Source organism: Diospyros lotus, chromosome 7 (genome assembly GCF_014633365.1).
Source record: "Diospyros lotus cultivar Yz01 chromosome 7, ASM1463336v1, whole genome shotgun sequence".
NCBI lineage: Eukaryota > Viridiplantae > Streptophyta > Magnoliopsida > Ericales > Ebenaceae > Diospyros > Diospyros lotus.
In genome coordinates this window covers 11,900,127-12,044,305 of record NC_068344.1, presented here as the reverse complement: position 1 = coordinate 12,044,305, position 144,179 = coordinate 11,900,127, and the positions used below count along the sequence as shown (strand labels likewise).

General features: G+C 38.7%; 4 protein-coding genes and 1 non-coding gene across 27 annotated transcripts; 3 read left to right on the top strand and 2 right to left on the bottom strand.

Moving 5' to 3' along the window:
* The first annotated feature begins 24,971 nt into the window (after window positions 1-24,971).
* On the top strand, window positions 24,972-65,627 carry LOC127806244 (uncharacterized). 4 transcript variants are annotated; one of them, XM_052343401.1, is made up of 24 exons: window positions 24,974-25,256; window positions 25,433-25,560; window positions 30,830-30,914; window positions 31,677-31,730; window positions 31,825-31,916; window positions 32,022-32,125; window positions 44,453-44,528; window positions 50,363-50,813; window positions 54,929-55,267; window positions 55,372-55,578; window positions 55,708-55,806; window positions 55,944-56,016; window positions 56,651-56,778; window positions 56,899-57,181; window positions 57,260-57,474; window positions 57,555-57,679; window positions 57,914-58,031; window positions 60,767-60,822; window positions 60,926-61,013; window positions 61,092-61,281; window positions 61,361-61,417; window positions 61,495-61,604; window positions 61,680-61,742; window positions 65,341-65,627. In XM_052343401.1, the coding sequence occupies exons 1-24, from the start codon at window positions 25,245-25,247 to the stop codon at window positions 65,446-65,448; spliced, it is 3,261 nt and encodes a 1,086-aa protein (XP_052199361.1). In that variant the 5' UTR covers window positions 24,974-25,244; the 3' UTR covers window positions 65,449-65,627. The 4 variants fall into 4 exon arrangements, 3 of the variants coding, with proteins under 3 accessions (XP_052199361.1, XP_052199360.1, XP_052199358.1); XM_052343400.1 differs by having other exon boundaries at window positions 61,361-61,429; window positions 61,501-61,604; XM_052343398.1 differs by having other exon boundaries at window positions 24,975-25,256; window positions 61,361-61,429.
* A 735-nt stretch (window positions 65,628-66,362) lies between these two features.
* Window positions 66,363-69,123, top strand: LOC127806246 (omega-3 fatty acid desaturase, chloroplastic-like). Its single transcript, XM_052343419.1, has 8 exons — window positions 66,363-67,184; window positions 67,283-67,372; window positions 67,492-67,558; window positions 67,652-67,744; window positions 67,855-68,040; window positions 68,142-68,222; window positions 68,375-68,512; window positions 68,617-69,123. Exons 1-8 carry the CDS (start codon window positions 66,661-66,663, stop codon window positions 68,800-68,802), a joined length of 1,365 nt encoding a protein of 454 aa, XP_052199379.1. The 5' UTR covers window positions 66,363-66,660; the 3' UTR covers window positions 68,803-69,123.
* On the bottom strand, window positions 69,078-74,402 carry LOC127806247 (N-(5'-phosphoribosyl)anthranilate isomerase 1, chloroplastic-like). Of its 5 annotated transcripts, none has more exons than XM_052343421.1 (6): window positions 73,960-74,402; window positions 73,068-73,256; window positions 72,161-72,222; window positions 70,664-71,028; window positions 70,421-70,584; window positions 69,078-69,485 (listed from the first exon to the last, which is right to left on the bottom strand). In XM_052343421.1, exons 3-6 carry the CDS (start codon window positions 72,171-72,173, stop codon window positions 69,251-69,253), a joined length of 777 nt encoding a protein of 258 aa, XP_052199381.1. In that variant the 5' UTR covers window positions 72,174-72,222; window positions 73,068-73,256; window positions 73,960-74,402; the 3' UTR covers window positions 69,078-69,250. The 5 variants fall into 5 exon arrangements, with proteins under 5 accessions (XP_052199381.1, XP_052199382.1, XP_052199385.1 ...); XM_052343422.1 differs by having other exon boundaries at window positions 72,161-72,210; XM_052343425.1 differs by lacking the exon at window positions 72,161-72,222.
* A 9,917-nt stretch (window positions 74,403-84,319) lies between these two features.
* LOC127806245 (pentatricopeptide repeat-containing protein At2g19280) lies at window positions 84,320-110,524 on the bottom strand. 16 transcript variants are annotated; one of them, XM_052343412.1, is made up of 6 exons: window positions 110,123-110,524; window positions 107,854-109,994; window positions 107,442-107,614; window positions 107,296-107,329; window positions 106,948-107,044; window positions 85,154-85,396 (listed from the first exon to the last, which is right to left on the bottom strand). In XM_052343412.1, the coding sequence occupies exons 2-3, from the start codon at window positions 109,964-109,966 to the stop codon at window positions 107,550-107,552; spliced, it is 2,178 nt and encodes a 725-aa protein (XP_052199372.1). In that variant the 5' UTR covers window positions 109,967-109,994; window positions 110,123-110,524; the 3' UTR covers window positions 85,154-85,396; window positions 106,948-107,044; window positions 107,296-107,329; window positions 107,442-107,549. The 16 variants fall into 16 exon arrangements, with proteins under 16 accessions (XP_052199368.1, XP_052199375.1, XP_052199372.1 ...); XM_052343411.1 differs by having other exon boundaries at window positions 110,198-110,524; XM_052343405.1 differs by lacking the exon at window positions 85,154-85,396 and adding exons at window positions 85,480-85,748; window positions 85,834-85,904 and having other exon boundaries at window positions 107,854-110,524.
* A 23,688-nt stretch (window positions 110,525-134,212) lies between these two features.
* On the top strand, window positions 134,213-134,317 carry LOC127807053 (small nucleolar RNA R71). The gene has a single exon (XR_008024593.1). It is a non-coding gene; the product is annotated as a small nucleolar RNA R71 (small nucleolar RNA).
* The last annotated feature ends 9,862 nt before the right edge of the window (window positions 134,318-144,179 follow it).

The following is a 144,179-nucleotide window of genomic DNA, read 5'->3' as shown; positions in this document are numbered from 1 at the left end:
ATCTATATATGTGTCTACGTGTGGTGTGTGCTGGTAAGCTTTTGGGAAGCTTCAAGATTGTGCAAGGTGGCCTTCTGAAAGCTTTAAGAAGTGGTGACAAGGCAAGTTGGAGGTGGTGGAGTCTCTATAAATAGATGAAGAGTGGAAGAGATTGAGAAAGAAATGGAAATGAATGAGGAAGATGGCCGAGAGTTGCAGTGAGAAAAAGAATGATTGAGAGCTGGAGGGATCGACAAAGAGTGCTAGGAAACGACTCAGATTTTTACCTCAATTCTTATTTACATAAGCGCAAGCAAATTGATTAATATTACACATCTCAGGAGCTCATACATACATACCATAGCGTCTATTAAACAAATCTAACGTAACACCTCCATTTGAACCACTGCTCACACTCACCTCCAAGGATCTTTTCGGTCGAGAGAGCCCCATACACGTGGCTATCGGCAAGGATTCGACACCACCGAATCTGACTTCAAGCCTTCCTTCCTTGACTTGAAATGATATTAAAATAAAGTGAGCCACAAGGCTCAGCAAGCATAATTAAAACAAAGGGGAATCAACCACCACAACTAGCTTTAACAAGGCTTCCCATGTCATGTCACAAGTTATTGCATTTATTCATTATACCCATGTCAAGTTCCATAAGTTTGTATGGCACGTATTCATAATTATGCAAATGGCCATTCAGGCTGAACTCATATTGTATACCGTGCACCGTCATGCACGTTCACATTCACAATACTTTTCTTTACAACATGTATTCTCAGGAAAGGTTCCATATCATAATGCAACACATGCACATGCTTAACAAAATACAAACAGCCCTTAGGCTCACACATGTCAATATGCTCAACGATACCATATGCAATATCATAACCCATAATACTCATCAACCATCTGTCACCCTCTTTGGCATGGCAACACAGGCCTAACCTACCCGGACGTTACCGGCACAGCGACAGTAGTACCCTCGCTCAGAGGCCGAGGGGACAAACACCCATCATAATCCTCACTGAACATTCACATATATACAATGTCATGCATGATCATATGCAACTCACACCATCATGTATATGCAAGGGTCTTTACATATTTGTTATGGGAATATTTATTTTGTTTATTCTAGGCAAAAGCCCATATGTTCCACATTATGCAATACACGCATTGAACCCATATTTGTACGTTTCCCACACATTTATGGAATAAGATATTATCCCAATATTCACAAATCAACATGTTGGTGTTTCATATGATTCTGGGGTCAGGATATGAACCCCTATACGACATAAGTATTTGTATCGCTTTACTTTCAAGATTAAGGACACCGCTCGTTGTTACTCACATTATTGGCGGGTCCAACGCATTTGACATTATTGGAGATTAGATGGAGGCTGGTCAGATGACCGCCATAATCACATCAAGTCTCCCCAATTCTCTAAGAACCTAGCCCACATCAATTCGGCATCATTCCCAAATAAGTAGGGGTGATACAAAGCCCCGTGAGGGTTGGAAATAAATATCACCAGGAGTCACATACTTAGTTCAAGCTCTCCATTCACAGATTCGACAACAACTCACATATTATAAAATGGTTACCACGCGTATTTGCATTATTAATGCGTGGTACCGAGTTACGGTGAGGGAGGGATTAAAGTATGAAAAACCACGGAGAATTTCACAAAAAATAAAGAACATAAGAAGAGGGTTAGAAACTTACCTTTATTTGCCCGATTTTTGCCTTTATGGAGCTCCCGTTGCAAAGTAAAACGTTTCCTAGCAATTAATACAATCGTGACTTAAATTAATGAATTCTAACCGCGTAATCCACATATTCTAATTGTGAAAAACCCATAAGTTAAGTATATAGCGCCTATAACAATTTTACCCATTTATCGAAATATTTTAGACACAAAATAACCTCCAAAATCCCTTAATTTTCGCTTATCTCTTCCTTTCCTTCGTTGCAGCAATGCTCCCTCTTCTTCCTCTCATTTTCTCCTCTATCTCCTGCTTCAAGAACGATCGAAATCAACCTTAAAATGGCCAAGATTTGGCAAAAAATGGCCTTAAATACACCAAGCAGCGAAGCTTGGCGACTAAGGTGGGAAGGAGCGGCTGAGGGAACGCCACATGGCGCGTCCCGCGCCTGTCACGCGGCACCCCCTTCTCCAACAAAATGATGTCGTTTGGGGGGCTCCTTATGCTAGAAAAATCCTAGCAATTTTCCTCACGTGCACCTGTACCCGCCCGGCCTCGAACCCGCCCCTTGCCCACGGAAACCCTTGCATGCGACCACCCGGCTACCACCCGCCTTCAACCAATATACTCCTCTCATTAATTATAAAGAATCCCCACTGCCAATTCCCAAAATTACACCAGCGCCCCTAAATTTTTGAAAATCCCACATACATCCCAAACTCCCATTTCCCTTTATTACACTTATACCCCGAACATTCCAAAAAATTCACTAATTTAATTCCATCATTGTTTCTATAAATATTCCCAAATAATTTAATTAGTTACCTTAATTTCCCATTTCCTCAAAATATCATAAATAAATATTTTTTCTAAAATCTCCAAATATTCTAAAATAACCTCAAATACTAAAATTAATAATTATTACTTATCTCCAATTTTTTGGGATGTTACATGGGGGTTGTTGTTGGTGACTGGAAGCAATTGCGAGGATGGCCGGAAGTAGTTGGAACTGGCAGCATCAGGCGAAAAGCAACCATGGTCGCAAGCCGCGGCCATGGCAACACAAACAGAAGGCGAGCAGCGACGAGGAGGAGGCTGGCCAGTGGTTGCACGAGGTCTGGGGCGGTCGGTGGTGGTCGCGATGAGTGTTAGAGGCTGCCGAAGATTAGCTGCATAGGAAGCTGCAGCCATAGCCCTGAGCTTGTTGCAGCTGGACAACGAACAGGGTGGCCAACAACGACCATGGCGATGGCTAGCAAGGTGCAGTGGTGATCGACGGGCTCAGTGGAGGTTCGGGAGACGGTTGGCATGAGCAAAGGTGGCCGATAATGCGAGGTGTAGTGGCTGGGTTGGCTGTTCGCGCACGCAGGGGAAGCATGGGAGAAGAAGAAGAAAGAGAAAATAAAAGGAAAAGAAAGGGAAAAAAAAAGAAAAATAGAAGGAAAATGGAAGAAAATAGGAAGAAGCCTCCGAAAAATCTAGAAAATTTTGAAGAATTAATTTGAGGTTAGAGGAGCATGCCGAAGCTAGAAAATTATCCGAGCACACATTTTGAGGCCAAGGCATGCATATCAAGGAAGCCTGTGAGGCTAAATTAAAGTGAGTGATTTGATCCAGTATTTAATTTGTTTCCATAAATGAATTTTGGCATATGATTAGTTAGTTCCAGTGAATGGTTCTACCCTCCAGACCTTAGACTAATCTTTATGAATGTTTGCCAATTGCTTTTAATTTATCAGCATATTGTACATATTGAACTTATTGCATGTCGCATCAATTGGTTATGCTTTGCAAAAATACATGGCGTGTGAGTTTTTCATGACATTATTATTTCTGAAATCATGTTGTCGTTATAATGTCGATGGGATGGGACGAGGTCATCCTGAGAATGAGTAAGGTTAATCTTAGCTAAGGGTGACGTTGATGTGCACCCAGAGGTTAAGTATGCCACGGCAAGGTCAATCTGAGTCGTACGATGTGGAATGTATTCGTACGATGGGAAATGGAGTTTCCCCGAGAGATTGTGGATGTTAGGGAGATTTCTCAGGGTTGAAGTGTTATGTCATTTTTACATGCCATGCTAATGAACATACATGCATTCTGTAAACTGTTTTTATGTCATCACTTAGATGATTCAACATCTAATTTGGGTTATGCCCTGGAACATTCAAACGTTCTAGACGAGGGTTGCGACAGGGGCAAGGACATGGTCAATTAGAGCTGATGGAGTACGAGCAGGACAGTCGTTGCAACGACTCGTTAGAGGGCCCAGTATTTATTCAAGAATTATTTAAATAATTATTGAAGTATTTGATTTAGAGATTTTGCCAATTAATTATTGTGGCAATTTAGAGATTTTGAAAGAAAAGAATAGCATTTAATTCTATTTAATTTTGGAGTTAAAAGAATTTGCCAAGGTGGAAATCTAGTAATTTTTAATTGAGAGAATAGTATTTAAATAGCATTTAATGGCATTAAATGGAAGGGCATGAAGGTAATTCTGGAGTTTTAATATTATTTGAGAGTTTTAACAATAATTTTTGTATTATTATTGATTAAGTGAGATTATGTATTTAAGGGAGAGTGGGAATCCATGTATGAGATGGATTTGGATTGAGAGTCTCCTAGTTAGATTTGGAGAAGGAATCCAAGTTCTAGAATGAGTGTGATCTAGGGCTTCTATGTGTATAAATATAGCCATTAGCCATAGTTTCTCCTCACGCTGTGAAGGAGTAGGAAGCCAAGAAGCAACACAGAGAGTTCAAGGTTGCTTAGGAGATTTCGATTGTATCGTTTGAGGAATCTGATCAAAGCATAAAGCAAGTATTCTTCTTATAATCTCTTCCATTACAGGTTCATATCAGTTCTGATTTCAGATTATTCCAGTTTTTCATTGAGTTCTCAGATTTGTATCAGTTGCAGTGCGTATATATATGTAAACAGTGAATGCATAATCTAGATGTGCATGATTTTTACAGCGATTCAATCTAATATTATCTTTGAATCATCCTTAAAGTTTTTTCATATCAGTTGGGGATTTGTTTTTTTCAAGATTTCTTTTAGAATGGTATAGTTTCATTAAGATTTTTTCAAGTTTCAGTCTCTGTTCGTTCATTTCTGGGTTTAAGAATTGCAGATATCCGAATGTGAGTCTTCATATCCGGATGAATTTTTTCAAGTTTGTGAGTAACATTCGGATGGGCTAGAGGCTATCTGGATGTGTTAAAAAGTTTTATTTGAGTGATATCTGGATGGCCTTTGAGCATATCCGAATGGTTCAAGTTTTATGAGTGACATCCGGATGGCCCTTGGGCATATCCGGATGGCTTTAGCAATATATCCGGATGGTTTGTATCCCATTCGGATGAATCCAGTGCTTATTGTGAATGGTATCCGGATAGATCTTGTTCATATTTGGATGTGTCCAGCAGTGATTATGAGTAGTATTCGGATGCCTTGAGTCGTATCTGGATGTGTCTAATTGGTTGTGAGTGATATCCGGATACTTTGTGTTGTATTCGGATGAGTCTAAGGCTTTCTGTGAGTAATATCCTGATGCCTCGAGTCATATCTGGATGTGTCTATTATTCTCTGTAAGTAATATCCGAATGTTTTGGTCCATATCCGGATGAGCCTATAATTTTTTGCGAATGATATCAAGATGCTTTCTCCGTGTATCCGGATAGGTCCAGTATATCTGAATGCCTCATTCAATATCCGGATGCCTCTCTCAAAAGTTGAATTTCATATTTGAATAGTCTCCAATAACATTCGAATGCCTCAGTAAGATATCCGGATGACCTGAATCATATTTGGATGTCCTAGTTCATATCTGAATACATCTCAGCATATTCGAATAGCTTTTGTTTTGAATGCCAGTGTATCTAGATGAGCCTTCTTCATATCTGGATGTCATTCCTCCTATCCGGATATACTTCCTGATATCCGGATGGCTTTTCCAAAAATCCAATTTAACTTTCAGTTATATTTTAATCCAAGTTTTAATTAAATTAATGTATTCAATACTCCTAAATATTGAATTTTCATACTAAGAATGATAACTTTAACAAGTTAATCATGCCCATACCATAATTCATAATTCATAGAATCTTTATATTCCAATATACTGAAGATCAGACTTCATGGTTAGTATCTATTATGACATGTTCAACATTATTCTATGAGATTATGTGCATACATTGTGGTATGAGCATTTAGCCTGACTTTATATGGAGCATTGTATATCGTGTGCCATCATGTATATGAGCATAGCATTGCATTTTTATCGTGTACCAATTTATGTGCATTACATTTTTATGAATGCAATCAGACAGTGCTTATTCAGTACAAGTTTAGTGAGTTATTTATCAGTATCAATATTCTTTGATTCAGCTTCAATTATTCTTTCTAGCTTATTACTTGTTGAGTTTTGTAGCTCACCTTGTACTTTTCACCCTTCTAGGTTCTAGCGGGGGAGTACCAGATGTGGTGCCTAACAGCAGTGGTCTATAGTGTGTGTACGTGGAACTGCTCAAGACTAAAGATGTCTGGGAGTTTTGTCAGTATTGATGTCACATAGTGTCTTTTCAAGTTTAGTAGTATTTCATTTACATTTCAGTTGAGAGATTGTCCCTTTGACAAAGTTTTTGGTTTTCAGTTTATGTTGACTTGGAGTTTCATTTTAATCTGATTGAGATGTTCAGTTATAGTATCAGTCTCAGTTTATTAGAGAGTTTATTGTATTTTATCTATTTTCCCGTAGCACCTTTTCTCAGGCAGTTCTAGGAGAGGGGGTCTTACAGTCGTAGTTCATTTTTGAAGTTATGTAATTCTTGTTTGATGAGAAGATGCTATGTATGAACGATTGTAGTAATTTATGATATTCAGTAATGTTTTTATCTGCTACATAATATTATGCCTTGTTTAGATTAAGTTTATTGACCTTGTTAGTTAAACGGGCATGATTGGGGTTTTTCTGGGGTTTCGTGAGCATGTGAAGATTGTTCTTTGAAACACCGCATGTGTCGAGCGATGTATGGAAAAGAAATCCTAGTAATCCCTTATAGTGGCACGCCCAGTGAGACGGGGTGTTACAATAGGTGTTAGTTGAACATATAATAAATGTGACGCAGGGTGATAGATCACGTGGTTGAAAAAGTAATGACCCGAATTTAAGGATGTAATGTTTATTTTGATTTGAGGTTGCATGAGGTAATCGTTGGGTGCAATATGTTATTTTTGGTGATGATTAATTAATTGTTGGGAATAAATTGGAATATCCGAATTATATAAAGTTATATTTGAATTGGAGATTTGATATTCGAATGGGTATTGATGTATCCGGATAGGAGGTCGCGAGATCTGGATGTGGCATTTGAGTATTCGGATATGTTGATTTGTAGCATGTGTCTTGTATCCGAATAAGTAGCCATGGCGTTCGGATATGTTGGTGGAGCATTGTGTCTTATATTCGGATGGTTTATGAGGTATCCGGATGTGCTTTGGTATATGTGTCTAGCATTCGAATGAGAAGAAAGTCTATTCAGATGTCTCTTTGGGTTATGTGAGTGATATCCGGATGGATTGAGGCTTATCTGGATGTCCTCTTTGAGTTTCTGCGAGTAATATCCGGATATGGGGGAGTAGCATCCGGATATGAGTGGAGTAATATCCGGATATGGAGTTTGGATATTCGGATATGGAGATGAATTCTGGACAATTTCGTCAATGCTTCATATTTTAGGCATAACTCTCTCGTCTGAGCTCTGATTTAGGTGATTCAAGATGGTATGGAAATCCAAGAGAAAGATCTAAAACTTTCATGTTTTAAGTTTTGAGAGATTTAGGATGAATCGAGGTGGAAATTGGGCTCGAAGTTGGATGGAAATATCATTTTGGGTGGTGCATCCGAATATGGGGTCTTTGCATCTGGATATGCATGTCCCATCCGGATGTCTTCTTAACCCATCTGATCAATTTTCTGGAAGCAAGTTTCTAGGCCATTTTCACGACCCAAAATCAATTTTTCAGGCAGCTTGTTGGATTATTTTCCGTTCATCATGGGTACGCTTCTAAAACCTTTCATTCCTGTCTCCTCCCATATAAATAGAGTGAGTATTGAGGGAGAATGGAATTTTTGGCAGAGCTCGACAGTGAGGAAGAAGAAAAAGAAGAAGAAGAAGAAGAAGAAGAATGACAGGTTCGGTAGCAAGCTATTGGATCTGTTTCCTTCTTCCGTCAGGCAAGCATCCCATCCACCTCTTATCTTTCTTTCCATTAGCAAGCTTCCCTTTCCTTTTCCTTTTCTTATACGAGTTCCTTCTTCTCCTCATTCATTAATTACGCAAGCTTTCTTCCATTGTTGCAAGTTCTCCTCCTTTCCTACTTGGTTTATTCCTTACTGGGAGATTGATTATATCTAGATATTCGGATAAGAGTATATGCATTCGGATATATAGGTTTGTTGCATGCAGGTATCCGAATGTGCCTTTAGCACTATGTTTGGTATTTGGATGAGAATGAGGCTTATTCGGATGCCCTTGGTGAGATCTAGTGAGTGATATCCGGATATGGCCTATAGCATCCGAATGTGTGTAGGATAGATCTGGATATAGCCTGTAGCATCCGGATATGTGTGGGATAGATCCGGATATGGTGTAGGATATCCGAATATGGAGTTGGGTTATTGGCAATTTCATCATTATTTTGTATTTTGGCTATAACTTTCTCATATGAGGTCTGATTAAGGCGATTCAAGGTTTTGTAGAATGACAAGAAAAAGATCTAAAACCTTCATGTTTTGAGTTTTGATAGATTCAGTCTGAATCAAGGTAGAAATTGGGTTTGAAGTTGCTATAATGGCCTTTTGAATCTCTATGGATGTAGTTGGAGTTTTATTTGAAGGATTTATGGGAGGATTCTCTCACTTTGAGATTTCAGATGGTTTATTTGAGGATTTAGTTTATTTCCTTAATATGATGTTGAATTATTGGAGGTTTCCCTTTGTTATTTCCTTACTATTATTTTCTTACTGTGTGTTGATTTAAAGGCTGCGTAAGAAATAGAATCTCATTCACATTGCATTAAAACAATTAACATCCCATTCACCGTACATTAAAATAATTAACAGCAGAAAGCATAACTTTAACTATGAAAATAACAATAATGCATTCTGCACAAGAATCCAATACAACAAAAAAAATTAACCAACGAATTTGCAAAAGAGAAACAACGAACCAAATCACAACGAGTTAAACAAATCAAACTTATAAACCAACGAATTGGCAAAAAGTCAAAGCATCAACAAACCAAATCGTATTACGAACCAGATCGGATATGACAATCAAAACCACAGGACGATTAAGTTGCCAAAATTGTATTACCTTCTCAAATCGAAGACAGTGATACCCACAACAAGATCGTTCACTCCTAAGTTTCCGAAACCAACCAGATTGTTGATGTTAACGGTGAGGAGGGTGAAATGGCTTAGGGTTTGTTGTCGCGTTTGACAGGGTGGGGGGTGGGCTGGGTGTTGGGTGGGGGAGGAGCCGACGGTGAAGGTGTTTGGGTCTGAGGGCGAGGGCGAGGGCGAGGTGAGGGTTAGCCGGGGACCTAGGGCTAGGGTCGATGCTTCGAGCCTTCAACGACTGAGGGGGCTGGGTGTTTGGACTTGGATGGGGAAGAGCCGACGGTGAAGGGCTTAAAGGCGTTTGGGTCTGACGAGGACGACGATGCGTCGATGGTGAGGTTTGGGTTAGCCGCCAAAGACCTAGGGCTAGGGTTAATGCTTCGACAATGAGTGAGGGGAGCTGGGTGTTGGGTTGGGTGGGGGAGAACGACGAAGGCGGAAGGCGTTCGGCTTCAAAGGCGACGGCGATGTGAAGGTTGACGACGATGACGGGTAGGGGGTCTGTGAGGCGGTTGGTCTCTCTCTCTCTCGGAGCAGGCTATCGGGTGTGATGCTCAAGAAGAAGAAAGGCAAGGCAAATGTTGAATGGACCGACAGAACAGAAGGCAGCAGCAAGCAACACGGGTCGGTTAGCGCGGGTCAGTTCGGTTATTTGGATTTTTTTGCCCAAATAACCGAATCGAACTAAATACCTAATTTTTTTGCAAACCACTAACCGAACCCGAATTGCCCACCATGAAAAATCGAATCGAACCGATCGAATCAATCGGTTCGATTCGGTTTAACCGATTTTATGCTCACCCCTAGGCTAAGGTTGATATATAATGTGTAAAGTACATGTCTATATGTATATGTGGACACAGGCTTTGGCCAGGGGCATAGTCACAAGACAATGTATATAATGTTAGATGATATATATATAATGCTTATATTATATACAAGATGAGTCGTGTATAAAGCTAAGAAAATAGTGTCTAAAGGCATCGTCACCCAGCCCGAAGCTATGCTCGGGCAGGTCTCTTAGGGGCCAAAAACCCTACTTCGACAGCACGTTGTAAGGCCCACCTTCTCTCAGATGACCCCTTAGGCAGTCCGGCCCTCCGCGTAGGGGGGGGAGGGAGGGTATTCTTCTCAAGCCTATCCGAATGCTACTAATATGAAGATTCATCCTCTATTTCGTGTGACAGTACCGTGGTTAATCTTCTCTGATCGAGTAAGGTACGACTATCTTATGTTCAGTAATAGTGTCATCTATTACTCTTCTCTCATATCGGTACTGACTTAAGCATCGGAGGGCAACGAGGGTGAGGAATCCCCGCATGCCTTCTAACTTGTTCCTGTGAGTGCATATATGTCTCGAGCATACAGGAGGCCACTTCCGAGAGTTCCCAAGGATGCCCTTAGAGGTCCACTTATGACCCCGATCAGTACATTAAGGACCGAAGCTACCCAACGCCTATCTCTACCAACAGGCTTCTGTCAGCTATCAACCTCGCTCTGCCTCGACTCCAGCTTTCCTATTCTACAAATTCTATTGTCATAGTTTTCGTGCTACAACAATTGGCTCCATCTGTGGGAAACAGACAAGAAACTAAAATCTACGAGGAAGACAGCCAAGTCTGCCGACATCAGATATTAGTTGGGTAATACAAGAAGAGGCTACACACCCTGTCTAGGGGGCTGGAAGGCTTGCTTACCAATTGGGTTCCCTAGTATGAAGCTGTCAGAGATCGCATGTGGGCTTCCAGAAACCTTCAACGGCCCTAAAACGAAGTCCTCTAGCGACTGCGATCATCCCATAGCCCTCGATCGGGCATTAACAGCTATTTTCCTCAGTAATTACAAGGGATCGAGGAAGGATCTCGGAGCGCTCAGGGCATAACAAGAATTTGAAAAGTGACTCTTCTACATTTGCTAGCAAGAAAGTCGCGACTGCTTCTCTCGGATCATCATTTCCTAAGTCAGTCCATGGAGTGTCTCCAAGAAGCACGACCCTAAGGAGCATGAGCTAGGATTATAGAACCGTTCCCTTACGAGCATACAGCTAAGGACGAGATAGTCGAAAGACTGAAGTGGATACCAAGAAACAGTCAATCGAAAGAAGGATACGTCGAGAATAGGAGCCCAAGAAAGAATGAGAAGCCAACTTAGGGTTCACGACATATGATTAATAGTAACTGGGATGCTGTGGACGGCCTAGTATAGAGCCCTTGAAGAGAGGTTGTTCTCATGCTTCAGAGTTGGTGATAACAACAAAATTGATTATGGGCCCAAATACCATGAATCATCTATAAGGCTATGGAGGTGGCATCTAGTGTCCAAGTCCTACTTCCAATTAGAAACGCTTGAGGTGGCTCTTGATTTTCTGGGAGAATTGGAGCTATTGAGGTCTCTTGAAGCAAAGTATGGAAGTTGTAATGAGAAGTCGTCAATTCCATGTGTTGTAACAAGTCGTGAACTTTTACACCGTAAGGGTAAAGGAAACGAAGCCTTTCAACTGGGAATACATGAAGAGGCGGTGAAACATTATAGTGCAGTTGCATCGATCAGTGTTAAGTTTCAGCCTTTTACAGCTATCTGCCTTTGCAAGCGTGTCGTTGCATATCAAGCTTCGAACCAAGGTGTCGGTACCATCGCAAATTACAGCCTAGCCATAGCTCTTGACAGAAGTCATGAAGGCAGTTTCTAAAAGAGCTACTTTACTCGAGGTAGTATTCTAACCGCTCTAAGGACGCTACTACATAAGCTCGCAATCCATGGGTTGACATGAAAAACTCATTCTTAGCCAGCGATCTTCCTAATAAATTTGATCGTTTGGGCCAACAAACGTTTCGGGAAAATGGAGACTTCTAGTATTCTCAACCCTCTTAGCACCTTGAGTCTGAGCAATGAGGAATGGATAAGAGATATCTGAAGTGGGCCACGAGCGAAGTGAAATCAAATTGAGCAATTAACTACCGAAGGAAATCGGATCAGTTTGAATTTGGAAAGCTAAAGCCATGGTCCGACCAATGGCTTGGGCAAAAGCCAGCGTGTGGCGAGCAACCACTTCGGTACAACCATGGTGATAAAGGTGATTGAAATAAGGACAACCAAAGAAAGGATGATGTGTTAGACAATCCCAAGAAAAGAGCAGTGGAACTACTTGAGAGGGAACCAGTGCAATCTCGGGAGGCGAAAGTGTGGCAATCTCGGAAGGGGACAAGAAGGGTGAAAGTTAAGAAAGATTGCTACGGGACAAATAACATAGTTCAAAAATTTTAAACCTTACCCCGATCCCGGCGATTGGATCAATGTCAAAATCAAATCATTCACATACAAAATAAAATAAATATAACCTTTAGATTTTCGAGTCATTTGCGGATCCAAGTCGTCCAAGCGTCCGGCCTCTAACTCGTGATACGTAGCATGCGTCCGTTGGCGAGGAGAGAGGAATGAGAGTGCTAGATCCCTCTTCTTTTCGCGGCTTGTGTATAGACGAAAAGAACATTCTCATTTCAAATCGATGCAGAAGGAAACGGGAAAGAGTGAACGGCTATTGTTTTTCAACTCTTGCAAAACCACACAAAATAATTTTATTAATTTGGACAACTCATAAAAGGTTATTTATAGAGGAGCATGGCCTCCTAGGGTTTCCAAAACCCTAATGGATATGGGTCGGCCCATTTATCCTAGTCTAACTAGGAACTTAATTAAGTAGCACAAATCTAATTATAAGTTTAAATAAAATATTTGGTCCAAATCTAATTTAAACCCAAATATAATATTTAATTTAATATTTTGCCCAAATCCAATTTAGCTCAAATATTAATTTAATTTAATTTAATATTTGGCTCAAATTCAATTTAGGCCAATTATTAATTTAATTTAATGGCCAAAATATTTTACTTAGCTCAAATATTAACTTAAGCCTAAATATTTTTTATCTTATTTTTCACTCTAACAAATAGAAAATTACTAAATTAGAAACTCCTTTCTAATTTAATCAATTGTCATTTTAGGAAATTCTTTTCTTTATGATGACCCTCGTTATATCGACGTCATTACGCCTATTTGTTCTTTTTCTTGGTCATCTTTGATGTGTGATTTATGCACAATTAATTCGGTCAAGCATACCCTAGTCAAATATGCATATAGTGATGAAAAAAATGTCGATCCCACAAGGACTAGATCGCAGTACCAAAACAATTTTAATTAGCTTAAGTTAAACTAATTAATTAATAGGATCAATAAAAATAAAAATAAATAAAAAAACTAAATTATTTGTGAGAAAAATTAGTTAATGAATGCACTAGAGTTTAGATTTCATTTAATCTGGGTCATGTAATTATTTATTCAACCCGATTTAAAACCACAAATACCCTTACAGTATTTTATAATTATTTGCATGTGATGGTGGATTTCTCTCAATTAATTAATAAGTTTTTTCAAGTTATATTAATCCTTTATTAATTCAATTTCATTGCCAGATTTTTGAACAGATATCAACGAAATAAATAAGCATTATGTTCTTTGGAAACCTCTAATCTCGGAACAGGATTTGACTCACTAAACTTCCTCGATTCCCACACATGAGCTAATTATCTTTTGATCTCATAGTCAAACATGCGATTTATATTGCCTATGGATCTAATTTATAACAATCCTTTAGTCAGTCATGCATAAATCATTAGATCATTAAAAGGTGATCAATCTTTTAAAGCATTAAACACAACAATATAAATTTCTCATGCAAATAATAATTGGGTTTTGAATCGAATTAAACAAATACTCACATAATTTCAGAATTAAAATCCATCCAAACTCTAACTAAAATAATTTAGCTAGACATTATTAAAATAAAAACAAATACTGAAATTGAAAAGGAGAGAAAGATGTTTCCTGCCCAGATCTGATTCAGATCTGGGTCACAATTGCACTGCCTCGGAATTGATTTGCGTGCGTGAGTCTTCCGCTTGCTATTCCGTTCTTCTCCGTGTGTCCACTGTGCGTCGCAGAGAAATCCCCAATCTCCCTTTTGCGGCTTCTGCCGCTTCCCAATTCCTGCCTCCCTAGTCTCAATCCAATATAATAATATATAAAGAGAGGATATGCCTGGTTGCCCTAGATTGAGTCCCCTGGCGCGAAAGCCTCCTTCTTTTTCAATCCTCCATCCATCTTCACATATTATTATATATATATATATATGTGTGGCGCATGGATCCCTAAGTCCCTCCGCACGCCACTGCCACCATTAATATATATATATATAAATAATATAAGATAAAATATAATATATATAAATATTATAATTTAATATATAATATAAAATAATATTTAATATTTAATATACTATTAAATATAATAACTTTAATTATATTATAATATTAGTTACTTAAAATATTTATTTATTTATTTTATATTATAATATAATTTTGATATTAATTTTAAAATTAACTTTATAATATATATTTTTTTCTTTTTTCGCCCAAATCTTCAAATTAATTTCCAAGTTCCTAAAAAAGAGATCAAAATAATATAAAATCTATATAAACACACATTTATGTAGGAAAATTAACACAAGGTTAAGATAAAAATTAGATAAAAATATGTAAACAATTAAGCCCTATCAAATACCCCCACACTTAACCTTTTGCTTGTCCTCAAGCAAAGTAGAAAGAAATACAAAATAAACATTTCATTTTTATGCTAGGCCAAAATCAAGAATCCAATAACATATCAATGCATAATTAATCTCGAAATTAGTTATCATCCATATTATCATATTAACTCTAAATCCAAAAGTATTAATTGAAAGAATTAATTATGAAAAAACATCACTTTTGATGCCATTCATTCTTCAAAATTAATTCATGAAACATTGCAACTAACACAATTAAATCATGTAATAGTTTTCTTGCAATCACTTCTCTCCACTACTACAAACATAAGAAGTAACAGGGATAATGATTTTTTTTTTTTTGAATCACTCTTTTCTAAGCATTACTTGATTTTTGACACAAATGTCAACATTTTGTGATGAAGACACCCGGTTACTCCCCTAAATAATTGCTTAGAATACATTTGCATACTCATATTTTGAACTACCGTTTGACGTGAAGGATGATGCAGGAGCACACTGTCAACCCCCAGTTACTATTAAGCAACTCAAAACATAGGAGTAGATAAATAGCAATAACAATTTTTTTTTCTTTTTGTTTTGCTCTTTTTTTTTCTTTTTTTTTTCATCATCCCATTTTACTTCAACTCTATTGAGGCCTAGTTTCGAGAAGTAATCACAACATTATTCTCACATAATCAATCATGCATAATCACAAAATCCCATGAATTTTATTAAGAACCATATATTTCAACAATCATGAAAATCCGGCATAATCAATTCCTTTTCCTTAGCATTGTTAAATCAAGAACCGATAATCAAATAGAATAGTTCCCAATTTTGAATTAACTATGCATTGAACCAAAGTTAATATAGGAAACATGAAATCGGCCTAAATAAGAAAATAAAATATTTTTTTAAAGAAAATCATCATTTATGCACATTATATATTTCTTCTTTTTTTTCTTTGGCAATCAAAAAAATTGAGAATTATTGAATTTCTCACCCCCACACTTAAATTAAACATTGTCCCCAATTTTTAAAAATAAGAAAAGAAGAAAAGAAAAACAATATTCCCCTAATGTAGGCCTTTTTGAAATGCTTGAAAATTGTTGCCCTTATTGTTTTTGAAGAAGAGGGGTCGGATTTCTGGATTCAACAAGTCCTAAAAAGAAGAAAGATAAAAAAAAAATGAAATAAGAAATCAATCCAAGAATATTCTAAAAATTAAGAGAAATAAAAAGAAAAAATAAATAATATTTCAAATGGGTTGCCTCCCATCAAGCGCTTCTTCATAGTCATTAGCTTGACTATATCTCATTCTTCAAGGAGGTTGAAATTCTTCCAATTTTCTCTTCTTTGCCCTTATTTCTTCAAAACTTTGTCATAATTGGGAATCAGAGAAATAACATGAAGCAAAGGGATGTTAATATGAAACTTTTTAAACTTCTTTAAAAATTTAATAGATTGTTGAACCAAATTAGTCACAAGAAATATTTTTGAAAAAGGAAGAGGTGTTTCAAAAGATTTTAAATTAAGAGTAGAAGAACTCCCTTTTTTCTCCATTGATGACCCACGATCTTTTTCTTTGATTTCAACATCTTGACTTTCTTCCTTTTTTGTATGCTCATCATTTTTTTCTTCTTTTTTAAGTTCTTCTTCACTTTGCAAAATGATGGCTTAATTAATCTGGGTCATGTTATTATTTATTCAACCCAATTTAAAACCACAAATACCCTTATAGTATTTTATAATTATTTGCATGTGATGGTGGATTTCTCTCAATTAATTAATAAGATTTTTCAAGTCATATTAATCCTTTATTAATTCAATTGCCAGATTTCTGAACAGATATCAACGAAATAAATAAGCATTATATTCTTTGGAAACCTCTAATCTCGAAACAGGATTTGACTCACTAAGCTTCATCGATTTCCACACATGAGCTAATCATATTTCGATCTCATAGTCAAACATGCGATTTATATTGCCTATGAATCTAATTTATAACAATCCTTTAGTCAGTCATGCATAAATCATTAGATCATTAAAAGGTGATCAATCTTTTAAAGCATTAAACACAACAATATAAATTCCTCACGCAAATAATAATTGGGTTTTGAATCGAATTAAACAAATACTCACATAATTTCAGAATTAAAATCCATCCAAACCCTAACTAAAATAATTTAGCTAGACATTATTAAAATAAAAACAAATACTGAAATTGAAAATGAGAGAAAGATGTTTCCTGCCTAGATCTGATTCAGATCTGGGTCGCAATTGCACTGCCTTGGAATTGATTTGCGTGCGTGAGTCTTCAACTTACTATTCCGTTCTTCTCCATGTGTCCACTGTGCATCGTAGAGAAATCCCCAATCTCCCTCTTGCAGCTTTTGCCGCTTCCCAATTCCTGCCTCCCTAGTCTCAATCCAATATAATAATACATAGAGAGAGGATGTGCGTGGCCGCCCTAGATTGAGTCCCCTGGCGCGGAAGCCTCCTTCCGTTTCAATCCTCCATCCATCTTCACATATTATTATATATATATATATGTGTGGCGCATGGATCCCTAAGGCCCTCCACACGCCACCATTAATATATATATATATAAATAATATAAGATAAAATATAATATATATATAAATATTATAATTTAATATATAATATAAAATAATATTTAATATTTAATATACTATTAAATATAATAAATTTAATTATATTATAATATTAGTTACTTAAAATATTTATTTATTTATTTTATATTATAATATTAATTTTGATATTAACTTTATAATATTTTTTTTTCTTTTTTCGCCCAAATCTTCAAATTAATTTCCTTTGCCGAGTCCCTACAAAAAGAGATTAAAATAATATAAAATCTATATAAACACACATATTTATGTAGGAAAATTAACACAAGATTAAGATAAAAATTAGATAAAAATATGTAAACAATTAAACCCTATCAATCTTCTCCGGCCATGGCTTATCAGAAAATTGCAAAAATTATACCACGATGAAGCTTATGTCTAGTCGATCACAATGGTTCCTGAATCAGCTCAAAAGGAGGCTCGAAAGTCGGTCAAATTAAAGCTCAAAGTCTCGGCCGAACCGTCCGCCTTGCTTCTCCGGTGAGCTTCAAACACACTCGATTCGACTCTTTTGCTCACCAAACTCTCCAGAATACTTCTACTACTCTTAAGGATCAAAAGCCCTCTGTCCTTGCCCCTTGATTCGACCTAAAAAGCCTTCGATTTCAAGCTCAAAGTTTTTAAAATTTTCGACTACAACATGCTCTATTTATAGACGATGTTGAAGCCCGATTTGCCCGTGGCCACTTAGCCCATTGCCTTTGGAGTCTCCCCCTCCCCTGGATGGACCTGGAAACACCCTCCCCCCGACCGAAAAAAGCGAGTTGCAGGTTTCCATTTTCGGCCAGCTTTCATAGCCGGATTTCTTGAAATTCCGGCCACCTTGATGGCCATTGTTGGCTCATCATCATCCCTTGGCCCTCCCTGACCATTGCCCATGCAACCCTAGAAGCTTTCAGCGCCTCTCGTGGCTTGGTCAGATTTCCATGGTTGCCATTTTTGGAATTTTGCATTTTGGAACTTCAATTTTTGGTTTTTACCTTTTTGGCCCTTTTTACTTAGCCCTTGAACTTTCCAATATTGCATTTGAGATCCTCAAGTTAAAATATTTCAATTTCCCTTTTGTAACTTTTTGAAAAAATGACATTTTGACCCCCCCCTCGGGCAACTTCAAAGAATTGCACTTAGACCCGTTTCTTCGTTTTGGTTTTAAACCTACTCGTTTCTTCCTGAAACTTTTGAAGAGTTGCTCTACTTGACAGATCGAAGCTTCCCAAGGCGTTCGTTATCATTCCGGGAGTCTCTTACGAGAATTCGATTTTACAACCTAAATGGCAGCTGCATTTTAGCTGTACCAAAAACTATTTTTGATCCACTTTCTTTCGGTCCTAAAAATCATACCTTGAGATGCTCGCTAGAGGCGTTCCTATTCCTTAGACATTTAAGCCTTAGGGTTCTCCCTTCGGTTGATTCGGTAAATTTTTTAGGCTTTTCAGATACCTAACTTTTCCGAATTTCCAATTTTCTTTTAAAATAATAACCCGAAATTCTTGGGTATTACATTCTCCCCCCCCCTTAAAGAAATTTCGTCCTCGAAATTTTTGTATTCTTACCTTCTAAGAAATCCATATCAGGCTAACAACTCATAAAAGCAACAACTTTTATCACTTAGTCGAGCATTATCACTGATCATTTTGTAAACACATCAATTGCATCACTTTCACAATTAAAGCCTATTGGGTATATTGGTTTTTTTTGTACAGAATATCCTGTTGTAGTTGATAGCATCACCAATATAAATGTATTATTCATGAACATCTCTTTATTTCACAACATCTTTGATAACATTACATAGAAAATCTCAAAATTTACTACTTTCATCCTACTTCCTTGAACAACAGGGGATATTTTTTCCTAATCGTGTCCTCGAGCTCCCACGTTGCTTCTTCCTCAGTATGATTTCTCCACTGAATCTTTACCAGTGGGATGACTTTATTCTTCAGGGCTTGGTCGCAGCCGATCTAAGATTCGCTCGGGCGACTCTGGATAAGTTAGATCATCTCTTAGCTCGATTACCTCCACTCGAATTTCCTGGGTTGGATCCTATATATGCCTTCGAAGCTGAGACACATGGAAGACATCATGGATGTTGGACAGGCTAATAGAAAGTTCTAGGTGATAAGCCAATGGTCCAACTCGTCCTTTGATTGGATACAATCCAATAAATCGGGGTCTTAGCTTACCTTTCTTCTTTCCCCGTGTTGCCAAATGCTGAGGCGATACCTTCAAGTACGCATGATCTCCTACCTCGAATTCCAAATCTCGCCTTCTTTTGTCTGCATAGGACTTTTGACGACTTTGTGCGGTTCGGATTCTCTCTTGGATCTTTCGAATCTTTTCTGTAGTTTGCTGAACCAACTTAGGTCCCAATATTTGTCTCTCTCCTACCTCAATCCAACAGATAGGCGATCGATATTTTCTTCCATACAGAGCCTCATAGGGTGCCATTCCTATACTGCTATGGTAACTGTTGTTATAAGCGAACTTTACTAAGGGTAGATGTTCTTCCCAACTACCCTTAAAATCCAAGGCACATGACCTTAGCATATCCTCTAATGTTTGAATGGTCCTTTCAGACTGTCCATCGGTCTGCGGGTGATAAGCCGTACTAAGGTTCAATTGTGTCCCCATGCACTCTTGCAAGCTTCCCCAAAATCTTGAGGTAAACCTCGGATCCTGATCGGAGACTATACTTATTGGTGTGCCATAAAGTCTAATTATCTCTCCAACATACTGCTCCGCAAATTTTCGTACTGGCCTATCCATCCGTGTAGGCAAGAAGTGTGCTGACTTCGTTAGCCTATCTACGATGACCCAAATTGCATCGTTGCCTTTTCGACTCCTGGGAAACCCCATCACGAAATCCATTGTGACATGCTCCCACTTCCACTCTGGGATGTCCAATGTCTTCATCAGCCCTGCTGGTCTCTAGTGCTCTATCTTCACTCTTTAGCACGTATCACATTGGGCCACTTTTCTTACCACACTTGTTTTCATTCCCAGTCACCAATATACCTCTCGGAGATCTCTATACATTTTTGTGGCTCTCGGGTGTACTGTATAACGAGTTCTGTGGGCTTCATTCAGAACTCTTTATCTCAAATCTTTCAAATTTGGCACGTAAATCCTTCCCCAAAACCTCAGTATGCCATCATGCATTTCAAAATCAGATCTCTTAGGCTAGCCATGCTCGTCCACCTATAGATGTATCCTTTTATCATCCACATATGCCTCCCGTATTTCGTTCACCAAATCCAGCTGAACTACCATGCCAGCGATAAGGACGGATGATTTCTTCGACACTACACTCACCGTCAGTTGGCTAAAGGCCTCTAACATTTGCCACTCACAGGCCATCATTCCGGCCATAGAGATGGGCACATTCCTACTCAGTGCATCAGCCACCACATTGGCATGCCCTGGGTGATATCGTATGGTGCAGTCATAGTCCTTTAAAAATTCCATCCACCGTCGCTGCCTAAGGTTCAGCTTTTTTTGCGAGAACACGTACTTCAAGCTCTTGTGGTCTGTGAATACCTCAAAGGTTTCACCATACAGGTAATGTCTCCATAGCTTCAGAGCATATATTACGACTGCCAATTCCAGATCATGTAGGGTAGTTTTCTTCGTGCCTCTTCAACTGTCGCGACCCATATGCGATCACTTGGTCGTGTTGCATTAACACGCAACCTAGACCTATCTTAGAGGCATCCATATACACAACGAATTCCCCCGTGCCTATCTGGCATTGCTAAAATAGGTGCTGAGGTTAATCTGTTTTTGAGCTCTTGAAAACTTTCTTCACACTTAGCAGTCCATTCGAACTTAACATCTTTTTGAATGAGCTTTGTCATTGACGAGGCTACTTTTGAAAACCCTTCACGAATCTTCGATAGTAGCCTGCTAATCCTAAAAAGCTTCGCACCTCTATCACATTCGTTAGCTGCTTCCACCCCTGAACTGCCTCAATTTTTGTCGGATCTACTGAGATTCCCTCGGCAGAGATTACGTGTCCAAGAAATGCGACTTGGGGTAGCCAGAACTCGCACTTCGAGAACTTGGCGTACAACTGGTGCTTCCTGAGAGTTCCTAGCACCACCCTTAAGTGCTCTTCATGATCATTTTCATTTGAGGAATATATTAATATATCATCTATAAACACGATCACGAACTGATCTAGATAGGGTCTGAACACTCTATTCATGAGATCCATAAATGCCACTGGAGCATTTGTTAACCCAAATGGCATCACGAAATACTCAAAATGGCCGTACCTTGACCAAAAAGCTATTTTCAGAATATCTTCAGGCTTAATCCTTAATTAGTAGTATCCCGACCTTAAGTCAATCTTTGAAAATATCTTTGCTCCTTGCAACTGATCGAACAGCTCATCGATTCTCGGAAGTGGATACTTATTATTTATCGTAGCTTTATTCAACTGACGGTAGTCAATACACATCCTCAAGCTTCCATCATTCTTCTTTACAAATATCACTAGTGCGCCCCACGGCGATGTGCTCGGCCTAATGAATCCCTTATCAGTCAATTCCTGTAGCTAGCTCCGTAATTCCCTCATTTATGCCGGGGTCATTCGATATGGAGGAATAGATATTGGTTTAGTTCCTAGTACTAGCTCGACTGAGAACTTGATCTCTCGGGGTGGCGGTAGTCCTGGTAGATCTTCTGGAAATACATCTTCATACTCTCGTACTATCCGCACCTCCTTGAGCTTTGGTACCTCTTTCTCTTCCAAACGAGCGTAGGCTATACATCCATAAGATCCCTGGCTTATCAACTTTTCTGCCTTTCTAGCCGAAATCATTTTTCCATTCCTAAGGTCACCCTGTCCCCGAAATCTGACCCAATTCCCTTCAGGTTCCTTATGGTCATTACCTTTCTTCGACAATCTATATTGGCATCGTATTTGGACAAGAAATCCATTCTAAGATTATGTCGAAGTCATAATCTTCTAGCAAAATTAGATCAACTTGAAATTGAGCATCACTTAATCTAATTTCGCATTCTTCTATCACCTTTGAGGACCTTGTACTTTTACCCATGGGCATTGTAATTATTATCGGAGACTCCATAAGTTTAGTCTCTACCCCTAAACTTGTAGCCAAAGCATATGACATAAATGAATGTGTTGACCCAGGGTCTATCAATGCATGAACAGGGGTATCCGATATGAAGAGCGTATCTTACACGACTGCCGGATTTGTCCCCACATCTTCCTTGGTGAGCTTGTAGACACATCCCTGATGAGTTCCATGAGCCTCTCCTACCTTTTCAGTTAGCCCATCTGTTTGTCCGATTCTTGGCCTCTTCGAGTAGTTACTTGAATAGTGCCCTAGTTGATTGCACTGGAAACATGCCACCTTTGATAGGTCTTTAACTGGAGGTGTTTCCTTTTTCTTGCGACAATCCCTACTTATGTGCCCTTGCTTTCCGCAGGAATAGCAGATAGACATTCATGCTAAGCATTTCCTCCCCGGATGGCTCTTTTTGCACTTGAAACATTGCTTGCTGCCTTGGGGATTTTTATTTCCTGATTTATGCTACGAGTCCCCTTTTGTTTCTCCAGACCTAATCTGCTTCACTTGCAGAAGGTTCCTCTCCGTCATCAAAGCTTTACTTAGAGCTTTCTCATATGATTCGATCGACTATGTGCTCAAGGCCTGCAGTAGATCCACCCGAAGTCCTGACATAAATTTCTATGATTTTTTCCACTCATCGGTATCATACATTGGTACGTACTTAATGAGTTGATTGAATTTGGTGTCATATTGAGTTACCGACATTTCTCCGATTTGCTTCAGGTTCGCAAACTCCCAGCTTTTCTCCTGCGTCCAGCTAAGCGAGAAGTACTTATCATTGAAGGCCTTCTTGAATGCCTCCCAAATTGATACTGGGGTTTCATCAATTTCAGACCCTTGCCTCGAGCGAGATCTTTGCAACGCTCGCTCTGTAATCTGCCACCACTTCCCAGCTTCTTCCTCCAACATGAAAGTTGCACAATTTACTTTGTCCTCGTCATTGAACTAGAGATGTCGAAGCAACTTCTCTAACTGTTCTAACTAGTACTCGGCCATGCTGGGGTCATCATGGGGCTTCCCTTTAAACGTTGGTTGCTGCTACCGTCGGTACTGTTCCAACACATTTTCAATGTGCCTAGGTGGTCATTCTCTGGTTGCGTGGGTCAAAAGATTCTCTATAACCCTCTCGATGCGATCCAAGCGTCCTTCAGGAACTGATGACTCTGTCTCTGGTTCTCCCGTTTGGATGCTACTATTGTAGCGGCGACTCCCACTGCTTCTTACATCTTCTATTCCCCGATTGGGGCTAATAGGAGTCATATTCATTTGTTGTCTTGTCGTTACCATCTGAAAGACAAGACAAGATCTCATTCCACGAGAATTTCTTCAAAAAGGAAATTTTATTTCATAATATTGTATATAACATCGATTACGAGAAACATAAGGCATACATCCAAAATACTAGTAAGCGAGAACATAAGATCGCCCACGATTCTTTTCTATGGGCTGGCAGACTTCCAGACCCAAACATCATCGCTTATCATGTCATCCTCAGACTCGACCTCGGGTCCTTCGAGATCGTTGTGCACCGTTACTCCTTCTTCTTCATCGTCCGAGCTAAGGTAGCCAGCGCCCATCATATTGGCATCAGCTGCCACCATGTCTTCCCAATTTTCATCGGGGTCGGACATTTCTTCTTCCTCTAATTCATCTCCCTCGTATATGTTGAGGGCATGGTTACGGAACTGCTTGTAGTAGAAGAACAAGGATGCATAGTTGCCTTGGAGGTAAAGTCCTTTGGCTAGGTCTCTCCATACTCCTTCCATATGATTTATCAGAAAATTAACTTGGGCAGTCATTAGGCTTAGCCGCACGAAACTGCTCGGCGGCACATCTCTTAGAATTCCTTCGAGGAGGTCCAGGCGACCGAAGACATCCACCACAATTGGCTCGTTATCTGCCCATCGGCTGATCCAGTGGGTCACCCAAAACTACTCAAGATAATCGTTTTCCATGCTACCATTTAAAAATTAGTTAGATTTTCTACTATTCACCAAGAACAGTAGCCATTTAGCGTTTTGTACATGAATAGTGCACCAGGTAAGTTCCCAAGTAAGATAGGTGGGTCACAATGGACACACTTAAGTATCAAATCTTGACTTAGCCAGAACTTTCTAGACATGCACATTTCAGAACAACACACTTAAGTACCAAATCTTAGCTTAGCCAGAACATTTAGTCATTGAAAAAACAACAATCACAAATGCACTTCGAGAGGAAGGAAAGTTGCAAGCCAACTAAGAAGGTCCCTATCGAATCCAACAAATGCTTGAGCCAAATACCTACATCTTGCAAACATTTCAAAGGGAGACACTTGACAAGACATGAAAATGCAACTGAAGAAATATTTCACCTTTTTTTTCTGATATAATTTCCTTGTTCTTTATTTGAGTTTTATTAAATTTTTTTAGAATCTTTAATTTTGACCCGTCAAAATTTATCAAAAACTAATCTAATTAAAATCCCTAAATACCGGTAGAGTACCATATAAGCGCCCATTAGACCGCTGACGTGTTGTTTCATCTAAAGATATTACAAACATCCATCCTCAACCAACCTCCAGGGATTGAAACGACAAACATCCATCCATCCTCGTCTTACCTCCAGGATCGAAACAAAGTCCGCCCAACCAAAGCCGGACCAGCACAACTATCGCCACTCATTCTCATGTTCCTGGTAGAGTTAAGCTCCAAAATCGGAAGTCTTAAACCCTAACTAAATGATCTTCTTCCTCAAATGTACGCTAGATCTTGTGAGGCCCGAATATTAGCCGTGAATACCTTTCCATGGAGAAAATGGTATTAATTTTGCTGCCATCTGTGTAATTAAATTTATCTGAAAATAAATATTATGCTTTCTTATTTGGTTTTTTGTTTTCTGAAAATAAATATCGCAGTTTCTTACTTTTGTTTTGTTCGTTCAATTCTAATCTGATGATCTGTAATGTCATACATCCTTCCTTTTCGTTCCTCAGAATAAAGTGCAACGGGAAAAAACATTGACAGACTTGGATCCTCGTGTTTCTGTTCACTATGGGATTCCATCAACCGCGTCAATTCTTGCTTTTGATCCCGTTCAACGCCTTATGGCAATAGGAACACTGTGAGTAAATTATTCTTTTTATTGTTAGGTAGCAAACGTTCAGTTTTTTAAGCTGTAGATAGATTAAAGTCTGCATACTTTTGGTTTGTGGTAGTTTTTGTTATAGAAATTTGGGCTTTTAGTTATTTAAGAGGTACGAGGAGGATTGTCTATTTTGGTGATTGGCAGGGGTTGCTCTGTTCTGGATTTCCAGAAAGCAAATAAATAGTAATTTGACTTGAAAAAATAGCTCTGGAGGCTCCTTGACAATAAACAATGGTTTAGTTGTCGAACTGAAGAGCAGAAGATTGACATAATGGTTAGACTTGATTTAGAAAAAAATTGTTTTGATATGACTTTTGAATTAGCTCTGAAATAAAACTGTGTGGGAGACATGGGAAAAACTATAAAACCATTGGGAACGCATTTGACACGCCCTCAGATTGAGGGCTGCGCAATTTTGGGAATTCTGAGTGGAATTCCAAGAAAGAAGATATGAATTTAGGAAGAAACAGATAGAACGAGGAAAAGGGAGAACGAGAGAGAGAGAGAGAGAGAGAGAGAGAGAGAGGATATGGGAAAGAAGACTTCTATATTATTCGATCATCCCTTCCTCATACCCATCGGCTACATATAAAGCCCACCTCCTAACTGATATAATAAAAGAAGTTGGACTGTTGTACCGTTAGCTCTTCAACTCCCTAACCACTTAACCACCCAACTGCCTAACCACTTACAACTTCCAGCTAACTAATACAAGTAGTTAGTTATTTCCTCAGCTAACTAATACAAGTGGTTATTTATCCTGTAAAATCCCTATTTACCCCTAGGGTCGTGACAGCATTGAAACATTTATAAATGAAAACTGAAGTCAATGAATAGATTTTGAGGTCTATACATCTTTTTCACATAAAAGTAGATATAGAATTGTTGAAAATAAATTTAACATGAGTCGCATTCCACTTAAGGAGCAAGACCAGCTGTGAACATCATGTCTTAGCCCAAGGAGCATGAAAGCCTCAACCCTAAGGCCTAAATTATCAAGTCCATCTGCCATAGAATTACCCCAACATGCCATTTGAAATACTTCCAAAATCATCTTTTATAAACTAATTAACCAAGAGGTTAAACCACCAAAATTCATCCTAACAAATGTAGTTAGCCTTAGCAGATTACAAATTCTTCTCATCAGACATAGGTGTGGCTGGTTACCTCACGACGGTGCTTGTGTCTATTTTCTAGAATGGTCCTACTTGAGGTCCTACAACTGCAAATAGACTTTACCTCAAATTGTTGAGAAACTAGAGGCACTATTTTACCACATGCAATGGCTGAGTTCTGCTCTAATTGCCATAGTCATCAAGTTGGACTCACACAATGATTGAAATTATTTCTTGGGCTTCACAATGTGGTCCCATCATGTCATGTCAACTTGCTAACACCGTCTCCTCATAAAATATTATTTTATTTCCAGCAATTTTCAACAATTTTTTATGAAAATACAAGTTTATAAAGTTATATCCCCAAACCATGGCACAGAGAATACTTTCTTTTTGACAAGGTAAGCTATGTTTGGGAGCAGGAGAATAATTTTAAGCACGTTCTTAATAGAATAAACCATTCACCTGATATCTTTATTTAATTAGTTGAGACTTTAAAGCCCTTTTTGTTTCCTCTCACTGAACCCTAAGAGGTTTACTTGCCCTACGAGGTTTACTTGCCCTACTTGGAGCTCTAAAAAGGCATTAGGTTAACGAAACATAAAACCTATATTTATTTATTTTTTTCAAAATTAGTGGAGCAAACTTATTCCCAAACTACTAGATGCTCTTCCACATTGGATTCCATGGCACAGATCAAAACTGCTGGTTTCACCAGCATTCCTAGTCAAGAAATGCTGGTTGAACTAGCATTTCTAAGACATAGAAATGCCGGTACTTAAAATGCTGGTTAAACTAATGTTCTTTTTGTTATCTAAAACAAAAATTAGTTTTATTTTTTAATCAGTGAATAATCTGGGTGAGGACTGCAGGCTTTTTAGCTCTCAATAGACATTGTTCTTCCTGCCCAGGAATTGACCTGTATTTTTCCAGTTATCCAATTTGCTTGAATATGCATGTAACTGTTGGGCCAACATGAATCAAAAGCTATGAACCTAGGGTTTAACTAGGATTAGATTGGAATTCGGAAGGATCCGAGAGGCTTAGGATTAAGAACAGAATGTTTAGAGGGGAATTTGGACAGAAATGGGGGAAGATAACATATAGAATTGAGGGATAGATATTGAGAGAGGGTGGGGAAGAAACAAGAGAGAAATGTGAGGGAGATTGGGAGATAATTCTAGAGAGAAATGAGATCTTTGTTTATCAATTCAAGCATAATGTCCCTTCGTTTACAGTAGTCCTTTATATAGGCATATCTGGCTACTAACTAATTTCCTAATAGCACCCATGTACTCCTAACAACTTGTAAAATATCTGCTAACAACTATCATAAGCCTATTACCATATTACCCCTTTATTGCTCCTTGGGTCATGACAACAACTTGATCAACCTGTGCACATTTTTCAAATCAATGGCTTTAATTAGCCTGTCTACCACTACTAGTTCAATCCTTGAGGAAGATAAGAGATTTGATGCTTGCAACTATTGCGCATATTCAATATACATTAATTAATTGAAGCCTTTCCTTTCTGGGGCACAATAATAAGAGAGAAGTCTAAATGGGGATAATCTGTTGGTCAGATTCTCTTGACAGACAGAATTTGACTTACCATATTGGAAGCTCCTTCTCCAGCAATCTTTGTGATCCCTCTTGCTGGGATAGACATCAGCTTTTCAGTGCTCAAATTTGATTCTCTGGTACTGATGGAGACCCCCAAGAGATCCTTGTCACGACCCTAGGGCACTAGGAGGGTATAAATGTAATTAGCTGCATTCTGTTATGATTCTGTTAGACTTGCACATGGCTGTTATTGGCTGATTGTAAGAGGATGGGGATAATTTTGATGCTATGAATGGAATCCTTTCCCTCTCTTTGAATTCTTTCTCTCTCCTGAACCTTCTTTCTCTAATTCTTGTTGCTCTTCCCCCTTCAATCTAATTCTTTCCCCATTTTCTCTCTGTTTCTACCAAAGTTCCATTGTCAAATCTTAGGATTTGACAATTTGGTATCAGAGCCTGGTGTTCCTTGGCGGCCGAGTTGAGATTCCAACAAGTAAGGAATCAGGTCCGGAAGCAATTGCTGCATCATGGCAATTGTAGAGCGATAGCGATTGTGTAGGGGATTTCTTGCGAATTTTGGGGATTGTTCCATTTTGGCTATTGGCCATGGCTTTTAAGACACCCATTCTTTTAATGTACCAATCCCAATATGATCAATGGGAATGGGGTGAAGATTAACAAAGTATTGATTTTCAAGAGGAATATTGAAGTGGCTGAATGAGTCAAAATGAGCCCATAAGGAAGAGGGGTTTGCCGTTTTGGGTTAAAGGAGTGTATGTGATTGACAATAATGTGGGTTAGGTTGATTGGAACGTGTTGGGTGAGATGCCACAAGGTGGCATAGTTGATGTAGGAGACATGATTAAATGATCCTTTTCGCAGCAAAACATAGTGAGCTATAACTAGATCAAGAAGATGGGTAAGGATGTCAAATTGTGAGGTTGAAGGCAGTTTCCGATTAGGAAAGTTAGGGTCATTAGTCAAAGTTCTGACAACAGTCAACAGATCAAAGTCAAGGATACGATCACTCCAATATTGAGTGCCCTTAATAGATACATCATTGTTCTTGAATAATGATTCATTTCCAAGAATTTGCTTAAAATCTTAGGCACCAAATTCAAAATCAATTCCAAGAAAGCTTGAATGAATCAAGAATGGGTTACAAGTAACAATAAGATTTGTATAAAACAATCTAACATGATCGGGATAGATAGGTTCATTGAGAGTAAGGAAGTCCATTTACTAAAATATTCATGGAGTGGGAAACCTTGACCAGTGAGTTTCTTGACTTCAACTAGCCTTCCATTCAAAACCAAACGCTTCTCCAAATTGTTGTGGAAATTTTCAACTGCTTCATTGGACACAAACTGGGCTTGTTGATCTTAGACCCTTAACTTTGTCTATCTCTCATAGTCGATGGTTTCTTTAGTTGTGCCCCAGTTATTCTTTCACTTTGGAACCATAATCTTCGGTGCCATGGCTACAGTCATATGATCATGGATTGATGAGAAATCGACTAGACAATTTGGGGACAGAGAAGAAATCGACTAGTCTTGAGGAACAATTGATGAGGAACTGCAGTGATGAATGTCTTCGGTTGCTGAGGAGGAATCGATCATGGTAGGGGTTTGTTAATGCAAAGATGGGTTGTGACGTTAATTGAGAGGAAATTAGCTAGGGTTAAGTGGTTTGTGGGAATGTGAAAGAGGAGTTATGGTGGTCTGCACTCCTGCCCTCTCTGTCTCTTCCCTGTTTTCTCTCTCTTGGTCTCTCTATTTCTCTCTTTTTATGACCATTCAGAAAAATCACCCCACGGATATGCACTTTTCCCATGACTCTGCTGCTGCCATACCCGTGTACACACACCTTCACTTTTGCTCAGGACTCCACTCACTCCCAACCTCATACAACGGCTGCACAGGGCCATTGTTGTTCTTCCTCCTCTTCTTTTTAATTAGTGTTTTTGTTCTTTAACAATAATCTGTTAAATTTTTGGGGGTTGTTACAATGCATTAAGTAATTTAAACAAGGGACTCCTTGGCGCATGAATTTTCGATGGTCGTTACAATGCATTGCTCCCCGCCTTGTTAATTTTTGGGGGAGGGTTGTTTAAGACTCGTGATTGTTTTTGTTGTTGCAGCATAAAGTTCGAATTAGATAAAAATTAGAAAGATACCAATAATTATGATGTTAATAGTAAACAAAGGCTAAAATGTCTAGAGTGTGGGAATTTTCTTGGTCCAAGCATGGCTATTTTTTCAATAACAATTTTAAGAATAAGATTTAATGAAGGGCAATCGCTATAGCAATGAGAGTGAAAAGGTTTATGCAGTTAGTTGTGGAGTAGACTGTAAAATCGAACGAAGTTTGGTTAATGTTTGCAAGAAGCACACATGTTTGAATATGCAATGCTTAAGGGTTTTCAAATTTAGAAATTCAAATGGCATTTGAAATTTAATGAATTCCATTACTTTTGCATCACATACCCCAATAAATGGGCAATGTGTGGCACTGAATTTGGGTTCTATCTAACTACAAATTTCCTCTGTATTCCTTTGCACTGTAGTGATGGCAGGATTAAAGTGGTTGGGGGCAACAACATTGAAGGTCTTCTTTTGTCTCCCAAGCAGTTGCCATTCAAAAACTTAGAGGTCTGTGAGCTAATTGAGATTTTCATATTGCCACTTTCTTTTTCTCTTTCTAGTTTACATTTCAAATTCTTGTAGTTCTTGTATCACTTGGTTTAACTGGATCTGCCTTTTCTTTTCTTTATTTGCACAATGTGATTGCTATGTTTTGCAGGATATGCTGCTATTGGCTCTTTGTCAGTTGCATGATGCCTTTCATGTATTTTGTTTTTCAGTATCCACATCGTCGAATGATTCTCCATTCACCCCGAATTGTTTGCATATGCCATTCACCTTTTGCATGACCACTTTTGTTAGCATACTTCCTGAACAATGTAGAAAACTAACTATCAAAATAAAAAAGAATAACACCTACTAAAATGTGAATGGAGCTAGTTAAAAATTCATATTTACGTAAACTTCTAGTTGAATGTGCATAAATTGGTGATGTCTCTTTAAGAATTGAGATTCCGAGGAGGAGAACTAATTTTGGTTGACTGAGTGTTTTCTCAATATGCAAATGATTTGTTTAAATTTAGTTTATTTATGTGTCAGAGTTATGCCCTTCTGACTTAGCAGGTAGTGTTGAAATATAAATGGAGGAATTAATGGAAAAATTATGAGAACAGAAAAAGATTTAAGTTCTTGATGTTGTTTAATAATAGTATTTATCATCTTTTCAAGATGATACTACACATTTCCAGTTCAAACTCTAACTGTAAAAGGTTTCTATTATTCATTTAATATCTTTATTTTATATTTTTTTGTCAATTTATTCTCTTGCAGTTCCTAGAAAACCAAGGGTTTCTGGCCAGTGTCTCAAATGAAAATGAAGTTCAGGTACTGATCTTCTGTCTTGAATAAAATTGATTTTTGCATCTTGTAATTGCTCTTTATCTTTGCTAAAGTCTTTTTATGCTTCTGATTTTTGCAGGTTTGGGATCTCAAGCACAGATGTATAGCATCTAATTTGCAGTGGGAGTCTAACATAACTGCCTTTTCAGTTATCTATGGCACCCATTACATGTAATGTTGTTAAAAATGTTTCAACTAATTCAATTATACTTGGCTATAAGATAAGGTTAAACTTGGTAATAATCATAGTTACTTTTTCTTTGTTGTTTCGTTCAGGTACATTGGAGATGAGTATGGTTTTTTGTCTGTGTTGAAGTATGATGTTGAAAAAAGAGAACTTCTACAATTGCCCTATCACCTTCCTGTAGATGTTATAACTGGTAATAAGTCATTTGCTCTTTCCTGACTACACTCATAAAATTGGATTTTGTGCCTATGAGGGTTTGCTTTGGTTCTTTCTTTTTATCTCTTTATTATTATTTTTATTTATTTATTTTGTTTGGGGGGGGGGGGGGGGGGTTCATGTGTCTTGCCTTTTCAATAATTAGTTGCTTCTCGCTTCTCAAAATGCTGATGTTGCTATTGACAAAATTCTATCAATTTTGAGAGAAATTTCACCATAATCATCACCACCACAAGCCTTAGCCCCACTAGGTAGTAGGGCACAGATTCTAGCTTTCAGGTCGTCTCAATCCATGGCCATATTTTCTATAAGGCCATTATGTCCCATATCATCTGCATAAGTTTTTCACCAAATCTTCTAGTCTTTCCCTACCTATTTTGCTACAAACTTATTTTATTCCATCCATTCTCCTCACAAGTGCATCTATTAGTCTTCTTCTCATATACCAAACCATTTTAATCATGCAGGGTGCCTCTTTTTGGATATATCAATTATAGAAAATTGTTAGAAATACTCGAGAGATTACCATCCATATTCAAGGAATGATATGGGGATTGATATTTCAGTTGATTTATCTTTCTATATTTCTTCCTAGGAGATTATGTTTTGACTATATTTTTATTTGTATCCTAGATTGTAAATATTTCCTAACCTAGATTAGGAAATTGTCTAATTAGAAAAAACCCTATATCGGAGAATAGGTTGTATATATATTTCTTGTAACCTTACAATGAAAGTGTGATTGGATTTTCCTTCATTTTGACATGGTATCAGAGCCATAGGTTCATACCCTTAGAAGTAAGGCAATTTTTGGCTTCCAACGGCCGTAGCCTACCTCGATCCAATCCCCTTTCATAACCTTATAACCATGACATACTCCATTAAATCCGGTAGCATAACAGAAGTTCCTTTTGCTAGAAATTCTAGCAATGGTACAACGTCCGATGGAGAGCTACAGAACATCCAAGCAACCTATAGGTTGAATGGAAAAAAAACTACTTGAAGTGGTCCTAATTGATTAAGACATTCCTTAAGGGCAAAGGGAAGCTGAGCCACTTACTTGGAACTGGGCCTAAGGAGGATGATCCTATGTATGCAGCCTGGGATGAAGAGGACTCGTTGGTTATGTCTTAGCTTTGGAATTCCATGCTACTTGAGATCAGTGACACTGTCATGTTCCTAAAGACTGTTAAGGAGATTTTGGAGGCTGTGAAGCTCACTTACTCTAAGGTACATGACGCTGCTTAGATCTATGAGATCATGACCAAGGTAGTAGCTACCAAGCAAAGATCTCGGTCTATCACCGAGTATGCAAATCTCTTGCAAACCTTGTGGCAAGAATTGGATCACTACCAGTGTATTCAGATGAAGTGCAATGAAGATGTTGTTATATAGAAAAGATTTGTAGAAAAAGAGATGACTTATGATTTCCTTGCAGGTCTAAACTTGTAGTTTGATGCAGTAAGAGTCCAGATACTTGGAAAGGCAAATTTGCCTTCTTTAAATGAGGCAATATCAATTGTATGTGCAGAGGAAGGATGAAGAGGGGTGATGCTTGAGACTACTCCTATAGATAGTTCAACACTCATAACCTTGAGGAGTTACGGCTAGGAGAAACAACCTAGAGATGACATGAAGGTTTTTGATTCATCCAAAATAATGGACAGAGACACCTTGTGGTGCACATACTGCAAGAAACCTCAACATACCATAGAGAAGTGCTGAAAACTTTATGGTAAACCAACCAAGGGTGGACAACAAAAAGAACAAGGGCAAGTATACATGGCCAATTGCTAGCAGTCTACTGAAGGAAAAGCTCCAGATCAAGCAGATACCATGAAGAAATTCTCGTAGTTCTTCTATATTTTTAGAATGAATTTGTAGCAGTATTTAAGTTGAATCTTGACACTTACATAAGGAAACTAGCAATCAACCTACTAAGGAAACTAGTTACAAAGGAAAATCTGTACAATTGGAAACTACCTAATACAAAGAAAATATCTATGCATTCCATATCTATTATTCCATATCTTGGGTAAATCCTTTAATATTCAATCTCTTTCAACAAATATTGTAGTAGGAGTGGATTGGATGAGAATAGTCAGTCCAATTATATTTGACTTCAATAAATTAGAGGTTACTTTGAGAAGGAAGGAAAGAAGGTAACTGATGAGGTCACCAATCAAGACTCGGCCCAAGGCCGACCCAACCAAACCGGAATAGTGTCACCAAAGTAGTAGTGCCATAATGTTATTTTAATACTTCTTAAGTTTTAGAATTCTACTAATGATGCAGTCACCAATCAAGACTCGGCCCAAGGCTGACCCAACCAAACCGGAACAGTATCACCAAAATAGTAATGCCATAATGTTATTTTAATATTTCTTAAGTTTTAGAATTCTACTTGATTTAGGATTCTACTTTATATTTCTACTTGATTTAGGATTCTATTTCATGTTTCTACTTGATTTAGGATTTTACTTTATGTTTGATTAGGGTTTTATTTTTATTAGGATTCTAGTTGACTTTTATTTAGGATTTATTTCTATTAGAATTCTAGTTGGATTTTGTTTAAAAATATTAGATGGATTTGGATTAGCCAAATACTATAAATATGCGTAGGATTTAGAGTTTGTAATTAAGTTTTTTCTCAATCAAATTTCAGCAACCTATTTAGGTTTTCTTAGCAAAACAGTCTTGTTTTTGCGTCTTCTTGAAAGCCAAGTTTTGGTCATTGAAGTTTGCTCTTTCAAGGGTTTATTTTGGTGTGTTTTTTCACACACTCGCTTCACGCTGCGTCAGTAACTCTCACTAGTAGCTTAGAGATGGGAGCCTGTAAATTGATTTCTAGGAAGAAATTATAGAAGTTCTTGAAGATTTCTCCATACAAGTTGTGGAAGGGAAGAAATAGAAGTGGTTGAGATTTTAAAGTTGTGGAGTCTAGAAGTTGCTTACCACATTGTACTCAATCTTTAATTAAGGCTATTATAGGAGGTTTATTAAGCATCAAGGGCTGGTAAGCAAACCTCTAACCGAGTTCGTTAAAAAGAGAGATTTCCTTGAGTTGAAAAAGATCATGACATGTGTTGCTCAACTTCTTCGATTTTCTTGAGGACAAGAAAATTTTGAAGGGAAGGGGAATGTCGTGATTAGAAGAATTAGGAGATAGAAGATAGCAAAAAATAGTTAAAGTTGTTTTAATTGTTATTGTTACAGTTTCAGTAGGTGGTAACAAACCACTGCAACTGTTTTTTTTTTTTTTTGTAAGTGATAGATTCCTAGAACAAAAACCAATGCCGAATCAACTACAAACCAAGGCTAAGGCATACCCTGGACCGACCAAAACACCAGGGGCAAGAACACAACAACGATCACCCTTTGGGCCGAAAGATGAAAAAAAAAACTAAAATAAGAAAAACATAGGAAGAAGAAAAATAAAAGACATTATGTACTGAAAATAAACAAAAGCCTGGGTGTGATCGAAAGCAACAATCCATCTTGGAAGAATAAGCCTGCTGTGCTGATCACGAGCAAGAAAACTGAAAACGAAGTGAGCCCCAACTGGAGAGGCTGCATCGTACACAAGGCACTAGAGGGACTGGCGCTGAACAAGAGACTCCAGGATCACAGAAGCCAGCCTCCAACAGCAAGCAAGAAACAACTCAATGGGGAGGGAAAACTTGGTCCCTTGGAAGCCACCAAACATGACGAAGAGCATAACTCTGAATAGATGGTCTGAATCGGAGAGTCGTCAAATGGGCCCACACAACGCAATGAATTTGCTGAGCCAACTGAGAGGCAGATCTCTCCTGATCATGGAAGCACCTGTTATTGCGCTCCCTCTAGATGAAATACACCAAAGCATGAAGTACCAATCTGTTCACCACCTGCCACGGACCCTTGCCACTCCATCTTGCAGTAGCCTAAAGCACACTAGTATCCCATTGACGCTAAGGCCAATTGAATTTCTTTGATCTGCAGAAGCATGTCAACACCTTTCTGGAGTAAGGACACTAGAAAAAAAGGTGACTATGCCTTTCCACATTCCTCTTGCAAAGGAAACATCTATTCGAAAAAGACAAAAAAAAGTTAATACGATCAAGTGTAGAAAGACGCTCTCGAATCGCTAGCCACAAAATAAAAGAATGAGTTGGAATACACTCTGACGACCACGCGAGCCTATGCCAAGGAAACCCGGGGACGCTGTTCCTGAAAGTCCTTAAGCGTAGCCCTAACCGAAAAGACACCATTTGTAGTCGGGAGCTAAAAATTCTCGTCCTGGCGCTGGAAGCCGTCAAGGCTAGGAAGGTGATTCCTAATAAGATCGTAAGCCAGACAGGGGAAAATGTCAGGCCAATTCCAAGAGCCATTCTCAATAAAATCAAAGCCCTTGACCAAGGTGTGGATGCCTAATTGTCGAGGCAATTGGCGAGAGAAACGATCAATAAGCACACCCAAAGGGTGCCATTGATCATGCCAAAGGAACATGCTACGACCGTCCCTAATTTTCCACCCCACTCTAGATCGCACAACTCCCCTGAGGGAGAGCAGCTTCCTCCAGTACCATGGACAAACGTATGGCACTTTAAGGAGCCAGAAGCATGCCCCATTAACTCGATAGGTATGCACCCACTTCACTTAGAAAGACTCCCCATTGCTTGAGAGTAAGTGCCATATTAGCTTAGCGATAAGGGCTTGATTCCAGACATAGAGAGGCTTGAGACCAGACCCTCTTGCACCTTGGGGCAACAGATCTCTCGCAAAGCCACTTTTGCTCTATGGGGGTCAGCGTCATCACCACTCCATAAGAAATTACGAATTGATTGCTCAATCTCATGGACCACCCGTTTCGGCAAAATAAACATAGAGGCCCAATACACATAGATAGTGGAAAGAACAGACTGAGCTAACTAAAGGCGACCCCTAAAGGAGAGCAACCTACTCTACTAAGAGCAAATCTTATTCTTAACCTTATCAATGATAGGTCGACAATCCCTATATGGTAACTTGGTGGAAAGAAGAGACATCCTCAAGTACTGCACAGGCAGCACGCTTCTCTGGAAACCCGCAACAGTCAAAATATTCTCCCTCAAGGACTCATCTCTACAAGAGACGAAGCAATCACTTTTTAAAGCATTGGCCTTGAGGCTAGACAAACCGGAGAATCTCTCCAAGCAAGATTTCAAGATAGCCATTGAAGCAGGATCGCCATAGGAGAATAAAAGGAGATCGTCTGCAAACATGAGCATCACCAGCCGAGTCTGCTCACATTTCCAGTGAAACTGAAAATCTGGAGACCTCATCTGATGGCTAACAATGCCATGCAAGATCTGCATCACAAGGATGAAGAGATAAGGAGATAGAGGGTCCCCTTGCCTAAGGCCCCGACCACCAGGGAAGAAACCGTTTAATTGCCCATTGATTTTAATGGAATAACGAGGAGTACTCCACAGTGTCATAAGCTTTCGTTAGGTTCACTTTCATTGCACATCGAGGAGGCCCTTTGTGAAGGTGATATTGGAACACGAGCTCCTGGGCGAGCAAGACGTTATCCCCAATCGAGCCCCCAGGCACAACCTCATTCACAAGACCAAAAAGCACGGGTATGATTCTATTGGCCAAAATCTTGGTGATGACTTTATACAAGACGTTACAACAAGAAATAGGCCTAAACTGAGACGACGACTCGGGGTGAGGGACCTTAGGAACCAGACTAATGATAGTCCCATTCATTTGCCCTAAAAGATGGCCTGAGGAGAAGAAGCTCCTGACAGCCTCCACCACATCAGGCCCCACAATCCCCCAAGCCCTCTTGAAGAATTTAACAGTAAATCCGTCCGGCCCTGAGGCTTTATCATCCCCTATGCTGAATAAGGCTCCCTGAATTTCCTCCGCTGAGACCTTAGCAATAAGGCCCCCCCATTGACCCCGCGACAAGCGTTTGTCGATAAATGGGGCAATCTCTTCAGGGGACACAGGGGCAAGACGGTCATTGTGACCAAAGAGGTTTTGGAAGTAGGAAACCATGCAGCTTTCCACTTCCTCTTTAGAAAACCACTGCAACTGTTATAGGCTGTTAATAAAGTTAGTTATAATGTAATCAATTAACTGCTGAGGATAGCTATATATAAAGCTATACCACCTTGTACTGAGACATTATGAATGAATTGATTTCAAGTTCTCTCATTTTCTTTAATCCATTCTTTCTTTCTTTCGCTCTGTTTTTCTCTCTATTTTCTCCCTAATTTCTCTCATCTCTCTCTCTCTTTCTTCTTCCACGCCTGCTAACTAGAAACGCTAGATTCAAAACCTAGGGTCTTGACAATTTGGAATCAAATTAAAGTGTGAGCAAAACATTTGTAATCCTCTAATGTTCATAAATAACTAAAAGCCTACATAACAAGAATAATAAAATTCTAAAACAATTAGAATTATGGATCTTCATCAGGCAATACGGAATATGTCTTATCAAGCACATATGTATACCTTGGTCTCCAAACAATAAAATTATCAAACTATCTATAAAGAAAAAACAGTAATAGCAATTTTGATATTAATAATAAATAATAATCTAGTTATTTCTAAAATTCAGAGATCTTTTGTAAACATGTTATGATTTTACATCTTTTTTTTTTTTCTTTTTTCCCCTTTCTCATCAATAAAACAGTTTAAATAGTTAGTTTAAGGAAAATGGCTTATAAAAAGTGCTAGGTTCAAATACTTTTAGGAATGAAAAAAATCAATGCACCAGTAATAGTACTGATAGAAAGAAGGTATCTATATTATTAAAATTGTGGAAAAATATGGCAAATATTCTCATTGAACTGGTAGACACATATATACACATAGGATGCCTACCTATGGAAACAAATCTCCTAATTGGGTAATCTCCTATTTACAGTAACATAGATATAATCACATCCTAATTACAGTTTTTAAATCTACAAAATATTGACCGATCACACATATAATTAAAGCCTTAATTCACAACACTCCCTCTCAAGCTGATGAATAGACATTGTTCATTCCCAACTTAGTTATAAGCTTGTGAAAGACCTGACTATTGAGTCCTTTGGTTAGAACATCAGTTAGCTATGATTCACTTGATATATAAGGTGGGCAGATAAGACCACTGTCTAATATCTCTTTAATAAAATGTTGATTCACCTCAATGTGTTTTGTCCGGTCATGCTGTACAGGATTGTATGCAATGCTGATGACCAACTTATTGTCATAATAGAGTTTCGTAGGGCTATCCCACTTGAGTCTTAGATATTCCAAAATAATCTTTAACCATAACAATTCACATATCCTCTGTGCTATTGCTCAAAATTTTGATTGTGCACTTGATCTTGCCACGATAGATTGCTTCCTGTTTCTCCAAGTAACCAAGTTTTCATCCAAGAAAGTACAATATCCCGTGATAGACCTTCTATTAACCACTGAGGTTGCATAATCTGCTTCAGTATAGGCCTCTAGGGTGAGCTTACCCTCCCCCTTTTGAATAAAATTCCCTTTCCTAGAGTACCCTTGAGGTAATGCAAGATTCTGTAGTCTGCTTGTAGGTGAAGTTCCTTGGGTTCGGGTTCGTGCATGAATTGACTCACTATACTAACGGCATATGCTATACTCGTCGTGTGTGAGATAGATAAATTAGCTTGCCGACCAACCTCTGATATGCCTATTTGTTTGTGTCTCTATCTCCCTTAGCTTCACCAAGTCTGTGATTAGCATCATTTTGAATGCTGGATGGTTTGCAAGCTATTTTCCCTATGTCTTGCAAAAGATCAAGGACATACTTGTCTTGTGATATAAATATCCCATGTCTAGATCGTGCCACTTCAATACCTAGGAAATACTTAAATTTCCTAATTCCTTGTTCTCAAACTTCTTAGCTAAACATTTCCTCAAGTTCTGCCTCTCATTTTCATCATTTCCTATCACTATAATGTCATCAACATAAACAATAAGAGTTATGACTGAACTTAAACCTGAACTTGAACCTGAGTGCTTTATGAATAGAGTGTGGTCCTGTTGGCTCAGTTTGTAACCCATGGCCTGCATTACTTCGGAAAATCTTCTGAACCAAGCTTTAGGCGACTGTTTTAGGCCATATAGTGCTTTCTTGAGTTTACAAATCTTAGTCTTAGGTCTATTTCTATTTAACCCTGGGGGTATGTCCATGTAAATTTCCTCCTCAATGTCTCCGTGCAAGAAAGCATTCTTCACATCGAAATGTAGTAAAGACAGTCAAAGTTAGTTGCTAGGGATAGAGAATTTTCTTCGTGTATATCTTGGTTATTGGGGTAAAGGTTTCTTGGTAGTCTATTCCATATGTTTGGGTGTAACCTTTAGCTACCAACCTAGCTTTGTATCATTAAGTGTCCCATCTTCTTTATACTTGATTGTGAAGACCCATTTGCACCCAACATGTTTCTTCCCTTTTGGTAAATCCATAATTTCCCATATATTATTGTTCTTCAGGGCCTGCATTTCAACATTCATGTCATTCTTCCAATTTTCACAGTTTAAAGCCTCTATGGTAGGAGTGGATATTGTATGTATGTTTGTAAGAAAGCTTTTATGAGATGGAGAGCATTTTTTAAAGGATACAAAGTGAGAGAGTGGATATAAGGGATATTTTGTTCACTTTCTAATTCCTTTCCTTAGTGCTATAGGCAAGTCAATATCAGCCATGGAATCAACATTCGAAGGTGAGCCAATAGATGTTACCTCATTTCCAGACGTTGGAGCTGATGATAGGTGTAGCCTTGGTTCAGGTTTTAGATTATTCCTTCTTGAGTAAATCTGAAAAAAACATTTGTCAATGGTGGTCTCTCCCCCTGCAGTTTGGAGACTAGGTTGGAGGGAAGTTCATGAGTTGGTGGAGTAGAGTCAAGTGTAGGTTCGGACAGAGGTTTAGGTTCAAATGCAGGTTGGCCGAGTAGAGGTTTAGGAGCTGGCAGTAGGTTAGGAAGGAACAACTCATCCTTATCTTCCATACTTGGGGGTCTCCCTCTGAAGACAAGGGTGAGTAAAATAGGGTTCAATCTCAACAAATGTAACATCCGCATAAACCAAAAAATTTTTAGTTGAAAGATGATAGCATTTGTACCATTTTTGTATAGAAGAATAGCCCACAAAGACACTTAAGAGCTCTAGGATTCAACTTCTCCCGACGAGGGCTGTGAACATGAACAAATGAAACACATTTGAATACCTTAGGACTAAGCTAATTCATGGTATTAAGAGCAGGATAGAAGTGGGATAAAACATCCATTGTAGTCTAAAAATGTAACACTCGGGAGGGTAATCGGTTGATAACATGAGTGGCTGTAAGGACAACTTCCCCCCAAAATTGTTTAGGCACATTTTTGTGAAGTGAAACAACAATGCCCTAGTAGTATCTAGAAGATGGTTGTTCTTTCGTTCTACAATCCTATTTTGTTGAGGGATAGAAATACACGAGGACTCATGAATAACTTCCAGTTGAAGGAAATAGATGGAAAGGGTTTGGTTGAAATAATCCGTGCATTGTCTGACCTATAAACCATTTGATTTGTGCCCCAAATTGATTGTGGATCATAGAAAAGAAATTTGGGAGAATATCACTCACATTAGATTTAAATTTAAAAAAGAAAGACCCATGTAACCCTTGTGCAATTATCAATAAACGAAATAAACCAATGCACCCCAGGAACAGTTGGAATGGTTGATGCACACCATATATCACTATGAATCAATTCAAAAGGAGTATTACATCTGTTATTACTAGTAGGAAAAACAACACGTTTATGTTCGGTAAACTCATAGACATCACAATGAAATAAAGGTGGTTTTGAAAGGCATGTTAAGGGCTGGTTCCACCTGCCAAGTGGTACTTTTTAGATTTCTTAAGATAGTATCAGCCATCCCATTCCTTAACTTGTCCAATCATAAGTCTTGGGTCTTTGTCCTGAAACACACAACAAGAAAGGAGAAAAATCATTTTGCAGTTGACATCATAGGATAGTTTGGATACAGAGAGAAGGTTGGTGGACACTTTAGGCACATGAAGGACATTTTTGAGGGTCAGGGAAGGACTAATTTTATACTCTTCTATTTTAGCTATTGTGATCAAAGAACCATCAACTGTAGCAATTTTTCTATTGTTAGAACAGAGTGAGTATGAGTGAAAAAACCAAGAGGAAGGCGTCATATGGTCAGTGGTTTTGGAGTTAATAATCCATAACTCTTTAAAGGATGTATCAGAGGCATTTAAAGCATGGGAATTTGAAGGTTTACTCGAGTGCAGTAATGAGCAGGTGCGTGAAGAGAAGGGTTTGTCAAGAGTACTTAGGAAGTGCCACAGCCTTTCAATCTCCTCCTTGTTGAATTCCTTTGGTTTGTGGGGCTGTTCTTCTCCTTGTGGGTTTGCCATATTGACTTGCCCCTAGCTCTGATGCTATTGTTGTCTACCTTTATTTCCCCATTCTTTGCTTGGTGGCTTCCCATGCAGCTTCCAGCACATCTCCCTAGCATGTCTTGGTTTCTTGTAGAAAGTGCACCACATATTCTCACAATTTTTCCATTCTCTCCAATCAGTTGGTCCTTCTTAAACCCACGACTTCCTCTATTTGCCACCATTGTTGAGGCCTCAGCTGGTTTTGGGTCCAACTTGACACCTGATCATACTCCATTAAGTGAAGGAAAGTCATTTTTGCCTAGGATTGGAACCCTTACCTGATCATACTCCACATTGAGGCCTGCAAGAAAATCGTAGGTGCGATATTTGTCTATGAAAGCTTCCAAGGTGGTTGCATTATCACTGTTCTTCATCTCAATTACTTGATAATGATCCATCTCTTGCCAGAGTCCCTTTAGGAAATTGGCTTACTTGGTGACAGTTTTGTTTCCTTGCTTCATTGCAGCTATTTTGGTCTTCAATTCATAGATCTGGGTCGCATCTTTAACCTTCAAGTAGGTTTGTTAGATAGACTACCAAACCTCCTTTGCTATTGATAGAAACATGCAGGTGTCACTAATTTCAGGTGCCATTGAACTCCACAACCATGCAATGATCATGGAATCTTCTTCATCCCATATCGCATAGGCTGGGCCTTCCTTCCTTGGTCTGGTCCCTATATTATGACTAATCTTCCCTTTCTCTTTCAAAATGATTCGAATCAATTGGGACCATTTAAGATAATTTCGCCCATCCAACCAATGGGTAGCATTGATTTGCTGTAGTTCTCTCAATGGCTGAAGCAACAAGGCTGCCAATGTTTCTCTTGTGTCATGGGAACTAACTTCATCAATGGTGGATCGACATCATTGGTTAATGGGAAGGGCTAAGAAAAGAATGGTAAATAAGGTACTATCGCAACAATGAAGGCTGCTAGTGATGGTTCTAGTAGCAGGCAAGGCTGGGAAACAATGAAGGTTGCTAGTGGTAGGCTGTCTGTAGCAGCAGAAGGGCTGTCGGCGATGAAGGCTCGGAAAAGAGAGTCCTAGGGTTTCTTAGGCTCTGATACCATGTGGAAAAATATGGCAAATATTCTCATTGAACTGGTAGATACATATATACACATAGGATGCCTACCTAACCATGGAAAGAAATCTCCTATCTCCTATTTACAATAATATAGATATAATCACATCTTAATTACAACTTTTAAATCTACAGAATATTGACCAATCACATATAATTAAAGCCTTGATTCACGACAAAAATAAAGAAAATAAGTGTCTTTAATCATACCCATACTCATTCACTTTATCTTTGATTTGAAAAAACTTTACATTCCTTTGTTCTATAATATTTTATTTTAGTTAAAAAAAATGCTGTCGAATGTTGAAATAACTCAATTCTTCCATTGTGTTTCACCAAAAATATTGGAACTTTGTTTTTGCATATTGGTTCCTGTTGGTCTTTGTTTTGGCAGGAAAAAAGCATTAGTCACTAGTCATACCCATACTCATTCACTTTATCTTTTATTTTATTTGTTTTTGCATTAGTCATAGCTAGTAAGCTTGCCTCCCCCCCGGGATGTCTCAAGAAAGCATTTAAACCAAAATGAGCACAGGTTGAAAAATAATTTGAAAAATAAGGTTTTGTGTATTGGAGTGTTAATTATGGAAGGAAGTTCATGCTCTCTCTCTCTCTAGGCGGGGGCAGGGGCAGGCAGTCCTTGTAATGTACTCTATGGAACAGAACTTACTGGTCCACTGACAGTTATTCTTCTTGTCCATTTGTCATTTGTGAATGTGTGACTATAGGCTTCTTTTGGTCTAATGAATACCATGATTTTGTTTCATTATGCAGATGCAGCTGGAATTTCTTTGCCCAGTCATCAATCTATTGTTAGTGTTCTGCCGCAGCCCACTTCCCTTGGAAATAGGCAAGACTGTAAAATACTTGAACTTTCTCAATTTCTGGTTTTGAACTTTGACTGTGGGTATTTCACCTCTATGCAATACCATCAATATGCCGTCATGTCATTTTCACTACCTTAAGATGCATTGTTTGATACTCATCAAATTGTTGCAATACGTTCAAAGTACAGCATCATCTGCTTCTTGTTGCCTGGCTCATGTTTTATAGATGGCTAGACCATCTTAAATCTATATTTGCTTCTTCTTCTTGTTCTTCTTTCCATTGATCTCTTGTGAATGCATTCTTTTTAATGTGGTCTTTTTCCTTTCCCCCAGATAAAATCATGCTTGTCCATCTTGATGGAGCGTTTTGACCAAATATTTCGTAAATATATTTATTCAGGATAGCCAACATTTTATCCAATTTTCTCTTCTGCTTATAAGAAAATAACCATGGATTATCCCTTCGGCTTCTACAAATATCCCTGTATTTTGTAAATAATTCAATCAAATAGCCTTTTGTACCAATTTGATACAAAAAGTAGGCCTCAGAAACTTGAAGCCTCCTTTGGTACTTAGGAGCTTGAGAAGCCTCAGAGAGACTTTTTGTGTATGGTATCTGGGATGAGTCAAGAATCATTTAATTTATCAAGTGCCTTTACCCCTTAGTGGAGGTCTTGGTAGTAGTAAGCTAAGGCTTCTAAATCTTATAGGAAAGTGGTTATAGATATTTCAATATGAGAATGATGGTTCGCGGGAGAGGGCTTGCAGCTAAGCATATTAAAAGAGGGTGGTTGACAAAGGGTTATACAATAACTTCAAAACCTCTTATGGGTTAGGATTGTGGAGAAGCATCAATGCTTTGCATTCAGTTTAATCAGCTTTAGGTTGGTGAGCTACATTTTAGCTAGATAATCGGTATGGCCATAGATTGTGGTGCAAGGCTTAGGGGAGCAAGTATTTCCTTTTCATTGCGTGCATTGTTTGATTCATAGATTTGATGTAGTCATTAGGACAGGGATTGAATGTCTGAAGCCTTTGACATTGTCTAAAATTACCTTTCGACTAGACAAGACTAAAGGGCATGGTGTTTATGGGGTGGGGGATATTGTTCATTTGCTGATGCTATGGTGTCCTGTAATCTGGAGGTTATGTTTTTCTAGGCAGATTCTTTAGCTATTGATGATTGCACAAGTTCCATCAGTTCTGATGACCTAAGGCTTTGTGGAGAGATTTAGGAATGGAATGGAATGGAAAAGAGGGGAATGGGATGTAAAGTATTTTCTCCTTTGTTCGGTCGATTTGGGAAGTAATGGAAAATGTTTCTCTTTGTTTGGGAGAACTATTGGAATGGATGAAATGCAAGGATATTTATCATCAAATGACCATTATATCCTTTTAATTGAAAGATGGTGTTACAAAAGTCAGGCAAATTTGAGCTTTTAAAAACTATTAAGACTAATGTTGTCAAATCACAAAAGTTAGTTTTCCATCCATTCTCTACAGTTCGAGGGAGGCAAAATAGGCCTTTGGATGGAAAATGATGGAAACACTTTCCATCAATTTCAGTTCTATTCCATTACTATGAGAAATAGAGGAATAATTGTATTTCTTCTCTCAGCCAATGATACATAGGGGTTAGCTATATATACATAAATTTCTAACAATAAGAGAAAGCTATATCAGATCCCATAATTTGTGGAATCTCCTAATAGAATAGGAAACCAACTAAATCAGCCTAATTGATCATAAAATCCTTCCTAAAATAGCTAATATAGAATCCTTCCTAAAATGGCTAGCTATATACAGTTTTTCCACACTCTCCCTCAAGCTGATGAATAGGTATTTTCCATTCCCAACTTGGATATAATATTCTCAAACATTGAGCTACTCAATCCTTTGGCAAGTACATCGGCTAGTTGACCATTTGTAAGAACGTAAGATGTGCAAATCAAACCACTTTCCAACTTCTCTTTGATAAAGTGTCTGTCAACTTCAATATGTTTCATTCGGTCATGCTGAACTGAATTGTGAGCTATGCTGATTGTAGACTTATTGTCACAATAGAGTCTCATCGGTCCATCCCATTTAATTCTTAAGTCTTCTAAGATGATCTTCAACCAAATTAGTTCACATATTCCTTGAGCCATTGCTCGAAATTTAGCCTCAGCACTAGATCGTGCTACTACATTCTGTTTCTTACTCCTCCAGGTCACAAGGTTTCCTCCAAGGAAAGTGCAATATCCAGAGGTTGATCTTCTGTCAACAATTGACCCAGCATAATCAGCATCGGTGTAAACCTCAAGGACTAAACCTCCATTTCTTTTGAACAGAATCCCTTTTCCTGGTGTCCACTTAAGGTGCTGTAAAATCCGGTGAACAGCTTGCAAATGAACTGTCTTCGGATTGTGCATAAACTGACTAACTATACTCACTGCATATGCTATATCTGGCCGTGTGTGAGATAGGTAAATGAGTCTTCCTACCAGCCGTTGATACATTTCCCTGTCAACTGCCGCATCCTCTGTTTTCCCAAGCTTAAGATTTGGATCCATGGGAGTGCTTGCTGGTTTGCATGCAGTTTTACCCGTTTCCTTGAGAAGATCTGTAACATACTTCTGTTGTGAGATAAAGATTCCTTGCCTCGAGTGTGCAACTTCAATTCCAAGAAAATACTTCAACCTTCCTAATGCTTTGATCTCAAATTCCTTAGCCAAACACTGACCTAACAATTGCTTCTCTCTATTATCATCTCCTGTCACTATTATGTCATCAACATACACAAGGAGAGCTCCTTGATGGAGAGTGTTTAATGAATAGTGTGTGATCTCCTTGGTTTTGTTTGTATCCCATAGCCAACATAACTCTTGCAAATCTTCCAAACCATGCCCGTGGTGATTGTTTAAGACCGTACAAAGCCTTTTTCAATTTGCACATCGTATGATCAGCCAAGTTCTTCCCATAACCTGGTGGAACCTCCATATAAATCTCTTCTTCTAGCTCTCCATGTAGGAATGCATTCTTGACATCAAATTGTTACAATTCCCAGCCATAATTAGTAGCTAGTGACAACAATACCCTAACAGTGTTCATTTTTGCGACCGGGGCAAAAGTCTTTAGATAATCAATTCCATAAGTCTGAGTGTATCCTGTGGCTACCAACCGTGCCTTGTATCTTTCAATTGACCCATCTGCCCTGTACTTCACCGTATACACCCACTTGCAACCCACTGATTTCTTTCCCGCTGGTAATCTCACCAGTTCCCAAGTTTTGTTCTTTTCCAAAGCCTCCATCTCCACATTCATAGCTTGTTTCCATTTTTCATTAGACAATGCCTCAGACAAGGTAGTAGGAATGGTGATAGTATTAAGACTTACAAGGAAGGCTTGGTGATGTGGTGAGAAGTTTTTAAATGATAAGAAGTGTGCAAGGGGGTATAGAGGTCGCTTTGTACACTCTCTAGTTCCTTTTTTGATGGCAATCGGAAGGTCCTAGTCATTACTATCCTCCTGAACTTCAGTTTCAAGTTGTAATGCAGAGTCAGAAATTGTTATCTCATTCAAGGAATCTAGGTTGGACTCTTGGACCTGCATAGGTTCAGGAATAGTCGCCTTCTTTCTCACAAACACTTTGCCAAATCTCACATCTCCAAGAGCAGAATCAAGTTGTTCTTGTGGTTCATGTGGTATTTTCGGCATAGGTTCAGGAACAAGCTGTTCAGACATAGAGTCAGATGAGTTCCTGGGCATATGGTGGGGAGATGATGAACAAGAAGGAATCAAATCGAGCAAAAAACTTTCCTTATCTTCCCTAATTGAATTCTCCCCCTGAAGAGAAGGATGGGAGAAATACGATGCATGGTCATTGAATGTGACATCCATCGAGACATAGAACCGTTTGGATGGAGGGTGATAACACTTGTACCTTTTTTGAGTAGAAGAATAGCCCACAAAGACACATTTGAGAGCCCTAGGATATAATTTTCTCATGGACAAAGGACACACACCCAAAAACGCGAGGAACAAGGTGAGTGGTAGTGGTGAGGGTTGGATAAAATGTGGAAAGGACATCCATAGGACTCTTGAAACCCAAGACCCAAGAAGGCAACCTATTAATGAGATGAGTGGCTACCTTAGGCATACTGGTTTGAAACAATAGAGCTCGGGTTTTTTTCAAGGAGGTGACCATTCTTCCTCTCCGTAACTCCGTTTTGTTGTGGGGTATTCACACAAGATGATTTGTGAATGATTCCTTCTTTATGAAAATAGGGAGTAAGAATGTGGTTGAAATAATCCCTAGCATTATTTGACCGGAACCTTTTGATAGTAACCCCAAATTGAGTTTGAATCATGGCGCAAAAATTGGGAAGAACTGTACTAACATAAGACTTATGTTTGAGCAGAAAAATCTAGGTGACTCGAGTACAATCATCAATGGAAGAAACAAACTATTGTGCCCCAGACACATTAGAAATGGTAGATGGACCCCAAATATCACTGTGAACCAGGTAGAAAGGAATAGGACTTCTTTTATTGCTAATTGGAAAAGGAACACGTCTATGTTTGGAAAATTCACACACCTCACAATGAAAATTTTCGGTAGCTAAATTGGTAAACAAGGAAGGAAACATAAGAGCAATAATTCGAAATGATGGATGTCCTAGGCGGGAATGGAGAAGCTGAATTCTTTCTCTATTAGAGGGAACACATTCTGATATGAAGGACTGGAATAAACTGCCCTTGGTCATGTTCAATTGACTAGGTGTCTCAAGATAGTAGAGGCCATTCCGTTCCCTAGCACGTCCAATCATCTTCCACGAATCCTTGTCCTGAAATACACAACAACTGTTGTGAAAAACAACATTACAACATAAATCTTGGGTGAGTTTTTGTATAGAGACAAGATTAGTGGATGATTTAGGAACATGTAAGACATTTCTCGAGGTTACTGATGGGCTTATTTTGACATCCCCTACTCCAGCTATAGTGGCTAAGGATCCATTGGCTGTGGCTATTTTCTGATTGCTTGGACAAGGAGTATAGGTGGAGAAACATTGGGATGAGTGGGTGGGATGAGTGGGTCATATGATCGGTAGCTCCTGAGTCCATAACCTAAGAGTTGGTAAAGACTACACTCGAGGCATTTAATCCAAAGGAAAATGGAAACTCACTTGAATACGCCAAATAGCAAGTACCTGAAGGCTTTTCAAGACTTTTGATAGGGGATCTCACCCTCTCAATCTCCTCTTGGTTGAGACTACTCAGCTCCTGTGATGCTGATTCACCTTGTGGTACTGCAGCCATGTGAGCTTGTCCATTGTTCCGAGGCTGATCCCCTCCTTTCAGTCCCCATTCACGGCTTGAAGGCTTACCATGAAGTTTTCAGCACCTTTCACGTGTATGCCGAGGCTTCTTGCAGTAAGTGCACCACAATCCATCACGGTTTTGGGCTTTCAATTGACCATTCTTTCCTCCTTCAAAGGCTGTTCCTTTCTCCGTGTTTATGGCTGATCCTTTACCACTAGCCACCATAGCTGAACTGTCAGTGGTTTGTGGTTCAAGCATGACCCTTCTACTTTCTTCTCCTCGGACTAGAGCTACAACCTCATTAAAACATGGGACCTCCAGCTTTCCAAGGATTTGTATCCTTACCTAGTCAAATTCTGGATTAAGTCCAACTAGAAAATCATAAACCCTATCTTGTTCAATGAAGTTCTTTAAGACCACTGCATCTTGAGAACACTCAGTCTTTATCACTCGGTAGTGGTCCAATTCCTGCCACAAGGCTTTCAGTTGATTTGCATATTCTGTGACTGTTTTCCTTTTTGTATCTCAGTGTTAACAATTAATTAATATGCAGAGTGCTGCTTGCATATGGCAATGGGCATATCATTCTCTGGGATGTTACTGAAGATCGTGCTGTGCTTGTGAGAGGCAATAAAGATCTCCAACCTAAGGATGGCAAAGTGGTTTATTCTCCAGATGGCATTGATCAAGAGCAGTTTACTAATGTGACAGAATATGAACAAGAAGAAAAGGAGATAAGCTCACTCTGTTGGGCATCTTCTGATGGAACAATTCTTGCTGTGGGTTATGTAGATGGAGATATTTTGCTATGGAACTTGTCAACTGTTGCTGCCAGCAAAGGTCAGAAGGCATCTAGTAATGTTGTTAAGGTTCAGTTATCATCAGGTGAGAAGAGACTCCCAGTCATTGTTTTACATTGGAGTCAAAACAGTGCACATAATGATCATGGAGGGAAACTCTATGTTTATGGTGGTGATGATATTGGATCTGAAGAAGTCTTAACGGTGAGATTTCTGGACCTTAGTTACACATTGTTGCTTCTGTAATTTACTTATATGTTAGTTGATACTTGTACTTGATAATAAGAGCTGTATGCAGTACCTTAGCTCAGCTATTTGGTTTTAGCAATTAGCAAGTTGTGATGTGATCCTCAGTTTTTCCCTATACCACCAAATCTCTGTGTAAAGTTCTGAAGAAGCCTTTTCACTATTATTCTGGTCTGTCTTCTTACTTATTGCTTATATTGACATCCACTGGTTCATTTTTTTCCTGGAACTGACACATCCAAATTGATCTTGTTAAAAGGAATCACAAAATTTGGCCCATTGTTCAAACAATTTGGTGCCATCCTAATTCTATGTCTCATTCTTTACTTGGTTCCAGTAATTTGGTTCCATCGTTCAAATAATCATTCTACTTCTGTTTTTTATTTACTTGTGCATTTTTAATTTCACTCATTCATGTCAACATTCTTGTTTTAGTTGCACCAGGTGTTTTGGCTTCCTGTTTATCCCTAATATCTTGTGTATGGTTAGAATCATCAATCTTTTAAAAAAATAACTGATCTTGTTGCCATATTAAGCCTACCTGTTTGAATTTGAATTTTCTCACTGCATTCTCTTGTTGCTCTATGATTGTGCTTCAAGCACGATTTGTTGCCATCTTTTTTTTCTCGGGTAGAGGAGGCTGTTCTTTTCTTTCTTTTTGTAGGTAATGAAATGATTTATAGCAAAAATTACTTTTGTAAAGTGGAGAGCCTTGTGCTATGAATACACCCTTCTAATATAATGATGGTAATACATCAAGGAGATGGAACCCATGTAAATAATAATACTAAATGGCTACCCTAGTGCTTGAGGCTCCCTGATTTGTTTTGTGCTTGATGTGTAAATAATACACATCAAGGTCGTATTTGTATTTAGCCTAGCCTTGCCTTGTTTTCTTGCAAAGAGGTTGTTTCTGTCCTAGTCAGAAAGGAGCAACATTATCTTTGCTGCCTGCCAAGGCTGGCCCTTATAAATAATAATATTAATACGAAAATGGAAAGAAAGAACAAAAAGGAAACACAAACCAGAACTAAACAAAAGCATCACTCTTAGCTATACATTCCCTAGTGCTTCCATAGTTGGGATAAATGAAGTGTCAAATTTCACATCTATGGCCAAGGGTTTCAAAGACATCAATGGCATTTTAGGTTGTGAACCCCACTAAGTGAGCTGTAGGCATGGCCATAAAGGCAAGCCATGCAGCAATATCCTCAAAGAATGATATGAGGCTATAAAGCTGTGAGGGGTTTTAGACCATGAGATCTTGGGAGGGGCTCTATGATGCCATTAGATTTACAAAGTTACGTTTGAAGAGAGACAATGATACAGCCATTTACAGTCCACATCCTTGCGGAACGAATTTTGGTGAATTGCATTGAACGGTCCAAAACATGCCAAAGCTTGGAGAAAGCATATATGGGAAGACATGTGTAATGTGTAAGGTTAACATCATTCTCAGCGATCTAGCATGGAATGCATCAATTCTGAACCACAAAATCCCCTGAGGTTGATTGATATGTTGCTTGGATCTTACCTAATATAGGAGTTTGTTCCCTTTTGGAAATTCAGAATGTCGTTTTGAGCACTTTGAAGACAATGAGAAAGCAGTATTTCTAAAACACCAGTGAATTCCAATAATATGATTTAACTGAGCTAGGACCTGGGCCACATTATGTGAATTAATAAAAAGGTAGATGAAGAAATAAACTGGATAAGCTCCACTCTGATAATTAGTAGCTACTGTTGATCCAAAGAGAAAGTAGTTCAGGATCAAAAAGGTGGAAGAAGGGGGAAACCAGAGTGCAGAGAAGAAAAAAATAGAACTAAAGGTAGAGAAACCAGAGAGAGGAATCGAGAGAAAGGTGAACAAAGCCCATATTTCAATAGTGAATCAATTAGTACCAAAACTGAATATTTTTGCGCTTATGTAATATTTATATATTCATATACCCACTGAAGGAAGAATCCAGGTTAAAGTAGGAAACTAAATCAAACATACTAACATGTAACGAGATATTAATTCTTATGTTGGATTTTGATTTATCATGGGAAACTTACAAGTTTAGGAATTTTATTGGATTTATCTTTGTCTGACTTTGATTGGGTTCCTACTTGGATAGGAATGCAGGTATATAAATATCACAATATAAATTTTGATTGAATGAATGTAGAAAATTACGTTTTCTTGCAGCAACAATACATGATGGTCAGGAGCATGACTTTTCTCCTGTGAACAAAGAAAAACTCCAGGGTAGGCTTCGTGTCTTTGGCAAGTCCTATAATCAGCCGAACAAATGTGAAAGAATGCTACTGTGGGCCGTTAAAAGTTTTATGCATACAATAGTTTTGAGTAAGATGTGGTATGGTTGCAGGGTTGCTTGTTATTACTTCTGCCAGGGTTGGAGGTTGCAACTGGTTCCCAGTTGGTGCAGACAACACTGTGTTAGAGAGGTTTTGAAAGCATCGTTATTATTGTGGTTGTTGGAATCTGTGCAATATTCAATGGCTAACTAATAAGGGATCTGCTTGTGCTTCTTGCAATGTGATAGTTTAAAAGAGGGGCTTGTAACAACTTCCCAGTGTCATGAATGGTGGTGCTATGCATTTAGTGGTGGTTGGGTCTGTGATTTAGTCAGCCATTGGGCTCACAAATGTTCTGATTTTGTGATAGTGATAATGTAGAGAGAGTAGAAAAAACCAAATTGTAACACCCTGGATCTCTGCAATGTGTGGAGATGATGTGCGAGAGGATTAAATGGACCCAAGGGACAAGGGGTAAAGATGACATTTGAAAGCCTAAGGACAGAATCAAGGTTGGTTAAACCAAAACTGTTGAAATCTGTCAGCAGGAGAAAACGGACAACCAGTACAAGAGGAAGGTCAACAGTTTGCAGTGGCCTTTGAAAGAAAGCGAAAAGTGTCCACTGTTGGAGAAGGCTGTTGAAAGACAGTGGAAGACTGTTGACAGATTTGGGTTTGATACATTATTTAGCGAACAACTGAGAAGATGAGTAAGAAAGAGGGGGAGTGAAGAGATACAAAGGGTGAGGAAGAAGAATTAGAGAAGAGGAAAAGAATAGGGAAGAAAAGAAGAAGAGAATGAAAGAAAGAACTTGGAATGAGAAGTCGAGAACGATCTTTGCATTCAATAATTGACAATCCAAATACAAATAATCCTTACATTTGTGAAGTTTTTGTATGTTCACGTCACCGTAGAATCTAAATTAGACTAGGAAACAAAACATAGCATGTCTAATCCTCTAAAAGTTCCTAAATAAATAAAGTTCAAAAATAACAAACTTTTCATCTCCATCAACCAGTGAAAGCTTCATTTCTGTTTCTTCTTGCAAAAATCTGCACAAAGAGAAGGAAGGCACTTGCATGAATATGATATTAGAATGCATAAGAAGTTGTAAGCATTAGAAATACAAGCAACCCCCACATAAATTCAATCACAGTGCCATGAATTAGGTTGGTATCAAAACTTTTTGATGTTCTTCTTTCTCCCTCTTTTCTATTATTTATTTCATCTTCTTCTCTTCCTCTCTTCCTTTTTTTTTTTTTCTACCCTTGGTTAAAATGAATGGAAGGGGCGAAAAGCTCAAGAACTCAAGTATGCATGGTGGGTTCTGATTAGGTTAATAAAGCATGTTTAACTGACTCGGGTTACATTAAAGTTTATTCAACACATTAGTATTCTCTTACATTGGGCCACCATGTGCAAAGATTTCATATCAATGATGTAAATTATGTTTTACCTGAGCAACTATAATGTTGAATATGGACTAGCTCAAACACTAGCTTTGGAGTACTTTACTTAAATGCTTTCTGAATCAAATATTTGGCTTTTGAGCTACAATGTAGTCTACAATGTACAATGTATATAATTAAATCCATACAAAAGGGAATTCTTGTTGACTTTTGTGATACTAAGTTGACACCAGAAATAACTAGTCCAAGTGTATTGTCATATATTATGAGTTAGTCTCTTCTGGTTGGCACTAATGTGTCTGTTAGCATGTGTTTTTCCTACAATGTTAGTCCAAAACTAATATTTTACCCTTTTTTCTCAGATACTCAATCTTGATTGGTCTTCTGGTATAGAAAATGCAAAATGCATTGGTCGCTTGGACCTCACGCTGAACGGTTCTTTTGCGGATATGATATTGGTGCCAAATGCTGGGACAATGGAGGGATATGATATCTTGTCACTATTTGTGCTGAGCAATCCTGGACAGTTGCACTTTTATGATGATTCTTGCTTGTCTGCTTTGTTGGTGCATCCGGAGAAGAAGCATTCTGTTCCTGCAGTTCAATATCCTGAGGTTATTCCAACTGCTGAACCAAACATGACTATAGGAAAGCTCAAGTTGATCAAGAAAGAAGAGAGCTTTTCAAGGCCTTTTTCAGAGGTACTTTACTTTCATCCACCTTTGAACCTCTCTGAATGGTTCCATATATTCATTTTTTCTTTACTCATGTTTTTTAATTTTTTTTATGTAAATATTGGATTTAGACACTTTCAGCAGCAAAATGCCAAACACATATAGTGACTACAGCAAGTAGCAAGTGGCCACTGACTGGCGGTGTTTCTAATCAACTGTCCTTTGCTGAAGATAATGGCATTAACAGAGTGTATATAGCAGGCTACCATGATGGGTCTGTTCGAATCTGGGATGCCACATTCCCTGTTCTGTCACTCATTTTTGTCTTGGAATCTGAGGTTAGGAAAATATTGCAAATTTTCCAAGATTGACTTTTATGAGACTGTAGGCATCTTGGAAAAATTTGTTGTTTTACTAGTTTAATGGAATTATTGTTGCTTAAATAGAATATACTGTCTGATGTACAGATAGTAGGCATTGATATTGCTGGATCAAATTCATCCATATCAGCATTAGACTTTTTCTCTTCCACTTCAAGTTTAGCAACGGGCAATGAATTTGGCCTGGTAAGTATTTTTTCATTCTATGTGTGCCATGGTTGCACTTCCTTGTGCATGGATATCCTACTTTTCCAAGGACAAAAGGTCCCAACTATGAACAGTCATTTTTTTGGTTGCCTTATCTTCCTTTTGGGCCCATGTAGGTTTGCTTGTATTCGCTGGTGGTGAAATCAAAAGAAGTGAGTTTTCACTTTGTTACAGAGACGAATCATGAAGGTTTGGTATTGTAAATGTTCATTATTTGGTTGCTCTGCTATTATTCATGGTTTTATCCCTTTTATAATTGCTCAGAACATAGGCTTTAAGGAAAATTAGAACAGACAACGAACAATAAGAGCAAAACAGAAAGGGGTCTGGAGAGCAACTCAGCAGCAAATGCTTTTTTATTTGGCTCTTGTCTATTTCCTTTTTTTTTTTTTTTTCTAATGTTAGGAAGGGGGCACTGAGGTGATAGGAACTATGCTGTGCATGACAGACAAGCTGATATAAAAACATCTGGCCCCTGTACAGACTTAAAATGGACTTCAAAGGAGGAAAATTTGAAGGACAGAAGGCACATAGAGTGGAGAAGGGATCGTTAAAAAATGAAAAACACTAAAACAGCTTTAAAAGTATTGTCTTTTGTCTTGATCACATGCTATTGTTTCTTTACTTTGTATTTCTGTTTGTTTATAAGTATTTGCAGCTATGAAATTTTATTTTGCAGTCAATATGTCTGTTCTGCACTAGTAATTCAGTGAAGAAAAAGTTTTTGGTTTCTTAGGCTGATAATGGCATTTATGCATACCACAGTAACTGTCCTTTTTCTCTTTATTAAAAAATGACATGTTGCATATCCCTTTTTTGGCAGTACACAATTTACATTGTGAGAATGGAGCTCACTGTACGGCTGTATTTTCTTTCCTTCATTCTCCTGTGCGGACCCTGCAGTATGTAAACTCTGGAGATAGACTAGCTGTGGGCTTTGAATGTGGCCGTGTAAGGAAAATACTCATAATCGTTGATTATAAATCTATGGCTGTTGTCCATTTCGGGCTGACCTATTGATAGTCACTCAGCTATGTAATTGACAGGAATTCACCTTTCATGGCATTTCAGGTTGCAATGCTTGATATTAGTTCGTTATCGATTTTGTTTCTTACAGACTGTCTGTCCAGCTCAAGTTCAGCGGCTGTATCATTAGCTATCAAAACATTCCCACATTCTCATGGCATTTTGAATTGTTCTGAAAATAGAACTTCAAATGAATTTGCAAAGGAAATAATTTTCATCTTGACTAGAGACGGAGATGTTGTTGCTATGGATAGCACCAGCGGCAATATGATCAGCTCTCAGTCAATGCACCAAACAGAGTTGGCTGCTATTTCTATTTATATTTTAGGCAAGTAAAACCATCTTGGATTGTCATTAGTTCATGGCTTTATAGTTACTATAATTCCAACAAACATTTTGCATGCAGAGGATGGTGCTTCCTCTGAAGTATCCAGTGAAAAGTATTCATTGATCTCATCTCAGGATCCTAAAGAAAAAACCGAACCTGCTCAAACATGTTCTCACCAATGTGATTTACCTGAAGCACCTGCAACATATTTTGGACAGAATTTTGTAGACTCATTTGTTTTACTTTGTAGCGAGGATGTACTTCTTTTATATTCATTAAATTCTCTGATGAAGGTGCATCTACTCCCTTCCATTTTCTATTAGAAAGTTCTGTAATTCCTTTCATGAAGTAAAGGTAAATTGCTTTATGTTAGGGGGAGAGTAAGCCAATTCGTAAAGTGAATCTCCAAACAGCATGTTGTTGGACTACAGTCTTCAAAAAAGATGGGAAAGAAGACGGACTAATTCTAGTCTACCAGAGTGGATTGATCGAGATAAGGTGAATTACTTCATTTATGGCCGTTTCTTTTAGTATTATGTTTCTGTCAGTATGATGCAAAAATGAATGAAACACTGGGATGCTGCTTAATGGTATGATACAATTCAAACGCGTAATGGTATTCTGTGTTTTTTCTTGATTGATCAATCTGTTAAATGGTTTTTACTTTATGGTAATACAATTTATTATATTATTTGACCAAGGTATTTGATTCTAATTCTTTCCTTTCAACAGGTCCCTTCAAGATCTTGAATTGGTGGGAGAAAGTCATTTGATGTCAATCCTCAGATGGAGTTTCAAGACTAGCATGAGCAAGACAATATGCTCTTCTGATACAGGGCAAATTGTACTGGTTCGTGTTTCTCTTGTGAAACATATCAGTTATTTATCTGTTCCATGTTTTGTTATTTACCATTTTATCTGATCCAAGTCTATGTCAAACAAGCTCTCTTGGCCCACATCCATAGGTAGTGGTTTTAGGTTGGCCTTGAAAGTACTTGTAACACAATGAACCCTCTCCCAAAAATGTTACTCACATTTAACCCTTTGACTTCTAAGACCAAGTAATATACCAAGACCTTCTAAATAAACTATGGATGTGTGTTGTGACATTCCCCATATAAACGTATGTTACTAGAAAATGCTAATATGATTTACAAAATGATATTCTCCATCCAAAACAGTGATTTGGACATCTAAGTGTATCCCTAATTAATGAGAAAGGTATAGAATCAAATATAAGGAAATGGAATCAAGGACAAAGAAGTTGCATTATAATAAAATTGGCCAGACATATTTGAGAAATTTGTTTCTACATGAACAAAAAATAGACTTCTCTAATTGGGTGCCTAATTATTTATAGAAAATTGCTCCAAAAGCACCTTAAATTTCAATAGTAATTTATGCAAGTTTACCCTATCTAGCACTAATACAGTGTTTTTGCTTACCGTGTTCCCTTCCTGTTTCATGTACTGGAACAATCTTTATTCCATCTAACATTAAAGTAGACATTTTTAACCCTATCTAAGATTAGAGAACAAAAAACTATTGAAAGCCTCCCACATGTATTTCAAAAATTTTAGATTAAATGACTTCAGATGAATTTGGCTGTGGAACTGTGATCCAACAATTGGGACTTTGGCCCTGTTTGGCATTTAGTTACAAGAAACAAGGTGACGTGAGGTGAGTGGGTTGAATTACAAAAATCTATTGGTGAATTTATCAAATTGAGTTTGGTTGGAATGTTAAATGACTAAAAAGGAAGTATAACTAGTTGGGAACAAAAATTTCATGTGTTATTTTAAAGGGGTAAAATTAGAATAAATGTTGCATTATGTGTCATGCTATTGTGTTTGGCATTGAACACACCCCAGTGTAGCCATGAACTCAATGCCAAGCATGGCCTTTATTATTGAACACAGGGGTCTAATAAATTGGAAAATTTTGACCTGAATGAGGCTGAAAAATGTAGCACAAAAATTACGAAAATCAAACTAAATAAGTTTTGGAGCAAATTGATAGAAAGCATTAATAGTCTCGAATGATGCAAATAGAGAAACTGTGTGACCATAATTGTTAAATGTTAACCATCATCTTGTCTAAAAGTTTGAGCTATATTATTTTTTTTTACTCTTAACATGCCTCTTCATGTGTGGTAAGGCTTCATTGCATAATTAGTCCAAACATATGCAACTATTTAAATATTGGTTTAGCAGTGAGATTTGAATTCAAGATCTTTGCCTACTCTTGTACGATGTTGAATTGTTAACATTCATCTCATCTAAAAGCTTAAGTTGGTGGATAGGGAGTTAAATTTATCTTTTATATTATTATTTTTTTCTCAACAATAATGTTAGTTCCAATACAGTACTTTGCATAAAGGAGACATATTAAATGTAATAATTGTTAGCAACTGAGGAAAATGACAATATAATCCTGCAGTATTTTGCATTTACTTTCTCGCTATCTGAAACTTGATTTTTGGTTGTCTCCAGTATTACTAGAAAGCTAGGGAGTAGAGGCCTAGAAAGCACCCATGAGGCTATGGGTACAGTAACAGATATGGGATACAAGGACTTGAAAAAATAAGGATACGGATACAATAGGAATACAGAGAGAAATAATAATTCTTATAGGTCTATTAGTAATGTTCCTGAACATAATAACCAAAAAGCACTAAAAATATTGGAAAGTTATAATGAATCCAACATGACAATTTAACTCAACCATAATATTCAAAACTATTGGTAAAAGTCCCATAAAATTTGTGATTTATATTATCATTCCACACACACACAGCTTTTTTTTATTTTCAGAATTTTAACAAGGAGCAACTGTATATTTTATTTTTTACCCCAAAAACTTTTTGTATTTACAGTTTCTTACCACTAAAGGTTCTAGAAACACTATTTAAAATGCCATTGTAACTTGAAGTCTGTCCAACTCCTGGACAAGCATGTTTGTCACTTATTCTTATCCAATTATTAAAAATAAAATATAATACACCATTTGGTTTGTCAAACATGTATCCCATGGTGTCCAACAAGATACAAATTAATGCATATCCCTACTGGCCAAGATTCCAAACTGAGCTTTCAAGGGGCTAAAGTTGGTATGTCAAGTAAAACTCACAAGACCTGCACAAAAGTTTATTTTGTTCATGTTGAAATCGGAAACACAAGGGATTATCATGGACATGCTGATTTAAGATAGGTTATGAAGTTCATGTTTGGGGAAGAGTTTTCTGACACATTCTTGATGGTTGTAATGATGAGAATCATTCGTGGACATCTTATTCTTGCAGAACTCAATTAGATGAAAAAGTATCATTTCATCACAGAGCGACCATCAGAAAATAATAAAGTTATAACATTCAGCATTCTGTTGCCTCTCTAAAAAATGTTGTATATACTATCTAGGAGCTGAATTCAATCTCTTGAACTACTGTATTTTCCAAGACAATACAAACAAATATATATCCCTTTTAGTGATTTCTTTCATATTATTTTAAATAATTGTGATCTTGTCTACATTGTTGTTATGTTTATTTGTGGCTTCTTGTAACACTATTAATCTCAAATTTCATAGGTCAATGGGTGTGAAGTTGCCTTTGTATCCTTATTTTCCTTTGAAAATGATTTCAGGTCCCCTCTCTCTCTCTCTCTCTCTCTCATGCACGAGAACGTGCGCACACACACTGAAATTCTACCTAGTTTTCTGATTTAAAATAATTTGCCTTTTATTTAGGATTCCAGAGGCATTGCCTTCTCTTCATGATGAAGTCCTTGAAACTACTGAAAATCCTGCCATTGGTTCTCAACATCAGAAGAAACAGGTTACAGTAACTGATTTAGGTTCTATTTTCTTACTATTTTTTGACTGTTAACATGTTGTATGTCTTCAATCACCACAGGATAGTGTCACTGGGATACTTGGTGCTTTCATAAAAGGCTTCAAAGGGAACAAAGAAGGGAATATTAGGGATGCTATTGATGGTCATAAAACTATTGTGGCTCATCTAGAGGACATATTTTCTAGGTTTCTGTTCTCAGACCCTTACACAAGCATTACAGATGACACAGAAGTTGTCGAGCTTGACATAGGTTCTCCATTTCTTCAATTTCTCCTTGCTCTTTTCCGTCTACCCCTCCGTTTCATTGACTGTATATCTATTTTGGACAGATGATGTTGATGTTGATGAATCAGCATGGGTGCCATCTTCATCTCAAAAGAACAAGGGTGAAACTAAAGGTTGTTCAGATTTTTCACCTCATTTTGTTTCATGGTTAAGTGGTCTTGACATTTTTATTTTGCAGATGCAGTTAATGAAATAGAGAGGGAAAGGTTATTTGAAGGCGGTAGTACGGATGCAAAACCAAGATTGAGGACAGCAGAAGAAATTAGGGCCAAATATCGAAAGCCTGGGGTAATTTCATCAACATATACTAGTGATTGTTTTAATGATGTGGACTACATAAGCTTACATGGTCTCTGTTTATAGGATGCCTCTGCAGCTGCTGCACATGCAAGAGATAAGCTTGTAGAGCGCCAGGAAAAACTTGAGGTAGGCCAATGTACTGATTTCTTAATAATTCTGATCCTTTCATTTATTACACTTTCCTTCTTTTGAACACTGGTGAGGTTTGTTAACTGACCTCAAAACACATTGGAAAATCAACAACAATCACAAGGCTTAATCCCATTATGTGGGGTTAGTTACATGAATTCTAGACTTTCAACCATCTCTATCATGACCATATCCTTTGTAAGATTATTATATCTTATTTCATGCCTAAATGTTTCCTACCAAATTTTCCTTGGTCTTCCTCTTCCTCTTCCTCTTCCTCTTTTGCTACAAAGTTTTTCTATTTCATCCACTTGCCTTGCACATCATTGCTATGCCTATACTTTTTACGCGTTGGAGGTTAACTACCCAACATTTTAAGTCATATAAACAAAATTTGTCTTGTAATTGTCTGATAAACTTTTATTTTAGCTTTAAAGGCATTTTACAATCAAAGAAAATGCTAGGCGCACTTCTTCACCTTAACTATATTGCCTTGATTCTATGAGTAACACCATCCGTGATCTCTATTTGTTTTTTGGAAATTGATCCAAAATATTGAAATTTATCTTTTTTGGTAACTTGATCTCCCAATCTCATAATTAACATAATCCACATTTTTATTTTTACTCTCACATTCCATATATTCAATTTTTGACCTACTTAATTTAAAACTTTTAGATTCTGAATTTTATTATCTGTCTTCTTCTTTTTTTCTTTTGTCTTATCCATGCAATATTATTTGCAAATTGTATACACCAAGGAATTTCTTGAATACTTTGTGAGTATATCCATTATAGGAGTAAAAAGTTAAGTGTTCAATAGTAAATACAAATCTTGGATGTAATCCAATCGTAATCAAGAAAGTCTCAATAGCTCCTCCACAAGTTCTAATATATGTTTTTGTTTGATGATAAATGTCCTTAATAACTTTTATATATGCAAAATGAACTTCTTTCTTTTACAATACCTTCCATAAGAGTTCTTTGGAGACACTGTCATGTTTTTAAATACCACATGCAGTGTAATACCTAGATTTTTAAAAAAACTACAAAGAGTTAAGCTAAGAAAATTTCAAGGATGAAATTTCTTTTAAGGGGTATTAGATGTAATATTAAAAAATGTTAGAAATTTTGGATAAACAATTAATTTTGAATTAATTGAAATTACATCTAAAAGGGGGCTTAGTGAAAGTTTGGCCAATTATCAGGCCTTGGGAGGAATCCAAGATAGCCAAAATGTGAATTTATAAAGAATGGGGCCTAAGTGTAATTTGGCAAAACTTCTAAGATAGGCCAGGTTTACAAATCTTAGGAGCCAACTTTGAGTGCAAAATTTGACCAAACTAAATAAAACTGGGTCAAGCCTAATATTGGGCCTCATAGAGGGGTTAATGATGACTCAAGTTTGACAGAAATTGATGAGCAAATTAAAAGTTATTGAACCTGAAGTTGATTAAAATGCACGATAAGAAGGTTAGATAGCCTACTTTGAACCCAAATAAAATTTGAATAGACTTCAGTTGAAACAAATCACAAAATGGGCATTGAAGTAGGCATAATTGAGAACACAATAGTACAATCAGATTACACACTTTATTGTCTGATCAGAAATAATCGAGCTTGGAAGACTGCAAAAAATGTTGTTCAAGATATGATGAACAACTTGGGTAAGCCATTTTGAGCTAACAGTTACAAATTATATTGAACCATTTTACAACACACAGAGATGGCCTGGAAGAGAACATGTTACTGTTTTCGACACCAATTTTCGACCATAGACAATTAAGATATTAAAGTCAGAAAAGTTGGTAGAATAAACCACAAGAAATCACCAATGAACCCACTGGACATTGCAAGGATCATTCAAATTGAGCTTCAATCACTCAAATTTGATCACAAACAGCCATATCTTCAGAAATGATGAAGAAATCTATGTGAAATTCAAAGAAATCATGCCAAAAGGGGCAAAAAACGAGCAGTGGCAAAGGTGACTAGTAGGTGATTGTGGCGTGTGTGGGTCACCAAACATCAACTATAAAAGTTTTTTTTTTTTTTTAAAGTTTTGGATACACCAAGCAAGAGAGCGAAAATAAGGAAAAAAAAAAAATCAAGGCTTTTGGTCTGGAAAACCAGTCTGACGAACTGGGTTACTGGAGAAGATGAAGACTTGGGGTGGTTTCGGTGGTTTTTTTGGTCTTCCTGATGGCGAGGAGCAGCAATAGTGGTTGGTAACAACCCAAGGGGTGGTGGATAATGGCTTCTAGCAACAGAAGCAGTGACCGAGGTTTGCCAGAGCATTGCTGACAAGTAGTTTGTCCGGGAAGACAGGGAATTGTGTGTAATTAATTAAAAGTTTGGGCTTTTTTGCAAGTGACATTTCTACCCACAAAGTTTTGTGTCATTGCATATAGACTTGCTATTTTTGGTTTACTATGCATATCCCTCTAATTTCCTTCAAGTTACAGCAACACCTTGCAATTTACATGCTGTCATGTATTTTTGGTTTACATGAAAGAGATTCGCAATTACAGCAACACCTTGCCATCTAGGTTTCAATCTGGAAGGACAAACAACGAAAGAGATTTGAACTAGAGAGATAGAGAGCATGCGCCACAAAATCGGTCCATCAAAAACCAGATGGTTGGGTTTTCATCAAACCCATCCATCTAGGTTTCTATCTGGAGGGAGAGACAAGAAGAAAGATTCGAACGAGAGAGAGGAGCAAGTGAGAGAGAGCGAGTTGCCTAAAGGGAACCATCGCTTGCTCAAAGGGCAAACCCTATTACAAATGGGGTTTGGTTCCAAATGGCTTCATGAACGAGAGAGAGAGAGAGAGAGAGAGAGTAAATTAAATATAGGTCAATTGGTCAACTCTTGGACACTGAATGGCGAGGGAGGTTTGTGCCATTTTGAAAGCACAGAAGTGGTTGATGCAATTTAAACAAACTTTAGGGATGGTCTATGAAATTTACCTATGCAAATATTATGGAATACCTCAAGTAGGTTTATATAATTCTTCCTTTACAAAAGCCCCAACAGTTTGACAAACCCTACCGATTTTTGTAATTCAGCTCTCAACCATTATTGTACATGCAGTAACGTAGCACATGTTAGGTTATAGATTGTGTGCACTGCATCCACTATATAAAATTCCTGGATCTGCCCACGATTATAGTTTCTCTCCTTAACATCTGTTCAATTTCGTTCTGGCAAAGCAGTAAGTCAAAATCTGCTGTTTATTAGCTTTTTAAGCTAAACCAATGTGATATCTCATTGCTAAAGGAGAGCATATGGATTTGTCTATTTCTCTTGGCCCTATTTGGTGAATTCTAGTCTCTCGGAGGCTAGATCTGAATGCACCCTTCCTTTATTATTTTATAAGATGATATTTTTGGTAAAAAGAAATTTTCAGCCAAGTATTATTTTTCCCTATTTGGTTTCAATAGGGTTGCATTATTGTACAATAACAGATGGTGCAAATATGCACACAAAGGACATTTTGGGTGTGTTTTTCTATTTGCCCGGTATTTTTCCCCTAGTTAACTAATCGGCTATCGGTTTTTCCCTGACTAATATGCTTTTGTTGTTACTACCAGAAACTTAGGATGCACACTGAAGAGCTACAAAGTGGAGGGCAGAACTTTGCAGATCTGGCACATGAACTTGCCAGGAGAATGGAGAAGAAAAAGTGGTGGAACCTTTGATATGTAAATAATAATACCAGTTTATGGTTCCTGGGATTGATATGGCAGAGGTCTACAGCAGTATCACTTCTAACCAACTTTGTAATTTTTTTTTTTTTTTTTGTTATTACTAATAATTTATCTGCTGGCCAGCAACTTAAAACTAAAGATGAATGAAAGCATTACTAATATTCCTTTTTCTTGTGGCTTTCCCTTTTGGCCTTCCGACGCCAATATGATTTGTTCTTAGACTCTGATGTGGGGAGGGGATCTGTTCTATTTGTTCGCGTGGTCGGTGGGTGTGCTTTTCATGGTAATCGTGCTTTGTGCTTTTCTTGTATCTTAAAAAATTCATATTAAAATTAAGGTCAAGAAAAGAAGCAAGAAATATTCTACCGGAGGAACAAACGATAACGATGGAAAAGCTCAGCTCTGGCTCTGCATAAAATTCAACACGGCTGGCTTTCTCTGTTCGGTCGGTGTGTACGTACCATTCATTTGCCTCGCAGTAATACGAGGAGAGGAGGTGGGCTAGGTGGCAATTGTTGGTTCGAAAATTGACCCATCCCTGTGAGCCAAGTCTGACCACGTGGTCCTCCTATTCTCTCCTCAAATTCCAAGCGTGTGGGCCCCACCAAAAGTACGGTAGTCGGAGCAATGGAAATCTGAGTGCATTGGGAGGCCCAACGGGCAGGCAACGTCATCCACCCACGATTCCCTCAGCTCCAATTATTATACAACTGCTAACACGCACCCACACTTTGAACAACATATATATGTAGAAAGCAAATGTAGGTACGATCTAATACGATGTTGTGGCACATGAAAAACGTTTAGCAGTGTTTTGACTTGTGAAGGGAAGAGAAATTGTTTTGGGTTGGGGTTGGGAAGGATTGCAGAAAGTGAGGTCCCTCTTTTCAGATAGTTATATATATATATATACATACCAATACCACACCATTCATTGGGAGAGAGAGAAAGACTTCGTTTGCGTGTTTGTGTGGAGGAGAGGAAGAAGACAAGCAACAACCAGCACCGAGTTGAGCTGTTGTAGCCAAGTGGACGAGAAGAGATCCCGTGTTATCTTCTCATCGCCCTTCTGGTTTGCAGCTATAATTTCCTCTGCTGCAATAGATACAGTCTTTAGTTTCTCTCCTTTTGGACAGAGGAGAGCCCCGGAAGAACTGAAATTCTTGGACTTCTTTTGCATCTGGGTCTCTCACCGGGTAAATAATGGCCAGTTGGGTCTTATCAGAATGTGGTTTCAGACCCCTCCCCAGAATCTACCCTCGGCCCAGAAATGGACTTCCCTCCATGGCCGCCACTCCTTCCAAGCTTAGGCTGCCACAATCAGTACCGGATCCGGTTGGTTCTTCCTTTTGGGTACCAACTGGAACTGGGTCTAGACCCGGAAACTGGAGGCTCAAAGTGAGTGTCCCTGTTAGGATCCAAACTATAGAGGAAGAAGGAGGACAGCGAGAGAATGGTAAGGAGAGAACAAATGGTGCTAATGAAGAGGCTGAATTTGACCCTGGCGCGCCGCCTCCATTCCGGCTGGCTGATATTCGAGCTGCGATTCCAAAGCATTGTTGGGTTAAGGACCCTTGGAGATCTATGAGCTATGTGGTCAGGGATGTGGCTGTGGTTTTTGGGTTGGCGGCGGCGGCCGCCTATCTCAACAATTGGCTCGTTTGGCCTCTTTACTGGTTTGCTCAAGGGACCATGTTCTGGGGTCTCTTTGTTCTTGGCCATGATTGGTAATCAATTTCTTGCATTTAGTGACATTGTTTCTTCAAATTGACGCCCAATTCAGGGATTGTAATATCAGTCATTTCTGGGTTATGGGTTTTTGCAGTGGCCATGGAAGCTTTTCAAATAACCACAAGCTGAACAGTGTGGTTGGACATCTTCTCCATTCATCAATACTTGTCCCATACCATGGATGGTTTGTTTCTGATGGCTCTTCTCAACCCCCCCCCCCCCCCCCCAAAAAAAAAAAAAAAAAACATTCTGTTACCATATTTTCTGGATAATAACAAAATGAATGATGATGAAACAATGCAGGAGAATTAGCCATAGAACTCATCATCAGAACCATGGGCACGTGGAAAACGACGAATCTTGGCACCCAGTAAGTTATCCATAGATGCAAACTCTTGCTGTTTTGATCTATTTTCCCACTTCAAAATTACTGAAAATTGTAGCCTTCTTCCTTTATTCTCAGCTGTCTGAAAAGATTTACTCCAAGTTGGATAATCTCACTCGCCTACTGAGGTTCACTTTGCCTTTCCCTTTGCTTGCATATCCCATCTATCTGGTGAGCCTACAATTAATCTGTCTTCTGAATCAATTCTTAAACCACAACATGATCCACAGCTCCACAGTTTTCTAATAGTTTTAGGCCTTGGCTTTTTGTGCAAATCGCAGTGGAGTCGAAGCCCTGGAAAGACAGGCTCTCATTTCAATCCAAGCAGCGACCTGTTTGTGCCGAGTGAGCGAAAAGATATCATCACCTCTACCCTGTCTTGGGGCGCCATGGCTGCACTACTCGTTTGTCTATCCTTCGTAATGGGTCCAATCCAACTGCTTAAGCTCTATGGCATTCCCTACTGGGTTGGTTCTTGTTGGCCCTTCATTGTCCTAGAAATATTTGTTTAAGTCAGCCACTTCTGTTTGAATCCTTTATCTGAACATATTATTGTTCCTTTATGCAGATTTTCGTCACGTGGTTGGATTTGGTGACATACTTGCATCACCATGGTCACGAGGATAAACTTCCTTGGTATCGCGGCGAGGTACAAAACTGGACCTCTCAGTATATCTTCTTCCATTTTGCAAATATACAGTATTAACATGCTAAGTAAATATGAATGTTTTAAGTGGAAAAAAAGAGAGTGAGGCTAATGTTATGGCAAGTTTTAATTGTTTCCTTGGTTGAATCGACCAGGAGTGGAGTTACCTGAGAGGAGGATTAACAACACTAGATCGAGATTATGGTTGGATTAACAACATTCACCATGACATTGGCACCCATGTGATACATCATCTCTTCCCTCAAATCCCACACTATCACTTAATAGAAGCAGTGAGTATCTCCGTAAACTTGATAAGCTTACAGGCCATCCATAACAAGTGATATTATATCCCATTTTGTCTCAAGGTTTTTACATTTGGGTTTGTATATTGCAGACAGAGGCTGCTAAACCTGTGCTAGGGAAGTACTACAGGGAGCCTAAGAAATCTGGGCCTCTCCCATTTCACTTACTAGGAAGCCTTATCAGAAGCATGAAAAGGGATCACTATGTAAGTGACACTGGGGATGTTGTATACTATCAAACTGATCCACAGCTCTATGGCTCTCCCAAGGCAGAATGAAGACCACAGCAATTTCTTGTTTATGAGGGAAGCCTACTAAGCAACTGATTCTGTACAACCGATTTCATTTTTTGCTACAGAAGAAAGAGATTATCTTGTAGCATCAGAACTGGGAGCAATAATTCCCGCACTGGAGATTGTATTGGTTCAAACTTTGATGCATAATAATTAGAATTGCATGCGCAAGAAAATGCTATTTCTAGGTAGTTTTGCTCCGAGGAAGTACTCTCGGATGTTATTAATATGTAATTACAAGACCCAAAAATTTCATGGGAGAAGCCAACTAATATCATGTGAAATATAACTTTCTTATTCAGTGCACTTACAAGAACTTTGCCTGCAACATACATAACTAATGATGAAAATGTACTTTATTGTATAAACAATATGATGTTAATGAAGCATGGTCTCCTTGTTCTGCATCACAAGAAGCTATTCAACTTGGACATCACATCAAACAGTAGTTTACAGAATTTACTGCTCTCATGAAGGATGATATCCGGTACTCATCTTTCTGAATTCCATCAGAAGCACAAATGCCACTACTGACATCAATTCCTTGTGGTTGAAGAGTAGAAATAGCTTCACACACATTATTGGGGTGAATCCCTCCGGCCAAAAGCCAACCATGTTTGCTTCTAATTGCTGGTAACTTAAACTGGGACCAGTTGAATCCTTTGCCACTGCAGATATATGTGCAATAAGGTTAACCATGAGAGGTTTCTATTAGTATTGAAAAGTGAAAATTACTCTTGCCTCTAATCTTAAGACTTCATTTCAGAATCAAACAGCATTACCAACCTAGGACAGTGTTCATTTTTGTTGATTTACAGGCACATCTGTATATTTGTCACTGTTGTCCAATAACTGAACTTAATTTATTTGTTGAAAGGTGATGTTTATCTCATTTATAGTTTAGTATTAGGAAAAATAAAAGAACAGAGCTGACTCTGAATACTTTCAAAAGAGAGGATGGTTATTGCCTTTTGGCTAGTGAAGCCGTACAGAAGTCAATTTAAAGGCATGCACGTGTTTGATGGTAAGAAACATGCAATTTTTTAATTCAAACATTGGTTCATGGGCAAGGATTGTCAGCAACGGTATACATGGTTTGTGATAGAGACTCATGAATACCAACTGGCTTATGCATCATATGAACTAATAAAGTGTCTAATTTCTCTCCGTCCAAGTAAGCTAGAAAACTGATATTCTTGATCCTGAAATTTCACCCACTTTTGGCTTAACCTATAAGATCAAAATGATCTTTCTCAACACCATATCCCACTTGAGTCACCTTTTAAGTGAGCCCTCCACTTGACCCTTTTTATTAGCATATACTGCATGCCCACTTAATCATCTTTAATAAGCGAGTCCTCCACTCAGCTGGTTCTCATAAATTACAGTAGTGGTGGATTCTCATTACATAGATACCCATAAGTTGGACTTGCTTTGATAATTATCTAACATAAAGAAAGAATTGAGAACTAGAAGGTTTCCTGTGTCTGTGATACAAAACTCCATATATGGTTTTTGAAACTTGTGAAGAAGAATAGTGAGTGTGTAGCATTCATGGCAAACAAATGATTTAAGCTCTATTCAAATAGGGATTGTATCTTACCTGCCACCCTTTGCACTATCCACTAGAACCCAATCAACCAAAGCACAGTCTTGTTCTGGAATATGGTTCAAAAGCTCTCCATCTTCTTTGGCATGAAGAACATATATTACTCGGTTATCTTTCACTAAAACTGGAAAAGCAGCCCGAGAGCAATCTCCATGGAGCTGCATAATTTCAGCAATTTACAAACTGAAATGAATAAATTAAGATAAATGCAAGGCAATTAAGGTTTAACAAACTTACCTGTACATATTCAAGGTCAGCCGCCTCAGAAGCTCTTAGTATGGTGTCTGTGTCATCATCCACAAATACACCGGCGGGTTCTGCCCCATATTCCCGGGCAACTTTTGAAATCTCCTTAGCAACAGTAAGTGAAATGGATCTCTTTGAGTGGGGCCATAAAATCATCCCAATAAAATTAGCACCTGCTTCTGCTGCTAGAGCAGCGTCTCTAGGTGATGTGACTCCACACATTTTAACCAAAGGCCGATTCTTTTCATTTTCCTTAAAACCATTGAAAATTTCTGTTGGCTGGTGTAACATGCATTTAATAGAATTATTTGGTAACAATCTCAACCTTGAGAAATGCAATGCTGCACCAGGGGAACCTGTGAATGGCAAGACAATGGATTATCAATTAATTGTCATTAAATAACCAAGGAATGACTAGTATTAAGAAGCATTAATAGAGAAATAGAAGTTCAAGGAGATTTACACAGTTTAAAATGTTCGCTTGCCAATAATTTTTATGAATTAATGCATGAGCAGAGTGTTAGGATGGTAGGAACCTGAATTCAAGAGACTTCCTTTCTAATGAAGAAGACAGGACATAACAATATTGTTTATAGATTGGAAAAAAAAAAAAGAACAACAATTAAAGAAAAGAAAGTTTATGATCTCTGAAATATATATGTGTCGTACCCCTCCCTCTCTCCGAGAGAGTTCTTGCCGAGAGAGAGCCCTCGGGGAGAAGGCTGCGGAGGCCTTTCAAAATTCCAGCTATATCATTAACTTCAAGCTGCCACTTCACATGTTCACTCAATTGCCTATTGCATCAATACAACCTAGATTTGCTTGGACTTGTTTTATGATTATGCTCAAGATGGACCGTGCTTATTCATCATGTTCCAAAAACAACTAGAATGGTTGTGATCTTAGCTTTACACCCTACTTGAATAGTTGGTTGAGGCTTTAGAGAGGTGCTAGCTTGACTAGTTCTTCTACCTTCTCGACTACATGCATAGGCCACATATCTTATCATGCCATCCACATTCTTCTTTGAATTCCTTTTTTTCACTGGAAACCCCACATGGTAAGCATATCTTTTATAAAATTCATAAATTTCATTCCACCCTTAGGGACAAGATCATCGTGTTCTCCTACCAATTCGTCATTTAAAGGAGGACACTCATTATCTTGAAAATTTTCCTCATTATCTTCAAATGATTCTGGAAGCACACTATCATTTCCTAGATCATAACAAGGTACAATCATAAGATAATACAATGTTACCTATATAATTTGCATTATCCATAAATTTAATTCTCCTTGTTTTATATCACTAATTCTTTCATAAATTGAACAAACCACATTTGAATAATTTCCATTTTTCTCTAATTATATGTGATCAAGTTACCATTTAGGGAAACAAATATATGAGCCCATCAAGCTATTTATACTCACTTATGTCATATGTCTGAGAAAGCAATGCCATTTTTCATAAAAAAAAATCAGACATACCTATGTTACTCATTTTGGCTTCTTTCTTCTGCTAAAATAGAGTTGATTATCTGCAATAAATTCTGAAAAATTATAGCAAGTGAATGCTAGAGTAGAAGAATATTATGCTACATGAATATATAAAGAGACACTAGAGAAATAGAAAGGAGACAGAGGCCCGTCATAACTGAATATATTAAGTTGCCATTTATGCTACATTATGCTAAATGGTAAGTTACATTATGCTATATTAAGTTACCATTTACCACATTATGCTACATGAAACTGAATATATTATGCTAAGTTACCAACTGAATATATGAAACTGAATATATTAAGCTACAATTTACCATTTAGGATATATTAAGTTACCATTTATGCTACATTAAGACACTAGAGAAACAGAAGTATATTATATGTGATCAAGTTACCATTTATGCTACATGAATATATTAAGTGAATTCAAAGAAATAGCATCATTTGAAATGAAAACAAAGGGCTGCCACAACTGGGCCAGACCCAGCCCCAAACACAATGGGCTAGGCCCATCAACCAACTTGGCCAACCCCACAATCGGCAGTTGCCGGCGACCATCGCCAGCCGGAGATTTCCACAATCAGAGCCTACTATTAGAAACACTAGGTCAACAGGGGTTAACATACACAAAAGTGGGCCGCATTTAACGGTTGGATTTTCGTAGATCGGATTTTTAATTTTAAAACCCACTGCTAGTGGTTTCCGACAATCAGAGGCAACCACCCGACATCCTTATCCCCATTGACCCACATGCCAAAAGTCCCCAACATCCAATGGCCAAATCTACAAAAATCTAAGTTTAAAGCTTTCGGCCAAACCAAAATATCGCGTATATACGTATATATCATCGTTGTGTGTTGAAAATCATCGTTGATAAAACTAAATGACTTACCTCCTTGTAGATCGGGGCCAATGGAGATAGAATCGAGAGCGAGAGATAGAAAGTGAGAGAAACGGCCAGAGTTCCTTCAGCTCGTTATGGCTGATATGCCATTGCACAGGTAGGAGAGACAAAGACCAAATGGGAACAAGCAGGTTGGTCGGAGATGCCGCCAAATGGAAGAGAGAAACAGAGAGACGGCTGCAGGGGTGGATCTAAGAATTTAGGTTGGGGGGGCTAAAATTTAAAAAGTTAGTGTAATAAAATTCTTATGTAACTAAAAAGTCCGTACAATAAATTTTCATTAAACTTGTGCTCGACGAGGTTTTGAAACAAAAAATTCATTAAACTTGTGCTAAATTGATTTTGCTCACTATGAATTGAAGTACTTTTACTAGTACGATGATCTCTCTTTCTGAAGAAAGATAACAATGTTTTTCCTTTCTTTTTACAGAAGGTTGTTGTTTCATCCCAAGTTCTAAGATACACAAACAAAAAATAGCACAATTCAATAATTGAATAATTAAAATATTTAACTCAAAATTTGAGGCAAATGCAAGTCCAATACAACAACTGTATTTCTAGAGTTTAAACAAAAGAAGGCAAAAGTATGGTCGATTCAAATATTCAATAACAGATTCACAATAACAAATTCCAGGCTTCCAATAACAAATTCCAGGCCACGCCAATTCCTAAGTTCCTAACTAAATGCAGTAGTCAAATAGGCAAGCAGACACAAAGTTAGCCGAAAATCACTTACTTAAAACTTGGTGAAAAAAGGCAGCGATTTCAACAACAAATCAAGCATAAACAAGGGAAAAAAATATGGGCGAAAAATAGAAAAACTATCTAGATTTAGCTGTCAATCGAGAGAATCAAAGAACTGAAAGAAGAGAAAACATACCTGGGCTCGAATGAAGCAAATCTGGAAGTTTGGGGGGGGGGGGGTAAAACGAAGACCTGAATCAGAGGCAGGGCAGCGAGCAAGAGGGCGAAGCCGACTGGCCGAGCGAGCGTGGGGGCGAGGGCGAGGGCGAGCGAGAGCAAGAGAGAGGCAGTCAGGCAGAGAGCGAGGGCGAGAGGCAGCGAGGGCGAGCGAGAGCGAGAGCAAGAGAGGCAGAGAGCGAGGGCGAAAGGCAGCAAGGGCGAGCGAGAGCAAGAGGAGCCGAGCCCGAGCGAGAGCAAGAGAGAGGCAGAGAGCGAGGGCAAGCACGAGCGGACGAGCAAGAGAAGAGGAGGCAGAGAGCGAGAGGCAGCGCGGGTGAGCCGTGAGCGAGAGCGAGGCCGAGAGAGGAAGGAGAAGAGAAGGGTTTGCGCAAGTGGCCAGGGCTGGGCTGGGAAAAATGTGGGTGGGCTGGCTAATACTAAATAATCAAAAAATTTATTTTATAAATTTAATTTTTGTTATGGGCTGACCCAAAACACCTCACACATAAATCCATTCCTAGACAGCTATAGCAGAAGCATTAGAGAGAGAGAGAGAAATGGTGTAAAAATGAGTCAAACGGATAATAGTCATTTGGTTCGAGAGAAAGGCTGAATTTTGGGTATTTAAATTGAGGGTATAATAGTCATTTTTGTCGTGGGTAAAATTGCAATTTGGCATAATTCTTGTTTCTTTTTCTACACTGACCACACCAGCCCTACAGTTAGAAAAATTATGGCTTTGGCCAGAAAAAAAGAAAAGGAAAAAGAAAAAGAGGAGAGAAAATTAAAAAAGGGATAGTGAGACAAAGAGTGCGAGAACAGGAGAGGAAAAGAGAGATGATTTCTAATATGAAGCTAATGATAACTAGATTTGTTGTAGGCTAAACTCTCAGGACAGTTTATTTCGGAGAAATCTCCGGAACAATCCCGAAGAAATGTGCCTGTAGCCGGACAAGGGTTTGCTGGGTACCTCTTCCAGAGCTAAGTGAAAAGCAAAAATTAATAATAATAATAATAATAATAATTATTATTATTAGAAATAATAAATAAATAACAAAAAAATAAAAGGAAAGAGAGAGGAGAGGGCAAGGCGCAGTCAGGCAACGCCTGCCCCTATACATAAGGGCGGATGGCTTTATAAATAAGGGCCCCTTGTGCATACGAAAGACTCTTCCACGCGCGGGTAGGTAACAAGGCCTCGGCGCGCGCACAAAAGAATTTTATGTTCTGTTCTGTTTCATTTTGAATTAACACTTGCTTGCTGCTGCTGCTGCTGCTGCTGCAACAAGCAAGCAACTACTATAGCAAGCAGCAGCAGCAATTTTTAAGATTTGCACATTAAAGATCTTTTGTGGTTTCAAAATGTCATTAGAGGTTCTTATGGTTTTTTTGCCTCAAAGAAAGGGTGTTCGAATAAAAAAAATAAATTACAATAACTTGTAAAGATCTTTTTAAACTGCATAAAATCTTTGGGACAAGTAACCTAAACTTTAGAGAGAGAGGATTCGACTACAATTTAACCTTAATGTTATCGAATTAGGCTTGTAAAATTTTGTGTGGTCCAAAAATCATATTAATAAAATTTGATTTTACAAAAAAAAAGAAAAAAGAAAAGAGAGAGAGAGGGGTTAAAATACCTGTTTACTTGGTAAATTGAAAAATAAATTTTAATTCTATTATGCATAAAAGTTCTTTTATTATTAGCCAAATATGATTTGAAATTCCTAAAAGTATTGTTTATGTGAACTACAAAGTTTTGTTATTCTTTAACGAGATAATGACACCTAGTAAAGAGTGAATAAATTTTGTCAATGATCAACTTGATAAAGTGTTGAAATAGTTAGCTTAAGAGACAAGTGAATTAAACATTTTTTTACCCTTAAAAAAACTTAGAGAATTGAAATAAAATAAAGTAAATAAGAATGCAATAAAGTAAGAATGTAGCACATGAGATTTAAAGTGATTAAGTTTTCATAGTCTAATCCACCACCTTAGTTTATTAGTAAGAATTTTGGCAAATATATAATTTTTATCTTTTTCTTTATCTTTTAACTTTTAAATAAGATCAGCTACAACCAATACAAGTTGGCTTTTTAACTCTTGGCTCAGCCACATCCCAATTGCCTTTCAAGGTTTAGGCTTAATCTTTACAAATTTTCATAAATAATGTGAAAGGATTTTTGAAAAGAAAAATAAGATATTATAATGTGAACTGAATTTTCTCTTAACAGAGAGTTACAAGATTTGAAATTAAAACACACTTTCTTAGAATGAAACAAAAAGAATTAATCGTGAGTGGCTTGAGAGAAGATAAGCTCACAAAGTTTGTCACTTGGTTGTTGTAAACTTTTTCTTCAACTTTTTCTCCTATTTATAGGTTTCATATCTTAGATGTGTTGCTCCCTTTGGAAATGACCACTCAAGAGGGGGAGGAAAATTGAGTGATTAAAAATTTAATAATTTTCTTAAAGAAAACTCTTGAGATAGAATTTTATAAAAAGGCTGAATAGACTAATATATCTTAAATTTTGGGTCAATTTTTAATTTTATCCAGTTTTGGCCTTTGCTTCAATTTAGTCATCGAACTTTCACATTAGTTTCAATTTTATCATCGATCGGCCAATCGTGTGCTCCACCTTACATGGCGACTGATTTGGCCTGCTGATGTGTCCAATAATGGACATAACAGCAAAACACCCAACCTGACCCATCCCACCTCGACTCACTCGCTTAAAACCTATTATTTTCATCATTTAGCTAGGGTTTTAACCCCTCTGTGTGCTGCCATCGTCGCCAAAACATATGCCGGAACTGAAACTAGAGTTCTTTCTTCGACCTTCGGCTTGCCAACGTTAGCATCAGAGATTAAGGTCTGGGTTTCTTGGTTTGTTTGTTGGGTGTTTTGGGAGAAGAATAAGTACTCCAATGGTAGTTTCAAGAGCTTGAGTCCAGGAAGATTTGAGATTATCATCCATGGAAGTTTCAATATAACCTGAACCAGCCTAGAAAGAAGTATTCTTTTGATGCCATGAAGTGGGCCTTGACTTGGTTTTTGGATCATTTTCCAAAGTTCAACAAGCAGTTGTTTAACCTGATTTGAATTCCCGAAAGATTGGTTGTCTTTTCTTCTTTGCTCTCTTTGGCTTCACTTTGTTGATCATCAACTTCAATACAGATCTCAAATGGCGGCTTGTGTAATTTGGGCACGATAACGTGGTACAAAAAGTCTAGAAAGTGCAGGCATTGCCCAAGTTTGGAATTTGGGAATTTTTCAACCATCTTAAACGATTAAATCTCTTTACATAATCCCATCGACATGGAAAAAAGCTTCTTGTCGGCCGATTCCAGCTGTAAAAACTCCAACAACTTTGTGAGTAAAAACATGAGAATTTGATTCTCGAGCATCACCAAATCTCGAAGAATGGCCTTGTGCGCCAACTTTCTTCCGACAGGAGTTTGAATGAATTCCAGCAAGAAGGCGGCGTCAACGACCATCATACAGGCCAAGGTCTCGTCATTAAAATCCAACTACTTGTGGTAGCAACGTATGATTCGAGGCTCAAGCTTGGCCAACTCGTCTACAAAATGATGGAATTTGAAATCTTGAGGATGCTCTTTTTGGGCTCTTTTAGCGACGACAAGTTTGTGGCACTGCATCTCGTAGAGCTTAGGCCACTTGTTTGAAGGATGACTTCCCAGACGGTGGCGGTAATAGGACTGGCGATGACGACAACTGTTGTGGCGGAGGCCTGCTGACTGGGGGATGGCGATAGGTGACACAACCACAATAAAGAAAAAGACCCACACCCATGTCGAAAAAAGGCAACAACGGCGGAAATAGTGCACAGAGGGGTTAAAACCCTAACTAAATGATGAAGATAATAGGTTTTAAGCGAGCGGGTCGGGAGAGATGGGTTGGGTCAGTTGTTTTGCTGACACGTAAGCTACGGCACATGCTTGGTTGATCAAGCATAAAATTGAAACAAATGTGAAAGTTCAATGACAAAATTGAAATTGACCCAAAGTTCAGGATATATTAGTCTATTCGGCCAAAAATTATGTTTGTATAAATATGTATAGGTGAATTTGTTTAAGATTCTTGAAGAATAAATGCCACCAGATATAGCAAGACAAATAAAAATGAGACAATATAGAGTTATAGTGGTTCGGTGTTTTCATACACATGTAATCCACTCTCCCAATGTCTAACCACCATTGGGATTCCGCTAAATCTAACAACACTAAGGTTTTTAACTTAACTCATCTTGAAAACTAATGCACATCTAGATTTTCAATGGTTTTAGGCAACCAACACAATCCACAATGAGTTTAATAAATACAATTCTTGTCCACAATTAGACACTGTAAAAAGGGAAAAAGGGAAGCGGTATTCCCACACACTTTATTGATATGAATAAAAAATATTTATAAAATAAGTTTTTTAAGAATTTTCCTAAGATTTAGGACTAGATTACAGCCCTATTATCTAGGACTAGATGTTATTCTACTAGATTACAACACTAAAAGATAATACAAAAATAATTTAAAAAATAATACAAGATAATACAAAGCAAAATAACAAAAATAAATAGAAAGATGATAATGGATAATCTTCAAGACCTAGCCCGGTCTTATTTTATTTCTTCAACACTCCTCCTCAAGCTGAGGAGTGGATGTCAATCATCCTCACTTGCTCACTAAGACTTCAAACTAAGTACTATAGAGATCTTTGGTGAGGACATCTGCCATTTGTTGAGTAGATGGAATATAGGAAATCTGCAAGAGACATGTATCCAATTTTTCTTTTAAGAAATGCCTATCAATCTCAATATGCTTTGTTTTTTCATGTTACACCGAATTGTGGGCTATACTTATAGTCGATTGATTATCTTCCAAAAGTTCAATTGACCTTGGCATTGAAATTTTTAAATCTTCTAAAATGATCTTGACCCATAAGAGTTCAAACACACTTAGAGCTATAGCTTTAAACTCAACCTCAACACTTGATCTAGCCACCACCCCTTGTTTTTTACTCCTCCAAGATATCAAATTCTCTCAATGGAATACACAATACCTAGTTGTGGATCTTCGATCAACTAAATAATCATCATAATCAACATTCGTATAGCCTTAAAGCCTCAAGTCTGTCCCAGGAGTAAATAGAATCATTTTTCCAAGTGTAGCTTTGAAATAACATAGAATCTTCTTAACTACTGTCATATGTTCCTCATTAGGATCATACATGAACTGACTGGTTACGCTGATAGTAAAGGATATGTCAAGACTAGTGTGTGCTAGATATATTAATCACGCTACCAAGAACTGAAATCTCCCATTATCTACCTCTTGACCACCCTTATTTGCCTGCAGTTTTGTATTGGGATCTACTGGTATCCATCGCTCTTTTCCTCCTAATAAACCGATTTCATCAAGCAAATCCAAAACATATTTTCTTTGTGACAGAAAAATGTCTTCCTTTGAGTGAGCTACTTCAATGCCTAGGAAGTACCTTAATTAGCCAAGGTCTTTGATTTCAAATTCTCAAGCTAAGTTGTGCTTTAGACAACCTTATTCAACTGTATCATTCCCTATCACCACAATATCATCCACATATACAAGTAAAGTTGTTACCTTCTCTCCTTGATGCTTGATAAATAGAATATGATCCCCTCGGCTTTGGTGGTATCCCATAGATAACATGGCCTTTAAGAATCTGCCAAACCACGCAAGTGGGGACTACTTGAGCTCATATAAGGCTTTCTTAAGTTTACAAACCTGATTTTTTCCATCTCCTTTATGTTGAAAACATGGAGATATTTCCATAAAGATATCTTCTTCTAAATCCCCATGCAAGAAGGCATTCTTAACATCAAATTGTTGCAATTTCCAACCAAATTTAGCTACCAATGCTATAAGAATTCTATCAGTAGTCATTCTGGTCACATGAGCAAATGTTTCTAAATAATCAATACCATAACATTGAGTGTAGCCTTTGGCAACTAGGCATGCCTTATACCTATCAAGTGTTCTATCTACCTTGTATTTAACATTAAAAATCCACCTGCACCCCATTAGTTTTGCATCCCTTGGTTTAGGAGCTAGCTCCCAAATATGGTTTCTTTCTAAGGTATTCATTTCTTCTGTCATGCCTTTTTTTCCAGTTGTGGTCTTTTACAACCTTTTCCACTAATTTAGGAATAGCAATTGTATCCAATGATGCTAGAAAGCTCCAATGGTTAAGGGATAAGCGATGGTAGGATAAGAAGTTGGATAATGGGTGCTTGGTGCAAGTTCTTACACCTTTCCAGATGGCAATTGGTATGTTTAGATCTGTATATTCCGATTGAGTCTGAGATGGGTTAGAAGTGTTGGTAGAGTTCTCACCATGTGAAATTTTCAAGCTAGTGTCAAGGATTGATGATGGGTTTGGCAAGTCTTCAATGGGCTTTCTTCTCTTGTAAACATAGGGAGAGCCTTTGTATCTTATAGAAGAACTAAGCCTCGAGTGAGCCTGTTCAATAGGAAAATCAGAAGGCAGAGGTTGAGATAACAGAATCGGATTGGAATCTTGTGAAAGGAGACTTTAACTAGAAGTTACTGTTTCAAGACTAGGGTTGAGAAATTCCCAATCCATATTAGCTTGTCCAATAACATCTGGCCTATTTTGAATTGGAGTAAAGTATGGTTGTGATTCACTGAATGTGACACCTTTAGAGACATAAAATTTTCGAGTAATAGGGTGATAGCATTTATACCCCTTTTGTGTTGGAAATATCCAAGAAAGATACACTTAAGGGCCCTAGGGTCCAATTTGTCTCTATGGATTTTGAGTATGTGAACAAAACACACATCCAAACACCTTTAAAGGTAAATGAGTATGAAGATTGAGGTCTAGAAAGAAACGAGCTAGACATTGGAAACAACTTTGGTCATTAAAAATACTAGATGGCACCCTATTAATGACATAGGTGGTTGTCAACACTGCCCCCCCCCCCCCAAATATATATATATATATTGGTACAAGATGATGGTGAAGGAGGGTTCGAGTGACATTGAGAAGATGTTGCATCTTTCTCTGTGCCACCCCATTTTGTTGGCGTGTATCAATGTAAGATGACTCATGGCTGATTCCTTCTTGTTGAAAATAAGTAGGCAAGTTAGTATTGGAATAATCCTTTGCATTGTCCGTTCTAAACCATTTTATAGGAGTATCAAATTGCGTTTGAATCATTATGCAAAATGTAATTAACATTAACCCAATGGCAGCCTTATCTTTTAGAAGAAATACCTAACATATGCAGGTACAATTATCGATAAATGAGATGAACCATTTTAACCCAGAACAATTGGGTATTTTGGATGGTCTCCAAACATCATAGTGAATCAAATTGAAAGGTTTTGAAGATAACTTGTTACTAATTGGAAATGAGACTCAATGATGTTTAGTAACAATACATTCATCACACCTAAAGCTACCAAGATCTAAAGACTTAAACAAATATGAAAATAATTGTTTTAAAACTCCAAATGGAGGATGGCCTAACCTAAAATGGTGTAACCAAATAGAAGATAGATTAGAGGCTGACTGGGAGGAGAAGGCCACAAGTTGTTGCTATCTCTTTGTAGAACAATTACTCTCATCGTCCAAGAGATAGAGCCTATTCCAAACCTTAGCCACACTAATCATCTTCCCAGTTTTCTTATCCTGAAACTTACAAATTAAAGGTGAAAAAACAACCAAACAGTTAAGATCTTTGGTTAGTTTATGTATATAGATCAAACTAGTAACTAAGGTTGGGACATGAAGAACTTGTTCATGGTGAAGCTATGGGTTTAATGACACTCTACCTCTTCTAGAGATAGAGACAGTTGCTTTATTTACAATGGTGATATGTTTGGTAGGTAGGTTTCAAAACAATGGATATTAGGGGTCATATGATCCATAGTTCCTGAATCAAGGACCCAAATGCTATTCTTATTAGATTTAAAAATTGTAAAAGTTGTATAGGAAAGAGTATTACCTTACTGTACTAAGGAGCAAGAGTCTCCATCTTGGAACGTTCAGAGAAAGGCCTTCAGCTTGCCTAACTCCTCGGTATTTAATTGAGTTAGATCAGTCTCTGATTCTCCTTTATCATCTTCTTCTTCTAGATCCTTGTGGATAGATAAATCTGAGGTTTCATATTTTTGAAGTCTCCAATCCTGCTTCCTTCTCAAGAAATTTGAAACAAGTTTCCCTAGTGTGTCGAGGCTTTCTGCAATGGCTACACCATTGTCCGTCACGATTAGAGCTAGCACCCTAGTTCTGAAAAACAAATCCAAGTCTTCCAGGGTTCTGAAAACCTGATTTTCCAGCCTTGTTTCCTCTTCCTTCTTGCTTATTGATGATCAGTGCTAATCCCTTGGTGTTGTGCTCAGTTAGCATTGCATATCTTTGATTTTTCTCACTCCTTATAATAGCAAAAACTTCATTTAAATTCGAGAGTTTGTCCCTACCAAAAACTTGCACCCTTACTTGGTCAAAGTCATGGTTGAGCCCGACTAGGAACTCCACAATCTAGTCTCTCTCAATTATTTGATTGAGAGTTGCAGCATCCTCTTGGCACACCATCTTGATGGCTTGATATTGGTCAAGCTCCAACCATAAACTCTTCATTTGGTTGTAGTATTCGGTCACTGTCAACTACCCTTGTTTGGTGGAGTTGATCTTTGTTTTCACTTCAAAAATCACGGAAGCATCTTTAACCTTGGAAAAGGACTATTAGACTGTTTCCTAGATCTCTTTGGCTATTCTTATGAACATAAAATTTCTACTTATGTCCGGTTGCATTGCACTCCACAACCATGACATAATCCTTGAGTCCTCCACATCCCATATAGTAAAGTATGGATCATTTTCTTTCAGTGGATTGTTTGTCAAGTGACTTCCTTTGTCGCATCCTTTAAGAAGGGTCTTCACCAATTGAACCCATTAATGATAATTCCTACCATCTAATCGATAGGACTGATGAAGGCTCGACAACTCCCCCGCTATAGGGTTTTGATCAACAGGATTTAGCTCTCCAATTATGTTGGACGAAGGAGCAGAAGATGGGGCGTTTAACGAGAATGTTTCTGTCATGATCTTTAAAGAACAGTTAGATCAATGACAAGTTGAAAAAAAGAGTAGACTAGGTACTACAATAAAGTCAGATAAAAGGCACGACAAACAGTTGAACACAAAGGTACGAACATGATTGGAAGGCACGTACACGAAGGATTTCGATTCCAAGGATGAGCTAAAAAGACATTGGAAGGCCAATTTGGAGCAGTTGGAGGCGAAAGGACAACAGACTCACCTTTAAGAGCCGGCGTGTGGGGTGGAAGGTAAATTGGCGGAGGTGAGTAGGGATTTTGGCTATGATAGGTCTCTAGTAGTCGGCCAATTTGATGACAACGAACCCAATGGTAGTGGCAGTGTTGGTAGGCAGTGGGCGAACAGTGGTGTTCTGACTTCAATAGTGACGGTGCAATGAAGGCATTTGAACTAAATGAAGCGATAGTGCAATGAAGGCACTAGGATTTATTGTATGAGCCTATTAACGAGGCTCTAATACAATATATAAATGGAGAAAAGGAAACGGTATTCAATAAGCCAAGGCCTTAATAATTAGAGGGGAAAAAAAATACCATTTAGCCCAACCATTAACCCATTTTATCTTTTCCCAAATTCCTTAGAATATTTCGAGTTAATCTCCCTTTGAAAAATTTAATCAAATTTTCCTTAGCCAAACCTCCATTTATTTTTCCAAAATACTATAAAATTTTCATAATTTATAAAGCAAATTTTTGGAACTCAAACACCAATTTTCCATCTATTTTCCCAAATTCAAGAAAAATATTCATTTATTTTATTTTCCCAACAAAATCAAAATTTCCTCCAAAATTTCCCAAATATCCCTTAATTTCGATAATTCCTCCAAAGCCTAAAAAAGTGAAAAAATTTAAGAAAAATTTGCCAGCGGGGCTCGCACTAGGCCCAGTGGTGTGCTGGCAGTGCGCACTGGCCGCAGGCCACATGCACCTACCGCACGCTCGCTTGGCCGTGACCCAACCTCCTTCAAAATATTTTTTTTTAACCCAAATTTTTCAAAAATTAATTTTCTTAATAATACAACAAAAATCTCCCACATTCACAAAAAATTAAGCCCATACAACCCATGAGATGCTTTACACAACATACCCCAAAAATAGGTTTTACAATAAGTTTAGGCTTCAACAACCCATAACCATCTTTACAAACATTCTTGAGCATTCTTCTTGGAGCTAACATATTTCAGCCCTCTAAGACTTCTTTCCCTTTTTTACTTGCCACATCTACAAGTGAGGTAAAAATCTCATGAGCCAAAGCTCAATAAGGGTATAATGCAAGATAAATGTAAGCATAACAAATCATGAAATGCCAGATGTATGCATAGTATGGATAGTCTTCCTTACCCTTGCAACCCTCCAAGGTTGAGACAACAACTGTGATGCCTCGCTTTTATTTACGGGTGTCACTCGTGAACAATTATCTGAACTGTTCACATATCCAGCCATTTGTGAAGAACGGACTATGTTTCGACACGAAACGCCCTAAGTGGGAACTAGATTTCGTCATTCCCTTCCCTCAATCTCAAGATCAACTAGTAGACTTGAGCTTTAACCATACCACACTTCGCGAATTTATTTTCATTAAATTTTGCCCAATCATCATTTTATTATTTAATTCTTCTTTTCAAGAATTCCACCGGGCTTCATATAATTTAAAATTTCAAACGTCCCATTGGTTTTCCCAAAATTCAAGGAAAAATTTCAGATTTCCATTTTCCAAAAATTCGATATTTATTTCCAAAAATGCCTGAAAAATTTATTTATTTTGAAAATTCCTCTGAGTCTCAAAATCAATCAAGAAATGCCCCCAAATCCCCATTTTTTTTGAATTTTTTTTAAAAACATTGGTGAGCGGGGCCCCGCAGTGTGCTGGCCACGAGTCGCGCACTTGCGCCTGCTACCACCCGGTGGCCCTACTGCTGCTGTTGCCGCCTTCCACCACTTTACCCCCATTTTTTTTCTTTCTCTTGGGCTTCCTAGCCCGAATTTTCCAAAATATAAATACAATAAATATATTTCACATTTATTCAATTTTGCCTCCATTTTTCCATAAATAAGGCTTACACAAAACTCTTGATGCTTCCACAACATACATCAAATACCTACTATTTTTTCCACAAAAGCTTACACAACAAAAAGAAAAATAATTTTTCTTACACCCACTCATGGTGCTTATTACAACATACATCAACACAACAAAAATAGGCTTCCATAAGCCATACAATGGTCTTGAATCTTTTTTCTCATGCATCCACATGCTATCCCATTTTTGCCTTGACAACCTATATGTGAGAATAAAAACTTCATGAGCTATTAAGCTCAGTAAGGGTGCAATGACAATAAGTATGAACATGAATATAAAATGTGATGCCAATGCATGCAATGCAACAAAGTAAGGGCTTCTACATCCTCACAACCACCTTGGTTTGAGGCTTTAACCTACCCTACCTCACACAGCCTCATAGCCATAGGTCATTGAACACAAACAACATGCCAATGGACACATATTTGCTCATGAACCACACTTACAACCTTGCAATCCTCCATCCCATGAGGCTATCCCTTACTTCTTTCCATTCTTTGAACCTTCAAGAACTTCCTAGCTTCATTCCCAACTCTTCTCCTTAAGAGATCCTTGAAACAAGATTAAAAAAAAAAAACTAAGCCACCATTCAAGAGAAACAAAAGAATTTACACTACATCAAGGTAGAAACCTTACCTTTCTTCCTTTCTTCTCTTTTCTCCTCTTGAAGACAACTCTTCTCTCTTTCTTTCTTCATTATATTCTCTCTACAAATGGCCAAAAGAAGACAAGTCTTCCTTACTTGTCAATTTATATTAATTTCTCCACCTTCAAGAATGGATCATAACCCTTGGATCTTTATGAATTTAAGAGAATAAATCATATCCCCTCACCAAAAGAACAATCCATGTGCTTTAATAAAAATAAATCTTGCTCATTCATTTTTCTTTAAAGAATAAATCTTAGCCATTGAAAGCAACACAATCCATGGCCTTTAGTCTTCTTAAATATTCACTATTGGATTATATTTCACTTTACAAGATAAGATCTTTGTCACACAAGAAAACACAATCAATGTGTTCATCTCATCTTAAATCCAAGTCTTTGAATTTTTCAAAAACCATCCACTACCCTTGGATCAAGCCTTCCAATCCCATAAATAGATTTTCCTTTCTATTTATTTAATTTTGGACTATTTCAAGCCCATCATCTTGAAAGACAAATATATATCATCACATATATAATAAATCCCACATTTTCAAAGCATTAATGAGAGACAATTTTCCTTTAATCCAACACCATCATTACATAAATGACTAATTCTCATTAATATTTGGATTTATTTAATCCCACCATTTTACTTGAACAAGATTTTGCCAAGTGTCATCTCTAGACACTAACCTTAGCTTCCAAGTTCCTATCCAAGCCATCCATGAGTCTCCACCACATTTATTCATCAATTTAGGGAAAAATCAATTATTTTTCTCATAATTGAATATTCACTATTTTCTCTATTTTCCATAATTTAATTCATTTATGGAATTCCACTCCAAATTATTAAAATGTCTTTTGTAAATTATTAATCCCATATATCTCCACATAAATTCCAAAATAGGAAATTAATTCACTTCCATACTTAATTCCACCTAGGAATTATTTTTAATTTACCAAATTACCCTTTATTGGACTTTACTATCTAAATTACCAAAATGCCCCTCTCATAGGGCACTATTATTCTCAAGATCCATCACCTTCTAAAGGCCATTTTTAAAAGTTTCTCATTCTCTTCACACCAGAAACACTGGGTGTTACAACAACTTACCATTTTTTCCCAATATCCTAGTCATCCTTATGGCCAAAGGTCCACTAGTGTACACAAAATGCATATATGCTTGCAACCACATAAAAATTTATAAGAAACACTTACAATGCATGCATGGCCACCCTCCCATGGGGCCATCCCTTACCTTTAAATCCTTTGATGCTTGACAAGCTTTTGCTTCCAAGGACTTATTTGCTTCTAACAACCTAAAGAAAAATTTTCTTTGAACATTAGAAGATCCGAAGGACTAAGAGATGAGAAGGAGCAAGAAGACTTCTTCTTCTCTTTTCTAAGAAAAGATCAAGCTTAAGAACCTTACCTCCATTCATCTTCTCTTTTTCTTATTCTTCTTCTAATTTTTACTCTCGACCATTGAAATGCTTGCTCTTCCTTTTTAATTTATTTCATCTCTTATCCTCTAATCCATGCCAATTCCAAGACAAAATCTTGGCCATTGGTTTGCTTGATAAAAGAATAAATCCACACCCTCCATACTAGCACAATCCATGTGCTTGGGAAGGCTTTAATCTCAACCATAGATTAGGAATAAAAATCAAATCTCCACCCTAGAAAGAAACACAATCCATGTACTTAAAGAAGATACCATCTTAGCCTTTGATTTCTAAGCCAAGAACAATCCCCACCATCCATTATTTTATTTAAACAAATTTCTTATTATTTTGCAATCCATGCTAACTTCAAAAATTGATTTATGGCCATTAGATCTTCTTTATCTTGTTATATCTTGGCTCTTGATTTCAATCCATGCTAGACTCAATCTTAGCCCTTGGATTACTCTCATCTTGCTTGATCCTAACTCTTGATCTTGCTTTTTCTCCAACATTAAATCTCAACCATTAGATCCATTTGTCCTTTAGCAAAAATAACTAATTTCTCAAGATTTAATTTAATGAAACAACTTTCATAACCATCACTTTGAAAGACAAATATCCATTTAAATTTGCATTTACTTAATTCCCCCATTTTCAACCATTAATGCAAAACTAATTTCTATTTTCATTAAAGATTTTCTTTAATCACCATAAAGACGACCCTTATAAATGCAAGAATGACCCATTTTCCTTTTTTCTTTTTGATTTAATTAAATCACTATTCTCTTTTAATAAGATCTTGTCAAGTGTCACCCTTACACTTGATTAGCCATCCTTTGTTTCTTTAATATCTCCACATATTCAAAAACAAAGTAGGAAAATTTCTCACCAAATAAATTTTCACAATAAAGCTATTTCACAAAATATCAAATTACCCTTAATAGCAAAATTATCCACTTTACTTAATCGTCCTTCTTCCAAGAAGCCTTAAATTCCATTTTTCTCCTCAAGGGCATTTTTTAAAATTCTCCAACACCTCTATTCCAAATTTATTCTTTATTACCCTTAACACTCATAACACCGAGTATTACATCCCACCCTCCTTAAAAAGAATTTCGTTATTGAAATTCACTTTCATTAACTTAGAACAAAACAAGCACAAAAGAATTTGATTCCCATAATCATTCTTCTATTACAACATCAAACAATTCAGGAAATTACTGCTTCATTTCATTTTCGGCCTCCCATGTTGCTTCTTTATCTGAATGATGGCTCCATTGCACTTTCACTCGTGGAATCACCTTGCTTCTCAAAACCTTTTCTTGGCGGTCCAAGATCTTCACCGGCCACTCTGAGTAAGTTAAGTTTTGACGAACCTCCACTTCTTCCTCTAGAACCTCCAATCTTGGATCTAGAATGAACTTTCTCAGTTGGGACACGTGAAATACATCATGTAGCCTTGCCAAAACCTCGGGTAACGCCAATCGATAAGCTAGAGAACCCACTCGCTCAATGATTCGATATGGACCCATGAACCTTGGACTCGACTTTCCTCGCTTTCGATCTTTCATTGCTAGCCTGAAAGGCGAAACTCTAAGAAATACCTTATCTCCCACTTGAAATTCCAACTTCCGAGATCAACAATCCACGTAGTACCTTGGTGATCTTATGCGATCTTCACGCACTTCCTTGCCACTTTAATCTTCTCAGTTGTTTGCTTCATAAGCTCAGTCCTCGCCAATCGCTTTTCACCCACTTCAAGCCAACACAAGGGTGATGGACATCGTCTCCCATACAATGCCTCATACGACGCCATGCCAATGCTACTCGGGTAGCTATTATTATAAGAAAACTCCACCAACGATAGGTATTTATACCAACTTCCTCCATATTCCAAAACACATGCTCGGAGCATGTCTTCTAAGATTTGGTTCACCCACTTTGTTTGACCATCAGTCTGAGGATGATATGCGGTCCTAAAATTCAATTTTATTCCCATCTCCTCATGCAAGCAATTCTAGAATTTGGACACAAACTTCGAATCTCGATCAAACACAATACTAACAGGTGTCCCATGCAATCGTACAATTTCTTAGATATAGATTCGCGAAAGCTCTTCAGCACTATGCCCAACTTTAATGGGTATAAAATGTGTCGACTTTGTCAGCCTGTCAACCACAACCCATATTGGGTCCTTCTTCGTTGTCCAAGGCAATCCTATAACAAAGTCCACCGTGATGTGCTTCCATTTCCATTCCGGGATCTCCAAGGGCTGCATCAACCTCGCTAGGCGTTGATGCTCAACTTTGATACGTCGGCATGTATCACACTGAGCCACATGTCTTGCTACACTCTACTTCATCCATGGCCACCAATAGACTCCCCTCAAGTATTTTACATCTTGGTTGTCCTCGGGTGAACAATTTACTTCGATCAATGTGCCTTGTCCAAAATCATCTGCCTCAACCCCTCGCGGTTAGGCACGTAGATCCTCCCATTCATCCTCAAGATCCCATCTCTGAACTCAAATCCAACCTTCAATGGTTGTCCACTCTCATCCACCATTGGTACAATCTTCGATCCTCCACAGTTGCCTGTCATATTTCCTTCCACAACCTCGGTTGAATTCACAGGCTTGCCATGATGGATGATCCATTCCCAGGCTCTACACTTACCGTCAGCTCGTTGAACATCTCAATCAGCTGCCATTCCTGTATCATCAACCTGGCCGCGATCGCCAAATCCCTCCGACTGAGGGCATTCGCCACAAAGTTTGCATGCCTCGGATGATAATGGATGGTGCAGTTGTAGTCCTTCAAGAATTTTATCCATCGACGTTGCCTCATATTTGGTTTTTTTGGGGAGAAGATATACTTCATGCTCTTATGGTCAGTATACACCTCAAACTTCTCACCGTATAGATAATGTCGTCAAATCTTCAAGGAGTGGATAACTACAGCCAACTCTAAATCATGAGTAGGATAATGTTTCTCATGAGGTTGTAACTGACGCAACCCATAGGCTATCACCCTACCGTTTTGCCAGTATCCTAAAAGACGCTAGGCACTAGTCGGGCAGCAGACTGGCACCTAGTGCCTAAGCCACCTAGAATTTTTTTTTATTAATACATTAACAAATATTAAAATAAATGATGTAGCAACACTTGCTACTTGCAAAATATTAAAATATTTGAAACATTAACAAATATTCAAATAGAAAATATTAACAAAGGCACAACAACGCTTGTTGTGCAGTGCATTAACAAATATTAAAATAAGTTAAATAACAAAGGCAGCAGCAAGCAGCAAATATTAAAATAAGTTAAATAATAAAGGCATCAGCAACGCTTACTACTTGTTTATTCTTTACCGAAGGGCCGAAGGTCGAGGAAGATGAGGTATAAGAGTTTGGTGGCAGCGAGATGACTAGGGTCGACCGCGAAAACCAGAGAGAAAGGAACGACGGTCGGCAGCGTCAGCGAGTCCACTGTCCACAAGAGACGACAGCGGCATGCGACAAGAGAGACTGAGATAGAAAGGGAAAGTGACGAGAGATGGAGAGAAAGGAATGACGGTCGACGGCGACGACAACCAAAGAGCGTAAGTAGGGACAACGACTCCACAAGAGACAGTTAGTGGCGGTGCCCGAGAGAGAGAAAGCCCAGGCAGTTCATGGGGCTAGGCGGTCGCCTTGGCCGACTACGTGCCCGCTCAACACCAATTAGCCGGGCCAATGCCTAAAGAGGCCAATTAGGTCATAATCGCGGCGGCCAGGGGCCGCCTAACGCCTAGGCAGCCGCCTCGGCCGATTTTTAGATCACTGCGTTCTGCATCAATACACGGCCTAATCCCATGCCAGAAGCATCACTATAAACCACAAATCCACTAGTCCCCTCAGGTAGGGTCAGTATCAGTGCTGTGGTTAATCTCTCCTTGAGTTTCACAAAGCTTATTTCACATTTGTCATCCCAAACAAAATTCATGTTCTTTTGAGTTAATCGCGTTAGCGACACGACAATCCTTGAGAACCCCTTGACAAATTGTCAGTAATATCCGGCTAGTCCTAAGAAGCTTCTAATTTCAGACATCGTTCTCGGTCGATGCCAATTTCTAATGGCCTCAATCTTGGCTGGATCAACAGACACTCCATCTCCTGAAATCACATGGCCCAGTGTCCCGAGAACATTTATCTTCTAGTGTTCATTGACCATCCAGATGCTTAATCTTTAAGCTTCACAAGTAGTCAGGGCAATTCCTCTTCTAGTGTCCCTTATTCTCGTAAAAATAACAAGTACCCTTGCCCATGACCTCATTACCCTTAGACTTTGCCTTCGCTCCATCCTTCCTTATCCCGAGAACATTTCTTTTTTTCTTCCAAGATTTAAGCTTCCTTTGGGAAGAAGACGAGGTAATAACAAGAATCTCTTCTTTTCCTTTACCCTTAATTTGCGATTGGGTGGTTGTTAACATGTTTAACAACTCAGGAGGGTACACTCAATCTTATTTATATAGAAATAAGTAATAAATAAAGAAAATGATTCCAACAACAATTGTAGGATTAGATCAATACGAAGATGAGGATCCATAGGGAACTCCAATACGTCCAACTTACCAATCCAGTTAATCATGTTGATGACATGGCCTCCCACATCAGAACCCTTAACCATTTGGGCCCAAAACAACTTCTTCGATATCTCATATCAAGTTGTCCGACCATGCTCGTTATACAAGTCCTTAAGATTCTGAATCATGCTTGCAACACTCGGAAGGTTCTTATGCTGACACTGCTAGTCATCTAACATGGATGCAAGTATATAGTTATGGGCTTTCAATTCATGATCCCCCATATTCTCCCAAGTTACCCTTTCTTCCTCATTGACACCTTCAGAGATTTCTATAAGAGGAGTATAATATAGGACATTGTCTATCTTTTCCACACTAAGCACTATCTTAAGATTATAGACTAGTCAAAAAAGTTTAGGCTAGTAAGCCTCTTGGTTTCTAAAATACAAGTCAATGGATTAAGACCTACCATTTTATCTTTAGAAAATAAATAAATATATTAGTATTGTATTTTTGTAAAAATTTCATTTAATTAAGGACTTTTATCTAAATAATATTCTCACTAAAATTTTCAAATCCTGCACTACCTTGGTAGAAAACATGACCCTTATTCAGGATCCAATAGTAGATGATTGCATTCTCTTTTATATGAACACCCCTCACATTTTAGTTTTTGGAATACTCACATAATTGAGTAGGCAACACTTGCCACCACATTATATGTAGAGCTCAACCTTTAGGTTCTAACCTACCATAAACCTCACATTTTAGTCTTTGGCTTGATGGACTAATTAGATCCCACCCATTGTCTGGTTACGTACAATAAGTTGAACATCACCCTCATTCGCATTTTAGTTTTTGGTAAGGTGAGACCCGTTGAACACCCCCTCATCACATGGTTAATAGGAAAACAAGCAATTCTTCATGAAATACACCCTCACATTTTAGTTATTAGATACACCCAATCAGACTAATGAACTCCTACGATAATGGAAAGCCACGATGAATCAAATTCACTGCTTAAATCTAATATTGGTTTACACATAAAAATATTTTTGGAGCTTTTATCTAAAGGTCTCATCGCTAACATTTACTCCATCATACATCACATGCATAACAAAACGAACGTGCAGATATAATATATGCAATAAATAAACGAAAATGACCATGGGCTTGTCCACAGAATAAATCTGAGCCTCCGAAGTTTAAACCATGTCACATCACATTCAAAACATGATATTACGAACTGTTTGACTTCATCGCTTCTTCCTTCTAAATCCATCAATCCCTTAATGTCTTTATCAACTCCTTGATACCGTCTTCATTTACGAGTAGTGTAAAACAAAGACTAAAAAAGATTACTCGAGGATTATGCCTTTATACAAAATCGAATGAATAAATTATAACATATTGACTAAATTAATACGAAACTCCTATAATATCCATTCATTCACAACAAGCCCATGTTCACCCTGAACATACATTCATCTTGTTTTCGTTGTTTCAAAACAATTTTGAAAAACATTTATAACATGCATATGTTAAATAATGCAACCGAGCATTCGTATACACATACTTTACACCATGTGTCGATGTCTAATGCGAATTACCTCACAAACATCAACATCTAAGCATGTAGAGCATGTTGTCTAGGCATTCCAGGTAGAGGGAGTCGACTACCTCTAACCGGATATGCAAAGTCGATTGTGTGTTTTTGAGAGTCGACTCCCTTCATAGGGCTCACAACCAAAATTAACTTCTTTGTAGCCATTCGTTGTTATGCCATATAATTCCCGAGCGTCCACCTAGGGGGCATTTCGGTCATTAGGCGCCTAGGGGTATTTTGGTCATTAAGCCTAGGCAGTCGAGCCCCAAAAGTGGTCCCGGGCCGGGACATATTTTCCAAGAAGAAATCACAATTAAATAACCAAAGAAGCATGGGCGATGGCCAAAGTGTAATTAGGCCAAACTTAGGGGAAGGGTGAAAATGTAATAAGAAAGAAGTCAAAGGGGTATAAAGGTAGAAGAAGACAAAGAAGAAAGGGACTGCTCATCTTCTCCATATCTCTCTCCTACACTCTCTCTCTCGCGCGCTCTTTGTCGATCTCTCTCCGAAGAAGATTTTCCTCTCTCGAAAAGGATCATTCTCTCTCAGAAAGAAAATGAGGTCCTCTTGGAGAGAACCAACTTCTCTCGGAGAGGCTCCCCCACTCTCGATGATCTCTCGGGAAGGCAAGCATTCCCTCTTCACGGCCATGGCAGGCCCTTGGTTTTCTCGACAACATGGGTCTCTTCTCAGACGCATCTTCGCAGAAAGAAACAGAGCCTCCCGGAGAGGTTTCTCTTTCATCTTTTTCTCTCGACGGCCATGGCAGTGTCCCCTAGCAAGCACTAGCACCTTCCTCGGCAACACAGGTCATCTCGGAGAGCAGAGCCTCTCTCTCGATAAGTATGGCAACTCCCGACGGTGGTAGCATCTCGGTGGTGGCAGCATCCCTCCGCATCAATCTCTCTCAAGGCTCTCATCTCTCTCGGACAGAGCCAGAGCTCTCTCGGAGAGCCTTTGGTCCATCGCGGTGACTGGAGTTCCATGTCTCCTTCCCTCTTGGGAAGGCTTCTTCCCGAGAGGTCTCTCGGAGAGGACCCCTCCGAGGTTTCTCGAGAAGACCTCTCATTTTCTGCGTGCGTGCGTCAATATGTATGAATGTATATATAAGTTGTAGAGCCATATATTATGTATCCATGTGTGTATAAGCATAAGGCATAAACGTGGCAGCCAAGTAGTGGATCCATAGGCTGTGATAGGATGTAATGTATTTGAATACTATTATGATGCACCCTCACGTCATACATCTTAATATGTAACACAACATAATATATATAACATAGTGTTTATGTTTTGCCACGCATGATATGTTTATATTAGGTAATGTAATATGGTGGCATATGTGTAATGCGATATATCCCTTAAGGGAGCACTGGTCAAGCAAAAGCCACCTTGAGACATCTCTCACCAAGCCCGGAGCTACGCCTGGGTAGGTCCTTTAGGGGTCAAGACCTTGCTTCGGCAACCCGCCGTGAGGCCCACCTTCTCCCGAATGGCCCCTTAGTCAGTCCGGCCCTCCGGGGGAGATTCTTCTTAAGCCCGTCTGAATGCTACTAACGTACATGTCTATCCCCAGCACCTTATAACAGTACCATGATCAACCCTTTCTTGACGGGAAAGGTATAACTGTCCCCTATCCAATCATAACACGCTCTATTTGTATATTGCTTTTCTCTCCTATCAATACTGACTTAAGCATCGGAGGGCATAAGCAAGTGAGGAATCTCTGCGTGCTTTCTAACTTGTGCTTGTGAGCGCAGATATGTCCCGAGCACACAGGAGGCCAATCCGAAGCGATACCGAAGATGCCCCCAAGAGATCATCTACGACCCCAATCAGGACATCAAGGACTGAAGCTACCCAATGCCTATCTCCACCAGTAGACTCTTACCAGCTATCAACATCGCTCTACCTCAACTCCAACTTTTCCTCTCTACAAATTTTATTGTCGTAGTTTTCGGGCTACAACACCTTAAATGCCAACTAGATTGCAAAATTTGACACAAACAATCACGTATATACATTAAATACCAAACTAAGACTCTGATACCATTAACGAAATACACATGTGGTGGTGTAGGTAAAATTAAAAATTTTATGTGCATCAAATATACGCAACGAAAGTTATAAATACACATACTATACAAAGTTTGGATATTTAAGCAACATATTATTTCATCATATGAAATACAATAAATAAATAAAGTCCAATGTTAGGTTGGGGTATAGAAACTGTTTCTTTACTAAGATCAATTCCATCTCACGTTGTGGTGAGCCTAGGCTGTTCACACCTAACGTACAATTCAATACCGTTTTGGTTATCTCTTCCCATGTAGGCCAAGGATTTTGTATCACCAGCAGCTATGTGTCTCTTTCATGCGTGACTCTCACTCCCAATTAATTTAATAGAGGCAGAGCAAAAAAAGATAGAAGAAGTAAAGAAAAATAGAAGATGCAAGCAGTCAAAACCACTTGTAAATCTTCCTTCAATTTATGTCTAATTCATCGCCTCCTCACCCCCATCTGTCTCTCCAATTTCGCGGCACATGGAGTACACTGTTTGTAATTTTATGTAATCTACGAATAACAAGCAAGTATATGCTGTCAAGACAAGTAAAATGATGAGTAAAAATTATTCCCACAAGGATTGATAACTAAACCTTTTAATTACAAAATTAGTTATTACTAACTATATTTAGACAATTGATTTCTCAAAGAAATTAATCCTTAAATTGTGCAACTAGAAAAAAAAAATTAAACAACTAACAATCACTTAAGGTGTGTTTAATTGCATTACCTAGAATTTAATTCTAGGTAATATTGTCTAGAAAACAAAAACCATCTCACTTTCTTAGAAAATAAATTCCATGGAAAGAAGCTTTAAATGGTTGTACCATACATATTTTTCCATGAAAAAATTAAGAGTGTTTGATTGTTAAAAATGTATAATAATTACATATTTTTCATAGAAAATGTGTGCAATCAAACACACTCTTAAATTCTAGAGAATTAGAATTCAATTGAGTAAGACCTGTGATTTTTTTAAATTCACCAATCAAATTCACTTTATCGAATTACTTCAATCTTGATTGATTAACTTACAAACTATGTCAATCAAATACTCTAATTTATTCATTAGTCTGTGTCTAGGTCTAATAAATTTATTCAACTAATATAACTCATTATATGTCTATGTGAATTAGAATTAGAGAATACATTAAGTATACCTACTCATAATATGAAAATATTTATCACAAATATAATAAAAAATTGTAACACATGTTATTTTGTCCAAGAGTCTATTTCTTACTTATCTATGTCTAGCATCCTAATAAATCTCAAATTATGTAATTAGTGATCGAGTAATTACAAGTATTAAGTTTAGAACAAAATAAACATAGTTGAAGTAATAATCACAACCAAAAATAGAGTAAACTAATAAAGTTTCAATACATAGATCCTTTAGAAACCCTACACAATTAATTAGCCACTCATAATGAATAATATATCCCTATAATCAACCAAGAGTTATTACATAATTGAGATTCCTAAACTATTAAAGAAAAAAAAAAAAGCTCAAAAGAAGAATGAAGGGAGCTCCCTGCCCAGATCTAGAACTAAATCCGAATTTGTTGCTTACTGCAGCTTTTTCTTCTACTTAGCGCACCAGCTGCCTTGCGCTAGCAAGCTAGAGCCTGGTGAGTGGCTGTGTGAGGCTTGGTTGTTGCTGCATGCGCCTTGGCTTATTGCGTCTTTGGCTGCACACGGCTTGGCCTTGCTGCTTCCAATTCCAAGCGTCCTCCCTTGTTCCATCCAATTCCTTCATCTGTCGCTTCCTCTACTTCTTCAATTTCTTAATTCCACCGTTTCTCCTTTCTCCCAATTGCCCTTTTATAATATTATATATACACGTATGGCATGCCTCCAATTGCAACTCCTCCACCACTGCCTCCTATTCCCGCTGCCACCTTCTATTAATTCTTTAATATTAATTTATCAATTAATTCTTATTTAATTTATAATATTATAAATTAATCAAAAATATCCTTCTTTAGAGCCCAATTTATCTTTTTCCTTTATTTCTACTATTATTGCCAAAATACAATAATTAGAATTGTATTTAGTGTGATAGATTGTTGTATGAGGTTACAATACACAACGGAACGGGTGAGTGGAATTCCTCGAAAAGACTATTCCCAAGAGAACCAGGATTCCTAAAAGAACTGTATCCCAAGAGAAATGGTGCCCCGAGAGAGGTGTATCTCGAGAAAGCTAATCCCCGAAAGAATTATGTCCCGATAGAAGGGAATCTTGAAAAAAGAGGCTACCTCGAGAAAAGCTACGATCTTGGGAGAAGCTAAGGTCTCGAGAGAAGCTACGGTGACTATTTCCTGTAAGTACTTTGTCCAAGGTAAGCCATGCCCTGAAAGAACTGAGATCCACCCGAAATAAGCTCTATTTCCTCCCAAGGAGAGAAAGATCCTCCCATAAAGAACTACAAGGGAACAGTGGATTAGAAGGCTCGCAAGAAGTGTTCACTTGCGAACACCCTCCGATACTTGAGTCAATATCGAAAAGAAAATATGATAATTCTCAAAGAAAACAATGAATATCCAAAAAGAAAAAGTAAGGGTGGTTTTTACCCAAGGGTTGCCAAAAGTCCCTTCTGTTGTCTTGTAGCTTGGTTTTTATATGGCACAAATATCAAGGGAAACACGTGGCATATATTTCTTTAATTCTCTACTGGAGAGACCCAAAAGGGTCTTTTAGGGATGATTTGCCCCTTTCTCTAGTTGTCATCTTTGGGCTCACCCAAAAGAATCTCTTGATCTCACCTGAAAGAATCTCTCGAGCTTACCCAAAAGAATTCTTTTGGGTTTTCTCGGAAAAAAAAAATTTCGATCATTTTGGGGTAGTACAACAATTATTTCCCAGTCTTTGCTTTTACCCCTTGGTTAAAGTGAAGACTTTATTTTGGCTTTCCGGTCTTTTTCCTAAAAGAATTTCAATTCTCTCCGAAAAGATTGCTCGTCTATTGTTGTCGCTTCATCTTCCTTCTGGACTTCTATAAATACCACTTTTCTGTAGGGACTTCTCTTGCTTTACTGTTCTTGTTGCTCTCGAAAGAACCTTCCTTTCCTTTTCATTTCTCGATTCCCGAAAGAAAACTAAAGGTTACTTTTTCCGAAAGATTTCTTAAAATTTCACTCAGGTTGTCTCTTAGGGTTGTCTGAGAGAATCTTTCATTTTTATTCAAAAGAAATGTAGCTCTTTCCTGAAAGAAATTCTTCCTAAAAGCTTATTCCCTCCCGAAAGAAATTTCATTTCTAGAAACAATATTCTTCCTGAAACACCACTCCTCGAGAGAGAAATTCTTCCCAAGAGGATTTTCTTCTCGAAACATCGCTCATTCCTAAGAGAAATTCTTCCCGAGATGATTTTCTTCCCGAGAAAACCCTTTTGGCATGTCTTCACCTTTATTTTTCATTCTTTCCTTCTTGTAGCCCATGGCAGGTGTCAAAGTCTATATCAGCACCCTTGACCATGACGGGGTCTTCCGCGAATACATAGTGAGCAAGTGTTCTTGCTTGACAAAGGATGACCACAACCAAATTCAAAAAGTATATCGTATCCCTTGTTCTTATCATGCTCGACTTCCTGGGACGGATGAGAATTGTGCGGCCTCCACTCAAGATGATTGGATGGCCATTCATGAGGCTAGTTTTCACTTAGGCTTCTACTTCCCCCTTCATGACTTTGGTCTTGAGTTTCTTTACCCTAGCGGCTTAGGTCTTACCCAACTCCACCCTAACGAGTGGGCTCAACTAATTGGTTTTTTCTTGTTATGTCACGAAAAGGAACTAGTTCCTTCTATTGAGTTCTTTTTTTGCTTCTTCCATCTTCGTTTAGTCAAGGAGCAATACCATCTGTACACTCTACATAGGACTAGATGGGAGGACCGTCTTTTTCATAGTTCCCCTCCAAAGGTTGACCGTTTTGATTCTTGTTGGTTCATTGTGAAGCCTCCCAAAGGGGTATGGTACGCCCGTCGGGACTGGCGTACAAATCTTCCCAAGTGGCTTGTCTTTCATTGAGCAAACCAACTCATCAGCTCTAGGAGAAATTTAGGGATAGTCGAAATCTACTAATTCGTGAGGGTTTTTTTTATCTTCAAGACCTTTTTACTATATATAGATTGACGAGGGTCAGCTGGTTCCCTGCGTTGGATAAGTCACTACGTCATAGGAGGCCAAGTGCCCTACCTTTGCAACCCCAAGCTTGTCCGACGACTGAGGATCCGGCCGAACAAGAGATCGCTCGTCAACGGGAGTCGTATCCTCCCGAGAGTGCGAATCCTCCTATCTACACTCTACTGCTTTTTTCTTTTTCTTTTTTTTTGGTTCAAAAGATTATCATTTCTTTTGCATCTTTTAGATTTTTCAGTGATTTGACTATATGTTGCACTTTTCTATGGCAGCCATGAGGAGAATAATTAGGTTTTTCTATGGCAGCCATGAGGGGACGCTGGAACGAGACGGACGGGCTTGGCTTCTGGAAAATTAAGGGGCCTCGCCTGCCTTTTTTCTTTTCTTAATAATAATATATTATATCATATTGTGTGTGTATATATATATATATATATTCATGGGAAACACGGCAGCTAAGGGGTAGACTTTTCTCCCCGGACCAATTTTCAATCACGCGCCTGCAGCAGCCCACTGTCCCACCTGCCTCTCTCTTCCAATTTCAATTTCTTGTCATCTCAATTGGCTTCTCCGTCTATTGCAATTGACTCGGCCGAGAGCCATTCCACCCATTTATTTTCAATTGGCTTTTGATTTTTCAATTAATTAATTTTTCTGTTTATTAAATAACTAATTTTATCAATATAATATAATATAATATATATAACAATTATGCATAAAATATGATACAAGAATTAATTACATATAAAAAATAATTTTCATAATTAATATTCTACTAAAAATATTATTAACCCTTATTGATAGAAAAATAATCAATCAGCTGAAATTTACTATTCCAACGCATTACCTACTTAGAATATAAACTTTTATGTTCATAGTTTTGTAGCAATTAGGACATGTTAACTCTTGACGTCGGTCAAACTCTTCGACCTACTAAGATGATCTCTCCATCTCCTCAAAGCATCCCAAAAAATTCTAAATATTATCTACTCATGACTGAAGATGATCATAATGGCAAAAAGTAAAAGGTTCTTGTAAATCTATTTAGGCTCTCGATTACCGTACATTATAGTTCTTTCACTGAGTAATATTCGAACAGAGTGAGAATCATGGACTAGTTAAACTTACAGAACTCGGTAACTATGCCAGATCCAGTCTAAGATGATCGAGATGACATATCGAAACCCCTTCAGATATCGAAAACTCATTTTTGATCATACATGATTTGGTTAAGGACTTCGACAATCACTGACGGATGAAGATCGCATAGGATGTTCACCCTATCCATGAGAACGGTGGATCCTATTAGCGAGCATCTATCTCCATACATCACTGCACAAAGACCGCACAGAAAATTCCCACCTCTCACACCAAATGGCTTCACTCAACGACAAGTCTCTGACACTAGTGCATAAGACAAATCTGTTGCTTTCGATCAAAGGATTAGATTACAAATCGAGAACCAACAATAGATCATTAATCTTCCAAACCATGTGCTATATCGCAGGTCTCATATTCAACGAATGTTCTATCAACACCCACCCACATATCTATTATATGCATCTCATGCAATGTGACATGTGACTCACCACCCCATCTCATTAGCATCTCATGCTAAACAATGATAGTAACCCATGGACCTGTTCATAATCGATAAATCATATTCTCCTTCTAATAAATCTGAGGACCAGGAATACCTTTAAGAAATCATGAACTAAATATTCTCATCACATTATTCTTAACTCTTAAGAATAAAATCTCTACTAGGAAATATATGAACTCATTCATATTTAAGTAGAGAGCAATGAATGAAGATATGACCATGCAAGATTATATCATTAGGCCCATTACTCATACTAGACGTCATCTAAATATAACATTAGGGCACTAACACCAACACTGAAGACTTGCACAATCCTACTGTTGCTTTGAGCATCAATCTTGTTGTTACTTCAAATAGTGTAGATCAGTTACAAGTGTTGGCTCTAGTAGAAAATGAGCAATTGAAACTAACTAAACAGGAGAACAGCCATATAGTTCAAAAAATTATGGAAAATGAGGTTATTGCCATATGGTTCGGGAGTTCAAACACTAGAGAATGGAGCATTGATATGGAGATCCTTGAGGTCTACAGTTTATGTTTGTAGGGAAAGTAAAAACAAAGGAACATAAGAGGAAAAGGCCTATAAAGAAAAAAAAAATCAATCAAATCACAAAGGCATGGATTAGATGAATAGTAAAGACAATAGCCGTAAATTCTTGGGGACAAGAACTTTCTAAGGGTGGAATTGTCACCAATCCAAGGAATCCCCATAGATATTATAGTAATACTTATTATATGTTTTTCTTTTGGTTGTACTTTTCTACTATAGTTGTTAGTACCATCAGTTATAAACTTATAAATAGACTTGAGTAGTAGAGGATAATATGTGTTGAATGATAATGGAATTCAACCATTTTCCCTTCCATCAACTCTCTCTCAATTTTCCTCTAATCTCTCTCTTTCTCTATAATTCTTTCCCAATTTTTTCTATACTCTCCCCCAATTTTTGTTATACCCCCCCTCTTTCAGTTTAATTTCCCGCAATTTCTTTTAAATTCCTATTCAAACCCTAGGGTCGTGACAAAAAGTTCTCCCCCAGACAACGATGTGAGCTCTAAGTGTGTGGTAAGTTAGTTTTCAAGGTGCCTTGGTCACAGTGTGATGTATATCAAGATCATGGATACAACCAAATTATGAGATATACAAATACTAATTGGGCAGGATCTCTTGTTGATAAGAGATTTACATCTAGATACTATGTATTTGTTTGTGACAATTTACTCTTTTGAAAAAATAAGAAATAAAGTGTTCTTGCCAAATTCAATGCAGAAGTTGAATAAAAGGCAATAGCCCTAATAACTTGTGAATTAGTGTGGTTGAAATAATTAATTAAGGAGTTAGAACTCATTTAGGTCAAATCTATGTAGTTGAATTGTGACAATCAAGCTATCATACGCATTGTTTCTAATCTTGTATCACATGAGAGAACCAAACACATTGAGATTGATTACCACTTAAAAAAAAGATGCCTTCTAGGGATGTTACAATATTTGTGGACTTCAATGATCAATTGATTGATTTTCTTTCTAATTTATTTAGAGGAACTTATGTGAGTTGTACCGAGATGGGCATGCACAACATATATACTCCAACATAAGAGGAAGTGTTGGAAATGTATAAATAAAAGGGTATTAATGTCATTAGGGTACTTAATATACTCTTATATATATATATATCTTGTATTATAAATTTTAGATATATAGATTATTTTATTATGCTACGTAACTATTGGGCTGGACTTGGTTTGGACCCCTTTGTGGACTCTTCCAAATTGGGTAGCTAGATGGTCTTTGCATCCATCCTACAATTATGTCTCGCTTTTTACCTTCTTGTTCCTATTTTTGCTCCTACGGTCTTATAAGTTTGGCAGATGTAATGCCATAGAAAAACACATTAATGAGCAGACAGAAAAACTAACAATCCAGCTCATTTATTTGTCACATTCCCAGGGTTACCTAGGGTTGTGATTGGAATTTGGGAGAAAAATTGGATGATAGACTTAAAAGGAGGGAGAGAGAAATAAAAAAAGAGAGAGAGGGAGAGATTAGAGAGGAAACGAGAGGGAGAGAAAATTAGGGAGATAAAAATTCATTTCATTCATCAACATGCCTTTCTCTACATTTTAGGGCCTATTTATAAACTATTCAATAGAAAATGAAATTTGAAAAATAACACCCATGTGCTCCTAACAATTCACAAAATACCTCCTACTAACTATTACAACCTTAATACAATAATGCCATTCTAACTACCCATGAGTTATGACATTCCCCTCCCCTTGAAAGGTTTCTTGTCCCCAAGAAACTTATTACAACCAATCCACTGTTTCTTTATCCAATGCTCGTCTTCACCCATTGGTTTCTTTTTTACTTTTCCTTCTTTTTATCTTCTCTTTTGCTTTCTTTTTTCTTTTTTCTTTCTTCTCAGTAGCAACAATAGTATGTCATGCTGCCACACCAATGGAAACATGAGTAAACAAAACAACAAGGGTCTCGGTTCCTTCAACAAAGAATCCCTTCATTTTCTTCCTTTCATCTTGTTTCACTTTATCCTTCTACATCCTCCATTGCTCTAAATCATAAACATACGACTGGAAGGTTTTAGTGTAAGCAATTTCATGCAAGCATCCTCCCTTAACCTCTAACCATTCTTGAACTGCCCTCCATTGGTTATGCACTTCGATTAAGGCACAAGTTTCCTCCCAATTGACTAATTTCTCAATTAGAGTTACCTGATCCATAGTAGATAATTTAAGATCTCCACAATCTAAGACTGTTGTGGTCGATTCCACTCTAAGATCTTTGGCTCTCGGATTGCTAGCAAGCATCTCAGCTTCATCCTCAACAGTTACCTCCTCAAACGATGTCATATTGAGGGTTTTAGCATCTGAATTCTCAGTACCAGTGGGGGTGCTTGAGATGTTGCCAACCGTTGGACTGTCATCCCCCAATTCTTCAATCCCTTCTTCCACTTCTTTTTCTTCCTCATCAGCTTCTTGCATCTCCATCTTAACAGCCTTAGAAGCTCCATTGATAATATAGGTTTTGGTCATTTCTCCAAACCAGTTACACAAGCCAATTACAAATTGCAGCCAGCTCAATTCCTCCCTTCCCCAGCACTAATTCTGGAACCACATGTATGGAATTCCACTCAGATTAGCTATAGCCATTTTTACCTTCTCCTTTTCAGCTAGTCGGTGTTGGTAGAACACCCGTTCACATTGCCGAATCCACCATTTTGGCTTATCCTTGTCAAACATCGAAATAACCAATGGAGCAATAGTGGGAAAATCAACACTTGGAATTGAGGTCGATAAAGTCCGATTAGTAGTCTGAAATTTATGTGAACACAGGATCAACAAATGGTCCAGCTACCTACGGAGGTCCTTAATTTCCTTTGTTGTAGCAATTAGTCCTTCGGCCATCTCTTCAGTTAAATTTCTTGAAATTGCACCCTGTAACAGCCTCTTGATCAGCCTCTATGGATCCCTTCGAAAACTCCTCCTTGTATTAAAATTCAGCAATCCTTAATCCCCGAAATCCAATTCAGCCCTGCAATAGTTGCTTTCAGTTCAGTAACCTCAATTCTTACTGCTGAACATGCTCCAAATTAAATTCTCCAAAATCCGATAGTGATTGCACTGGCTCTAATTGCGCAGTTTCACTTCTCACCACTTTCCAATCTGAGTTGAGAATCACAATTGAAATCAATTCAATTGAGAATCGATGCTTGCGGAATTCTCCTCTAGACCGTTTCGATCGCACCTGCCATCGCAACTCAATCACATACAGTAGCGGCACTTCTCGCCCCACTCAAGATCCACTTAAGCCTGTATCACCTAAACCGCCACACCTCCGCTGCGTCTCAATTCCGAGTATATAACTGATCAAAGGAACTCGCCTCTTAGGTTAACTGCTTTAAACGTGCTTCGATTCTGGATCTCAGCTACTGTGTTGCAATTAAGGTGAATCGCCTTATTGAATAGCAACTGCAGTAGCTGAAATCTGTTGCTCCTGTCGCTGCTAGCAATTTGATCCAGAATTCCTTCAAGCTTAGATCGGAAACACGGCTAGTAATCGCCCATCGTAGACTTGGTCACATGCACACCTTCCTTGACCGATCAATACCTCTTAAATTTTCAAGCCGAGAGGCAATTCTCCGTCAGAATCGTAGGAACTGAATTGACCTGAGTTCAATTCGTTCCAAGTTCTACAGCAATTGCCGATTGCTGGAGTTGCTTGCAACTGCCCGCGATTGCTACAGATGCACGATTGTCCTGGCCTTGCTTGTTCACTTCCATCTCCAATCAATGGCTCTGTATTCACCTTCCAAATTCGAGTCATTCGTTCCAATCCATTTCTCGATTTGAATTCCGCTTCACCTCCTACTTCACCTCACTGAATCCACTCAGATTTGAATCTGCTTCAATTCATTCTTCTTGCCCAATCACCAACAGTCTTCAAAACTCGCCAAGAATCGTCGGTGTTGTTCCTTCTCGCCTCAGTCACCTCTACTTCAATTATCCACTGAATTTTACTCGCCTGAAGTACCGACAATCACCAGGCTCGTTGGAATTAAGGAGGTTTAATTTGCCTGCAAGTTCCGATCAACCGAAGCTGCTCTAGGCGTCTCCAAAAGCACCGTCGAACAACACCATCTCTGTTGCCGCTGACCAGAATCGGCTCTGCTCGCAATTGCTGCAAATTCAACAATCACTTCCCCCGACTCCTCATTCTCACCCAATCACCAACAACGGCTCGCGACCACTGGCTCGATTTCATAATTTATTAGAATTGCTTCACCTATTTGCCAACATCAGTCACCGTTGGAGATCAATAACCAAGTCAAATCCTCGTTCCGTCAACTCTCTGTTATTTCTGGAATCATCTCTTAAAAGTTCAATTAATTTCGTTGCCGCTAAGGATTGCCTAACAATTGATTGATTTCTACCACCTAAGGTTCGGAAATCAACGAGCATAGGAATCAGAGGAATCTGCTTCTCACAATGAACTCCGCCTACAAGTTCAAGCCAAGATCCGCTTGTGCCTTCTCAATTTCGAACCAAACTGATACGAATTTATCAAAAATCATAGCCAAGGAAGAACCAGCTCTAATACCATTTGATCACATTCCTAGGGTTACTTGGGGTTGTGATTGAAATTTGGGAGAGAAACTGGATGATAGACTTAAAGGAGGGAGAGAGAAATCAAAAGAGAAAGAGAGGGAGAGAGAAATCAAAAGAGAAAGAAAGGGAGAGATTAGTGAGGAAACGAGAGGGAGTGAAAATTAGGGAGATAAGAATTCACTTCATTCATCAACATGCCTTTCTCTACATTTTAGGGCCTATTTATAAGCTATTCAATAGTAAATAAAATTTGAAAAATAGCACCCATGTGCTCCTAACAACTCACAAATTACCTATTACTAACTATTACAACCTTATTATAATAATGCCCTTCTAACTACCCATGAGTTGTGACATTATTATTCCTCTAATGCTGGGTTACAGGAATTTGGTTGTTTAAGTAAAAAACATAGTTTAAAAACCTAGAAGATTTATGTTTGATGTTGCAACCTGTTGAAGACTACTTATATTAGAATATTGCAGAAAAATATACTGAAGAATCATTCTAAATCTTCAATCATACTTCAATCAAAAAGATTTAGAAATAATTATACCATGCATTCTCCACACAGCTAGATCCAATAGCTTGGCCCTTCAGAGAGAAAAGGGATTCCAACGCTCAAATCAACAGCATTAGTACCATAACTTCTTCTGCCAATAAAAGAGATGCAGCGCCAATAAATTTATGAGAGATTATTTGTTATTTGAAGAAGGAAAATATTCAAAAGAAGCAAACAGAAATGGAACATATTTTCCCAAAAAATTCGTCTCAACATGAATTTTCCCTTACATTTAATGTTCAAAAAATCAAGGTAGAATCTGTAAGAAAGAAAAAATATAATGCAAAATGTTTGTTATCATTCAACAATATAAAGAAAAAAAAGAAAAAGAAAACTACTAACTTGGATTGTATGACCAACTATTATCATGCATATCCTTTCTCCAGAGAAGTAAAACACACCACCAAGACAAAGTATTCCATCAGGTTCCTCTGCAGGCGGAGGAGATGCAAATGTCTAGTTCAAGAACAATAAGTGCCGAGTCTTACCTAAGATGATCCTGAATTCTGTCGTGTCAAATTAGAGGCTCTATTATACTCTTGATTGCTACATGAGAACACCAAGCCAGCTTCAACTTCTTCAAAACGACGTGTACTTCATGAATGGCACCATGTCCCAAAAAAATCCAAGATGTAATTACTGCATTCAGTGTGCATATTTCCTGGAGAAAAAACCAGATACGCAATAATTATTCTAAGCAATATTGCCTTCAAGGATCTAGAGTTCGTAGAAATTGAAAAGTTCGATGTAATGCAAATTTCCGGGTACTGAACTTTGACCTTTAACAGAGTAGTGGCTAATCAAAAGTCTCTCTACAATCAATGTGCATACAGATGGTTTATAGAAGGAAGCCAATTTGCTACATCTTAGTCAAATACCAATTGACATCACTGCATATACCATGCTCTAGCAGTATCTGATGCAACTTCAAAGCTGCAACTTCTACCGGATTCTTAACCCACTTTTTCTCATATCCAAGGACAAGTGCCCTGTGAGTAACTTCATTAGGAATGACACCATTTTCAATCATCATATTTACCAAGCGGCGTGCATCATTAATGTTACCAACACTGCAAAATCCATGTATGAGCGTGTTATATAACACCAGATCTGGATCCAGACCTATATCGAGCATCTTGCAAAAGAGAGCGTTGGCTTCTTCCATACGGTGCACCTTACAGTATCCATTAAGAAGAGCACTGCAAGTCACAACATCAGGTTTCATACCATGATCATTCATGTAGAACCACACAAGAAATGCTTCCTCAAAATTCCCCTTATTAGAGAACCCAGCAATAACATTGGTGAATGTTAATATATCAGGGGTAAAGCCCCTCCTAATGAGTTCATCTAAAATGGCCTTCGCTTCAGTCACATATCCTCGTATAATAAGACTGTGAATAAGTGTGTTATATGTAACAATATCAGGAGAAACACCAATAGATCTCATCATATCTAAAATCTCAAATGCTTTGTGCAAGAGGCCATTCTTCCCATAGCCATCCATCAACGCATTGTATGCAACAATGTCAGGATCTAAACCCTCTGTTACCATTTTCTGAAACATGTTTTGCGCCATGTCTGTGTTGCCAGACTTGCAATAACCATCAACAAGCATTGTGTATGTAGCAACAGATTTCTTAACCCCCCTCTTCAACATCCTTCCTAGAAAGTTAAGAGCCTTCATTATATCCCCAGTTTTGCAGTATCCTCCAATGATAGTGGTGTAACTGAAACAATCAGGATGGAAGCCCAATTCTAACATCTCTTGAAACATATTAGCAGCCGCTATCATGTTGCCATCTCCACATAACTTAGAGAGTAAGCTGTTGTATATGTAAACATTGGAAGGAACTTTAAAAATCTTCAAAAGATCAACTGCATTGTCCAACCTTCCCACTTTACAATAACCATCAATAAGTGAACTAACTGAAACTGAATCTACTGTTATACCCATCTCAGTCATTTTGAACAATAAAGAAGTGGCTTCTTTAACACAACACATTTTACATAGGGAATCAACAACCATGGTATACGCAATAATGTCAGGGTTAAACCCATAATTTCTCATTCCCATCAGTAGGTTCAAACCAATTTCAATGTTCCCTTCAGTACAGTATTTGCAGATAAATAAGCTAATGATTGAAGCATTGATTACCATCCCATGGCTATGCATTTCTTCTACGAAATACCAAGCTGCTCCCAGTTGCTCTGATCCTAACAATGCTCTGATAAGCGAATTACAAACTCCTATTGAGGGAAAGATGCTTTTGTGCTTCATTTGACTTGTTAACTTAAGGGCAACATCTACCATGCCTTGTTGTATATAAGAATCAACAAGCATGCTGTATGCAGTTGCCAATACCCTTCGATTGGTATGGGTTTCATGGAAGAGACTCAGCAACGAATTGTGCTTACAATCTTCTCCATCCAACCTCACGAGGTATTGAATTAGATCCATAGCTCTATAGTTCATGTTCCCAGCAATTAAAATTTGTACCATCAAACAAATTGTTCGAGTTGTATGCTTCAATTCTGTACAATACTCTGACCACCTAAAGAAGTATAGGGCAAGTGAAGCATCCAAACTTTCCAAAAATAGATCGTTTAAGATCCGAGTAATGTTGTGCTCATCCAAATTAATCTTATTCCCATTTTCAGCGCCTAAATTCCAGCCACAGTTTCTAAGTATCAATTTTATTCTCTTCAGTTTATCATTCTCTAAATTTTGATAATCATAGATAAAGGAATTCTCGTTAACAAACTGACAAATAAACCTTCTGTCAAAAAGCTCGCCACTTTCTGCACTTTCAGCATGAATGCATTCAGGATTTGCCACAGGATCATCTAAATAAATAGAGTCTTCTATCGTAAATACTTCATCAGTCAGAAAAGCAGAGGAAGGCAATGTCAAACTTGCAGACGAGAAAAATCTAGATATCCTCCTCCTGCTCCTAAGCATCAGCTTCAATTGAGTAGAGGCAACATCAAAAATCGAAAATGATACCCTCATTAACAATCAAGATGCCCCTAAATTTAAGCTGCAGGTTTACCAAGAAAACATTTACCACACTGAAAACTGGTAATTTTAAGCACATAAAAAGATGCTAACATTAACAATCAAGATGCCCCTAAAGATAAGCTCCAGGTTTATCAAGAAAACATTTACCACACTGAAAACTGGTAATTTTGAGCATATAAAAAACACATATATATCAACCAATACAATATTAGTCAGAAGTGCCTCAAAAAGTTCTCATTGGTTTTGTTGAAATGGAAAGGAGACAAATCCCTTGACTGCGACGCCGAACCAGTGACTGCGACGCCGGAAACGAGCGAGGCGGTTGCCGTGGTTGTCGCAGGCGGCGGTGGCTGGTAGTTCGCGAAGAAAGGAGACAAAAAGAGACAAATGGAGATGGCGGCGGAGCCGGGGGCCAGCGTGAAGAACAGGGGGGAATCAGAGATGGTGGTGGTGGCGGCGAAGCCGGTGGTCGCCGGCGTCAGTATTGACCCCGGCTGTGTGTGTGTGTGTGTGAGAGAGAGAGAGAGAGAGAGAGAGAGAAGAGAGAGGGGCTAGGGTTCGGGGGGGCCAAGCCGGTCTCCCTCACCCTTTTATTCCGACCCGGTTATCCGGGTCCGACTGGTAGCCCAGATCTGGCTGCTTGTTTTTTCTTTCTTTCTTTTAGTTTTTAATTAATAGTTATTTTTTATTTGTTTATTATTATTTTATTATTTCTTTTTTTCCGTTCTGACATTTTAATGTTTGGGTTCTCACTAGGTTCAAACCAAGTGATCATGATTTGCTACCACTAGTGTTTTATTTTTTATTATTTTTACATGACAATATATTTATTTGTTAGAAAAAATCATCTCCAAACTATAAGAATTTTATGAGAAACAAAATAATTAGGTAATACAAAACATTTTCTGTATAAAGACTCTAATATCTAAATCAAATTTTGATGAAATCATAAAAGGTGTAGAACTCTTATTTAGGTAAAAGTGGCATACCTAGAGAAATGGGAGCTCTTTTTTTTATAGCTAAGTTGAGGAGTCATTTATGGAAAGTTCCACATTTTGCAATATTGATATTAATCTTTGGCTAAACGATCACTAGATAGAATCACAAATATTCATTTATGATATGTCCTACAAACTTGGAGAGTCACAAGACCTAAAAGAGTCACGAGATATGGACATGAAATCCAATGACCCAATGGGTTGTAGGAGATCAAGGAAACAACCCGAAGGAGCAAGAGATCAAGCCAAGACCAAGTGGGGAAGACCCACTTGGTTATGGCAAGTAGGTATGACACTACTTTGGTTTTTCGGGCATAACTTTCTCATATGAGCTCTGATTAAGGTGATTCAAAATTCTATAGGAAGCCAAGAGAATTATCTACAACTTTGGTGTTTTGAGTTTTGAGATATTTGAGGTGAATCAAGGTGTAAATCAAGAATGAATTTGAGGTACGGGAACCACTCAAGACCAAATCAAGGAAAATGGCAAAAGAAGGCGTCAAAGCTAAAGGGAAGTGGCCCCCCACTCAGTCATGGCCGAGTGGGTTTGGGCCAATCTCTCCTCTTTTCCCTCTCGGATGGGTTGCGAAATCATCAAAATGGGCCTGCGAGATTTTCGCCCCGATTGTCGCACGTCTCTCCTCTCTCCTCTACTATAAATATTAGGTCACGTCCCCGATGCAAGGTATAGACTCTTGGGCCCCTCAACACAATTTTACACTTTTGCTCTCGAGAACTAACTTAGGCATCGGAAGGTTTATGCAGGGACCCCCACTTGCGCCCTAACGGTGATCTCGTTTTGCAAGCCACTCGGTTATCCAAGGTCACTCGCTTATCAAGGGTCACTCGGTTATCTTGGACCACCTGATCACCAGACCCACCAGATTTACCAAATCCATTAGATCATCAACCATACTGTAACGCCCCGCTCCCACATCACAGGTGTTACTCGTGAATAATCAACTAACTATTCACTCGGTAAGGCAAAAATGAAGAGACGGGGGTATGTTTCAATGAGAAATGACCTAGGTGGGAACTAGGCTTCGCCCTTCCTTCGCTCCACTCAAGGCTCCGAGAAAAATATCGAAACAACCCTGTAGAAATAAAACCCGAAACCTCATAACGTGTCACCCCTTCTCAAACTCTTAATAAAGAGCCAAGGATGACTTCCCAGGATTCGACAAGATAAGCAACCATATCCGCTTCATTTAACTATGGCATAAGGCCTTAATTATAAGAAAATAATTTTTTTTGCCCCAACTATTAACTCATTTTTCTCACTACCAATCCTTTAAAAAATATTTGGGTTAATATTTCTTTGAAAAAATTTAATAAAATTTTCCTTATCAAATCTCCATTGATTTTTCTTTTATTTATTTCAAAAATACCTCAAATTTCCAACCCTTAGGAAGTAAAATTTTTGAAATTCAAACATCAAGCTTCCTTATCCATTTTCCAAAACTCAAGGAAAATACACCTTTATTTTAATTTCTAAATTATAGGATTTTTCCCAAAATGCCTCAAAATCTACATTAATTTAATAAATATTTTGGAGGCTCCAATCCACATTTATTTATTTATCCTCCTCTTTTTTTTTTTTCTTATTTAAACATGCAGTTTCTCCAGAAATTTCAAGTAGCATAAATAAATTAAGTAAATAAATAAAAATAAAAAAATATAAATCAGCAGTAGGGGGTAGCGGTAGCACCAGTCGCACCCCAGCTCGTGGGCCGCGCGCGCAGGCCGCCCGCCCGCACGCACACGTAGGCCTCCCGTGTGCCTGCTATTCGCCAGCCGCGCCCCAGACACGCGCCCAGCCTCGCTAGCCCAACATCCACCCAAAAAATATTTATTTATTATTATTTTTTTTCCTTTTTAACCCAAAATTTTCAGAATACTTAGATACCTCGAATACCTTCCAAAATATCAAAGTATTCATCTATCCATCCACATAAAGCATTCATACATAAAAGCCAAATAAATACATCCATACACAAGACAAAACATACACCATCACACACCATTTTCTTGCTCAATTTCCTTCAACATTCCAAAACTTTATTTCCTTTAGAAGATTCCCCACCTACAAAGAGGTCAAAAGACCTTATGAGCCATTGCTCAATAAGGGTGCTATGCAAAAGTAAATGTAACAAGAGAAAAATATGTAGTGCAAATGCAATGCAATAAATGGGTAGTCCTCCATACCCTCATAACCTCCATAAGTTAAGGCACCAACCAACCCCTCCCACATCACTAATCCTCCATATGGCCATAGGTACACTAGAACATAAATCATGCAAATATAACTATTACATGCAACTCATACAAAATAATTACAAATGCAAGCAAATCCCACCACTTGGGGTCATCCCTTATCTCTATTTCCTTGAAACTTCAAGTCCTCACTTGTTAAGACTTTCTTTGGGCTCAAGCCACCTTAGAAGAAAAGAAACATAACCTTAGCTCATAAATAAACTAAAGACTTACTACATGAGAGGGAAAGAAGGCTAAAGCTTACCTCTTGCTTGCCTTTCTTCTTCCCTATCCTAATCTTTTTCTTCCTTTCTTTCTCTTAACATGTGGGAAAACTTTGGACTAAAATCTCAACTCCCTATTTATAGAAATTTCCTACTCAATCCATGCCAAAACTCAAGATTTCATCTTAACCCTTGGTTTTCTTTGATTTAAGAGACTAAATCTCAACCCTCAAATACAAGCACAATCCTTGTGCTTTTGACAAACTCAATCCTAACCTTTGATTTTTAAAGAAACCAATCTCTACTCTCTAGAAAAACACAATGAGACTTAGGATTTTTCAATCTCATCCCTTGATTTCCCTTGGAGGTTAAATCCTTACCTTCCATTCAATTTCTTCTTGAAATTATCCTACCTATATGGCAATCCATGCCATTGGTATGCTTATATCCCAACCATTGGATTCCATCAATTTACAAGATTTATTTTCCACCATTGGATCAAGGCTCCTATTCCCATAATTACCTAATTTCTAAAATTAATAAATATTGACTAATTTCAAGATTGACTATTTTCCAATATTTCTCCTTTAATTTAAATCCCCTAGATTTTCAAGCATTTAATGGAGACTAATATCTATTTCTTTTTTATTTAATTTAAATCACTCTTGAAAGACATAATCCATTTTAATTTGCATTTACTTTAATCCACTATTTTTCCACATAAATGCATGACTAATTTTCTATTTAATAAAGAATTTCTTTAATTCACACCATAATGACTCATTTAATGCTTGAGAGACTATTTTCCTTTTCTTTTTGAATTTCTTATAATCTCACTCTTGCTTCATAAGATCATGCCAAGTGTCCCACTTACACTTAATCCAACTAATTTCTTATTCCCATATTTTAATTAAATCCCTTTCATGAGATCTTGCCAAGTGTCACCATCTACCTTACTTGGCTTCCATTTTAATTCCACATTTTTCATTCATTTTCCTATGCATTTAAACAAGAATTAATTTCTCCTAAAATCAATTCTCCAATATATAAATATTTCTCCACACAAAATAACTTACCTTTATGGGACGAGACTCCAAATTACCGTTTTGCCTTTCTTAAGGCATCCTATATATATGTGCCTTCTCTTTGATTCAAGGGCAATTATGAAAATTTTCATATACCATTATTCTCTTAATTGACAATTTTATCATGACTCATCAAGGGTATTACACCTACCAAGTCATCAGCCCGCCAAGTCATCAGCCCTACCAGACCATCAGCTTTGTTGGATCACCAGATTTGCCTGACTGCCAGATCCAGTTGCTCGTCAGATTCTCTTGTTCACCAAGATTCTCATCATTGAAGGCACGACTCCCAAGACTCTTATATTTGCCCACAATTAAAAATAGATTGTTGTATTTTGGTAACAACAATTGGCGCCGTTTGTGAGAAACGCAAAACAAAAAGTCAACTTAAGAATGGCAAACACCCGTGGACACCGACGAACTCTCTCTTAAGGAGTAGAAACACACCTACCACCACAGAATTCTCAACAACAGGGAGCGCCTCCCATTATTCTAGATTCTCACCCACAAAGAGCACCTCCACCCTCTCATAATGCTCAACCCTAAGGAGTTGATCATTCCGTTTCCTCGAGCCAACAAGTGGAGAACCAATCATTCCTCCCTTCGCTTAACATCGGCTTAACATCACTTCCCGCTGATCAAGTGGGGACTTTAAGACAACCACCGCATACGGTCCTTTGGGAAGAGTATGAAGCATTGAGACAGCAACATGTTGAGGGCACGTAGGCACTTTGAGACATGGCTGGCATACTCCAAGGAATGATGCCCGGAGGGACGTTGCCTGATACATTGAAAAAGTTTATGCCATAGCCTGAGCCTCAGCCCGAGGTAGGAGCTAATTCTTACTAGGAGCCACTCCCGATTCTCATTCCCGATCTACTCCTCGTCGGGAGGATAGGCCCAGATCACCACCACAAGGAAGAACCCTCATACCACGCCCTAAAGAAATGAGAGCCCACGAAAGGAAAACAGGGCTAGAAGCCCCCAAAGACGGAGATCCATGAAACTAGGGCCAGCACGCCAACAAGACATGAAAACCAAACAACAACAAGCATACAAGATGACATGAAAAGGGTAGTTGAAGAAGTACTTGAACGAAAGAAATTGATCCCAACCACGAAGGAGCAACAACGCAGAAAATGTCCATTTATTGTAGATATACTGGAGAAGCCACTACCCAGAAAATTCAAAATGCCTCAAATCACCCCCTATTCCGGCAAAGAAGATCCCCTATCGAATCATTATCTTTGAACCCACCAACATCCCTAGCAGATTTGTTTGCTAGAGCAAATAAATACGTGCTTCATACGAAAGTTATGAGCACTATAGGTGGGAATGAGGACAGAGAGCGAAAAAGAAAGGAAGCGATGATGAAGAAGACTCCAGACGGGTTAGGGGATCAGATATACCTCGGCCCCAATTCCACCATTACACAAGACTTCTTCAACCTCGATTGACCATACTTGTAGCCATCGATGGGTCAGGTCTTATTAGACTCCCGAAAAAGGTTGACCATCCCATGGGGAAGAATAGAGAAGAATATTGCAGGTATCACAAAACTCGTGGTCATTGCATTGACCAGTGCCAGGAGTTGAGAGATCAGATCAAGATGCTAGTTCGTGAAGGACATCTTCGAAGGTATGTACAGGTTAAAGATAGTGAGCCTCGAAGAGGAGAAGATAGATAAGAAGAGAGGGAGAGATCAAATCAGAGATGTCAAGAGAGAAGAAGGGATTACAGAGAGAATCCACCTCTAGACAATGAACCAGTTCATGAGCCCATACATGTCATCTTGGGCGGTGAAACTATGGCAGGGGACTCCTCATTTTCCCCTAAGACAAGCCACGAAGGGACACGCCCTTGGGGGAAGGTGGTCAGCTATCATTGATACCCTCAAAGAGAAAACTGGGAGCAAAATTCAGACACATTCAAGAGAGCCTATGTTAAAGATCGAAAAACTAAACTGTTTGAAATTTTGCATGACCCGTGTATTTTGAGATCAAAGGCAACAATAAGACCCCAAAATAAAATAGTGGATGTACTCACTTATTTGCTAAACCATTCAAAAAATGTTAGCATTTTCATTACACATTGCTTTATGAAAGTTTATTTGCTATGTTTTGCTTTCAAGAAATAAAAACAAACTCAAGCTCGTTGTTCCGCTCATAGCCTGGCAACGAGATAAAAGTACATCCAAGCCCATTGTCCCGCTCAAACCCGGCAATGAGGTAAAAGTACACTCAAGTCCGTTATCCCGATCACAGCCTAACAACGAGGTAAAAGTACATTCAAGCCCGTTGTCCCGTTCATAGCTCGGCAACAAGGTAAAAGTACACTCAACCCCATTGTCCCGCTCAAAGCTCGACAATGAGGTAAAAGTATATTTAAGCCCGTTGCCTCGCTCATAGCCTGGCAATGAGGTAAAAGTACATTCAAGCCCGTTGCCCCTCTCATAGCCCGACAATGAGGTAAAAGTAAATTCAAGCCCGTTGTCCCGCTCATGGCTCGGCAATGAGGGAAAAACCAATTCAAGCCCGATGCATTACTTATAGCTAGGCAACGAGGGAAAAATATATTCAAGCTCAATTGCCTCGCTCCTGGATTAACAACGAGGGGAAAATATATTCAACCTCGTTGTCCTGCTTATAGCCCGACAATGAGGGAAGAACAAACGCAAGCCCGTTGTCCCGCTTAAAGCCCAATAACAAGGAAAAAACAAATACAAGCCTATTATCCTATGCATAATACAATAATAGGGAGCATAATCAAACTCATTGTTCGGTGCATAGTTCGACATCTATGGAAAGCGAACTTACTAGTAAATCTACCTCATACTTCTGCAAATGAATTGAAAATCACTAGATCCTAGAAATTTAAAGGCACGGTGTGCGAACAAGCTCGAGAGGATGTGTAGAAGATGAAGCAGCTAAAAGAGAAGTAATGTTCAAAAGTTTAAAGACAAGATACCCTTTCACCTGGAGCTCCCGGTTAAAAGAGTAGGAGCAATTGATATACCCTGTAAACTTGGAGAGTCACAAGACCTAAAAGAGTCGCGAGACATGGATATGAAGCTCAAGGGCCCAACGGATTGTATAAGATCAAGGAAACAAGCCGAAGGAGCAAGAGGTCGAGCCGAGACTAAGTGGGGAGGACCCACTCGGTTATGGCAAGTGGGTACGACACTACTTTGGTTTTTTAGGCATAACTTTCTCATATGATCTCTGATTAAGGTGATTCAAAATCCTATGGAAAGAAAAAATAATTATCTACAACTTTAGTGTTTTGAGTTTTGAGAGATTTGAGCTGAATCAAGGTGTAAATTGGGAATGAAGTTGAGGTATGAGAACCACTCAAGACCAAACCAAGGAAAATGGCAAAAGAAGGCGCCAAAGCCAAGGAGAAGTGGCCCCTCACTCAGTCATGGCCGAGTGGGTTTGGGCCAATCTCTCATCCTTTCCCTCTAGGATAGGCTGCGAAATTATTGAAACAGGCCGCGAGATTTTTGCCTCGATTGTCGCACATCTCTCCTCTCTCTTCTGCTATAAATATTAGGCCACGTCCCCGATGCAAGGTACAGACTCTTTGGCCCCTCAACACAATTTTGCACTTTTGCTCTCAAGAACTAACTTAGGCATCGGAGGGTTTGGGCAGGAACCCCCACCCACGTCCAATGGTGCTCTTATTTTGCAGGCCACTCGGTTATCCTTGGCCACTCAATTATCAAGGGTCACTCGGGTATCCAAGGTCACTCGGTTATCCAAGGTCACTCGGTTATCAAGGGTCACTCGGTTATCCAAGGTCATTCAGTTATCCTGGGCTACCTGATCACCAGACCCACCAGATCACCAGATCCATCAGATCATCAGCCTTACCAAGTCATTAACCAGACCAGACCATCAGCTCTGTTAGATCACCAGATCTGCCTGACTGCCAGATCCAGTTGCTCGTCAGATTCTCTTGTTCGCTAAGATTCTCATCATTGAAGGCACAACTCCCAAGACTCTTACATCTGCCCACAATTAAAAATAGATTGTTGTATTTTGGAAACAACAATTTACATTTTGTTTTTGTTAGTTCAAAGGATGGCAAATATATCCCAAGAGAGGGGTGAAGAATATAGATTTTCAGTAATTTATACATTTTGTATAAATTTTCAGTAATTTAAATCATTGATGGATGGAAGAACGCTATGTTTCGAAATGTAGAATATATGTTTCGAAATAAACTTTTCTGTTAAGTAGGTTTCAAAACCTACTATATATGTTTCAAAATATACTTCACTGTTTTGTTTATTTCAAAATATAGAATGTGTGTTTCGAAATATACTTTTCTGATTTGAATAATACGAAATCTTTTAACTTGTATTTTCAAATAATGATCTTTGGCAAAGATGATTTACATAAGTAAGAGTATACCCAAGTAGTTTGAGATCAAAGATATGCTTTTATAAATATGTAATCTTATGCTTAAGGAAAATATGTTTTAGGCTTGAAAACAATTCTTTTGAAAGCTTAAGCAATAAAGGATAAGCAAAATCGAAAGAGTAACTGTGCACAAGATATATAGTGGTTCAGCACCCCGCCTAATCCACTACTTTCAAACTTACCCACTTGAAGGATTTTTCAATCCTAATCACTTTTACTAGTGATCAACCACAACAAGGGTTTTACCACGATTCATCCCAAAACCTAGTACAATGAGTTTTTATGGACTCAACTCAAACCTTACACCAAGTGAGTTTTAGGCTCAACTCAAACCTTTTCCACAATGAGTTTTAGACTCAATTCAAACCTTACAACAATCAAAATAAATAGAGTTTTATCTTTACAGCCCAATGAATTTATAGCAATGAATAACTTACCAATGGCTGGACAAACCTCTTAGCTTGAGGTGAAAAGAGCTGAAGAGACGAGACTCATTGTTTGCACTTACTTCTCCTTTCACACTTGCAATACACAAGATTAAAATGTAGATAGATTGTCTTTGAGAGGTCAATAAAAGTCTTTTGATCCCTACTTGTGCTTGTGTGTGTCTCTAGTGTGTGTTCTCTTGTTGTATCTTGTTCTTTTTTTCAAACACCTACTATTTATATCAAGAGATAGAAATCTGGCTATTTTATAGCCATTAGAGACAAGACAAAAAAGAAGGGTTTGAAACATAGCATACAGGTTTCAAAACTTTACAAATTTACACTAAGGTTTCGAAAAATACTCCTCATGTTTCGAAACATACAACCTTTTACAGTTGGACAAGCATTTCAAGACAACAAAGAGTGGGAGACAAAATCTTATGCCCACTTTGAATATTTTAAAAGCACTCACATTCAAATTCAAATCTCATAGCATGGAGAATGCATTAAAAAATGATTGAGAAGCTTTTAGATGAATATTAAAACACAAGATAAAAGCATCTCAGATCTTTTAAATCTCTGCTGACAGAAATGTCAGAGGTTTCGAAACATAACATATAGGCTCAAAAACTTATCTGAAAACATATGCAACTCAGATTTTTAAATGCCTTACTGATAGAATTGTCAGAGGTTTTGAAACATAACATACAGGTTTCCAAATATAGTCCAAAACCTAATTTGAAAACATATGCATTACATAGATGTTTCGAAATAGCATATACACTTAGAAAAACATTGAAAAACCTTTTTAGAAGGGGTTTCAAAACATGTACAAAAATATGACAGATTTTCAGAAGGATTTACTTGAAAGCACAATCCATAGCATGTATACATTATAACATATTTACAAGTAAATGTCCACATTTTCTTTTATTTATATTTTACATTCCATTTACTTTAATACATAAATGTAAATAAGCAAGTACCCCTATTTGGATTTAATAAAAATATCTAGAAAATCAAAATTAATAACACTAAGAACGTAGAATTTTGGTTTTAGTACAAACTCAAGATTTTGCGCTTTTACCACCTTCAAAATATATACTTTTTATTTCTTGAAAAATTCATTAAAAATCATTTTAACACCGATGGATATTAGCTATCGAAATACCGGGAGATAGTTTTCTAAAAAGAAAACATTTTCTTATATGTCTCCTTATAAGGTGCTAACCTTTTAGACTTAGAAAAATAGGGTTTTACAAATCTCGATACTTGGAATTCATTTGGTTTTCATTTTCACAACATAATACTTGATATTGAAATTGATTTATGTTGAAAATCATAAGCTTGACTCATAACTTTGGGATAAAACAAAGTATTGTTTTTCATTATCAAAACTAAGTGTAAGGGTAAAACATCAGTTTTTGTAGAAGGTGCCTTGCGAGTCTTTCCCAAAAACTTGAGTCCTATTGTTTAATAGATAAATTCACAAGTATACGAAATCGTTCAAGTAAACAATAGTGAATTAGATATCGTTTTCACGAGAATTGTATATTAATTATCAAAATTGGTTAACCCTATTATTATTTAAACTATTCAAAAAAGTTGTAATTAAACTAAACCTAAATAAAATATAACTAATTAATTTAATTTTAAAAAATCAAAGAATAATTTATCACTAGGGTATTTTGAATTCCCTTAAATCAATCCTATTTAACTTATTTGACTAATAATCTAATTATAATTATCTATGCACTAGTTAAACAACTCTAAAGTAAGTCATACTAATTATATTGATCAATATTTATTATATATTTTTCAATAACAATAATAAACGTCAACCAATTCATTAAAATCAATAGTTATTCAATTTAATTTCACACAAGTCAAGTCTTTACTCCCGTTCTAATTATTTTCTTATGAAATCTCTTACTTAGATCAAATCATGAAACTTTTCTTTCGATCTCATTCCATAACAACAAATCAATTAAATATTGGTCAGATATTTAACTGTTTTAAGAACAATAAAAAATTATTTATATAGATAAAGAAAATCAATTCAAATAAACATAAGTTGTCAATGATTCAAACTTCATCAAAAACCATAGTAAATAAAATTAATTTATGACAAATTTAACAGTATTGTTGCCAAAATACAACAATAAATTTATTTGATTGAAAATTGTTAGAATACACATGGTGGTGTAGGAAAATTTAAAAATTTTTGCATATCATATATACGTAGTGAAAGTAATAAATACATACACTATACATAAGTTGGATATTTAAGTAACATGATATGTCTTCTTATGAAATACAATAAATAACATACCTACAACTTGATATCAAATAGGTGTAGAAATTGTTTCTACATTGAGACCAAATCCTCCTCACCATGTGAAAGGCCTAGTCTGTCCACCTAGCAAGCTACCTGGTACCATGTCACAGTCTTCGTCCTGTGCTAGCTTGAGGACGTTGATTTACTTGCACCTATCTATCTCCCCGGACTATTCAGAATTAACCAACGCGTAACAATTATGCTGTACGGTAAATTAATAAAGGCAAAAGTTGAAAAATAAGAGAGGAAGTAGCTAAACACAATACCCTTTTGCAATTCCTCTTGATTCTGCCTCCAACAATCACCACCACCACATCTAATTTTGTTCCACATGTTGTAACACCCCACTTTCTAGGCATGTTATAACTTAGGAGAAATTTGGGATAATAATTTTTTCCTTTCAAAATTAATTGTTAAACCATATCATTCCTCGTATCCATCCCAAAATTTTTATCTATCTTGAATGAAAATCAACATAAATATCAAATGTCCAAGCTAAGAATCGAACCTTAATGTTAACATTATCTAATAATAAGGTTATACATCAGCATTCTTCAAAAATGTTCAGAATTCAAAGTAGCAGAACTTAAATATATAAGCTACATAACATACAATCAATACATTATGCACCTTTGCTAAATGCCATTTCATGCCTCATTTATCCTCGTTTCTACTACAATCTCCATCTAGAAGGTTTGAATATTCTATGGGTAAAACCTAGGTTAGATGATGAATCATTTGAGTAAGGATACAATAAACATATTTTTTGCATTAATGTAATACGCAAAATGTCATATTTCCTTTAGTTTGAGTCAACCGCACCCAACTACTACTCTTCATTTTACAACCTCCTTAGCAGGCCGAGATGGATGGGGGCACCCTTGGTAGAGTAGTGGTGCCATTCCCTAGTCCCAAACCCCATGCAATGCATGACCAATAATATCATCGTGTACATATGCACATTTCATCATAACATGTAAATGCAATCTACATAACATATTCACATCAAGGCATGACAACATGATAAAACCATTTACATAAAATTGGGTTTAAGGTCTGTTCGTTCTTGACCAAAGGGAGCGATTGGAGGTGGGCTTGCAATGGTAGGGCGTGGGCTCCAACAACGGGTCCATCCGGGGGACGGCTGGCACCTATAAGCATTCCGATACTCGAGTGAGTAAGAGAGTAAGGAAATGACAGTGTATAAGTAGGTCAGAAGGGAAAACATACCTTGGCTCTAAAAAGAGGTGGCATATATAGGAAGAGGAGATGTCCTCCTGCATGCATGTGTCGTGCATCTGCAGGTGATAGGGATGAGTATCCGATGCCAGTGGAGGTTCCCAGGTAGCAGCACAGTGACAACGAGACCCTCATTAATGTGGATGGGATCTGCCATTAAAGAGGATGGGATCTAAGGTGGCCTCACAGATACCCAGTGGGGGCTGCAATGATGCTGGGGTAGGCTAGCACAGGACCAAGAAATGGGCCGAGATTGGGCCAAGAGAGAGGGCTAAGAGATGGGCCGAGATTGGGCCTGGATGGTCCACAGCCCCCTAGGTCAGTTGCTCGAGGAGCAAACGTGCGAGCTAGAGAAGGAAAACTTGGGCAATTTTATTGCATATGCTAGTTTTGGAGAGTTGGATTACAATCTGACCGAGGCGAATGACTGAGCTGACTTTGGTTTTGCTCGAATAGATGTTAGCTCTAGATTCGTCTGAAGTCAGCCTGACCTCCAAGGTAAATCACTTTTCTTCGTGTGATGACCCGTAACACATGCGGTTTTGAGATTCGAAGCATTTTACCTGGGAGATGGGGGTGTTATCTGGGTGGTAACTGATGACTCTTTAGATGTGTGACAGGTGGCGATTTCATGAAGGTAGATTTGCGGGATGTGTTGGAGGCGTTCTTCAACGATCTTTATAAGGATCCTCTTAGGCCAAGGTTTCCTTGTTTTCTCAGTGATGAAAGAAGGAGAGAGGTGCAGGGGTTTTTGCAAACCTTACATGCGATAGCTTATTCAGTTGCTCTCTCGTTTATGTGTTTTGTAGGATGAATCTCTTTTGTATATCGTAAGAAAGATATCAGGGAAGAGATGGACATGTTTCATAAGGAGGGGGATAAAACTGCATCAGGCTCCACACTGGCGAATAGAGCAACTGGGAGGGCCCTAGCTGCGGTGGTATCGGTTGTTCCTATCGCTCAACCCCCCGCTATGGTTGCTGCTACCACGGCTATGGGCCCTGGCTCTGGGGAACCTACCATTTCTGAGGAGCTGGCCCGGTATAAGAAGCGTCAGAAGGGTCCTGATGAGGACATTTGATCGACTAGTGGCTTGAATCCTACTGGGAGTGGTAGCCACCTAGTTTCGTTTTAGGATCTAGAGTTTCGAACTGACCTTTTCATCAACACCTATCTTGATCCATTATCGAACTGGAGGAGGTTACCAAGTTTTGGCTTGTTGACCACATTTCATCAGGTCAAGCACAAGGCGCTCCAACTTGCTGTGAATTGTCGTTTGCTCGAGGCGGGCGTGGCAACTCATATCTCTAAGATGAAGACTGACTACGAAGAGGAATTACCCCAGGTTCGGGAGTTAATAAGAGGAGAGGTTAAGACGGTTATGGAAGAGGTCGTTATTGAAGCCAAAAAGTGGGCCGATGAGGTCGATCGTATAGTCGGCATCCTTTAAGTTCAACTGGATGCTGCTGGTGGGGAGTTGAAGAAGTTGGAGGCAGAGGTCGCGTTAGCCAAGTCCTAGGTGACGGCGATAGAGATCAAAGTGAGGGCCGAGGTGGCGGTTGCTTAGTCCGAGATGGCAAGGGTGAAGGTGGGAGTGGAGGAGTCGAGAAAGGAGGGGTATGAAGTAGCCTTGTCCCAAGTCTGAGTTATTTTTCCAGAGTTAGATGTCTCGACCTTTGGCTTTTCCAAGGAGGTCAAGGACGGTTGCCTTATAGATCCGTCGAAGGAAAGCCGAGCTGAGCCGTGATTTTGTGTGGTAGCATAGGTTTTTGGCGTGCGTCTTGTATTCTTGTTAGGTACTTGCTGCTTAATAACACATTTTATAACGGCCTGCCTCCTGAAACTTTTGCTAGCATAGAAGGTCCGTGAGAGGGTCGCCATAAGAAGGCACCGAAACAAAAATTCTTAAGAAACTCACTTCATTTCCATTTCAAAAGAAGCTTACATAATAATGAAACATTACATCAACCCATACATAACAAAATAATAAGAAGGGCACAAAAACAAAATACTTCAAATACAACTTTTATCCCTTCACCCTCAAAACAACCCCCAAGGACCGTAGGCTTGGAGTGACTCTGTACACATATCTACACCCACTCAAGCATGGCTAGACTTACCACCCTCCTTTGCCTTTACTTGGAATGACACAAAGAAGCAATATGAGCCACAAGGCTCAGCAAGTTCATATAGTAAATACAGGCATAATGAATGAATCAAGATAAGAAAAACATGATATCTCAACCGCAAACATAAGAAACTCCCTTACCACGAGGGACTAACAATGGAAACAAGGTAAATAAGATTAGGTCGAGAAGTTTTCACCATAACCACTTATTAATCATCATTCCCGATTCCATGCTCTATGTCAATGTATAAGTAAACCCATGCAAGATGCATAAATGATGTGGATATTCGTCCACCCACGCTCTAGTTCAAACCAGACGGCATTCCATACTCTTGTGGATTGTTATCCACCCACACACTGGTTTAACACCAGGCGACATTATGGGCCTAAGCCCCCATGGCCAGACTTAAACCTGCCAGCATTATGAGGATATCCTTATTCACATGCACATTTAATGCCATATAAAATAGTTTAAAATGCACACATGTATGCCGTCATGTACCATGCACCCTTATTGTCGACCATATGGAATAATGCATTTACAAAGCATTGATACCCCCATCTTAGCCATAGATATTTCCATGATATAATCCCACTCTAACATGCTTTAATACATTCATTTCATCCCAAGGTTCCCCATGCATAAGCACCTCAACAAACTCCCAAATTTTGCTTGAAAATAACTAGCTCTGCTTTGAAATCGAGGTTAGACCACACAAATATTATCCAAATGATCTAAAACTTATACCAAAACAAATCCTATCAATTCTAGTTTACAACGCTTTAAACAGTTTGTCAATCAGATGTCTATACAAAAAGTTATGGCTAAAACTATATAGGGTGCGCAGGCTAACCCCAAGTTTCGAAACCTACGAAACATGTTTCAAAACCTAGAAAATAGAGACTTATGTTTCTAAACTTACATGAAATGTTTCAAAACATTGAAAACAGAGAGTTATATTTTGAAACCTACATGACATGTTTTGAAACCTGGCAATGGGAGACACCCAGAAACCACTCACAGATGCCCCAAAACTCTTCAAACCCACCCCAAACCTTCCAATACTCCATCAAACTCCAATCACACCATTATCCCTCATCCCAAAGGGTGCTACATCTTCCACACATCAAGTCCAATGGATAGGATGAAGAAGAAAAGAGAGGAACTTACCTTGCTCAAATGGAAGATCCTTTGGAGAAGAAGGTGTTGAGCCTCAAAAACCTTGCCAAAAGCTCTTAATCTTGACTACCAAATCCACTCTTGAAGCTCCAAGAGTAAGAAGAAGAGATTGGGAGGGAAGAGAGAAAGAAGAAGAAAGAAACGAGAGGAAGAGAAGAGTGAATGGTTTCACTCTCTCTGTTTTCTCTTTTATAATATCCCCTCTTTCCCATTTTTCCCTTACTCTCTTATACACATTTCCCTTTTTGTCCCTTCCTCTTTTCCTCTTCTTAAATCATCACAATTTCACATATATATATATATATTAACTCACACTACATAAAACATCTATTTTCATAAACACACTATAATTTCATCCACATGGAATTAATACCCAAAATACCAAAATATTTATTTATTTTTTTAGACCATGATCGGGTCGTTACACATTGCCTCTCTTTTCCTACTGTGATGTTTTGTTTCTATCCTTCTTTCTGTGCGTATCTTGATTGACCCCTACAGTTTTGGTGCCTTGATAGGCTTGTCATGCTGGCCGGCTATCGAACCGCTCCAGAAATAGAGATCTATGTTTGCATCTCTTCTCTAGTTTGCAGCAAAGTGCACCCTAGGTCATCTCTCACAAGGAGCCTCACTTTCTTCTACCAACAAAGGAGAACCAACATAACCAATAACAGTTTGTTTGGGGGGGGTTTTGACAGAAAACTAATTGGCAAAACAGAAAGATGAAGATGGATGAAAAATCAATAAGAGGAGTGCAACCGGCTGTGTATTTGTCTCCCATGTGAAATCTTCCTTGTCCACTCTATATATCTTTGTTTGCTAGATGCTTTGATCTCCGGAAAACAAACTCAAAGCATCCCCAACAACCGTCCAAGGATTAGAATGATTGGAAATAACAAAATGAATGCAGAAATCTCTTGCAAACAAAATGCAACCATTCACTCTCTATTCAACCTATCCGGACCTATGCAAGAACAACCGTTCAAGCACACAATATTCATTTCCGAGATGTTATACCAACCGGCTATAACATTCTGTTCTCTTAAGCATTTAACAGAAAGTGAAACCATGCAAGTTCATACAAACCTGCCATGAACTCCATGCATTCACAAATCTGCTCAAACTAAACCAAATAGAAATGAATAAGAAACAAACAACAAACCAGATTCTTGTAGCTCATCCGGGACTCAAATTCCACATGGATTCAAGACACACAACCGGTTACAAAGTGTTCTAGCCTATCATTACAGAAAGGAAAACAAAATGGAACAAAAGATGTAAATAAAACAGGAAAGTGCTACAACAACAAAAACGGGCAGAATCCTCTCTATGTTCTCCTCTCTATCTATATGATCATCCTCTGAAAATTAATGCTAAGAGGCCTTAAATACATGGCCAAGAAAGGAAAGGCTAGGGAGGCTAGGGTTGGGCCTAGCCCAACAGAAAACAAGTGAGACCAAGTCTGCTCCTTTGATTGTAGGCCCAAGCTCCTTGAAAGTAGGCCCAAGCTCCTTTAGTAGGCCCAAGCTCCTTTAGTTGAGCCAAAGCTCTAGCCCATCCAATAATCCCTAAAGCCTGGATTCATAGAGTAGAGGTAAGATAGAAAATAGTGTAAGGACAATTTGAAGCATAATAAAATAGAAACAATGAAATATCAGCAAAAATTGCTTCAAATGGCCTAATAAGAATGAGGTGAAATGCCAAAATATGGTATAAATATGCATGCTATCAATTCCCCCATACTTAGACTTTTGCACTCCTGGGCAAAACACTAGACTCTATGACTCAAGAATAGAAATGTGGAAAAACACAAATTAGATGCAAGGTAGGCAAGTCTTCAAGAATTCATCATTCAAAGATCATCTTTCCTCTACTTCCAAGAAAACAAGTGACATGGCAATTCATCCAATAAGACAAATCAAAAGTAGAAGCCTCTCACAGGACAAGTGTATGCTCAAAAATCTCTCAAGAGGTGGTGGTGACTGTTTCGCTCAAATTCACCCAATCACAATTCCACTACCATAAGCTTGTTTATCTTCTCAATCTCCACTATCCATGTCAAATGCATGCCACAAATCAAAAGGACTTATTCAGGGTTGTAATGTGGGGAAGAAAGAAATGGAAAGACAACAATGAAGGAAAACATGCCTTAGGTCGAGAAAACATTTCATGCAACTCTAAGATCAAGAGATAGAATTTCCAAGCATTATGAAGAACATTGCATCTTTATTCGGTTGAGTGCGTTTTACGCTCTGTCTCAACTTGCTTTCTTTTTTTTTCATCAATTTTTTTTTTTTTTTTTTTTTTCGAAAGAGGTGAGTGCGTTTTACGCTCCTTCTCACCCTTCTATCCTTTTCTTGCTTTTCTTTTTCTTTTTCATGGATGCAAATGGCCTTTGGCCTTATGACTTGCTCGATGAATTCAATCTCTCTCACTAGAATGCACTTACTATTCCTCTTCCTAAGGTTGGAAGGTCCAAAAAGGGTGTATGAGAATGAAGGGTAAAACTGATGGCTCTAAGTGGCAAGCGAAAGGGATTGATTGATTTTTTTTTTTTTTTTTTTTTGTATAACAAAATGGCTAAATGGGGACAAGAAAGAATGCCTTAATCATGTTTGAGTCATGCATGAACAAATATAGCCTCAACCAAGAATCAAAACAAGTTCTAGAGTGGAGATCATGATAGGTGAATGCACACACAAGAAAGACAATAGGCTCAAAATCCTCACGGCTGTAGACTACCCAATCAATCTATCAAATCAAACTCATTGCCAAGTCACTCGAAATTAAGGAAGATAAGATTGAAGTTCTAATCATGATGGGTTCTTTTAGACTTAATTGCTTAACTTGCATTTCCACGCAAAACAAACTCAACTAAATGTAAACATGCAATTCCCAAAATAAGAATGCTGCCTCCCCCCACACTTAGACTTTACATTGCCCTCAATGTAAACATGCAATTCCAATCAAGAATAAGACAAGTAAATGTAAAATACTAGGGAGAGAGAAACAGCCTGATGTATCAAATGTAGGTGGCGTTGAGGAGATGCAGCTCCTCCACAATATGCTCCTGAAAGCTCTCGTAGAATGGCTTAAGCCGCTGCCCGTTCACTGTGAATTGCTTTGCATTGGACTCGTCCTTGATTGCAACTGCACCAAAGGGAAAAACATGAATAACTATGAAAGGACCAGTCCAACGAGAACGTAACTTACCGGGCATCAACTTGAGACGGGAATTGTATAGCAGAACTTTCTGGCCAACTTCGAATGTCTTCTTCACAATAAGCTTGTCATGCACAGCCTTGGTCTTCTCCTTGTAGATGCGTGAGTTCTCATATGCGTCCATCCTAATCTCCTCAAGCTCTTGAAGTTGGAGCTTTCTTTGGGACCCCGATTGACTGATGTCCATATTGCATTGCTTCACCGCCCAATATGCCTTATGCTCCACCTCCACCGGCAAGTGACACGCTTTTCCAAAAACCAACCTATAAGGGGACATGCCGATGGGGGTTTTGTAGGCCGTGCGGTAGGCCCAAAGTGCATCTTCTAATCTCGTGCTCCAGTCTTTCCTATTGGGCTGGACAGTCTTCTCCAAAATCTGCTTGATCTCCCTATTTGAGACTTCAGCTTGCCCATTAGTCTGTGGATGATAAGGAGTCGCCACTTTGTGTATTACCCCATACTTACGAAGTAGGGTGTCCATCTTTCTATTGCAAAAGTGGGATCCTTGGTCACTGATGATGGCCCTGGGTATGCCAAACCTACAAAAGATGTTAGAACGAACAAAATCTGCAACCACAGAAGCATCATCAGTCCTGGTGGCTTTAGCTTCCACCCACTTTGAAACATAATCCACAGCTAACAGAATGTACACATAACCAAATGACACAGGAAATGGACCCATGAAGTTAATACCCCAAACATCGAAGATTTCACAAAACAATAAGGGTTGTTGAGGCATTTCATTCCTACGTGATATAGTGCCTGTGTGTTGGCAACGTGTGCAATTCTGACAGAACTCATATGAATCCTTAAAGAGAGAAGGCCAATATAATCCAGAATCTAGGACTTTCCTAGCTGTACGTTGGGGACCAAAGTGACCACCACATGCAAGTGTGTGACAAAAATTTAAGACAGATGCAAACTCATGGTTAGGAACACATCTCCTAATGACCTGGTCACTACACATGCGCCACAGATAGGGATCATCCCACACATAATACCGAGCCTGACTCTTAAATTTATTTAGCTGTTCCTTCTTAAAATATGCAGGTAATTCAGAAGCAACTAAATAATTGACTAAATCAGCATACCAGGGCTCAACACCATGAATGTGGTATAATAACTCATCTGGGAAATCATCCCTGATAGGCTGGGAGTCCATGACTGTGGAATCTGAAGAAGGAGGGACCCTGCTCAAATGATCAGCTACTAGGTTCTCGGCCCCACTCTTATCTTTTATCTCCACATTGAACTCTTGAAGTAGGAGCATCCACCGTATCAACCTGGGCTTAGCATCGGGCTTCTTCAATAGGTATTTCAAGGCTGCATGGTCAGAAAACACGACAACATTAGAACCCAGAAGATAGGAGCGAAATTTATCTAAAGCAAACACAATAGCTAAAAGCTCCTTCTCAGTCGTGGTGTAGTTTGCTTGAGCAGCATCCAAGGTGCGCGAGGCATAGGCAATGACATGTGACTTCTTCTCCACACGCTGTGAAAGGACGGCGCCCACTGCAAAGTTGGAGGCGTCGCACATCAGCTCGAAGGGCAACTCCCAGTCGGGTGGCTGTATGATGGGTGGAGAAATCAATCGACTCTTCAGTTCCTCGAATGCTCGCTTGCACTGCTCATCAAAGTGGAAGGTCACTTCTTTCTGGAGAAGGTGGGAAAGTGGAAGTGCAATCTTGCTGAAATCCTTGATGAATCTCCTGTAAAATCCTGCATGGCCAAGGAAAGAACGCACCTCCTTCACAGAGGTGGGGTAAGGCAATGAAGCAATAACATCAACCTTAGACCGATCCACTTCTATACCCTTCTTAGATAGAACATGCCCTAAAACAATTCCTTGTTCTACCATGAAATGACATTTTTCGAAATTTAAAACAAGGTTCTTTTCAATGCATCTCTCTAGGACTCTACCCAAGCTAACCAAGCAATCATCAAAAGAAGTACCATAAACTGAAAAATCATCCATAAACACTTCCATGCAATGCTCTATAAAATCTGAAAATATACTTACCATGCATCGCTGAAAGGTACCTGGAGCATTACATAGACCGAAAGGCATTCTTCTATAAGCGAATGTGCCAAAGGGGCAGGTGAAGGTGGTCTTCTCTTGATCCTCTGGGGCTATGCAAATCTGAAAGTACCCGGAAAAACCGTCAAGGAAACAATAGTGTGACTTACCAGCCAACCTCTCCAACATCTGATCAATGAATGGGAGGGGGAAATGATCTTTTCTGGTTGCTTGGTTCAGCTTTCTATAATCAATGCAGACTCTCCAACTGTTCTGCACTCTCATGGGGATGAGCTCATTGTGCTCATTTGGGACCACCGTGATGCCCGTCTTTTTTGGAACAACCTGCACGGGACTCACCCACTTGCTGTCAGAAATAGGGTAAATAATACCGGCTGCAAGTAATTTACTTACCTCCTGTTTTACCACATCAAGGATGGTTGGGTTAAGTCTTCTTTGAGGCTGCCTTGCTGGTTTTGCTCCTTCCTCCAATAAGATACGGTGCATGCAAACAGATGGGCTGATTCCAGTTATGTCCGCTAAAGTCCACCCAATTGCTTTCTTATTATTTTTCAGCACATCCAGCAACTTTCTCTCTTGGTCAGGCTGCAAGTTGTTTGCAATGATGACTGGCAGCTTCTCATCTTTCTCCAAGAATGCATACTTGAGGTGCTGAGGCAAAGGCTTGCACTGAATGGTGGGTGGCTGCTGCAAAGAGGGGGCTGACCTATTTGACTGGAACTCTAACTCCAAGGCACTATCAACCTGCTCAACAAGGTTAGCAGCACTATCTCCCACTTGGGAAATGTTAGCATCAAAATCAGACTCATGTCTATGCAAAAATTCAGCAATCTCTAAGCATGCAGCACATTGACTCTCTTCATCACTACAATTAGTGCAATTAATCGTATATGGGAACTCATGCACAGTGGGGAATTCATCAATTAAATCAGAAGACTCAGAACATGCTTCATTCACTAACAGGTCAACTCTATTTACTTGAAAAGTGGAATGATCCTCGGCAGGGAATTTCATGGCATCAAGTATCTTGAAGTTAATTGTGTTACCAGCAAATTCCATGGAAAGTGTACCCTCATGCACATTGATAATAGTTCTAGCAGTTTTTAAGAATGGTCTCCCTAGGATCAAGGGTGCATGCTCAAGTGTGCTGTTATCTTCCATATTCAAAACATAAAAGTCTGCTGGAAAGATTAAATCCTTAACCTTAACCAGCACATCTTCTAGGACTCCAGTGGGGTGTGCAGTACTTCTATTGGCTAGTTGGACAACCACTCCTGTTGGCTTCAAAGGACCACACTGCAATGAAGCATAAATAGAGTTAGGCATGACATTAATGGATGCACCTAAATCTAGTAAAGCATTGCTAAATTGCATGTCTCCTATAGTACAAGGAATGGAGAACATCCCTGGATCTTTACACTTTGCTGGCATGGCAGGTTGGATAAGGGCAGAGACATTTCTCCCAAGGTTGATCTTCTCATTCCCCATAAGCTTCCTCTTGTGAGTACACAAATCCTTGAGAAATTTTGCATACTTGGGGATCTGTCTAATGGCTTCAAGGAGGGGAATGTTGACTTCAACTTTCTGGAATGTTTCCAGAATCTCTTTATCCACTTCGGCTTCTGCTCTTTTCTTGTTTTGTGTTGCTCGATGTGGGAATGGTAGGGGCTGGATGTTGGAAGACTCTCCTTGTTCTTGATAGCTGGAGTTTGGCTGCTTGGCTTCTTGGACTGAGGAAGGTTGCTGCTCTTTGCTACCCTCTACATTCTGCTCCTCTACATGTTGCTCCATGTTTGATGATGGTGGAGGGGTTGGGGTGATCACTTCTTTTCCACTTCGAAGCATGATGGCACTAACATTACCCCTTGGATTGGCAACTGGTTGTGAAGGAAGCTGCCCCGAACCTTGACTCCTTAACTCATTGATGTTTGTGGCTAGCTGGCCTATTTGGGTCTCCAAATTTTGAATGGTGGTTTCTGTTTTCTGTTGGAATTGGAGTGTATTGGCTGCTAGTTGTTTGACAAGATCATCTAAGGTAGGTTCTGACTTGGGTAATGGTGGTGCTTGTTGCATGGCTTGATTCTGCCTTGGTGGTGGAGCATGGTTGCTTGAAGGATGGAACCTCTGCTGAAATGGTTGATTCTGGTATGGCTGCTGTTGGTGCACATGTTGATTGGAAGGGTTGCCATATCTGAGGTTCGGATGGTCTCTCCAACCTGGATTGTAGGTGGCTGAGTATGGGTCATACCTATTGGAAGGTTGTGGTTGGCTATGCTGCTGGTGCTGGAATGGTCTTCCAGGAAAAATGCCTGCACATGTCTCATTATTTTCTTGCAACTGTGGGCATTGGTCTGTTGTATGGGATGGCAAGGAGCAAATGCCACAAAGCTGCTGTTGCTTTCTCTCTAATGCCAACTGCCTGACCATGGAAGCCAATTCCTCAAGCTTGTTTTCCATCCTTTGCTGGTCCATAGTGGCAGCCACATTGACTTCATTTATGGCTTTTGTAGGAGTGTTAATTCTGGTGCCAAACTGCTGGGCATTTTGTGCCATCTTTGATATCAGTTCTTGTGCAGCTGCTGGGGTCTTCTCTGCCAAGGCTCCTCCACTTGCAGCATCTACCAAGTACCTGTCCATGGGGATTAAACCTTCATAGAGATATTGAATTAGGAGTTGGTCACTTATCTGATGGTGAGGGCAGCTGGAACACAACTTCTTGAACCTCTCCCAATACTCATGTAGAGTCTCACCACTCATCTGCCTTATACCACAAATTTCCTTCCTTATTGATGCTGTTCTGGAGGCTGGAAAGAATTTTTCCAGGAAGATCCTCTTCAATCCATCCCAGCTGGTGATAGCAGCTGGTGGCAGGTAGTAGAGCCAATCTTTGGCTGATCCATCAAGTGAGAATGGGAAGGCTCTCAGCTTGATCTGCTCTTCATCTACTCCTTGTGGCCGCATGGTTGAGCAAACCACATGAAACTCTTTCAGATGCTTGTGTGGATCCTCTCCTGCAAGGCCATGAAACTTGGGCAACAAATGGATCAGTCCAGACTTAAGTTCGAAGTTGGCATCTAGCTGTGGGTATTGAATACATAGGGGCTGGTAATGCACATCAGGTGCAGCCAGCTCTCTAATAGTTCTACCATCCAAATGACCATGATTTGCATTATTTCCATGATTTCCATTATTGCCATTACCATTATTTCCATTATTTGCATTGTTTGCATTATCTCCATTACCATTATCTGCCATATTGATGAATGCTGGAATAGGTTCAGATGAAGTGTTAGACACACTATTAGGGTCAATCCTATCCCGAGACTTAAGCTCTCTAGCTTGCCTTCTAAGAGTGTTCTCTAATTCAAGATCCAAGTCAAGTAATGTTTTCTTAGATGACCTGGTCATGCACTAGAGATCAGCACAAAAACAGCACACAAAATGGCCTATGCATACCAAGAACACAGAAACACAAACAAAAAACACACAAGCAAAAACAAAAACACTAAAAACCACAAACACAAAAACAGGTCAAACAATAAGCCCTTAGACGATTTTTTTATGCAATTTTTCACAAAATTTCAACACAAAAACACTGAGGGACCTAAAAACACTAAAAACCACACCAAATTAGCCACTGAGAAACACAAAATGGCCCAAAAAGTGGTCTAAACGTTGGAATTTGGCCAAAAAAGGCTCTTCTCACGGCCAAGCTGTGACTATTGATCCCCACACCCCCATTTCTTTGGACACCAAAAATCAGCTCAATCGGAACAAGTGAAAAGCTATGAACAGTAACCGGGAAACTGATTTTTTTCCCTCAAAACCTACTCCTATTTTGCCTTAGAAACCACTCTATATGCAATAAAACATCAAGGAAAGCATATGGACTTGAAAGAATATCAAGTAGGGATGAGAAAGGAAGAGGATAGCACCGGTATCTCGAGCTCAATCCTTAAATAATGCTATCTGTCATGAAGGTTGTCAAAACCGCTGCTGAATGGAAGGCTGCTGCTGGTTGCTTTCTTTTGGTTGCAGCTGCTGATTCCTATCTGCCAAACAAAAAGGGAGATTAGTGTGGAAGGTAAAGACAACGTTGAATGGAGTGTTAAAAGAGAAAATAAAAGAAAAATGTGAGAAAGAAAAATGGAATATCCTCTTGGTCAGGTGATCTGCTGTCAGAGGCAGAAAAGTAGGATTCAGAGCATTCTAAAAATGGTTATGCTCTCCTGATCTGCTGCAGGCTTGTCTACTTGCTGTGTGAGCTTGCTTTTCAGAGCCTATCAGAGCACATGAAGACCAGAGAAGAGAAGGACACAAACAAGGTGTGATACTGAAAAATCAGAGAAGGACTGCAGGTGCTTTGCTTTTTCAGTTGCTGCAGGGTTGCTTTTTCAGTTGTTCAGGTTGTGCAGCCCTCTCCAACAGCCACTTCTTGGTTCAAAAATGATTCCAAAAATGAGAAAACATAAAAGGAAATACACACAAACAAAAAGAAGATCGAAAAGGCAAATGAGGCTTCTCTGTTGCTGCTTGCTATCAGTTTATCTCAAGAACAGAATAACTTTTCACCAAGAACACCAAACTGATAACCTTCTCAACAACTGATAGCCTTTTCACCAAGAACACAAAACAAACAAAAACACTCAAACAAGAAAACAAAACAAACATAAAATAGGGTCGGTCCTCTATGTTTTTAGAAGAAAAAAACTTGGCTCCCCGGCAACGGCGCCAAATTTCTGGCCGGCTATCGAACCGCTCCAGAAATAGAGATCTATGTTTGCATCTCTTCTCTAGTTTGCAGCAAAGTGCACCCTAGGTCATCTCTCACAAGGAGCCTCACTTTCTTCTACCAACAAAGGAGAACCAACATAACCAATAACAGTTTGTTTGGGGGGGGTTTTGACAGAAAACTAATTGGCAAAACAGAAAGATGAAGATGGATGAAAAATCAATAAGAGGAGTGCAACCGGCTGTGTATTTGTCTCCCATGTGAAATCTTCCTTGTCCACTCTATATATCTTGGTTTGCTAGATGCTTTGATCTCCGGAAAACAAACTCAAAGCATCCCCAACAACCGTCCAAGGATTAGAATGATTGGAAATAACAAAATGAATGCAGAAATCTCTTGCAAACAAAATGCAACCATTCACTCTCTATTCAACCTATCCGGACCTATGCAAGAACAACCGTTCAAGCACACAATATTCATTTCCGAGATGTTATACCAACCGGCTATAACATTCTGTTCTCTTAAGCATTTAACAGAAAGTGAAACCATGCAAGTTCATACAAACCTGCCATGAACTCCATGCATTCACAAATCTGCTCAAACTAAACCAAATAGAAATGAATAAGAAACAAACAACAAACCAGATTCTTGTAGCTCATCCGGGACTCAAATTCCACATGGATTCAAGACACACAACCGGTTACAAAGTGTTCTAGCCTATCATTACAGAAAGGAAAACAAAATGGAACAAAAGATGTAAATAAAACAGGAAAGTGCTACAACAACAAAAACGGGCAGAATCCTCTCTATGTTCTCCTCTCTATCTATATGATCATCCTCTGAAAATTAATGCTAAGAGGCCTTAAATACATGGCCAAGAAAGGAAAGGCTAGGGAGGCTAGGGTTGGGCCTAGCCCAACAGAAAACAAGTGAGACCAAGTCTGCTCCTTTGATTGTAGGCCCAAGCTCCTTGAAAGTAGGCCCAAGCTCCTTTAGTAGGCCCAAGCTCCTTTAGTTGAGCCAAAGCTCTAGCCCATCCAATAATCCCTAAAGCCTGGATTCATAGAGTAGAGGTAAGGACAATTTGAAGCATAATAAAATAGAAACAATGAAATATCAGCAAAAATTGCTTCAAATGGCCTAATAAGAATGAGGTGAAATGCCAAAATATGGTATAAATATGCATGCTATCACATGCCCAGGGTTTAAATCTGTAGGGAAGGGCCGAGCTATCATTCCTTCGAGGGATTCAGTGGTTTGATTTTTGGGTTTCTGTTTTAGTGCCTTTATTTGATTGTGTGAGGATATGTGAGTTCCGGGAATCAAGGCGTCTATCTGAGGGTGTGAGGCATCGCCTATAGGCATGTAGTGGCCCCCCGCCTGAGGGGGGCAGGCCCGTTAAGGAGCTCATTGTGGGACGCATTGCGGGACCTCATTGGCTATCGATCATCCGTTGGGCGCCTCATGCGATGCCTATTTATATGCATCGCCCTTATGCGTGCATAACCCTTATGTTCGCTCTTGAATCAGTCATCTTATCCTTATTTTTGACGTTTGATTGAGTCAAGTGTGGCTTGCTAGTCTGCTTGTCAATGGTGATCTTCACTTCGAGATTTATTCGCGCGTATGATTGGGTAAACGAGGAGGTTGCTTGGATTGTGTCGAAGTTTTCTACCGATTCATCTTTGGGGGCTGGTGAGAGAGAAGATTGCCTCTTGGAGCGGGAAGGGGAAGGATGCGGAAAGAAAGACTCGGGAGGAAAAGTTTGCTAACCGCCTCTATGGCAGAGAGGAGTGTGTTTGTCATTTAGCCCCGGATTCTGGGTTTTTGTATATGTACGAGGTGTTGTTTATGAGGCTACGGGTACGACTTCCTCTGATCAAGTTTTAGGGTTTGGTTTTGGAGGCGATGAATGTTGCCCCGACATAGTTGCACCCAAACAATTGGGGCTTTATCCGTGGCTTCAAAGTGCCAGTCGAGTTTCTCGGCTGCAAACCTACCAAGGTGGTCCTCTTCCACTACTATCACTAGAAAGGGGTCTACCGGGGTGGTTGGATTTCTCTGACTAGACGTACGAGGAAATCAGTGCTGAAGGCCTTTACCACGTCTCCCAAACATTTTAAGGATGGCTTTTTCAAGGTAGGCTCGAATGAGAAAGAGCTTAGTTTTTTCTTGGACGAGGGAGGTAAGGAGAAATACCCCTTGTTCTGGCAGCCGGAGCCAAATCCTTTTATGGAGGTAGAATATAGAAGTCTCGATCTGGGGAGCCAAGCCCTAACGAATGCCTTTATGTTCTCTCCCAGCTTGAATCTTTAAAGCTCGTGGAGTTTGGGGAAGGGGGATCCTTAGGCTCTGTCCATGTATATGGGTATGTTGTCACTGTGTATCTATGTTTTTCTTTTTGTTAATTGATGGCTCTTATTGGGATCTTATGTTTCAGGGTAAAGGGCATCGAGTTTGACGGTGGAAGATAGAAGCTACTGCTGCGAAGCTGAAGGGTCTCATTCATGCCCAATCGATTTCTATAGTTGTCGCTGGCACCTCCTCCCCACCGGAGGCCAAGGAGATGCCTTTCTAGCAGAAGATGCCTTTTCATTCTATGTAAATGGTTGACATTGTGACCCTGACCCTTTTGTTTAAATAAAAAGAGATATTTCTAAATATGGCTCGATTTGCACTTCTTTCTTTTCGCCTTGCTTTTCTTTTTTATCGCTATAGGCCCCGGATTGGGGCACCGAGGTTGATTTGTACCCACAGGTTAGTGGGGTGTGAGGTGACCTTGTCTTATCCTCAGTTTTTCTTGGGATGCCCAAGTGCAGCAGTCCAGGCTCCGTGTTTTGAGAATGTGTGTGACATGAAGTCTGGGGCGCGTGGCTATAGCTAAAACAATGTTCGGTGGTGTAGGACGCTTTGCTTTCCTAGAGGGTGCGTTTAGGAGGTGAGGGGGCGCTTTCCTTGGAGGTACACCGGCTCCCTAGGGCGGGGTAGTAACTGCTTGGGTATGTGACCCTATTTTGATGGTGGCCCTTCTGCTGGTGAATGTGGGGGCATTAATGTTGGGATAGGCGGCGTTATCATAGGCGAGGTAGATGATGTTAGGTGTTCCTCATTACGCCTATAAAAAAGGGGTTTTTTCTTTCTTCCTTTCATGTATCCTTCATTTGGTGCCTGGGTGTCCTTCTTTTCACTAGATATCTTGGGGTTTGATGGTTGATAATGTTGGACCAAGCCGAGGTTCTACCGGTCTGTGGTAATGTCTCCGGCGGCGATGTTGCCAATTCAGGTGATGCGTTGATGGCCGAAGTTAGCTGTGATTCATGGTTTTGGGTGTTTGCAATATGCGGGTTAACGATTTTGGGTGGTCGCGATACGAGGGTGGATTTACTCCTTAGCTTTGAGAAGTTCACCCTCAGTCGCCTTCACCTTTCTGCCTTCCTTGGGATTTTAAGTTCCTTGGCATCTGTGACCATCACGTTGGTGTTATCGCATTTTTGGGGCCTCACTCTGTAGTTCTTGCTCATGCCTTTACTTGCGCGGATCTATATCGCTAAGGTGTGACTTGCGGATGTGTCAGTTCCAACATTGACCACGATGTCGCTCTCCAACAGCTTGTGCTGGGGAGCTACTAGGGGCTCTATGGAGGGTGAGTGTGTAACACCCGGTATTACATGGTATTGAAAATAAATGATTTTGATTCTTTTGGACAGGATCTCGGGTGGTCCATGAAGCTCAAGAGTCGGTTTCAAGAAATTAGTTAATAAAATTGCCGAATTAGCGGCCGGGAGTGCCCCGGGACTTGGATGTCCAAGGAAAATGGCAAGAGACTGGTGAGCTTCTCGAGATGAGGATAGTGACGCTAGAAACGGTCCGACCGGGAATAATTTTCGGAATAAATTCTGTATAAGCCCGAGTGGGTACCAATACCGAATGGTCATAAGGGGCCTTCTGGAAGCTGAGGGGACCCTAGGGGTGGTTCGGTTTTCTGAGTAAGGCAATCCTTAAGTGTTTTCGAGTCGAATTGAGGTCCCACGTAGGTGCGGGGATGAAATCGTTAGTATCGAGTAATCGCTGACAATTAATTTCGAGAAATTAAGTTGTTGTGTGGCTTTGATGTAATTAAATTAGGCTTGGAGGGCCCAAATGATATTAACAAAATTCCTAAATGGAATTAACAGAATCTCAAGTGCAATTAATGAAAAATAGTGGTGTTTATATGTGAATTATATATAGATATATATATATATAGGCGCGTGCAAGCTTGCTGTCCAAGCTTGCAACAGTGCTCTTTCCCCCCCTCATTGTCTCTGTATTTTGAAAACAGAGAGCCGATGGAAAGATGGAGAGTAGAAAGAGAGATCGCAAGAGCGTGAGAGTGAGCCCGCGGGGGAGAGGGAGAGAGAGAGAGAGAGTCTAAGAGAGAGAGGGCCAATCGGCCATGGCAGCCGCTGCCATGGCCGATGCTGAAAGCTAGTTATAGTGGCCAAGGCCGGTTGCGGGCGTAGCAGCAGCAGCAAAGGAAGCGACGTCAGAGGCCGTGTGTGCGAGACGTGATGTCCGTGGTAGCGTGAAGGGTTGCCGATGGCGATTGCAGTGGCAGCATCAGAAGCTGGTTCGGCCATGGCGGTGATGGCAGCGCACGGTGAGGCCGGCTGCAATGGTGGCTCGCGGAGAAACCAACCGTGGTGGCAGTGGCCGCCTGGCGTTTGCGTGGCCGTGGAGGCAGCAGCGGCGGAGCTGAAAGGGCAAGCGGTGGTCGGCAGGTGGTGTGCGCAGGTCGGCCGTATGGAGAAGAAGAAGCCGCGAAGAAGGAAGAAGAAGAACAGGCACGCGGGAGGTGAAGAAGAAAGAAGGAAAAGAGAAAAAGAAAAATGGAAAAGAAAAGAAAAATAAAAGAAAAGAAATAATAGAAAATCTGAAAATTTGAGGAAAATAGGGAAAAATTCTAGAAAAATTGAGGAATAGTCTGGAAAATTATTTCGAGACTCGAGGAGCGTGCCAAAAGCTTGAAATCAACGATTTGGGCATGGGATGGCAGTTATGGAAGCAACACCAATGTGGGCGATGGCCCGAGTTTCTTTTCCAGATTGACTAAGGTAAGTTGATTAACTCTTTTCAGAATATTTTCCTTTATGTGAGATATTAAATTGTGTAGTGTTGTTGGATTGAACCCTATGTCGGGGTTATTTGGAAAATTGATGGATGGTTCTGATGATGTGTGTGGCGAAATTGATGGCATTGGTTTAATGCCGGATGTTAATAGAGTTGGGGTTTTGTGTGTTTGCCCCTAGGTTCGATCGGGAAGGCCGGGATCCTAAAGGAACTTGAGATTCAGGCTGGAATTCGTGCTGAGGCAGAGATGAGGATTTGAGCCAGGTAAGGGATGGCCCTATGTGAAGGTGATAGAGCGCATATTTTCATATTATTTAGCCCTCATATTTAGTCTTTCTGCACGTTAGTTGTGTCATTTTATTCATCTTGATTTTGTTTTATTTTATTTTATAGGAATTGGGCTTCACACTATTTTATTTTATTTTGGATAGATTTGGGCTTCCTGGGTCAAGAGGAATTTTGATGGCAAGAAGGGAAACAAGGAGATTGGAGACAAAGAAGCAAAAGTGTGCTGACAAATTTGACCTTCTGTGCTTCTTTCAAATTTTTGGCTAAGTTATAATCCCATAACGTGAATGATTTCTTTAGAGATATTTTAGATGACTTCTTAGGCTTTCTGGAATGGTATGGTTTGTCCAAATCTGAGTTCGTTTGGGCCTCCAAACGTCGCTTCAAAGTCGGGACCAGATAGCTGGGTTAAATTAGGAAAGCTACACAGACCCTGAATCTTTAAAAGGACATAACTTGGGCGTCCGATATCCAAATCAAGTGATCAAAAAGCCCAAATTCATCTAATCTTCCTGATCTACAATTGTTATGAAGGGGACGAAGCCCATAATGCACGTTATCCTATTCAAAATCAGCTATGAAGTTTCGGTAACCTAGGGTTTCCTCCCTAAGCTCTATTTAAGCACATTAAGAGGCCATTAGGGGATAATTCTTTTCTCACGTGAATAGTAGCCAATTTTTCTTTTCTCTATTGTTCTTGTCAAGATGGAAGGCTAAGGATTTTGTAACCGGTTGCATGCCGTACTCCTTATCCGGTTTGAATCTTTGGATGTTTTTGTATATCTGTTTTCATCTTTAATCTTATGGTTTTGTTTCTTTGCTTCTTCTCAAGTGTGTATGTATTTTATGCGATCGTATGAATGCATGCATGATGCTTGGGCAGATTTGACTAATAGGCTCGATTGGGGTATTGGTTTGCAAGAAACAACATAAACTCAGTGGGCGATTGTTCATGTCGGTTTCAGATCTGTGTGCTAAAAAAATTGAAACTTGTATATTGATTAAGAAGATCTTCTGTGATTTTTATATTTGTTTCGATTTAGTCTTCGGCGATTGTCAAGCATTTTTTTTAGATCTGGGGATTAAAGATAAATAGGTTCTTTATATGGTGGATGATGATACCCAGGTAGGGAGGAAAGGTTGCAACTGGTTGCATCTCGGTTTACTGTGTTCTTGTTTATTTTATTTTTTTGTTTTTCATAAAAAAAAACCCCCGTTTAGTCTTGTTTTGACAGATCCGTTTGAGGTTCGTTGGGAGACGACTTTGGGTTGCACCCTTATTGCAAATCCGAATCATTATTCATCTAATCTATCAATGTTCGACAGCATCGACCAGGAGGTGGCCTTGCAAGTTGGTAAATATGTTTGATAATGGTTTTATGTTACATTGGCATGTAGTGGTTATATCTTGTGTGATGCAAGACCTAGTGGACCTGTGGCCATAAGGAGGATTAGTGTTGTGAGGGCTGATAGGTTAATGCCTTAAACCTTGGAGGGTTGTGAGGATCAGATGGCCTAGCCTCATTTGCATGCATTGGCATACATAAACATGATTATATTCATATTTACATGCATTGCACCCTTACTGAGTCTTTATGACTCATGAGGTTTACCTCATGTGTAGATGTTGCAAGTCCAGATGCAAGCAGGGATGGCGCCGGGAGGTGGTTGTGGCAACTAGCGGTGTTGCCCGTGTTGTGTATTTATTTATCTCTTGTACGTAGCCATGTGGTGTTATGTATGTATACCCTTGTGAGTAAATGTATGTGATGTTGAGCATTAAATGTATTTAATTGTTGTAATCATCATAGTGTGATAAATGATTGTGAGATTGTTCGTTGTATATGGCTTAGTTGGAGAAGCCGAGTTTCAGATCGAGTAAAGATCAGCGAGGTATATTCTCATAAATCCCCAATACTCAGCGAAGTGTTTGTTATGCTAGCTTTATGTCTGGGTCACCTCTGGCTTGCTATGAGGCAAGTTGAAGAGAGATGAAGCTCACTCGGGTTTTGAGTCTCGGTCCGCTGAGTTTTTCTTGTTCGAGTTGGGACCAATTCCTAAGTGGAGTGAAGGGAAGGACGAAGCCTAGTTCCCACCTAGGGCATTTTCTGTTGAAACATAGTCCAACCCTTCAGTTGTGGTTCGTCGGGTGAGTAATCTGGTCAATTATTTACCGGTGGCGCCCGTAAGTGGGAGCGGGTCGTTACAGAGTGTTTAATAGTTGAGTCGGCCTTGTTGTGCTAAGACTTGATTAGTTGTGTTGGTCTTGTTGTGCTAAGATTTGATTAGGGTAAATTATTAAGCTAGTTCGGTTGCATTTTTACTGTAAGTGGATCACTGAAAGCGTAATAAAGGATCTTGTATTGTTGATATGTTTTGTAATGGAATGGACTAATGAAATGAAATTTTTTTGAGTATGAGTACCTTGTGGTTTTTCTTTGCTTTTGTTTGCTTTAGTGCTTGACCATCCAACTATTGTAAGTGCTGAACGATTTAGGGTTGCTGCATCCACCTATTTTGC

Coding starts and splice junctions, on each gene's coding strand:
- LOC127806244 (XM_052343398.1), top strand. Junction 25,561..30,829: donor CTTATGGCAATAGGAACACT/GTGAGTAAATTA, acceptor TTTGCACTGTAG/TGATGGCAGGATTAAAGTGG. Junction 30,915..31,676: donor TGCCATTCAAAAACTTAGAG/GTCTGTGAGCTA, acceptor ATTCTCTTGCAG/TTCCTAGAAAACCAAGGGTT.
- LOC127806246 (XM_052343419.1), top strand. CDS start 66,661: ATGGCCAGTTGGGTCTTATCAGAATGTGGTTTCAGACCCCTCCCCAGA. Junction 67,745..67,854: donor TTGCATATCCCATCTATCTG/GTGAGCCTACAA, acceptor TGCAAATCGCAG/TGGAGTCGAAGCCCTGGAAA. Junction 68,513..68,616: donor ACTATCACTTAATAGAAGCA/GTGAGTATCTCC, acceptor TGTATATTGCAG/ACAGAGGCTGCTAAACCTGT.
- LOC127806247 (XM_052343421.1), bottom strand. Junction 70,585..70,663: donor CTGACCTTGAATATGTACAG/GTAAGTTTGTTA, acceptor GAAATTATGCAG/CTCCATGGAGATTGCTCTCG. Junction 69,486..70,420: donor GATAGTGCAAAGGGTGGCAG/GTAAGATACAAT, acceptor ATATATCTGCAG/TGGCAAAGGATTCAACTGGT.
- LOC127806245 (XM_052343408.1), bottom strand. CDS start 109,966: ATGAGGGTATCATTTTCGATTTTTGATGTTGCCTCTACTCAATTGAAG. Junction 107,615..107,853: donor TCAGATACTGCTAGAGCATG/GTATATGCAGTG, acceptor TTTTTTCTCCAG/GAAATATGCACACTGAATGC.